General features: G+C 37.9%; 7 protein-coding genes across 12 annotated transcripts; 2 read left to right on the forward strand and 5 right to left on the reverse strand.

Annotated features, from left to right (window-relative positions):
* The first annotated feature begins 2,234 nt into the window (after positions 1-2,234).
* LOC145781377 (vacuolar protein sorting-associated protein 18 homolog) lies at positions 2,235-24,862 on the forward strand. 2 transcript variants are annotated; one of them, XM_082593164.1, is made up of 21 exons: positions 2,235-2,460; positions 7,347-7,469; positions 8,003-8,147; positions 9,474-9,665; positions 11,553-11,701; positions 11,939-12,044; positions 14,406-14,549; positions 15,147-15,309; positions 15,562-15,646; positions 17,135-17,236; positions 18,109-18,279; positions 19,023-19,166; positions 19,816-19,920; positions 20,615-20,734; positions 20,923-21,015; positions 21,843-21,985; positions 22,157-22,331; positions 22,522-22,798; positions 22,927-22,984; positions 23,274-23,451; positions 24,591-24,862. In XM_082593164.1, exons 1-21 carry the CDS (start codon positions 2,299-2,301, stop codon positions 24,789-24,791), a joined length of 3,036 nt encoding a protein of 1,011 aa, XP_082449290.1. In that variant the 5' UTR covers positions 2,235-2,298; the 3' UTR covers positions 24,792-24,862. The 2 variants fall into 2 exon arrangements, with proteins under 2 accessions (XP_082449290.1, XP_082449291.1); XM_082593165.1 differs by having other exon boundaries at positions 15,150-15,309.
* LOC145781379 (complex I intermediate-associated protein 30, mitochondrial-like) lies at positions 24,332-28,314 on the reverse strand. Its single transcript, XM_082593171.1, has 4 exons — positions 26,704-28,314; positions 26,295-26,474; positions 25,410-25,490; positions 24,332-25,028 (listed from the first exon to the last, which is right to left on the reverse strand). Exons 1-4 carry the CDS (start codon positions 27,277-27,279, stop codon positions 24,873-24,875), a joined length of 993 nt encoding a protein of 330 aa, XP_082449297.1. The 5' UTR covers positions 27,280-28,314; the 3' UTR covers positions 24,332-24,872.
* On the reverse strand, positions 27,325-35,764 carry LOC145781378 (protein-lysine N-methyltransferase SMYD4-like). Of its 4 annotated transcripts, none has more exons than XM_082593170.1 (14): positions 35,622-35,764; positions 34,875-34,995; positions 34,629-34,749; positions 34,380-34,488; positions 33,716-33,781; positions 33,482-33,600; positions 32,896-33,024; positions 31,927-32,533; positions 31,662-31,781; positions 31,174-31,292; positions 30,503-30,656; positions 29,516-29,703; positions 29,069-29,223; positions 27,325-28,654 (listed from the first exon to the last, which is right to left on the reverse strand). In XM_082593170.1, exons 3-14 carry the CDS (start codon positions 34,734-34,736, stop codon positions 28,366-28,368), a joined length of 2,163 nt encoding a protein of 720 aa, XP_082449296.1. In that variant the 5' UTR covers positions 34,737-34,749; positions 34,875-34,995; positions 35,622-35,764; the 3' UTR covers positions 27,325-28,365. The 4 variants fall into 4 exon arrangements, with proteins under 4 accessions (XP_082449296.1, XP_082449294.1, XP_082449293.1 ...); XM_082593168.1 differs by having other exon boundaries at positions 31,174-31,289; positions 35,594-35,654; XM_082593167.1 differs by having other exon boundaries at positions 35,594-35,654.
* A 9,778-nt stretch (positions 35,765-45,542) lies between these two features.
* Positions 45,543-47,586, reverse strand: LOC145781258 (uncharacterized). Its single transcript, XM_082593034.1, has 2 exons — positions 46,829-47,586; positions 45,543-46,444 (listed from the first exon to the last, which is right to left on the reverse strand). The coding sequence occupies exons 1-2, from the start codon at positions 47,560-47,562 to the stop codon at positions 46,123-46,125; spliced, it is 1,056 nt and encodes a 351-aa protein (XP_082449160.1). The 5' UTR covers positions 47,563-47,586; the 3' UTR covers positions 45,543-46,122.
* Positions 47,587-52,759: 5,173 nt separating this feature from the next.
* LOC145781150 (nectin 1b-like) lies at positions 52,760-70,635 on the reverse strand. Of its 2 annotated transcripts, XM_082592915.1 has the most exons (14): positions 70,544-70,635; positions 70,059-70,201; positions 69,586-69,763; positions 69,088-69,177; positions 68,237-68,297; positions 67,676-67,833; positions 66,583-66,846; positions 64,381-64,549; positions 63,847-64,093; positions 63,479-63,505; positions 58,573-58,716; positions 57,521-57,607; positions 57,332-57,422; positions 52,760-56,964 (listed from the first exon to the last, which is right to left on the reverse strand). In XM_082592915.1, the coding sequence occupies exons 1-14, from the start codon at positions 70,614-70,616 to the stop codon at positions 56,885-56,887; spliced, it is 1,812 nt and encodes a 603-aa protein (XP_082449041.1). In that variant the 5' UTR covers positions 70,617-70,635; the 3' UTR covers positions 52,760-56,884. The 2 variants fall into 2 exon arrangements, with proteins under 2 accessions (XP_082449041.1, XP_082449043.1); XM_082592917.1 differs by lacking the exon at positions 63,479-63,505.
* Positions 70,636-85,277: 14,642 nt separating this feature from the next.
* LOC145781114 (protein disulfide-isomerase TMX3-like) lies at positions 85,278-105,846 on the forward strand. Its single transcript, XM_082592868.1, has 8 exons — positions 85,278-85,434; positions 94,859-95,014; positions 95,187-95,321; positions 95,549-95,726; positions 95,898-96,039; positions 96,487-96,655; positions 96,976-97,186; positions 104,953-105,846. Exons 1-8 carry the CDS (start codon positions 85,352-85,354, stop codon positions 105,232-105,234), a joined length of 1,356 nt encoding a protein of 451 aa, XP_082448994.1. The 5' UTR covers positions 85,278-85,351; the 3' UTR covers positions 105,235-105,846.
* Positions 105,847-107,888: 2,042 nt separating this feature from the next.
* On the reverse strand, positions 107,889-110,032 carry LOC145780948 (late histone H2A.1-like). The gene is made up of 3 exons (XM_082592627.1): positions 109,856-110,032; positions 109,048-109,209; positions 107,889-108,202 (listed from the first exon to the last, which is right to left on the reverse strand). The coding sequence occupies exons 1-3, from the start codon at positions 109,995-109,997 to the stop codon at positions 108,090-108,092; spliced, it is 417 nt and encodes a 138-aa protein (XP_082448753.1). The 5' UTR covers positions 109,998-110,032; the 3' UTR covers positions 107,889-108,089.
* Positions 110,033-126,535: the final 16,503 nt, after the last annotated feature.

Below are 126,535 nucleotides of genomic sequence, written 5' to 3' on the forward strand. Positions count from 1 at the left end.
AAATGTTTCAATAAATCTTTCATTTTTTTATATATGTCTGTGGCCCACCTTAAAATGCTTCTATGGCCCACCAGTGAGCCATGGCCCACTGGTTGAGAACCGCTGGGTTAAACAGAAAGCATGTGCATTGCATATGCTGAAGGTTGAACCACTATTGCTTGTTCTTGCTGTTTTTCCATTAACAAAGTTGACTGTGTATGGGTTAAGCTATTTTAGCACAGTGCAGATTTTAGCTCAAACCCTTACGCACCTGCCAGGTAGACACCTACATTATGATACCAAGATAATTATTTTCTGCCTCACTGTGGCTCTGAATGATTTTGGCACTATTATGAATAAAGTGTATTTTATGTTGTTCAGCCTGATGAATAGGACATTAGGACAATGCTTTCCACACAAAAGTTTGTATTGAACAATAAAAACTGTGGTGCATAAAATGTATAATACTCATTCATAAACAAGTGACAATTAAAAAAGTAAAATAATAGTTAACATTGCCCAATGTGAAAATGGTCTTTGGTCTGCTTCTTCGTGCTTCATATATTGCTGCACCTTTTACTGTTGTAACAACCACGCACCCAGTTTAATGCACTTTTCTCGAAATAGCAGTGAAAACACCTCAAGCAGCAGTGAGGCAACTCCTAAATATCTTGGCATCACATTGTGGATGCCTACCTGACAGTTTTCTAAGTGTCTGGGCCTTGGCTGTTGATATATATAGTCAATGCTAGCATTTTATTACGGTATTGTTTATAAAATGTTTTCAATGTATCATACACTTTTTTAATAATAATGCAATAACATGTTAGACTGTATCATGTAATTTGAAACATAATATAATCTGCTTAGAAGCTTAAAATTTGTATCACAGTATTTTCGTGTACCAATTGTACTTTTCTTGTTGTTGGAATTGTTCAATGACTGCAATGCTATCTGACTTTGCTTCTCCACCCAGTATAGTATTTGTGGTAATGTTCATATAACATTTTTGGTCACAGTATTAAGTTTCTTTTAATGTGTGTTTGAAAGTGTTTAAAAGGCAATTTGGTTTACTGAAAGGGTGTCTAATAGATGTTATATGCTGTCAATTAGCATTTATTTGAAGTTATATATATGATCACACTTTCATACAGTAAGGTGAAAAATGTATATATTGTGTGAAACAGAACTGGTAAAAATTTGAATCCTATTACATCACCACCATTGTAGATACAGCATATAATTCCACAAATCTAGTTACTTGGCTTTGACAGACATGGTGCATAAGGCCAGTTTTTACACCAAAGTGGTGACATTTTCAGAGCTTACTGAGATGTAATTGATTTGTTTGTATTTGTGTCGTCTAATTACTGCTTGTTTTCAAGACATCAATCAGTTCAGTATCTGCTAAGGTGATATGCTGAAGTTTATTTCTTAGTCTTTGACAGATTTATTTGTTCAGTATGACCACACATCAATTGAAAGTGGCCATGTAAATCTTAGGGTATGCATATTTACAAACACTTCTTAATAAAAACCGACGACAAATATGTATTAGACTTGTGTATAATATGTTTATTGAGTGCGATCAGTTTTGATGCTTATACGCATGCAAGGTTTTGAAAAGGTTCTTTTTTACTATTTGACATTTCATTTTATTTTTGTTCAAGTATTTGAGATTGTGTTTTAATATATTTTTTCACTTTGAAAAGACAAGCAAAGATTTTAATGATACTATACTTAGTAGTACATATAAGTAGTGTGTCCTAAGTAGAGATCTTATATGTTTTGTTTCAATGTTTTTTTGTATGAGGTAAAACTTTATTTCTGGGTCTCGGCACTTTCAGAAACATGACATTTGTTTTTACACTTTGTTCTGTTACATGTTTAAACATAGCAATCAGCAAATGTTTTTCTTGACATAAGCAGTTGTATAATTTGTATATATAGTATATACATACACACACACTAAATAACATATCTATTGGGACTCTTCAAATGTCATATCTCACCTTGTTCTTGCTTTGCATTGCCCCCCTATAACATGTGTTCTCAAGAACAAAATATGTTACTTTTGGTAACCCTTCAAGACATTTTATGTTTTTGAACGTATTTGTAACGTCCCATACAAACTAATGGAATGGTGTTTGTCAACAATAATATAGAAATTATGTCATGTGTTATGCCAATTCTTTTATTATATATATATTTCCTTTAAAAATTATTTGTACATTACTTTTGATGATTTCAGTTTAATAGCAATGAACACATAAGCATTAAACAATAGATTGATTGCACTGCTGCTTTGCAAGCTAACAAATGGCGTCCATCTTTGACCAATATGAAGCAACAATGTCCCGGGGGCGTTCTAACGTTCCACCAGCCCGCCAGTCAAGTACATCTTCCAGTCATGCCCCTATCTCCAGTGGCTTCATCAATGCAGCCGTGGAAGATACCACTCCGATATTCAGCAAAAGCAAGGTGAGAGAAATTTTCAATGAAATATTGATGATATTAGCAGTGGGCTATACTGGGGTGATTTTGACTTTTTTCAAGTAACACAACAGAACTAGAGTTTAAAAGGTGCCTATGGACATACCTAGGAACGTGCAAAAAAAATTTTTTGATTTCGTTCAAATTCCGGATGGAGTCCGGACTTTATGTGAAAAATACAAAATGGCCGCCATACAAATTGACAAATCTGCAATAAATCTGCTTCCAGTCAAGCTTTTGAGCTGATTTTGGTGTCAAAAGAAGCAGAAAATTGAGCCTGTTACTTTAAAAGAGCAGCAAAACGCCCAGCATGCTTGGATGTTCTCTAAAACTTTGAAACTATTATATTTTGGTCAATATTTTTCATAATTTTTTCACGTTTATTGGTGCAACTTGAGATTACTGGTTGCATCCAAAAATAATAATGACAATTTCAACACTATATACACATATCTTGTTACCGGTATATGAAATTCACATAAAAATGTCATGAAATACACTAGATATTTGAGAAACATTTATACACTTTGATAACGACACAATGGTCGTCACACCTTGGAACACCTATTCCGTCTCTACTGTGACAGGGATGATTTGAACAGGATTTACATCTTGAATGTCATCTCTTTTTGGTCTCTTCCACATGGTATTGTTCTTATCATTAACCCGCTGGTAGTGGTCACATTCTACAGTGCCATCATTGTTTAAATGGCAGACCCTTGCTAAAAACCACTGACGTTGAATGTTTTCTCAGTCCTACACCACAGCCACATTCGTTCCTATAGGGCAGTGGTTCTTAACCTTTTTTCTATCAAGCCCCCCTTCAATAATGGTCATGAGCCTCGCGCCCCCCTAGACTTTAAATAAGTATCATACCAAAAAAATTGCATTTTTGTCTGTTTATTGTACACATCAGTACGATACTTGACACTGCTTCTTAGCAACTAGATTTTTGATGCGAGGTTTAACTCCAAAGAATGAACAACGTAAGTCTCCTTCAACTCTCAACCTGTTTCTGTACTTGATCTTGATAGCAACGAGAGCAGAAAATGCAGCTTCACAGAGACACGTGGATCCAAACATTGTTAGAATTCGAAAAGCCCGAGTTGCGATAAGAGGGTAAACAGGAAGGTAATTGGCCCAGAACGTCTCAAGTTCCAGTTCTTTGAAGTCTTCTTTAGCTGTGAAGTTGAACTTCATCTCAAGAAACTCCTCTTGTCCTTTTTCGAAAATATCAACTACTTCGCATTGAAACGGGTTTCTGATGAACTTCCAGGCTTCACGCTTTTCATCCAGATCTGGAAAGTATTTGATGAACTCCGCTTTCAATTCATTAAGGTGGATTTCTATTTGTTTCTTCAACTCAGACTCAAAGTTACCATCTTTGAGAGCAGAATCCAAGTTACTGAAGCTCGTTGGATTTCCTTGTTCAATTCGACTCTTCCAGAGGTCAAGTTTAGCTATAAAAGTTCAAACGATGTCATGATGCTTAATGATGTTGATGTTTTTCCCTTGAAGCTAAAGGTTGAGAGTATTCAATGCTTCGCAGATAAATACAGATAAAGAAATAAAACATAGTAACTTTAGCGGGTTTAGCATACTTTATTTCACACAAAATAAAACATAATTAAATAAAATAAACTCAAACGTTTTCGACACGTACGTGTGTCCTCATCAGGAATTAAATCTGCAATACATAAAATGAAAAATCGTAAGATAAATTTGACTATGCACTGTAACTGTAACGACACTCTGGACTGAAAGCACAAACTGAACAAATGATACGATATTTCAAATTCGAATGTTCAAATGTTCTGTATAAATTTAGTTGTTTGCGTGACGCGAACCAGACATACATTGGTATGTCAACCAGACATTTGTTGACAAGGGCCGGGGAGCACTTAAACCCAAACCTAACAACTAAAAGTGCAATTAAAGAGCACATCGCCTCTTGTGAAACGTGCACTGACAATGTCTCGATCGACCAATTTAAAATCATCTCTCGAGGCAGATCTGATTTTCAGACTAAGATCATGGAAGCCTTAAGAATCAAACGTAACAATCCATCTCTCAACCGGCAGTTATTCGCCTGTGGCTCATCGCTCCTTTTGTGTGTGTTCTAATTGTTTTGTCCAATGCCTGTAGTCTACACCTCACGTAATCTGTTTTCCACCGCATAATTTACTCGCAATCATTCTCGTATCATTTGTTCAGTTTGTGCTTTCAGTCCAGAGTGTCGTTACAGTTACAGTGCATAGTCAAATTTATCTTACGATTTTTCATTTTATGTATTGCAGATTTAATTCCTGATGAGGACACACGTACGTGTCGAAAACGTTTGAGTTTATTTTATTTAATTATGTTATATTTTGTGTGAAATAAAGTATGCTAAACCCGCTAAAGTTACTATGTTTTATTTCTCTATGGTTCAACAAAGCAAACTCTCTACCAAAGCTTTATAAATACAGATAAATACAATAAAATACAAAATATGACAAACAGCATAGGTCCTAGGACATTAAAGTAATTAAAAAAAATTAAAATTGTTGTAGAGCTCGCGCCCCCCCGAGAGAGGCTTCACGCCCCCCTGGGGGGGCGCGCCCCCCCGGTTAAGAACCACTGCTATAGGGTATTCTTTATGGAGTTCAGGAATTGCTGCTGCAATACACATTTTGACTGGTTGATCTGTGTCACCAGAGGAAGTTGCAGCAGTAGAGGTTAAGATGGCATATACCTCATCTTCTGTTGGGAAGATGGTCCCAACATCCTCATCCTCAGTTCCAAGAATGACAGCTAGGTTCAGCAGCATGGTATCTACATTCAAGCTGTTTACTTTGTAGAGGCTGGGATTTGCCTGGCTGTCGCGTGGATGAATCATCCGTTGGTACTGAATCTCCATCCGGAGGATTTTTTTCAGCGTGGATGGTGATGCTGTTGGAAGAGCTCGGAGCTCTTCTACTTTTGTAATTGGCCCTCCATGTACCTTACATTGATCCACCAGGTGGTTGAGGAAATCTCCCTCCCTCCTGCTCTTTTTCATGCGTTCCTTCAGTTTAGTTTTCATCAATTCTTTCTGTGTCTCTGTCCATGCAATCTCCATTTCATCTAACTTTTTCATCACTTTGCGGGATGCAAGCTCACTGTTAATTGGTGCATCTTTAGCAAACATAAGATCATCTCTTATTCGTTTTGCTTTGAAGTATCTATTTGAATGTGCTGCTGACAGTCCTGCAAGGTTTCCGAATCGGGCTAAGTATATTTCTGCAAGCAAGTTCTCTGTGGGGAGGTTTACCCTCATTTCTTCAGTTAGTGCATGGATTCTTGTACTCCTCTCACTATTCTCTGTCTCGTCTTCCCAATACTCTCTTCCGCATTGCATCTTGAGGCCAAGCGCACTCTGCTTGGCCATAGCAGTAATTAAGTAGTAGTCGAGGTCTGTTGTGGGGCTGTGTGATTCAGCATTCACATGCTTCCAGGGAACGTGGAACTCAGACAGGGTTTCAAGATTAGCCCTCTCAAGATCATTATGTAGTTTAGGAAGGATCCTGACGAGGTCGGATTGTTGGCAACGCTCTAAACCAGACAATATAAATTTCTCGGCCATGTAATAAGAAAGCAAAAACTGGAGCATCTCTCTTTAACTGGTAAAATTTTTGGAAAGCGGGCACCTGGCAGACAAAGACAAACACATCTGGGACAATTTAACGACAAAACAGAAACAATCATCCATGCAACATATAATAAGAACATTTGGTCTAATTATTCATATGAGGCCGTCGATGCCTGGTTCAGGCAAGGCAATTGAAAAAGAAGAAGATTGTCACCTTGTGACAGAAGTGAGACAATGCTTTTAGTGATGCCACAATGAACTCATTCTCCAGGTAAAGGAAACAGGCTCTGACAAGGAGGTTATTCTTGCTAGTTCTGGATAGCAGCTTCTTGAAATGGAGAACACAATCAACCAACGCACCAGCAGTGTGACCCAATCTTGTGAATCTGCAGTCTTTATAGAGCGAGAAGGATTAGTGAGTACCACTCTCCTCCAACACCAGGCTAAACTCGTCTGCCATGGAAGTAGTCTTGCCATCACCACCCCTAGCCACAAGCTTCACTAGAGCCGGGACTACAACTGAGGCGACAATTGACTTGCCTACTCGAAGGTATGACTTCAGTCTCGGCTCTCGTTTTTTTTGAAGAATTTGACATGCAATTTCTAATAACTCAAATCTAAAAGTCTGAAATGAAGTAAAATGTGAAAATTTTTGAAGAATTTGACAGAAAACAAGCTGAAAAAAACTTCAAAAGGCACCTTTTTCCCCTTGTTTTGTAGTTCCCATACACACTAAGTGTTTATTGTTCTTTTACACTGACAGGCTCAACTTTCTGCTTCTTTTGACACCAAAATCAGCCCATAAGCTTGACAGGAAGCAGATTTATTGCAGATTTGTCAATTTGTATGGCGGCCATTTTGTATTTTTCACATAAAGTCCGGACTCCATCCGGAATTTGCACGAAATCAAAAAATTTTTTTGCACATTCCTAGGTATGTCCATAGGCACCTTTTAAACTCTAGTTCTGTTGTTTTTGAAAAATCACCCCAGTATAGCCCACTGCTAATGATATTATAACTAATGACTGTTTGCAATGTATTGCACATTCCTACTAACTTTGGTATTGCAGTTATTCAAATTTTTATGTCTCAATATGTAAGCTCAACTAAAAATGAAATCACTCTTTATTCACATACTGTGCAAAGTTTCTCGGAATTGTATGTGATGGTTTTGCTGTCACGTCAATAAGTGCCTGGATTATTGTATTGGTAAAAAGTTACTTTGAAACGACAGTCACAGTTTTGTGAACACTTTCATTCACAGATAAGCTTCAAGCCGGAAGAACCAATCACCCACTTGGCAATATGTAACAACACACTTTGCATGATTCTATCTCGGCGAATTCTGCTTCGAATAAACCTCTTGCTTCCGGATGACGTTGAACAGGTTTCTATGCCATTCACACTTACGTCAAGTTGCAGTGCTGCAATGTAATTTTTCTTAACCAATGCAATTGCGTTTGTTGAGTTCAATGGCTGTTTACTGAATCGCACATTTCACATAACTTGGATTTTCAAGTATGTTGTGATTAGTAGTTTTCTGTCAAACAATCATGATCCAGAAAAACCATGACTCACAATGTCTTTAACGTTGGTGGTTTGTATCATCCCTGGGAGTGATTACATTTTTTAAAAGCCTGATTGAACGAATACGGTGAAACTTGGCAACCAGTTCAACTAGAATTTATTACCAGACAACTACTGCACCGTTCGTTGCCGTTGACAAGTTTGACTCGTCTATTCTGATAACGGTAACGGCATGCTCAAATAGCTGGGCTTTGTCTACTTGTCATGTATGATCTAGGTTTTAGGAGAGAAGCAGGCATAGATGAGTGTTGCTTGGCTTTTTTATTTAATTTATAAAAATATGTTTAATTATTGTATGAAAACAGTTGTCAAAAACATCATTTCTTTCCACAGATAGAAGTCACCAAAGGAAGCGAACGGGTATACAAAATATTCTTTGATCCGACCGGTCGATTTCTTCTGATTACGCTCACCAGTGAAGAAACGTTATTTCTGTCCACAAATTCGAAGAAACATAAAATTTTAAATAAATTTAAAGGTGACATAGTAATAGAGATTTTGCCATCAAATCATTTCAAATGTCGTATAGTTGTCAAAATATGATGAAAAAAGCAAACAGTACCTGATACTGTTATACAATCAAATTTCACAAACGTACTGAAAGATTTGAAGAAAAAAAGGGGATTCACCTACAAACATCTATCGGATTGGCCCATGATGCAAGAGAAGGATCCACAAAAGATACAAACTGATTTATATTCTTGTTTATACAGCAAAAAAAATAAAAAAGGCAATATAACGCAAGAGAACAACTGCACGCCTAATTCTTTCTAAACTTAAAGTCATGTAGTTTTCACTTTGTGAAGAGCTACATGTGCTTGAGAGATTGCTGACACATCTTTTTTTTCACTTGTTGTACAGAGAAAATATTGCGTGTTAGTTTTATTTGAGTACTGTACCTTTCTATACTTTGTTTGACCTTGCTTGCGTGTTACTGTAAAAGTGTAAATGATGGGGATCTTATGGTCAGATCACAATGACCCGAAAGTAGATGACTTGCAGTTTTCTAAAAGGAACCCAGTTGCAAATTTGAATTACCGGTACCGTAACCAGGGCTATCTGGATGTGTGGCCTGATTTGTAAAATTTGCAGATTTTGACTACAGCTACTTTTTGACTGAAATTTGCAAAGATTTTTTTTTTACTTTTTTCTGGCTCGTAATGGTATGAAAGCTTTTTGTTGTCTTGGAAAAGTAGTAAAAAATGAACAAAATAAGTTAACAAAACGTTCAATCAGACTGTTAGTAAGTAGCTAATAGTCTGGCTGAAATTTTCTGAATCAAATTGTCTTTGTTTTTCAAAGCATGGTGGCCGATGAGGTTACAACCCAATTTGTCACCTGGGAAGACAGTAAAAAAATACGTTAGAAAATAATTTTTAAAAAGTTTCGTTCATACTGTTACCAAAAGCCAAAAGTTGGCAAAATCTGGAAAAATTTTCAAAATGTTAACAAATAAGGCCATATCTTCAGGGCCTGCTATTATTCGGTGAGTCCGATTCGGTGAGTTCCTAACCCTTAACCCTAAAACGGCAATGATAATTAGGCTACGGTACCCAATAATTTAAAAAAAAAATTAAAAAATCACCGAATAGGGAATCGGACTCACCGACTTGGACTCACCGAAACGGGCCATTGCGATATCTTCAGGTAGCCATGCGTAGCTAACTGTGGTTTTGACACATATTTTGTGATGCAAAATCTCAAAGAAAGTCTTCATGTTTTCTAAGCACCTTGACTGGACCTCAGTTAAATTGTTCAATATGTGGTGCATTGAATTCTGCTATTAACGTCAATTGGTTTATAGGTCACAAAATTGAAAGCGTGGCCTGGTGTAGGAATGCGGTTGGTAATAAAACTGGTGCGGTCCTGGTGGGTACAAGCCGGGGATTAATCATGGAGTGCTGCATTGAGACCGGTGAAGAAACAAGATTTTTCGGCGGAAGTGTCGACCAATACTTCCATCAAGTCTTTGAGTTGCCCAAAGGGGAAAGCAAAGGTTGGTGTTAATATACGTGGTGTTCAATTATATATTTGGCAAACTAAGAAATATTACTTCACAATGTAGATATTAACGACCTGTTTCAGCCTGATGCTGCGAGTTCGCTGTGGCGACAGCGGTTTGCACTAGCTTTCGGAACACAGTGCTCAGGTCATGTGCTATATGTCATGTGCTAGCCATAGCACGTGACGAGAGAACTGTGTTCCGAAAGCTAGTGCAAGCCGCTGTTGCCACAGCGAACTCGCAGCATCAGGCTGAAACAGGTCGTTAGTATCTACATTGTGAAGTAAGCAACGATCATGCTGCTCGAAGCGAAACTCAATCTATTGCATAACAATTATTGCTTATACGACTTTTTTATTGTGTTTACTGTGGAGTGCAATAAAAACAAAGTATGAATCTAATCAAAATAATATCTTATTTTATGTGCTCCTGTAAATATCGATATCTTTGAAAACCAGATGGTTTTATTCTGCGATTAATTATATTTTGTTAAACCACAGATGGACAAAACAAAGTAACTTTAACGAGTTTAACAATGTACTACACACAAAAAATATAACATAATTAAAATAAAATATACTCTAACATTTTGGACAAGTACTTGTGTCCTCATCGGGAGTTACAAATCTGCAACATATTATACATGAAATGAAAATTATTAAAGATGCACTATAACTGCAACGACACTCCGAACTGACAAGCACGAACTCAACATGTGATTCAAGAATGATAACGACTTACGAGTAAATAACATGAAGTGTTAAGTACAAGCATGTGACAACAATTAGAACACACAGAGAAGGAAAGACAAGCCACCGGCAAATAATTTCCTGTTGAGAAACGGATTATTACGTTTGATTCTTAGGGCTCCCATGATCTTGATCTGTTTCTCGGCAGCCGATTTGTAGGAATGGCTAGCGTGGAAGCTACACCGTTATGGTTGGCGAATCGCAGCTGCTCGCTGTACTAGTGAGTGCTCAGCCTTGTGCTGATAGCCGGGAAGAACGCCCCTTTCTTCACAATGTCCTCTGCCCTGGCGCCTGCTGGTTTTGTTGGCTCTTTCTTTGTTTCCACAAAGATAAGAGTTAAACTGACTGGTAAAGCGGTTGTCGAATAAATTTGTGGCAGAATACGGTGCGATACTGATGAGCCCAGCCTCATGGGCGAAACACGTGTCTATCGCTGTCAATTCTTGCTACAAATCGGCTGCCGAGAAACATATTGTTGATTGGATGGTCTGAATGGCTAGCGTGGATGCTACACCGTTATGGTTGGCGAATCGCAGCTGCTCACTGTACTAGTGAGTGCTCAGCCTTGTGCTGATAGCCGGGAAGAACGCCCCTTTCTTCACAATGATCTTGATCTGTTATTCAAATCTGCCTCAAGAGATGTTTTTGAATAGAACCGTAATTAACATCATGTTCGAAATTTGCGTTTGCACTTTTTTGCCCACGCAATTTATATTTTGTACAATTAGGCTACTTCAGCATTTACCTATATACTCGGCAATTGCCGACGCCAAAAAGGCTGTGTGATTAATTTCTGATACCTTATTCACCAAAACAAAGGTTTTTGATCGGTAATTTTTGCACATGCTCAACAAAATCACAAAAGATTTTCTGTTTTAGTAACATACTCACACCGTTACTCGTGATCACTTGATCCTCTGCAGCCAAGAGTCCTATTTTACCACACATCACCGGGACTGCGCTTTATTTGCAAATAAGCACCCAGTCATTAATTTTGCTAGGTTGTGATCAAAGTCGACATACGACATTTGTATTTGAGCTAGCCTTCTGTTGTAGATTCATCCTTATTTGATCGTGGAAATGCAATTTCAAACGTAGTGAGTTGGTTCAACCTCAATTTGTTTTATTCCAGGCTGTGCTATATTAGGACTTGAATATTTCTCTTCTACAACAACGCGAGATAACCAAAAGAATGGCTATTGTATTTTTGCCATTACATCAAGCAAATTATACCAATTTAGTGGGGTTCTAAATAACACAGAGGACCCGCCAATTTTTAAAGTAAGTACCACACTTCCCATGCTACTATAATGTCGTATTTTTACGTGTTTTTTTGTTTATGCTGTGCAAGTTCATTACAGCTTTGTGGAGTATTCAATGTTGTTGTACTTACAATATCTATGTACTTTCCATGGTTTACGGTTAGTTTTGTTGTCAATATACTGCGCAATATAATGTAGATCCACTTGTATTATTTTCATATCGTATTTGCATGATCATGACTATTTTTTAATGCAGCCTTTCTTTGCATTTTATAAAAATGTTCATCCGCGCTTTATTGATCTTCCTGGAGACGTTGACAACAGCCAACTTACGTTTCTTTATGATCTGAAAAGTCAAACAGGTACAGTTTAATTTAGGCCACAGCATATCAGAACAGTTCCTTGCAAACTTGGCAATTTAGTTTGTTGTTGCGCTGTTTTTACGGGTCTGCTACTATTCGGTGAGTCCGATTCGGTGAGTCCGATTCGGTGAGAGCCTTTTTCGGTGAGAGCCCTATTCGGTGATTTTTTTGAATTTTTTTTTGAAAATTACCGTAGCCTAATTAAAACCAGGGTTGTTGGTATTCTACCCGACCCAAAAAAACCCGGGTGGGTTTTTTTAATAAAACCCACTTAAAAAAACCCAAAAAAACCCATAAAAAAACCCAGAGCATCATATTTGTCCAGTTTTTATTGGAAAATTAAAAAAATTTACAAAAACACAACAAGGCACTTACAACAAACTTTAAATTAGGACTTAAGGATGTGATTGTGAAGTAATTTCCAAGAATAAACTGAAAACGTAGTGGATATTGCACAGTACACAAAAATCAAGTAATGTCACTTTGTGTATACTACACTAAAACTCATTTATGCAAGAAGGCCTTATAGTTAAATTGGTGAAAGTACTACTCTACTGTAGTCTGTATATATGATGTGAAATGCAATTTAGGAGGCTATTTACCAATTACAGATTCTGGATTCTAACGCATGGCTGTTTCAGAGCATTTGCCTAATTGGCCACGCAATCACTCAATTGCTCATCCATTACTATATATAATATATATATATTTATAAATGATAAAAAATATTTAAACATGATGGCATAAATGCTCCTTGCCTTCAAATCTAAACAAATGATGCAATAATGTGATTTCTACCACAGTAGCATCAACTTGGTATAGAAATCAGTGGATGATGCAACATCCAACTTGATCTTGAAACTAATGGATGATGCAACATTCAAGCAACAACAGCCCTAGTGCATTATTTTATTGAGTTATGCAAGCATGTACTGTGAGTGATAGGCACTTCACTCGTAAAAAGTAGTTTTGAGGTGAAATAAGCATGAATCTACTTTTTTGCATCTTTTTTAAAAAAACCCAATAAAACCCAAAAAAAAACGGGTTTTTTAAAAAAAACCCGGGCGGGTTGGGCTTTTTTAAAAAAACCCGGGTTTTTCTCAACCCTGATTAAAACCCCCTAACCTCAAACCCAAAAACCAAAAACCCAAAAACCCAAACCCCCAAAAAACCTCAAAACTCCCAAAAAACCCAAAACCCCCAAAAAAAACCCAAAACCTCCAAAAAAAAACCCAAAACCCCCAAAAACCCAAACCCCAAAAACCCAAACCCCCAAAAACCCCAACCCCCAAAAACCCAAACCCCCGAAAACCCTAACCCCAAAAACCCCCAACCCCCAAAAACCCCCCAAACCCCAAAAACCCCTAACCCCTATAACGGCAATGATAATTAGGCTACGGCGCGCAATAATTTAAAAAAAAACTCACCAAATAGGGCTCTCACCGAAAAAGGCTCTCACCGAATAGGGAACTCACCGAATCGGGCCATTCCGGTTTTTACACGGTGCGTGGTGGTGTAAATTTAGTTCTGTTCTTCATCGAGTTCGGTTATTTACTTGGTTTTGATTAGTTGAGGTTGGTTTTAGTTGCTTTTATGCAGCAAATTTAACAATTTTTGCTCTGAGTTTTAACGTCAAAATATTCAATGCATGTGAGGTGGTGAATAGTTGCTCTTTCTATTTTTTGCCATTTCTTTTAAACATATCAGCCCTTTCATAAACACCTTTCTAATTTTAGTCCAAACTAGATCAGGACTTTAGTTCATGCATGGCCACCTGGAGATGCGGCCTGATTTGTCGCATTTTGCAGATTTTGATTACAGCTACTGCTAGTGTTTGACTGACATTTTCTGAGATTACTTTGCTTTTTACTGTCTACTAATGATATAAAAGCTTTTTGTTGCCTTGGGGAAGCAATAGAAAATGAGAAAAAGTAAGTTGAAAAACGCTGAATCAGACTGTTATTGAAAAATTAACAGTCTGACTAAAATCTTCGAAATCAAATTTTCTTTGCTTTTCAACATCTGAGGACGTTAAAACCTACTGTGTCATCTGGGGAATACAGTAAAGAAAGCGTAATAGTATAATTTTTAGAAAAATTTATTTAAACATTTGCCCAAAGTTTGAAAAATCTGAAAATTTCTGCAAAATGTTACAAATCAGGCCGTATCTTTACGTAGCCATGGTTCATGTAACCGAAACTGTTATTTTTGGGATTGGAACACGAATTGGGTTGGATGACCATTGAGCAATACATTTAAAAACTAAAAACTTGTAAAACCAAGTAACATTTCAGAATTTAGCTTGTTTCTTTTTGAACTTAAGCCGCATCATTAAATAACCTTGTCACATTGTTGTCCCAGCACAAATCCCCACCCAACTAGCTTGGCTTGCCGCGCCAGGAATATATATCGGAAATGTGACCCCTTTCTCCTCATCAAAAGAATCGTCTTCACAGCAGCGCTCTCTTATAACAAACGCCAAACTTCTTGCCTATCCTGAGACAAGTGAGTGGATTTGTGTCATCTTCATGCTCTTGACTAATTTTCAGGGCCACTCAATAAGTTTACAACAACACTTTGAAGCAATCTTACTCACTTTGAAGCAATCTTTCTGCACATATTTAACATGTTTAGTTATCAGGTTGATTGTATTTATGTTGAGATAGTTCCCCATTGTTAGACTGGTAAATTGAATATTTTAAATATAATACAGGAAAGAAGTGAAGAGTTAATTTTATGATGTTCAAAAGATATGCTGCCACGGCCATACTCAGCGTGGGCCCACGTATCTAACCAGTTGACGGATTCACCGCAACTATCCACTTGTCTTGTATTCAATGTTTTTTTCTTGTCTGTAGTCAAGCTTGATCTCGATCTCAAGTTATTCCAGTCAGAAAATGATTTTTTTACATTGATACTGTACAACGTTTGCAACCAATGCATCAATGTGAAAAAAAGACTGATTTTCCTCCCGGTATAGCCTAGCTATCTTGGGTTTGAATACTTTTTTTATTTTCTCAAGCGAAACCACGACTCAGATGTTTTAAATTTTTATGGCTGTGCTTTGACACTGACCGATTTTATAACGAATTTGTTGCTTAGCAGAGCCGGATGACTCCAACCCATTTGCAGAACCGGAGGACACTCAAACCGTGCTCAACATCGTCCTCACGGAGTTCCATGTGCTCCTGGTCTATGGTGACAGAGTGAGGATCATCTGTGCTCTCAACGAGCAACTCATTTGTGAAGATGTTTATACCTCCAGGTGATGTTGAGATACTTTGTTTTAACATCTTTGATACAGTGGCTTGTGATATAAAAATAGTCACCCAGCTGGATTTCTAACGATCTTGGGATAGAGTTTTCTTGTACTCATAAATCTTATTGCTGATCAAATTCGGGTGTGGCACGAAAATCAGGTTAAATTGTCATGACATGTTTGCGAAACTGATCTTTTAGTAGATTCTCTCGACCTTGATACTGCGCTCGGTCGTTATTTTGCTTATTGTTTTCACAGATATGGCCAGTTGAAAGGTTTAATCAAAGACCCCATGAAAGGAACTATTTGGTCTTTCACTGAACGAGCTGTTTTCAAGTACAAGGTGAGATAAGCATGATAGTCAATATGCGAAGGTTCTCTTTTGTCTGAGCTTATCTCTGCTGCGTGGTATAGAGCAGCGTTCTTTCCCCAGGGTTCATGGAGCACCCGAAGGTGCACCACAACAACCACAGGGGTGCATTGCAGACTGCGGTTCATCAAAAAATTATAGCTATGCATGGGAATTACAAGGCTTGCTAGCAATTACAGTGCTTGTATGTCTACTATGGGGCGTATGAACTGAAGTCATTGAATGTTTGACCAAAGGCCGAGGTACCGTATAAGCGGCTTATGTTGTTCATGAAATAGCAGCATCAGTCTGTCTTCAGTTCTGAAGTGTGCACAAAAAGACAAAGAGGTTTAAGAGCATTGGTGTATAGAATCTGTGCAATAGTTTAGGAATTTAGTGATTTTCTTAAGTAATTTCCACTGGCGCAACACCTGACTGCTGATGTCAGTATTTTAGTCCTTCCTGTGACCGCGAATGTTTTGCCTGCTTTGTTTATTACAACACAATGTCTTAATCAGTGGATTGCGAGTTTTGTTTTCAAAATACTTGAAATCTAATCTATCACTATCTCCTGCTAGAAACGAGGCAGTGTGTATTGCAAGGAAATTCTGTTTGCATGAGAATTGACAATGCAAGTTTGTTTTTTTTTTATCAAGAAGTAAATCAGGGCCTCGTTACTGAAATTTGCGATCTTGACTAGTTTCGCATCAGTTGCAATACCGTGTTTGTTCACATGCAAGAACAAACAAACGTAAATGCCTCCGTTCGTCCGTCGTAATGTAGGCTACAGGGTTGGTTAAAGTTTAACTCTTTGTTCATGACATGTTCGACATAAACGTCTTTGTGAAATTTGTAATTAATTCGTGTTCAACCTTCCCAGCCCTCAAAAGTTGCTCCGGAGGTAACATATTGACCGGAATCAGGATGTTCCGGCTGGGAAATTGAAACCAACCGGCGCTTCCGGTTGAAGTAATGATCTGCTTGATGAAATCAATGTTTCACAACCTACTGAGAAGTTGTTGATACTCCACTTGATCCAGTGACCAAGCAACGAGGCACTAATCACTAGGCTACCCAAGCACTCTCAGACAGGACGCTTTATCGCAACGCTTATGGTTCATTGGAAGAACTGATTTAGCGGTTCGATTCGAGTTTGACAACGTTTGGCTGGTTGATCACAGTTCACAAATTGCTACGATTGGTCAAAAAACAGCATCACGATTGTGAAAGGATATCTCTAATCGCTTGCAGCTTTACAATCAGTAGAAACAAGCAAACTGTGTGATTTTTATGGAAAAAGTGGGCAAGCTTGTACAATGTACATTATACACAACTCCATGACTGGAACCATTATCACCTCCGGGCCGGTTCTGTCTAGAACCGGAGTTGGTTTCAACACTAATTTTTACATAGTTCTAACGTCGCCAGGCGTTGCAATAACGTTAACATGTCAACCTTTTCTGAATAAGATTTATTTCCCAGGTGGTTAAAGAAGCTCGGGACGTGTGGCAGATGTTTCTTGACATGGAAAAGTTCGACTTGGCAACGGAATATTGTCGAGACAACCCCGCCAACTTGGACAAGGTGTGTCTGAAGTGGTCCCAGTAAATGCTAATTAAGTTTGTGCGCAAAGTCTTATCGCCGATTTCTAAATAAACCAAATTGTTTACGTAGCGCCTGCGGCAATAAGTCGACCACATGACTAGTTGACTACTGCACTTTCAATCATCAAATCAGTTCTTTTTTTTTTATCAAAAATCGATATTTTTTTTCATTATAAATGATTGCTTACACATATCGTATGTGGTGTAAAGGCATGTTTTTGCAGGCCAACACACCAGTATGAATTTCCAATTTTTCTCTTTTCATTGAACGTCTGAATAGACCCGATGCACTTTGCCTTGTGACATTTTATTGCAAAAGTTGCATGAGATTTAGAACATTTTTGTTTTTCTGTTGATTGTATCTGCAAGTCTTAGATAAACTCGAGATGATTTTGCTGGCAAGACGAGATACTTTACATCGTTTGCAAAATGTCACAATAAAGTAGCTCATACTTCACAGAAGTTCGAATTATAATTTGTGTTCTGTAGTCCTGTCAACTTTGATCTAAGTAGCATTCAAGTAATACGTCGTCTCGTAAGCGATTTTTGCATGTCATGTATTGAAGCACACCATGATTGGCTCTTTACTTTGTCGTATCCGAGCTTGTGCTTCAGGATTTAGCTAAAGTTGAGGCAGCCAAAAGCCAAGTCAGCCAATCTTCGTGGCCACCTTCAAACATAACATTAAGCATCTTTTCAACGCACAACTACAGTACATGGTCTCGGCGGGCATCAAACTGGCTGATTGGGGTGTTTGCTTCATCCCAGCTAATAAAACCCGTTCTTTTCACTTTAAATCCACGTTTTGCATAAATAATGAGTTTTACTAACTGGGTTTACAATCCATCGCAGGTTCGTACTAGACAGGCGGAACATGCGTTCGACCACGGACTGTACAAGGAAAGCGCCTTGTACTACGCTAACACTCAAAACTCGTTTGAGGACATCGCTCTCAAGTTCATCCGTGCCCGTGAAGAAGTTGCTCTTAGAACGTTTCTACAGAAGAAGCTCGTCAATTTAAGGGTCTGTTCAATGTTAACTTATTATGTTGCAATGAAGGGAATTTTGTGCTTCATATGCTTCAGCATTATATGGTTTTTGGTACTTACTACTTTGTAGTGAAATGTATTGCCATACGGAAGAATTGTTGGATATGCTAGAGATGAGAGAGACCATAGACCAACTGGCAAGGGCAAATGGAGTAAGATGGTATGGACATGTGATAAGGAGGGAGGAAGGAAGTTTTCTTAGAAAGGCACTAGATCTAAAGGTGGATGGGAAGAGGAAACGCGGTCGTCCAAGAAGAACGTGGAAACAACAAGTGAAGGATGAATTTAAAAAAGTCGGACTGAAGGAGGAAGATGCAAGGGACAGGGTGAAATGGAGAAAAGGGATTAAAACAATTGCTGCGCGGAAACAATCGGCCACCCCCACTAGTGGGGAACAAACCGACGATGGATTATGATGATGATGATGATACGTTGCCCGACCTGGCCGTGATTGGAAGCAAAGGAAAGATTGGGATTATTGATAGCAACTTTATTTTTTTCTATTTAACGCAGCACTAGACCACACGCTACAGTAGCACTTGGTTTTGTTTCAGAATTCGCTACTAATTGGTGTACAATGTTGTGCTGCTCAACCGTTCAACACCACGTGCTTTTAAGTTATATGTCGCTGAACCTGCATCAGCAGTTCAAAACCTCTTTAAGTAGGCGAAACTTTCCTTCGTTCCGAATAAACATTTACCTTTTTGTCTTACACAGTCCACTGAAACCGTTCAAATGACGATGCTATCCACGTGGCTGATCGAGCTTCATTTGAACCAACTCGGAAAGTTACGCGAAAATGAACAGGACAAGGAGGCGGTGAAACAGTGCAGAGAAAACTTGAGAAGATTACTTGCCAACGTTAGTATTATAACAAAACAGCATGCAGCATGGAATATGTGCACAAGCCAACCACGTCAGCTTCAGTGAAGCGTTAATTAATTTCTAAATTTTAATTCACACATTAAAGCTTTTGGCTGTGTTCAAATAGAATCCTATAAAGCGCAGTATCGTCAATAAAAATCGGGATTTTTTCCTGAAGCTGATCTGGTTTGCACCTCCGAGTGGACTGCTCACTCGCGTCAGGTTGAAGGTACAAAGGGATTTGTTGGATCACATCAAATATTGTGTTGTTTTTTTTTTCTACTATCAAGTATCCAATTGATTTTGTTCTTTCCCTTGCGCGAGCGAGATTGTCTGGCAGTAACGAGAAACAATAAAAAGCCACTCACACAAAATAGGTTCCATTTTTACATCTTGTCAACGTCTAGTGATGTAACTTCTGTTATTTGAATATTGTTTGGTTAGTCGACCGCTGTTTTGGCGACTACGTATCGTGGCTGTATTTTTTATAAGGTGATTTTGTAATGTTGGAATATATGTAGTATCCGACCATCGTAGCCTGCAGACTGACTATTCTTGTGCCTGCAAACGTTGAATCAATGTTTAAAAGGACTGTCTTTTTGGCTAGGACGTGACGTTATATTTTGAAACTTTCTTGTCTCTGCAGAGCAAACTTAAGAAGAGTTACCAGGAAAATAGCTCGACCATCTACGAGCTTTTGATCAGCCATGGGGACATTGAGGATTACGTGTTCTTTGCAGTGCTGATGCAGGTGAGTCACCGAGTAACTGGAAATCACTTTGGATGAGAATTTCAACATGCTTGTTGAGCACTACTTCTGTGACATCGTCACAAACAGAGAATTGGCAAACAAATGGGGCACCACATCTGGTAAATTATAGTATTTGCATCACAAGTGGGACCTATTTTAGCTATGCTCGTCCTCTCGGGAACCAGGCCAGGATTTAGGGGGGGTGCAGGTGCCCCGGGGCCCCCGACTTTTGAAGGGGCCCCCTACGTGGAAAAAATGTGATTTTGTGTTGTTTTTCCTTTCAGCCTTTGAAGTTTCTGCAAAATGCTGTGCAGTGCTGGATTAATGCTACTGTAGACCTAGAGGTGGTCTTTCACGCCGTAGGCGCGAAAAAAATTTTTGCACGGCCCCCCATCAGCTAAATCCGGCCCTGTTGGGAACAATCGTGATTTTATCCCTAGAGAAAGAACTTAAACTGTATTTTTACAATGATGCATTAAATGGCATGTCCTGCATTGGCTTTACAAAAAGGATATAAGTTTTTATAACTGCAATGCGATGTGACATGCGTGTAATCTACAGTTGGTTAGCAAGAGCTTTTTGTGTTGGACATTACATGAAGTTATGCTCTCACATAGATAGTTAGATACGGTCCCCAAGTTAAGTTTGAGCTTCACTTTCCTGTTTGTTCCTCCACTGATGAAATCTTCCTCAGGATTACGAGAGAGTGGTGAATCACCACATCCAGAATGAAGATTTCGTAGCGGCACTGGAGGCGCTCCGGAAGCAAAACAGCATCTCACTTTACTACAAATTTTCTCCGGTCCTGATGCAAGTAAGCAAGTTTTATTAAAGACTCTTCTGTAAAGGATTCCTACGGCTTAGAAGCGATTATCACCACAGTTGCGGCATTTTTATAATATTTATTTTGTCAACTTAATATAATATTACTGAAAGTACACTAGTTGTTTTTCTTGCTTAAAATAGCTATTTCACTCAAAGCAATATCACCGTTGTACGCAGCATATACCAAAGAAGACTGTCGACGCGTGGATTCACACTGGTAGGCGCTTGGACCCTCGGCATCTCATTCCCTCTTTAATCAATTGTACGCAGGTGGGCTTGTCTCCACTATAAATCTTGCTTCGATGGTAGCTTTAAAGTTTGGCATTGTTGGGCTGAAAACTTGTTCACTCAATAGGTTTTTCTCTATTATTTCCATTCGTAATTCTATTTTTTCAAATTACGATATCGATGTAAGTGCATATCTGGCCTATCTTCGTAGCCTTGATTTTATATTGTACCAACGTTTAGCTAGTCACATTATTATCATTTAAATACTTCTGTTCTTCTTGACGTAAGAGTTAGCATTACGCCTAGAATGTTAAGCAGTGTCCAAGTTAATATGTCTTCTGATTGATGTTTAGTGATTAACATGTTAACGATTGTAATCCATACCACCAAACTGGCTTGGTATGCATACCACCACCACCTGATACAGTACAAACCTTTACAGAACACCTTGTTGTTGGATTCACCGAGTGAACCACAGATATGCGGCGAAAGATATTACTTTGCTGATTTAGCATATTATTTGATTTCTCTATTGTTAATTTATAAATCTTATTGTCTGCGTTCCTTTTTAATGCTCCACTTGCCACAGTTTGCCTGCATTCCTTTCGGAATTGTATTTATATCCCATTCATGTCGCCTTATTTAGCTCGTACGTGTGCTCTCGGTTACCACAGTAGCCTGCATTGTTCTACTTCACTTATTTACAGTTCAGTTCATCGAAAAGGTTTGCTGTTTGGCTTGTATCGTTTAAAGTTGCAACTTAAATAAATTTTATGTTTCTTTATATTTCGTTACAGTAAAAGCACAACTGTTGCTTTACCTTTTAAACCAAAGACAGAGTGTTTTTGACGTTATATTTTTATCATCAGACATGCGGCAGCCAACAAGGCCAGTGGATGGAGGCTTTGAGATACCTTGAATACTGCACTGGTGAACTGAACTGCACCGATCCAGCCATCCACAACTACATGTTGTCGCTTTATGTAAAACATAAACCCACTTCCATACTCAGGTTGGTACTACTACATCAAGAGGCTGTTTAAATGTTACGTGACTCGCATTTGGCTAATGGCGAAGAATATTTATAGGTAAAAGGAACCAGAAAAAAAACAAATTAAGATAATTTTGACCCGGTCACCCACCACAACCCATTACCAAATGTAATCGAAGGTGATCCGCGCAGGTATCTCAAGGAACAAGGAGACGATCCTGTCGAAATCCAGTATGACGTCGAGTACGCCTTGAGGTTATGCCTGGACGACGCCTACCAAGATAGCAAGTCAGTGCTACACAGAGCGTGTGTCATGATCTATAGCGTCATGGGTCTTTGTGAAGAGGCTGTCGCAATGGCTTTGAAGGTGAGTGGTGTGGGAGCATTCATCATAAGTTTTTGTGAGTTGAATCGTGCCAGTTTGCTGTTGAATGTTTCCATGACTGAATACACAATTCAAAGCAGTTTCTTACTGAAGTATAAGCTAGCTTAAAACCGTCCACTGTTAAGTTCTTGGTTTCAGTTCTAGATTTCATGAGTCAACATCTTTGTTCCAGGTGGACGTTGAACTCGCGAAATCTGTAGCGGACCAGAGGAAACTGGAAGACGACGTAGAATTGAAGAAAAAGCTGTGGCTAATGATTGCCAAACACGTCGTTCAGGAAGACAAGGATATAGAGAGAGCCATGAAGTTCCTCCACGAATCGGGAGATTTGCTGAAGATTGAAGACATTCTTCCATTTTTTCCAGACTTTGTGACAATTGATCACTTCAAGAACGCTCTCTGTGAATCACTCAAGGAATACAACAAACACATCGATGAATTGAAGGCAAGTTTGACACATTCTATGCCATAACTCTTGGAACAAAGATTATCTTGTCAACATAAAATCGCAATGCTATTGCTCAAGATTACTCTTCCTTGTTGTGACGTCACTAAGGGTTATTGTTACCGCAGGAAGAAATGAATGACGCAACGTCCAGTGCCCACTCCATTCGTGCAAACATCCAAGATACCAAGTTAGTACAGTATCTCCAAAATCTGATCAAAGTTATACTATGATTACGAGCATATCAGAGTCAAGCTGCGGTGTTTTGCCAGTGCAGAACTGAACCATTCTGTAACCTTACTAGTGCTTCCACGACATAATTGCTCCGACTGCCAGTATTATAGGCGTTGGGAATATTCTGATTACACGTGAGCAGCTTCCAAAGAATGGCGAGCTCCACTGCTCTGGAGTAACCCGTCAATCTGCATGAACTTGTGCAGCTATTGCTTTTATTCTTGAAATAAAATGTTTACTCTCAGAAATCGCCACCTAGTTGTCGGCGAAACGGAACGCTGTTCTTCCTGCGGGCGCCAGCTACTGACAAGAGGATTTTACTTGTTCCCATGTGAGCATGCCTTCCATAGCGACTGCTTGTGGAACGAAGTGCGTCCAATGCTAATTGATGCGAAACGAGTTGCCGCAGACCGGCTACATCAGGTTAGTACTGGTTTACATTTTAGCTGGTAAAATATTATGGACACCATTTACTTGAACAGGTGAGAAAGTACGCCACGTTTGAACATCATCTTTTATGCGCTACCAATTACAGTAGAATTCGCCTATAACGGCTTCGTTTATAACGTCAATTCGCCTATTACGTCACATTTCGTCTGGTCCCGGCAGAATTCCTATCTTTTACGTACATTGTAGTTCGGCTACAACAGCATCGCCTATAACGTCAATTCGCATGTAACAGCACCCTTTATTGGTCCCCAGACGTCTTTTGTTCGTTTATTACGTCACACGTCACTTCACCACGAACGGTCAGTCTTTTAATCCAGTTAGCGCTGCTGCTTGCAAAATGTTTTCCCTTTGTTTTGCTACGTCGTTCGCAGCAGGGACTTTAATTAACTGAATTAACTTTTTTCCCGCGTGAAAAACTATCACGTGTAAAAAGCAGCTCTGCAGCTGGCCTTTAAACAACTCAAAGCAACAGTTGTACGTGCAGTACTGTATAAACTAGAAGCCGCAGTGTTACACAGTAGCCTACTACTGTATGTAACGAGCTGTATTGCGCAAATTTCCTGTACCTTTCGCTGTAAGTTATTTTTTTTAAACAGTTTCTTTGTTTACTGTATTTTCTGTGTGACTTTTGTCGGTTTGGTGGTACACAGTAAACCTGATTTGATTAAAGAAAGAGGTGTATAATCCAAAGACAGTTTTGGAATAGTTTGCGGTAGTTCGTCTATAACGTCAATTCGGCTATAACGTCAGTTTTTGCAATCCCCTAGAGGTGCCGTTATAGGCGAATTCTACTGTAGTTGCCAGATTTTTCTTAGCTGGGGAAACAAAGATTTCATAGACATATGACGAATCATACCATACATCGATTGTATTTATCTTAAAATACGACTAATATGCACCATATATTGTAAGCGTCAGCCATGACTAACTTCTTCAGTGAACTAACAATGATCACAAGGAAAAACAATTGACCACGCGACATTAAAATCACAAAACAGTGACACGTCAAAATCAAGAAAATTTTCAAAACGGATTTCACCCTTTGATTTTGATGTCGGTGGCGAAATGTAAATGCAGATTACTATATATTATTCCTCATTGCAATATCGCAGGAACTGATGGCGCTCAACCAATCATCGACGTCCACGTCAGACGAGGAGATGAAACAACGAAGCATGAGGCGCCAGAGACTAGTTTTGGAGCTCGATGAAACGATAGCGACCGAATGCGCCCTGTGTGGGGATATCGCGGTTAGGGCCGTCGATGCCCCGTTCGTCGACGAGGAAGACACTGATGAGCGAAGCTGGTTATGATTCATAAAGACATACTGTATTTATCACTGTTCGCCCATAATAATCACGTCCAATACATTCCTTTCAGAAGAGTGACGTTCGTTAGCTTCCGGAATTGGAGTTGATCGGTTCCCAGGGGTTGTACACATCAGTTGCCGCATATGAGTATTTTGGGTTGTGGGATAAGGCAATGTAGTCGATTTCTAGTTGGAAGGGGCCTTCAATTCCGTCGTTGATCAGAAAACGGAAATTTTCTATCTGGAAAACATTAAAAAACAGCGCATGGGCATCAACAGCCAAAGACTTTTTACCTTCTACTAAAACAAAATTCATGCATATTTGGTTGTTCGTTTAAGTTCAGTGGAGAAAAAATAAGACCGACAGTAAATTGGTTTTGTTTTGGTTAATTTTGTGTCAAGAGTGCAAAACAGATGAATAAACACGCCGCAACTGATTTAAAAAGCAAAATAAATTTACTTAAATATCAAAAAAAATAAAGGGGTGTAGCCTACCAGCAAACCTCTAAACTGATATTTTTTTATTCACTTGTTGATTTATGCATGACAGTAACCTCTCAAGTAGGCTACATGCAAATTGAAATTTACATGACTTTTGACTGTTTTTTTTTTATTTACTTACTTTGTTTTGATCCATTTGTCTTTGCTTCAATATAAATCCTGCATGTCCTTCTCGACGGGCAAAGAATTTCATGTAAGGAATCTAAAATATAAAAGCCAAGGAGGAGTTTAAGTTCCCATCGAGAAATCTTTGACATTGTAAAGAATCAGAAGGCGAACAATATTGGAGAAGTGATGAGTTTGCCATTGTGCACACGCACGGCTGTTTACAAAGAGAACATTCATTTCTAATATATTGTGAGTTGCTTCGAGAAAACACACATCAAGTGAAATGACAACTTCAGGTATCGGTTGAAGTCAAAGCTCGCTTGAAAATATTTCACTTAACTATGACGTTGCTCGTCGTCGTCATGAACAGCAAATAGAGCATAACCCAGACAGCAAAATCCTTCTTTTTTACATTGATTTAACGTCTGTAGACGTTGAATTAATGTAGAAATGAAGGATTTTGGTGTCTGGAAATTTGCACTATGAAGGTGACACTGTAAAAACTTTATACTAACCCTGTATCATTATTAACTTGAACATTTTGGTATTGCACTATCTTGCACAAATCAGATAAAGTTTAACGCTCGAAATAACGAACAACAAAATTACTTCACCAATCCCTTAGCGTTCAAATATACTTTCAGGACTTAACTGTACAAGTGGTGAAATATAAACATTTCTCCAAGAATTTATAAAGGTGTGCCACAACAAACAAGCGTGATAAGCACTGATCAAGGCTGCATCAGTTGAAGCAGATAATTAATTTTCGCTGCATAGGCCTAATACGCACACAATCGGGAAAGAATACGAATTCCTTCGCCTCGGCTAGCCGGTCGTTTTCTTGCACAAAAAAGTCATCCAGACTGCATTCAAAACCTATTCAGATCGAAAAGCTTGCCTCAATTTCTTGCCATAACGGCCCTCCTCTCGTGTAGATTGGATAAAAGAATGACACTCGTTCGTTAAAGCCTCCATCGCACACCATTTCAAAGTTGTACCGTCTACCATCGCCTCGGATGCGCATCTTGATGCAGTTGAATTTGTCCAAGCTCATGTATTCTTTTCGATCAAGGATTGTCTATCAAGCATAAACTCATTGTACGATCACAGCCAAAGCAGCTGAGATTGCAATTTATTCATTATCAAAATCACAGAGTCATCTAAATAAGAAAAGAAAAAAAATTAAAAATGGCGGCTTGATATTAATTCACAAGCACGTTTTTAGACTTTCGTTGTCACGAAAGACAGACTAGCCTACATTACCATATTTTTACTTCAAGATTCAACCCAAAGCAATAATTACTCACAAAAAACGGCTTAGTTTCGAGGTAGGCGGTTCCGTAAAACGACTTGACGATTTGAGGACCAGCAGGTTTTAATAAACCTTGAGGTGGTTTTTGATTTAAATAGCCACGAAACACCGCGGTCATTTCGTTGGCGCCCTGGGTGAGTTCAGCCCAGCTGTGTCCCCCGATGTCTTCGTCGGTCATGATGTACCAATGTTCCAAATCTTCTTTTGTTCGGAAATAATAAACAATGTGATCGTGCTTCATCATTCTTTTCCTCCCATCATGAGTATCCTCCGCGGGTGCCAACAAGGCTTTGTAAGAACTGAAGATTTTCGTCATATATTTCCAAGAACGCTTGTAAGCTTGCCAATTCACTTCAACCGTGACTTTTTCGTTTTTTTGTTCTTCTTGCCGAAAGACAATTTCATTTTTGTTCTTTTGATTCTCTCTGGGCGTGGTTTCGGTTGCTAAGTAACGGGCTACACCATTATTTCGCAGGGTGACACGTTCCCACAACCAGAACGTGCTTCTTGGAATTGCGGTGAAAGAACTTGGGCTTGAAGATAACAGTCTGTTCAGCACAGTTGAAGCCATTGGGCATGCAAAGAAAACTAAGTCATCATTTTAACCTACAAAAACCTGTATGGAAATGAAATTTTACATCTACATTCCAGACACAACAAAAAAAGTTTTGCAACATGTAATATGCTTCCATGAGTAAGTTTAGTGACGTATTCTTCGTGCACAGATTTGCTCAAAAGAACCCAACGGGCTGAAACAATGAGCATGAAAAATTGAAACATTAGCCATCTAACCAGAGGTTTCGAGTACTCGGCAACTGTTGACATCAATCACATGCATAGTTGCATACAATTAAAGATACCGCATAAAATAGCCCTAAAAACGTTCTCATAACAAAAACAAAAAAGGATTTCGTTTCAGATACTAGTCACACCTGATTGATTAACTAATAATCATGTACACATATGACATCACAATGATCTAAATTTTAACAGTGGGATTGCAGTTTAGATTAAGCTCAGGATTTGGTCGCGCAGTTTTGTATGAAGTCGGCAATAAAACCTATCACGATGGAATGGAATCTTAACAAGGAACTAAATCATCAATATAATCAAAGAAACCTTGTGCACAAGAACAATTGTTTCGAGATTATGAATTAATACATCGGATATTTGAACATCAACATAATGATGAAAGTCAATACATTCGTTTGTATTACAAAATATGTAACCGAGTCGTTCATTATGCACTGACACGTAAATGACGATGCGACAGACTGCTAGAAGCAGTGGGAGACCAAGCGACTCATTCGGAGTCCTCTGCTCCTGTATTACACGTCGTTAAGTGACTCGCAAAGACACAGCCGTATGCCCTTGAGCGCGTTAAACCAACGCATGAACTACATATCAAAAATAAATCAGACAGTGGAGGAGCTACCATTTTTTCTTGAAAGCTGTTTGCTTTTCTCAAACATAAAATCTCAGAATCGTGGTAAAGCAAAAAAGATGTTTAAAATTTTAATAAAACAATGTGGGTTTCAAAAAGAAAGAAGTCCCATTATAAAACCGACTTGCAAAATTTAAGATTTTGTCAAAAAATAAAATTTCCATTTGTCGCAGGCACTGGTCAATAAAAGGCATCCTTAGGTGCAAATTAACATCAAGGCTTTGATTTGGTGGAAGAACCAAGCTGGAGAGCTTTTAGCGCCATCGATAGTGAGCTTGCTTTTTTAAGTTCCTCGTTGTCTGATGGCAAAACGTCTTTGTAAATTGCCACTGATTTGGCAATGACCTTTTCGGCTTCAGAAAACATCTGACAATTGAAGTAAACAGTGGCGAGCTTGAACATCTCCCTTCCTGCCTCAATGCTATTCGAACCGAACCGCATTGAAACCACCTTCAAGCTTGCATTTATATGATCAAGAGCTGACTTGTAGTCTTTCTTCAAACTGTAAAACCAATTGCAATATTGAGACAAGTCAATAACACAGCTTCTGTATGAAAAATAGTAGTAAAAGTGTAAACCGCTAAAAATAAGCTTGTTATTCAGAAGCCTCATATAGAAAAGATAAATAAAGTACAATCTTCGAAATGAATTTTGAAGCTTCTGGTTTGTAGGAAACAACGACACCATGTCACAGGTCTGCAGCGATCATAAGTTGGAAAGTGAGCCAACTTTATCATTGTATCCCCGTGATTGAGTAAGAATCAAGTTTAACAATGTTATCAGAACCAGTAATGCTTCAAACTCCCAGATGAGCCCAGCCCATCAACATGTCACAGCATACACGGAATGTACCAAACATGAATATATTTTCAAAAGAGCCATATGGAGTGGGTGGCAGTGTGGTAGCTTCCCATACCTGTAACAGTAGGCGACTTGATCGTGTAGGCTCGCTATTGCGTGGTGGTTGTGGTAGAGGATTGCCTTCATTCCATCCAAACAAGTCTCATGCGTCCGCAGTGCAGCGTCTATGCCCTTTGTCTGCAGTTGCTGGGCTGCCAAATTACTCATGCTCTGTGAACAGACAGAAATATTCAACACAACTAAGAAAATATTATTTTGTAACATCGACTCTACCAACTTTTCACTTTTGATGCTTTGTAGTAACACCTTCATTTTCGTTGAAAACGTTCGTTAAACACGTTCATGAACTTTTTTAATGACAATCGCTTTAACATTTTACAGTAAAACTAGAAATAGGTCACATCAATACCTGTTTAAAAATTAATATATAGTGCTTCATTGGAAGCTAAAGAGCAAAAAAATCACAAAAGATGAATTTCATAAAAAGCAGCTAAACTATTACCACAAATCTATTGTAGGTTCTGCAAGCATTGGTCAAGTCGTAGACTTGTCTGCAAGCTTCGTTGGCACATCTCCCTTGTATGGTCTGATCAGTAACATCCTTGCTTTCAAGGATAAGCATCGGTCCATCGCAGGCTGGGCACTTGTACGCGGTGAACTGCTGCGCAAACGCTCTTTGATCACTATCGCCTAAGCAGTAAAAATTTTCGTTTATAACAAAGCACTGAAGTGTATCAATTACAGTCATCCGTTTCTCTTGTAACTGCAACTGCGCAATGCAGGCAGTTTTAGCTGAAATATTTTAAACAACAACCTTCTATGGGCAGAAATCAATCTACGAGGAAAGAACGTTGACATGTGTGCGAATTGTTTATAGCTTCACAACTTCCTCATACCTAAATATTTAAGTTCTTCCGAGTCCCCTAACCTTTCTTTCGGCATCACACCGCTTTCTAGTTGTTGGGTGTCAAAAGTCCACATCAGCTCATCCCGAGCTGGTAGTAAGAATCTTATCAAACCCTCGGATACTACCTAAAGTGTTTAACTATGGCAGGATGCAAAGGAAATTGAAAATCTAAAATTTAAATCATTGAATCCTAAAAACCAAAGGTTCAACAAACGTTTCGAAAACTATGCTGTTTCCATCTTCATAAGGCTACTAATTCATTCAACCTTCAGCACTGAAGAAAACAGTACATCTTAGTTTTCAAAACCTCTGCAGAAGTACAGAACATAAGTTTCGTTTTACCATTTTGAGCTCGGTAGTTTTATTTAGATTGACAAAGCATTCTAACCACCATTTTGTTTTTTAAACTATTAACAGCTTATGAAATTCTTAATTACTAAATCAAAGTTGCTAATATAAACCAACAGATATCAGAATTTTGGGATGGTAATATTCTTTGCCAGCAACTGAAGCTTTTATTATGCTAATTATCGAGGACATAAGTCTAAGAGCTACACTTTAAATAGGAAAAAATCCACTCACCTTCTTTAAAGTTGGCACAGGCTTCGCACTGACATTTGAAGAAATATTGCTCTTTCAAAATCTTTTGCCTATCTTCGTATGAATGCCTGCTGATGCATGGACCGTAGCAATGCTCCAATTCACTACCTTTGCTTATGGAGTGGATGGCTCGAACCTACATGATGATCAAGGATGGTTGAAACAAAGCAGCAACCAAACTAACGAAATATAAAGTTTGGAAAATAAAAAACAACAATTCGAACAAGCCTAAAATGGAATGAGTCTGATGACCAATACCGACGAATGCATCGTATGAATTAAATTAATTAAACGGTCAATGGCGATCTCTGCAACGCGAAACTTAAAAATTAAAGATGCCAACGACAGAGAAAAGCGAAGGAGTCGTTGCAGACAACTGGTCGACCCTGATGTTTCGGGACCAAGATCAGGCTTCTTTAAAGCAAAGTGGAGAGAGAATGCCGAATACGAAAAAGCAAGATCCTGGTTACAAGTCACTAAAAACCTTTTCTGCATAAAAAAAACAAATTCTGTCAATGAGTGAGATAAATTTGATGATACAGAAATTTATATTAAACTTGGATGCATAGGAAATTTGAAAAAGGTGAAAGCTGATGGCTTTTTACTTTCAGAAGTCATCAAGGGTAAAAAAGGCTGACATTTCCTGCACTGACCAGTATCCGTCGTCCGGTGAAGCTGATGACAGTGTTTGGATTGCAGCCGTGGTTTAGAAGGCTCGTGGATGGGAAGATGGCGGAAGCTATGCGTTGCTGCGTCATCGTCGTCACCTCTGCTAGAATTACACGATGATGACTAAGAAAGATTTATTTAGTTGACTTCCCCGACAACAAACCAATCCTTTTTTCTATTGATTCAACGATTTTTAGACGTTGATTCAATGCAAAATGAACTGGTTTTCTGGTTGGGATATGGATATCAATCAGGGAGTTGTGAACAATCATTTCCAAGAACCTGAATTAGACATTAAGTTTATACCGCAACACATCGGCTACGATAGTGGAACTGCATGCACACCACAGTTGTCACCAACATTTTACTGGGAAAAAAAACTTGAAACATAATGGTGTTGGTGTCACCAAAAAACATATGCGGTGGTCGATGTTTTATGTATCAAATTTATATTCAACTTAAAGTTTTTTACCCGTGTCATTTTTTGGTTCATCTGGTATAACGCTGTAAACGGCTTGACAGTTCGTATATAACTGCAACATATGACGCTTCAACAAGAATGCGAGTATGTCTTGAAAGCTTCGTGGTAATTCTGAAATTTAACATTAATCTAGCTTAGTATTCAGGAAACCATAATGCAAGGTATAACCATAAAGTCCATAATGTAAGCTATAATTACGCTAAAAAGAGTACCATAAAGAAATACAATGATAATGAAAATATATATTGCACTTTACCTTTAGACAGAAATCCTGCAGGTTGCTTGAGTTTAGCGACAGGTGCCAAGGGGGCCATTGTTTTACAAATATCCAGCGTTTTTTCTTTGAACATGTCTATGTCAGAAAATCCTTTTGTTTTCTCGGAATGATTGAACAAGTTTTTCAATGACATCTTTGCAAATGACAGTTTCAATTCGGCTTCGAGAGGCTCGATTTGATTTTGAACATGATTATTGGAAGACTTCTTTTGCTTATTAGCCCAGCTGATCTGAAGACATCGGTTCACAACCCTAGCGAGATAGCTTGCATACAGAGCACATTTAGTAACGACTATTTTTGTGTGTTCTGGTTCATGTGTTTGCAAAGAAAACACACTCCAATAATCGGCGTGGTAGGGCTCGCTTTGGTCATCTTGTGGCTTGGGAATCTCAGAAGAATGTTTTTGGGTCTTTTTAAGACTTTTTTTCTTGCTGTTTGAAACTTTGCTGTCAAGATAAGTGTTTTGTATTTGTGAAGAAATGAGCATACAGTGGTGTTTGAGCTTCTCAGCACCTTGGTCCAAACTACACATTTCGTACGCAGCGCATAACAGCGTTCGTATTGCCAGATGAGCATAAACATCTATCTGAAAATGAGCAAAAAATCACAGGTTGTTTCTTGTAAAGCTAATCTTGCAATAAACAACTAGGCCTATCACGTTGCTAAATTTGCAAGAAAAATAGTAAGTTTTCGTTGCTTTAAAATTTTAAAAATGCTGATACATGTATTCAACCCATTAAGCATAAGGTACGAACAGACATTAAAGCTTTCTCGTTGAAATTTTTCTGAGACAAACAACTTGTCGCCAGGTTTACGCTAACAATCTGAAAAACGAAAGCAAACAGAAAACTGTCCGCATTGAACAGCTAACCTTTTGACAAAAACAAACAAACTGAAATTCAAAACTTTTTTCTAAACTGGTTTTAACAAAGATCCAATTTTACACACCCTTTGCAGGACAGGCCACATGCTGCATTCTAACCAATGATAGACAACCCACGCTTGTTCCCGACACCTTTCATCACAATACAAAGCCTTTGAACAACCGTAACATGGTACCCCGTGCAGTCTGCAATCCTGTAATTCATGCAGCAGTTGTTGCATAAAACTAGGATTAATTATTATGTTTAAGCTCTAATGCCACTAATACGCGAAACTACCAGGAATAACCTGTCAAGGCTTTGTCAGTCCGAGGATAAAGATTCAAAACCAACCAACCAATGCTTAGTGAAAAACTTGTATTACTTAAAATTCCGGAATGGCCCGTTTCGGTGAGTCCGATTCGGTGAGTCCGATTCGGTGAGTCTGATCCCTTAACGGGGGATTTTTTCAATTTTTTTTTTTAATTATCGGGTACCGTAGCCTAATTAGCATTGCCGTTTTAGGGTTAGGGGTTTGGGGTTAGTGTTAGGGGTTAGAGGTTAGAAACTCACTAAATCAGACTCACCGAATCGGACTCACCGAATAGTAGCAGACCCTAAAATTCAGTGCTAGATCAATCAAGCAAGTGCATTCTAGACTGTGTTCACAATACCTTGTAGCAATAATTGCAGCAATAGTTGGATAACTTTTCATGTAAAACTCCACTGAAAAGCTCCTCACTAAGAATATTGCTTCCAGGCTTTAACATTGACGTTGCTATCAAGTGTCTACCTAGAAACAAAAGTACCGTACTTCAAGTCTAGAAGAAATACACATTTTTGCAAAACAAATTACAATACAGCATTTTGATAATTAGTTTTTATATACTAATTGATCATATGGTTACCTTTAATTGGATGTCTGTCCACCTTGATACATGAAGAAACCCCCTTAATGTTAGCATTATCACCACCTGGATGAAAATCACTTTAAATGGCATGTTACGACTGAGTGGTGAGAGCATCTATATAACGTTAGAAAGATCTTTGGTTCAGCACCACTCTAGCACATGCAGGTGTCACTGCAAGAAGCTAAATGAAAGCCGCTGATGGCTGACTAGACAAATTGGAGATACTACATCTACTGTGTTGCATCTGTAACTCATGACGCACTTGCATGTCATCACAATAGACACAAAATCATTATTTTTACAACGCTTAGACAAAACTATAATTCTCACATGACATTGTCAATCAAGTGGTAGCTTTTTCAGGGTGGTTTTGAAAACATTTCAATAACATACTGACTGATGAGCAAAATAGTGGGAATACCTGCTTAATGTACAGTAAGGAACAAATAATAAGCCCAAAATGTAAACACAAAAATCATGTTCAGCAAACGTTTCGAAAACTATACTATATATCTTCAATCTTCATCTTCAGTGCTATGAAGTCAGTAGCCTATAGTTCTTGAAACGTTTGCTGAGTTCATGAGTTTAGTATCTACATTTATTGATATGTTAAGAAATCAAAAAAATGTACAAAATACCATCAGTTAAAATAATACAGCACCGTATAACTGGGGAATATCTTCATCTTCCTTTTTCTGAGTATCCAAGGAATTTGTATCATGAAGTTTTACTTTGCTTTTCACAACGAGTGCTTGCAAAACATCCAATTCCTAAACGCAATGATTTGATCGTAATGAACAATAATACCAGTAGTAACTAGTAACATTCATCCAGAAAATGGCAAACATTATAATTACGGAAACAAATCATTAAATCTTGCTTTGGCGAAATATTTCACCTCATCACATACCTTACACCCAACAGCCTTATATTGAGTGCTTTTCAGAGATAGATTGACACAGCGAGAACATTTTCCATACTCCTTCAAATGCCAGTATGACCAAGCTAATCTGTTCATCAATTCAACAAACCTAAAAAATATTTGCACGAACATACTTATTTTGATCTACACATCTGTGTGGTACATCTATAACCATAACTCATCAGTAAATCAGTTACACCAATAATCATGACTTGAAATTATTGATAAACATACCTTGCATCATCATGGCAGCTGTTAGCAAAGGCTCTGTTTATATCGGTGACACACTCTTCATACTTCTTCAAGCGAAACAATGCAGTTGCTCGATTTGAATACACAAGCCCCAAAGGATACTCTACAATAACAAAATCAAGAAAATTTTTGAAAATCAAAGATATTTCAACTACCGTACATCAAAAGAATTTACTCTCAAGCAAACATTTTTCTGAAATAGATTCATCAAATGCTGACTGCTGAGTACCATATAAGAATAAGCTGATCAAACTATTCCATGTTGTACAATAGATAGAGCTTCGCTTTTACCAGTATGATCGTTGTTTATTTTTGATTCATAGTCAAAGTCATTTAGGCAATCATTAATGTTCAAATTGCAATGTTTTGTTTAAAGTTAAAACCTAGGCCACACAAAACTGTATGCAAATGTTTTGCAACATTTTTTTTTTTTAGATGTTGGCTCATACTTGCTCTGGAAAAGCTTATGACGAGGTTAAATCTATCTTCAGAAATTAGGCAAAAGGGTAAGTGAAAGTAAAATGGATGAGAACCTGTGATCTACATCATTTCAACATAAATGGTTTAGTAATTACGGTAGTACCGGTACTCTTATATGACATGGGCAAGCTTTTTGATTATCAGCTGCTAATTAATATAATTCGCCTAGTCTCTAAATATTAAAATTAAGACAGCTAGAGGTAAAAAACAGAAATACTAACTTGTCTACAAATAAAATATTACTCGCACCATTCCTGACTTTTTTAGAACTTTTGTGACTGCTTCGATGTAAAGCAGGACAGTACAACAATGCCTGGGTATAATATTCCAAAGCAGATGTAAACTTTTTCTGATGGAAGCAAGTTTCTCCAGAATGATTTAAACGAATTGCATCTTGGTATGACTTGTTACCATCATGGTTTGACATAATATCACTAGAAACTGTGAATCTATATCAAGATAAAGTTACAAGTAGTAAAAAATATCAAAAAAATTGATGAATATCAAAGATTCCCTTTAAAACCTCAACCACCAATTCATATGCCCACTTGGCCATGTGTCCAGCCTCAAAACTAAGAAGGGCATTTCTTTAGTTTTAGAAAAAAATTCCTACTCTCTTAACAATTTTATACATAACAACTATTAACTTAACCAATGGCAGAAAGAACACATGAGTTGTAAGTTAGCATTGATTTCAAGAAGAGAAAGAAATAGTTTGTTCACAACCCTAAAAACCTACTGTAAGTAACCTATTAGAAATATATAGTAGTATTTTTTTAAGTAAAATCTCAATCAGATACAAAAAGGGTGCAAAAGTTAGTTATGCAAAAATAGGGGTGCAAAAGTTAGTGCCTTCCCTAGCTAAATAAAATATTTGAAGTTCTTTTTTGTCCAGACGATTTCTATCTTTTACTAACGAAAGTTACACAAAAAATTATTTATTGTAATAGGCCTATACTTCAGTTGCGAAGAAATAGATTTGAGCTGTGAATTTGATTTTCAATCAAAGGCTTTAATTCAGTGTGGGTCCTAATCAAGAAGTGATTTTGGATAGAAAAGTATTCAAACGGTGACCAAAAACGACAAAACTTGTCAAACTTCTCTGGAAGTAAGCCGCCAGACCCCCAAACAGTTTATTAAATTTGTATTTAAGACTAGTACGGTACCGTAGATATTATTGATTTTCATTTGTTTTTGTTAAATAAATAATTGATGGAATAATTAACATATACAATTATACAGTATATATAGTACGATATACTACTGATAGTTCAGTTGGTTAGGGCATGACTTTGTAAATGAAGAAGTTTCAGAGCTGGTGTACAAGTCTCCGCCCTGGTAAGAAATACCATAAAAAAATGACGTCATAGACAGGATTTGACCAAGACAAATGGGTTAAAGCGTGGCGTGTGAATAGTAAAGCAAAGGTAAATTAGTTTCACCCTATATGTTTGGTTGATTCCTGTCTATGATGTCATGGTATTTTTTACCAGGGCGAAGACTTTTACACCAGCTACGAAGTTTCAATATCACGCAGCACTGGTTTGACTCTCGAGGTGTGTGCTTGAGCAATACATTCTAAGGACTGCTCTCCATTTAGCAGCACCTAATGGATGGAATAATTCCCCGGCAACAAAACTTCAACAATCGGAAAACTGCTCTCTGCCAATCTCGGTAACCTGCCTTTCGTCAAAAGCCTGTACAGTCTACAAGTACAAACCCTTACCTTAATCCTTAAACCTTCCTAACTTTAATCCTAACTCTGGCAACACCTGATTGTAACCATGACAACAAGTGTGTAAAAATAGCCGCTTCGTATAAATTTGTTTACGACAACTTGCTTTAGTTTCTGTTTGGCTCTGAGAGTGAGAGACTGAGAGAGAACTGAGAAGTTCGGTTCGGTGAGCAACGGAGCATTGATCAACTTTGTAAATTTGCATGCACTTAATCAGCGTTGCCATTAAAAAATTAAACATTTGTTTTTGGCTTGAAAGCTCTATGCTTGAAAGTGAACCAAGCACCATATGCAGTGATTTTCAAACTTGGTTTGGTTGGCTTTGAATCTTTTTCGCCCCGTTAGCTCATTGGTTACGCGCCCGGCACAAGATCACGCAGCGCTGGTTCGACTCTCGGGGTGTGCGCTTGAGCAACGCATTTCAGGATGCTCTCCATTCAGCGGCACCCAATGAATGGAATAATTCCCCGGCAACAAAACTTCAACAATCGGAAAACTTCTCTCTGCCAATCTCGGTAACCGGCCCTGCGTCAAAAGCCTCTACAAGTATGCAAAACTACCAGGAATAACCTATCAAGGCTTTGTCAGTCCGAGAATAAAAATTTAAAAACCAAATACCAACCTTTATCCTCGGACCGGCAAGGTAGGTGTTGTATTTCCGTTTGATTAACTTAGATATACCACACTTTAATAGATTACACACAGACCACTTTATTGTACTTTCTCTCCGCTGAATCTATCTCATGCTCTAGTCTCGTAACAGTCGCACATAGTACAAACGATAGGCTAGTGAAACGTAACAATGGTTTCTATGACGAAACACTACATCCCTCCTTTTTTTTAAACTTTAAAATACGGTACAGATCACAATAGTTAATGCAGCTTTAACATTGAAAAACAAGAATATGAATGAGCTTTTATGAACTGCTACAGCTGCACTTTAGTGGCGACTCAATTACGAAACAATTGGTGACATAAACGGTATGTACATAGAACATCAGATCAGGCTATTACTATTTCGACGATATGCCTTAATATGCAAGTATGAAGCAAGACATAAACAAATAAGAAAATTGTTAGTATGTGGTAGGTTACTCCAATACACGTAAAAACAGAACTACACAATATTACCACATACAGTAAACATGTTTATGTGAGAACATAGTCATTAAACCTTGTTGGTTTAGTTATAGGCTACAGCGAGAAGATCTACGTTCTGGCATTTGTAAACGTGGGGGTGATAGATTCATTGAATCTGATTCATCGACAGTGACTAGTGGTGAGTCGTAAGTCTCACTTTCACAAGGACTATTGTCTGGACTGATATACTTCTTAAAGAAAGACGAATTACGTTTTAGTTCAATACCATCCTTATCCATAACAGTGACCTCACCCTTTTCTTTCGAGACAACTGTTTGAGGGACAGGTTTAAATGTAGGAGACAATTTAGAAGTTTTAGGATTTCTAACTAAGACTTCATCACCCATTTTTATTTCCGACTCTACAGCCCCCCTTTTTTCGTCAGCATAGCTTTTACTTTTCAATTTGTTCTCCCAATCACGATCTCTGACTTCTTCGTCGAACTGTTGTGGCTCACGACACAATTCTGGAAGTTTCGTTTTCATTTCTCGTCCAAACATCAAATAGTACGGAGATGCACCAGTGGATGACTGTGGTGTCGATCGATAAGCCATCAGGAATTTACTGATCTCCTCTTTCCATTCTTTTCCGTCCACATGTGCAATTCTGATCGCTTTCATCAACGTTCTGTTTTGTCGCTCCACCTCTCCATTTGCTTGTGGCCACAATGGCGTCGACTTTTCATGCTTTATGCCGTACTCGGTTAAGAAATTTTCAAACTCTGAAGAAACAAATTGTGGCCCATTATCAGTTCTCAAAGAAACTGGCACACCGAATCGTGCAAACACAGGCACAATTGCGTCTATTATTTTCGTGGTGGTAGTAGACTTCAAGACAGCTATTTCATAGTACCTACTGTAGTAGTCTACAATAACTAAAATGTTTTCACCGCTTGGCAACGGTCCAAGAATGTCAGCAGAACAAGCTTGCCATGGACCGTTCGGAGGAACCACTCTTGTCATCGGCTCCGGTCTTGCATATTCGCTTGTCACTTGGCAACCATGACATTTCCTACACAACTTCTCTGCATCACTGTCCATTTTAGGCCACCACACTTTCGTGCGTAGTCTATTCTTAGTTTTAACGATTCCCTGGTGTCCTTCATGTGCAAGCTCCAAAACGCGTTCTCGCAAAGACTTTGGAATTACTAGTCGTGTTCCTCTTAAAATTAATTCACCATAACAACAAAGTTCATCCTTGACATGTAAATAGCTAAATTGAGAACACTTTGACCAATCGCCAGATTTGACATATTTTCGAATTTCTTCAAACTCCTTGTCACGAGCAGACTCTCTTTCAATTTCTAGCGGTGTTAATGCAACTGGAGTACTGCTTATTGCTACTAACCTCACAAAATCGTACTCTTCATGCGAACCGTCTTCTTTTGATTGTGTGGAGTTGAGTCTTGATAAGGCATCTGCAATGTTCGTACGTCCCGGTCTGTAAACAACTTTGAAATCATAAGCTTGTAACCTTAAAACCCATCTTTCTATTCTGGCAGAGGGTTTGGACGTTTTGTTATAAATAAACTGTAAAGGTTTATGGTCTGTTTCCAGCTCAAATTCTTTCCCGAACACATACAGATTAAAGCGTTCACATGCCCAAACTAATCCTAAAGCTTCCTTTTCTGTTTGGCTATAACGCTTCTCAATGTCAGAAAGACTCCTTGACGCATAGGCAATTACGCGCCATAACCCATCCTGTAGCTGTGTAAGAACAGCTCCTAAACCGACTGGTGATGCATCTGCAATAATGCGTGTCTTGCAATCGGTTCGGAAAAATGCTAATGCATTAGCTTTGGTCATCAATGATTTCAGCTGTTCAAAAGCTTGTTGCTGCTCCTGCTTCCACTCAAATTTAACTTCTTTCTTTGTCAGATCAAGTATAGGCCTAGCGATCGTAGCAAGATTTGGAATAAATTTAGAAGAGTATTGAACCAATCCCATAAATGATCTTGCTTCACTTGAAGTTTTCGGTGGTTCTGCATTCAGTATTGCTGCGACTTTTTCCTCGCTAGGACTGACACCTTGCTTGCTCAGATTGTGTCCAAAAAACGTCAGCTTCGGTAAACGAAATTGGCATTTATGTTTGTTCAAGGTTAATCCGGCTTCCCGTAGTTTTTCTAAAACATTAATCAATCTTTGATCATGTTCTTCTTTGTTCTTCCCGTACACAATTACATCGTCTGCGATGTTGGCTACTCCTTGGCATTTCTTCAACACATCGCACAGAATCTTTTGGTACTTCTCTGGAGCGGAGTTGATTCCAAACATCAAACGTTTATAGCGATACAGTCCTTTATGCGTCACAAATGTTGTGATGTAACGACTTTCTGGCTCTAACATAATTTGATGGAAACCCCACTTTAAATCGAGTTTACTAAACATAGTGCTACCATTCATTCGATGCAACAAATCTTCAATTGTTGGAATGGGATGTCGTTCCCGGATGATTGCTTCATTCGCTCGACGCATGTCTACACACAATCGTACATCCCCATCTGGCTTTGGGATAATAACAACGGGTGAAACCCAACCTGTAGGTCCCTCGGGAACTTCTTCAATGATGTCTGCGTCGAGTAGGTCTTGCAATTTGCACTCAACTTTACCCCTAAGTTGAAATGGAACTTTACGTACTGGTTGAGCCACGGGCTTTACCGATGTGTCAATGTGTAACTTTAATTCATAATTTTTTAAAAGTCCCACCCCATTAAACAGTTTAGGGTAACTATCAAAAACATCATTACACAGATTGTTTACACGTGAAGGGCCAATACGCAATACACTTAATTTTTCTGCAGTATCTCTACTTAAGAGACTGGGTGCATCACAGTTAACTACAATAAAATCAGTTACACAGGCACAATTAGTATCCTCACAAATTACTTCTGCAGTAAAAGTACCTAGTGTAGGTAACGGTGTAGTACTCCCATATGAATACAAAGATTTAGCTGATTTCCGACATTGGGCAACAACATTACGACATTTTAACCATTCCCAAGTATCTTTACTAATCACATTACTGGCAGCACCTGAATCGATCAAAACATCAGATAATTTTACACCACCAACTTTCAAAGTTATTGTACAAGAGTTCTTACGTGTCCCTTGTAAGTTGAAAAGTTCTTCTTTGTTGCTCTCCTCGTTTTCTGCGAAAATAAAAGTCTTTCCTTCTTCTTCCTCTAATGTATTGGTATTGGACTTGCGCTGCACTGGTCTCCGCGACGGCGTATTCCGATTCATCTTGACGTCAGAAGGATATTGTGACGTCACACATCTATTCGTTCGGGACCGTGTTCGACATTGTAAAGCAAAATGTCCGACTTTGCCACATTTGTTACATTGCTTGCCTCTTGCTGGGCATTGTTGATCAAACTTAAAATGTCCAGTCTTACCACAAGCAAAACATACTTTCCCTTCCTTCTTAATTGAAGGCAATGTGCGTCGATGCTCTGGGTGGCGCACTTCGTTGACATGAACTGATGACGTAGGCTGCATTGTCTTTAATTGATTTTCGACATCTTCATGAGCTTTTGCAATAACTATTGCATCATTCAAAACTAGGTTATTTTTTTCGAGCAACTTTCTTCTCAATATGTTAGAAGCACATTTTTCAATAACTTGATCTCGAATGTAGTCATCTCTATTGGTTCCAAATTCACACAACGTTGCTTGCTGGCGCAAACGGCAAATAAATTTATCAATTGTCTCGTCATGGGCTTGCGTCAGCTGTCGAAACTTGTATCTTTCAAAAGGAACATTAGATTTAGGCAAAAAGTACTCATCCAAAATTGCTAGAGTATCGTTAAAAGACTTACTGTCGTCATTTTCGTCCACGAGGCTGAAATAAACCTCTTGAACCTCTTCTCCAGCTGTGTGTAACAACAACGCTTGCTTTTGTTTATCGTCTGCGATTCCTTTACTGACAGTAAAAAGAGAAAATGACCTTTTCCACTGCTTCCATTTTTGTCCTAAACCATGTGGATCACCTTGCACTTGAAACGATTTGAGACTGCCTAGTTCGTAGGCCAGCGGGTTGCTTCGGGTTACAGTAACTTGTTCAGCCATCCTTCACTTAAATCCTCGTCGCCATTGTTGTATTTCCGTTTGATTAACTTAGATATACCACACTTTAATAGATTACACACAGACCACTTTATTGTACTTTCTCTCCGCTGAATCTATCTCATGCTCTAGTCTCGTAACAGTCGCACATAGTACAAACGATAGGCTAGTGAAACGTAACAATGGTTTCTATGACGAAACACTACAGTAGGCTCTTTAACATAAGACAGTTTTCCTTGCGAATCAGCTGATTTCAGTCATGCGACTCAGCACGTGATATTCTGACCGATCTACTCGAAAGATTTTTGATACAAAGAAAATTAAGTGAATGTGTACCGACTGCTGTCTTATATTCGTCACCAGCCAATATTCTGCAGTGCAGTTATCTTAATTCAGTTGCTTAGCCTACCTAGGGACGGTACATTACGGGACGCGCAACTCCGTTGTTCCTTCAACATTAGAAGGGTCAATTGCCAATTTAACATTTTTTTACGCTTTACTGCTGGCTTGCTTTCAACTAAAAACCTTAAATTACTTTAAAACCAACTTCACTCTTCTTATATAACCCATAAAAAGTAAAATATTTTGTAAATTACAAAAAAACGTAACCCTTCTAGTGTTGCGGATAAGCCAAAAGCGGATGAAGTTTCGCATCCCTATGATCTACAATCCCTAAGCCTACCGTACTCTCAACTGTTTCAAGTTTTAATTAATTAGCATTGCATCTGGCAGCACTCGCCAAGGGTGACTGATTTCGCCTATAAAACAGACTGGTGTGGAAATCTTCTTTCTTTTTCGATCTACGCCCTCACCACGGAAAGTCAGTGACGTTTCTCAATCCGCCTTGATCGCTTCACACGTGGCGTACTACAAGATGTACTTTCTGATACCAACAATCTAGTGTCGTTGTCAGCCACTCTTAGTCAGAAGCATTCAACCGGCAATCCCAGTAACGTTACAAATGTATCGCCACAAGCAGCGTGGCCTAATGGGTTGAGGTTAGGGCAAGTGAATAGTCATTTCGATTGCGTGGATTCGATTCCCACCCTCTGCTAATGTTCTTTTTTCTTCTGCAACTGAACTGAGTACAAGAAGGATCTTAATGTAGTAATCAATTGAGTTTATAAGGAAAATTGTCCTACCTTTCTTAATCAATGCGCCGCGGCGCAATGGTGGTAGGTGGTTCGCACGAAAAACTGTCATATGTTAAAGTGCCTACCGACTGGCAAAGCCTTGATTCGTTATTCCTGGAAAGTAGTTTCGCAAAGATCTTGACACAGGGCTGGTTACCGAGAATGGCAGAGTGAAGTGTTTCGATTGTTGAAGTGTTGTTGCAGGGGAATTATTCCATACTAGGTGCCGCTGAATGGAGAGCAGTCCTGAAATGTGGCCGAGTGGTTAGCGCGTTGGGCTCGCAGTCGAGAGCCTGCATGTTCGACGCCAGCCACTCGCACTTGCTGTTGTTTCTCTGGGCAAGAAACTTTACGATAATTGCCTCTACCCAGTGATCGATTTCGAGTAATGGGTAGTACCAAATTTAAGTCATAAATAGAGTAGACAACCGGAAACAGACATTGCAGTCGGCTGCAGCGTGGGTCAGGTGTACGTCGGAAAGCGTAGCCCGATGCATAGCGCTCAAGTCCGCTTTCCCGCAATGCAGGATAAAGATAATAAAACAAAAAACAAACAAAACAAATGCGTTACTCAAGCGCACACCCCGAGCGTCGAACTTGCGCCGCGTGATCTTGACCCGAGCGCGTAACCACTGAGCTAACGGGACACTCTTCAAAAGTTTATAATTCCTCACGACACCCTAGAAAAAGTTCCAGTTGAATTCCGGCTAAAACTATCCCGATAGTAGCATAATCGTTGCTAGTTGAAATAAGCTAAAATTAGAAATTAATTTTGGCCAAATTACGATAAGTAGGCTAGGCTATTCATGCAGATTGCCCAGTCTGACAAGATACTTTTCCTCTAAACGTATTTCTCTACTTGATCCGTTGTGTTGTGTAGTCATTTTGTATGTGAGCAGGATAGGCAGTTTTTCAATGTTTAGATTAACAGTATTCTTGATGATATGTTGTGTTTCTCTCGCATTTTCTAGGCTCTTGACCAAGGGCTAGTTACCGCAGGGCCGTTGACAGGATTTCTCGGGCCCGGTACCAATTTATTTTCGGGCTCCCTTCATTGACAATGTTATGAATATATCAAGGTTGTGTACAAACTTTTATTGATGTCGTTTAAGCATGGTCATTTAACAAATCTTGCGCAATCTTAAAATTTCTTGAATCGCAAAACTTGCTATCTCTATCTAGCGGTTGCTTTTCCGAATTTTTATTTGTCAAATGGTGCTAGAGTGTTACTTCCCGATTCCATTGATGTTTCACTGGTCATTCTAGACTCACAAGAAGAGAATTTACAGCAAAGTTAGTGCAGACACTCAGAAAGTTTTCAATTTGGTTTGAGAAAGGTGTTTGGGCGTATAGCCTACGTCAAATATTTGCTGATTGCTGCAATCTGAAAAGCGGTTTTGGCCTAATTTTTAGTGCAGAAATAGGGATAGCAAGCTTCTTACCTGTGCCAGTTCAGTTTGTGAGTTTGAACAAATATTAGCCTGTTTATTTTGAAATTTGTGTTTCGGGTAATATTCGTGGTTAGGGAAATCACTATACTAGACTAAATTCTTATTTTACTGTTTGGTGGCTGAAGTGGCCATTTTACCACCAGAAAGCTGAAGTGGGTCCGGTACCCAGAAGGGGGGCCGGTATTTTACCATCTGACAGCTGAAATGATTTATCCTCTGATGGCAATTCTTTTAGAGATCTAATTATGATCTTGATAATGTTTGAAGTCGCGGGAATTTTTTTAATCCGGGATTCTTAAATATTTCGGGTCCGGGTGCAAACGTACCACCTAGACCCCTCTGTCAACGCTCCTGGGTTACCGAGATTGACAGAGTGAAGTTTTCCGATTGTTGAAGTGTTGCTGCTGGGGAATTATTCCCTTCACTAGGTGCGGCTGAATGGAGAGCAGCCCTGAAAGTGCGTTGCTCTATAGCGCACACCTCGAGAGTCGAACTTGTGCCGCGTGATTTTGAGCCGGGCGCGTAACCACTGAGCTAACGGGGCGGACTTAACTTATATTAACGATATTAACTCAATATCAGGTCCACATTATCTTTTCAACGGCCCTGGTAACAAGTTGAGCTTTATAACATACAACAGATAAATCTGGAGCGTTTTATTATAATAACAAAGAACGTTCATTCTCTTAAAAAACAAACATTGATTGTGGAATTCTTCACAGCCTATACAGGTTTAACGATAATACAACTACGAGACCTATGGAGCCTGATAGAAAATTGCAACCAATTGAACAGAAATACTGGAATCCTCAAAGTAATTTCACGCTAGCTTTGGTTGCCATGTGCATCACCACATTTTCAGGGGTCTATAAATGCACCCTGAAGTAAAAAATTTAAGAAACATTTTTTCAGCTCAAAAGTGATAAAGAGGCCTAGCCTATATATTCCTACGCTAATTACATAAATAATGAATAATCTTTTTTGGGGGATCCAGGTGTGGCCTAGGCCTACTTTTCAACATGCACTTTTGCACTGTTGAATTCTTTGGTCATCTCCCCTCTCATTTTTTTACCGCAGACTTTTATTTCTCTTTGCAGAAATGACGTGATTAACGGTAAACAATCCAAAGAAGTTGGATAAAAGTTGAAAGTACAGGTAGTACTAGGCTACGAGCAATCAACTTCTTAACTTAAAATATGAAGGTTTTGCGAATTAAAAACAGCTAGGTTATGAAAATCTTTCTCTATATCCTTTGTACGGATCATGGTGTGGTTCTGGGTGTCCGCTTGATGTCCGAGCTACATAACCTTTGTAAGGGTCGTTGCGTGGTGTTTCGTCTTCACTTGGCATTCGTCCTTTGTAACCCTCATATGGGTCGTTGCTTGATTTTGTAGAAGAAGTTGGGTGACCAACTAAATTCGTGGTGCTGCTGCTAGAATCACGCCAGGCATGTTGTTTAGCTTCAAAAGCAGAATTTCCATGAGCTTGAAAGGATTGGTAATTCTTAGTAACGGTTTTCAACTGATAAGACGAGTAGCCATGCGCAGTCCTATAATGAAGCACAATAAATGATTGCGTCAGTGCGTGATTAATTAGAGTAGCTTATTTAATTTAAGTTCTCTTCATTTACCGGCATGTTACAGATATAGACCAGGGATATCGAAAGAAGATATCTTTACTAGATATCCCTGATATAAATCTAAGCGGATTGTTGTTCATTTATAGGCTAAATGTAGAAAAAAAGCGTAGGCTAGGCTAGTTTTTAAAATTGCTTGTCACAAGAACTGCGCAATATCCTAAGAAATTGCACATTCCGATGTGAAAACATTCTAATTCAGAAAACATAACTCAATAAGAAAGAAGGAAGTACAAATATTTCACTGCTAACAATATTGACGTGGACATTGCACTTTCCTAATCTTAAGTCACCTACTCCATGGTGGTATCTTCGCTTTCATGTTTCGTAGTGATATGTGAAGTTGACTGATGGTCCATATGGTGGCTAACATGAGTAACATCTCCCATAATTTGGCAATCAAAATCCTGCGTGGTACACCCTCGACAAAGACAGTAAGGTATTCCAAGCAGCAGTGCACAGGGAAAGCATAATATCCAGAGGCAAGGCTGATAAAATTCTTGACATTTTGGACTGGAATTTGTCACGCAAACATACGGTGTATTGTAAGGAACAGATGCTTGTAAGTTATGTGACGTTCTGTTGCAATAAGCACGCATGGCGTTGTCTAATCTTATCTCCATTGCAAAGTGTTCTCCTCTACTCAGCTTTTCCAGACAGAGATTGAACGACTTTTCCAAGTTCTCTCGTATCCGAGGATGCTTCGGATTTATATAGATTATATAACTGTTCGTGTCACAGTATGTTCGCTTATCCCGGAGTTGATATGGCATGAAGCTTGGCAAAGTAAGTAGCTGCCTCTTCATGTCTACTAATGTCTCTTGAGAGTCTATTAACATTTCTTGCGGAAACGAGGAAGCGTCAAATGGAGAAAATGAGTGCATGTCCCCCGCAAGCACATTGACGTGATTTTTGTCAAACCTGATTTTAGAATCTGCACCATGTTTGAAATACTTTGGAAGACTGCTTCTGAAGTCTTCCTCCGAGACTAAGCCAATCTGCACCTTTGAATCAAACCATTCATGCACCATTATCCACTCTTCTGTGGTAGCATCAAATATTTATGAACACGATATTCTGAAAATGAAATTCACTGTCAAGCAAACAATGAATGAAAAAGTGATAACAAGCAATTTATGCAAATATTTTTTAGTGACTTGTTTGTATTTGTGGGTAGGAAAACATTTAGCTTGACGATGAAAGCCATATATCTTGCTTCAAGAGTTCACGAAAACAAACAACGCAGTAGACGAAAATAAATTTCACGATAAAAAAACGAATGAGACAAACATAAATCAAATCGCATTATTATCTAGCCTATATTTACTGCAGTAGGACATTTATTTCTGTTGTGTACGTTTTTTCTAATCGATAGGCTACGCTACAGTAGGCTACACTTTTTCTACGATTTCTGAACAAAATGGCTTCTTTATTTGTATCTGCATCAGACTCAAGATAGTCCATCCATATTACAATCAAATGTAAAAATAAAGCAAATACTCAACTCCAAAGAGCTGTGTCATAATGTATCATAACTCAGGGAGTTGGCCCAATGTCTAACCAAAGGTGGGCAGTAACTAGTTACAAAAGTAACTAGTTACAAAAGTAACTAGTTACAAAAGTAACTAGTTACTGTAACTAGTTACTTTTTGAGTAACTGTAATGTAACGGTAGCTTCGTTACTATTTTTCAAAAGTAACGAAACGTGGTAACTAGTTCCTATTTTAGCACTTTTTTAACAGTTACAGTTACAAGTTACTTTTGCATTGAATTTCTGTTTCTAATTGCCGTTTATTTCTCTGCACGTGTTTGTGTCTTGCTTTGTGCGTGTTTGCTGCGGTTTGCGCAATAATGCATTTTTCTCGCAGCTGTATCGGCACAGCACTGCGCATGCGCGGTTCTACTTTTGTTTTTTTCTTGTGGAGAAGGGTTGCCATATTGGCGAATTTATCGCCAAAATCCAGAGTCTGGCGATTATCTAAGACGTTGGGCTTCATATATATGATTTGGATCTTTTTTGGCGATTTTTGATAACTGATTTGGCTAAATTAATTGTTATTGGCGATTAATCAATATGGACCAAAGACAGGCAAGACACAACAATACAACAGGGTTAAGCATTATAATAATATATTTTACATATTTACAAATGAGTTTAACAGTCAAACGTTTTCGGTTTAACTTAAGCCCTCATCAGGAACCTGAAAATATTTATAAAAATGCAGTAAATTTCAACTTCTTGAAGGTAACTAACTAACTGACTATAAGCATCAAGAAACGCGCAGCGATTAGAAGCAATTTCTTGATGCTTATAGTCAGTTAGTTAGTTACCTTCAAGATGTTGAAATTTATTTCATTTATTGTAATGCTTGCAATGCCTCTAAAAAGATTGTCTGACATCAAAACCAGCAACAGCATTGCTGTTTGCTTGCCGTTGGTGGACGTTCTTGTGGAAGCCATAGGCTACAAACCAGATTTGGTCGTTGGTTCGAGGACAGCGATCGATTTCGAGTAATGGGTAGTACTAAATTTAAGTCATAAGTAAAGTAGACAACCGGAAACAGACATTGCAGTCGGCTGCAGCGTGGGTCAGGTGTACGTCGGAAGGCGTACACCGATGCATAGCGCTCAAGTCCGCTTTCCCGCAATGCAGGATAAAGATAAACAAACAAACAAACAAACAAACAAAGCTTGCAACTGCATTCCACCCACAATTTAAACTTATCTGTGTTTAATGCCCGACAATTAAGCCTCACTGCTAAATTGAAGACCAAATAAAATAGAACATGCTTCAAGCAATTGAAAAAGCAAACTGCTCTGCTGAAGAGGGGAGTAGCAGCGACATTGAAGTGGATGGTGGTAGAGCCACTTAGGAATTTTTGCACCACTTTATGCAAAAACCAAGAAAAGAAAGCAATGCGCGTTGAATCTGTTACAGGAGTATTTGGAAGCGGACCCTGAGGACAAGTTAAGCGGATCCAGATTCACAATCGGACCGATGAAAAAACTGTTTTAAAAACATAACACTCCCATTCCGTCAAGTGCTGCAGTGGAAATATTGTTTTCATTGCAGCACTTGTTCATCACCAGACTATATTCGTGCATCCCCGACGCCAACACACGCCCCATCGGCCTGACACTACCAAGACAGGCATGGGTGCGCCTCAACCGTCTCCATACGGACGTCGGGATTTTCCGCTCAACCATGCACCAATCGAAAATGGCCTCTTCCTCCTCCTGTGAATGTGGTGCCGAGGAACAGATCAGATCATTGATTGATTGAATCCTTATCCTCGGACTGGAAAGCTCTTGCAGAGCTTAATCCTGGCAGTTTCGCATACCCTACTTGTAGACTAAAGGCTTTAAATCACTGACGCAGGCCCGGTCACCGAGATAGACAGAGTGAAGTTTCTGATTGTTGAAGTCTTGTTGCCGGAGAATTATTCCATCTATTACATGCCGCTAAATGGAGAGAAGTCCTTAACGTGCGTTGCTCAAGCGCACGCCCTGAGAGTCGAACCAACGCCGCTTGATCTTAAAGCTTCTTCGTTCCAGAAGTGACGCGCTAACCAATTGAACTATCGGGGCGAACATCACCAATGACTGTACCATCTCCAAGCTACCTGACGGAGTGGAAGGTCTGCATGTCATGGATGATAAAACCAAAGACTGACGGCTCTCTAGTAGCTTTCCAATGTAGGCTATGTCCAGGAACATCGTGAATCTGGGGCGGTAAAAGGATAGACTCCCGACCCCAGAGGCTCACACGACGATCACGATTGGGCAATGACATTTTAAAACCCAAAAGGGCAGGCCTGAGTGACGAGCACTTTGAAATGCTCCTATTTCTCAAAGGAAATAAACATATAAGCCACTGAGTAATTTTTTTTAAATAAAATATTGTTGGTTTTGTACTTGACTTGTGCTGTTATGTTGGCATGGATGGCTCTAACACTATATATCAAACATTGCGGTTAAACTGGACTTGCATGCAGAGCTGGCCAGGTGCAGAATTTTTATGTTCAGATTTGTGAGTAACTGAAAGTAACTAGTAACGGTAACTAGTAACTAGTTACTTTTTAAAATCGGTAACTGTAAACGTAACTCAGTTACTATTTTGGCCAAGTAACTGTAACGGTAACTCAGTTACTATTTTGGCCAAGTAACGGTAACTCAGTTACTATTTTGGCCAAGTAACTGTAACTCAGTTACTATTTTGGCCAAGTAACTGTAACTCAGTTACTATTTTGGCCAAGTAACTGTAACTCAGTTACTTTTGAAAGTAACTTTGTCCACCTTTGTGTCTAACCGTCTGTTCGCATTAGTTTATAGGCCTACATCCATTAAATGGAAGATAACTCAAAACGTACAAACTTATGTATTTTTTTTACAAATGAGAGCTTGAAAAGTTGTGGTATTATTATTATCAACGAAAGCAGAGGTGATGCTGCATTGTCTCTGCAGATGAAACAACATTCTATAACAATTCCGTGCGCCCCGATAGCTCAGTTGGTTAGCAAGTGACTTCTAGAACGAAGAACGTTCAAGATCAAGCGGCGCTGGTTCGACTCTCGAGGTGTGCACTTGAGCAACGCACGTTAAGGACAGCTCTCCATTCAGATGGATGGAATGATTTCCGGCAACAAGACTTCAACAATCGGAAGCTTCACTCTGTCAATCTCGGTGACCGGGCCTGCGTTAGTGATTTAAAACCTCTATAAGTATGCGAAACTGCCAGGATTAAGCTTTGCAAGAAGTCAGGTCCGATAGATAGATATTAAACGGTGTATATACCTACCTGGAACTGCTCTTTTTCTTGTCCTACACTTCTAACATATTCATTGCACAACTGTCTGGCATATCCAAAAAAACAACGTCTAGGCAAAGCAAGGATGTAGCCTACTGTTCCAAAAATATTCTTTTGTTCTTAGTTTTCGTTCAAGCTGTGCTTTTTCACCTGTTGTTGTAACAATACAAATAGAGTACGTAACCTTACACTTTAGTGTTATCGAAAGGTAAGCCAGCTACAAATATCATTTTACCAAACTTTTTTTATGGAAGGCCAGCAGTTTTTCAGATCGGTAACATCTCAAATCTGTTTTGAGAGTGAAAAGGTCTATGTATTTTGTAGCTTGTCGACACCGGCCAAGAGTTTTCTAATACTGCACGTTTATCATCATTAAGTTCCTTCCTTTCATCAAGGGTTGAAAGCAATGAAGCACCGCTGTTGTGAGACCCGTTTTTAATATTAAATCATTTTCCCAACAATTTTTATACAGACGTATTGTCATTGCTATACGCATAACAGAACACAATCAACGCGATTGTTGTAAGACCCTACCTAGGCTACTTTGGAATCGAACCAAGGCCGCCGAAACTCGAAGACACCAACCAGTTTCGGAAGATCACAACGCTCAAATCACTCCAGCACGACCTAATTTGGAATGAATTCTTCTCCCCAACAACCCCCATTCAAGCAGTGAATTGCAATCTAGCAAATACTTTTGAAGGTGTTTTCAAAATTTCGAGTTCCATTCTTGTGTACCATACCTGGTAAAGGGCCTATACTTGGTTATTTAGCCTCGGTAAACGGAAAGATAACCTAACGCTCTCATGATAGTCTACTGAGCTGTCGGCTCTAACAGCTAGTTCCTTTCTTTCGGTGGCCTTTTCTATTTCGCCAGAAGTAAAGTGCTTTTCAAAAACCAGCTAAAACTTGGAGTCAAATCCGAGTCGCATTATTGAAAAGTGAGCTCCTTGTGATGGGCTGCGCTATCGCTTTAACTAGTACATACTCAAACAACAAACGAATCGTTTTTGACATTGATTTGCTGCTTGGGTAATTATATTACCAGGAGAAAACATTTCTATATGAAGGAGATTCTCAACAGCAATCGGACTAGCGGCACAACTTTCTCGTCGTATAACAATTTATTTGGTGCGGTCATAGCCTATCTCTTGTAAGTGGAGAAAATGCAGAGCGATATATTAACCCTACAGCAATTGGAAACTCAACTCATGTTTCCAACATTCCAAGTACGGCAGCCAGTGGTTGAATTCGACTGGTTCCCCCGGAACTACTTCCTTAAAAAAATGCTTTGCAGAACCGATTCCTGGCCAACTTTTCCGAGTGGACCTGACATAATCATTGTACGCAGGGTTGCCAAATGTGGCTAATTTTAGTCAAAGCACAGGGCTGCTAACTAGATTGAATCCCACCACTGGCAGTATCGATAAAAAATCCTACAGTTCATTACACAACACAAACCCTGCATAAGCAGCATCCTTCATTGATTTACACAAAAATAGCAAATCCCATTGATTACAGACGTTTCTGCAAATGGTAACACTATTCAGTTACTGTGGTATAATTAGTAACATTTAAAAATACAAAGGTTACTTGAAAAATATATAAAATTTGTTACAGAGCAAACGAAATCTACCGAAAAGTCAGTTATGAAACAAAAGTCACAATTAGATTGGCTGCAGAACAAGTAAAGCAAAAAGCATAAACAATGAAACGCATAAATTATATACAAATCGGTTTTAGTTCTGTAAAGTGTGTATGCAAAAATCTCAATAATGCATCAAATCTTCATAATGTAATAGATGACCTTTCAGAGAATCGCTTTGTGTGGAGCTGTTTATTTTGTCTACAACTCTGATTTCTTACAAGAATTTACTTAAAAATATAGGCTACTTTGTAATTTGTATCATCACGCCATAGCCTACTGCAAAGTGGGGCTACCAGTGAGGTTAGCTTCACCGCCAGAATGACAGCAAGATAGGGTAGCTATCAGTTATAATTGATTGTAACACATCATGGATGATCTTTTCATGGTTTCCATGTTAAAGGCATAATAATCGAAAAATATAATAGCCTAAGTTGCTACGAAAAGACATAAAGAACAAAAATAAGAAGACTTTTTCTATTACAGCGAGTTTTTGTCTTTGTCAAAACAAAGATTTTTTTAAATACTTGTCGTCATCAGAGAACAGAAATAGTTTCAATGTCTCCCACTCTGGCCATGCTATCACTAATGTACATGTGCACTGCACAGATGTGGCAAGACGATTTTTATTACTTTCAAAAAGACTTAAAAAGAACATTGGTATTTAAAAAAGCAAAAAGTGGCTGTTATTGGCATGGCCGTTTATATCGTAACGACTCAACGAGTAAATGCAAGAATGTAGCGCAAGAAACCGAAACCACCATCTACCTCAGCCAGACCCTTTGTTTACTGTAAAAAGGGACTAATTTGGCAGAGATAGCTATCACAGTAGCTGCATGATGCACGTGCTAACTACCATCCCAGACAGCAAAATCTTATAATCTGAAGATTTTGCTGCCTGAGATAGCACTGTGGCATAACACATAGACTACTGTATAAACAATTTCTCAGCTACGTTTCAAGTTCATTCACATGAAGCATTTCAATGATAAACTTTCAAAACACGTCAGCACAAACATGACATCACCACTTACTACGTCATTATGACGCTTAATCGCCATCATTTTGCATGAGCTGCAATGAAAACAATAATTGAGGCTTGTAGAGAGTTGCTTAGAAAAAAGTCGCACATTGTGCTCTGATTCGTCATCTATACAGTTGATCAAAATCCAACGTTTACAAATATGAAAACACAGTCATAGCAAGTTATCAATTAAATTTTTCATATTTTACACATACCGGTGATAAAACAAGTAAACGTAAAAGTGTAGAAAATTAGTCACGTGCAATGAAATTCGTCGTTCGGTTATCAGGAAATTTTAAATTTCAAATTAAAAAATATTGTACCACCTGCACTTTGTAGAAAACTATAGAATACAAAACAAAAATAGCCTTCGACTCTCAAGCAAGCCAGCAGCACCAAGCTTGCTTACATTGATTTAGCGTCTATAGACATTAAATCAATGTAAAAAAATGACTTGGATAACAATTTTCGGCATTTCATGCTTCGAAAATCAACTATTATAAGGACTTACTAGGCTAACAAACAAGGGACTAAATCAATTCGATCAATTATTATCTTTCCTCAAAATATTTGACAATTATGAAGTATAGCACCAAAACCTTTGAAAATGACTTAGATACTAAACTTGGTGGGACACAGACAGCAAAATCTGTCATTTTTACATTGAATTAACGTTTTCAGACGTTAAATAAATACAAAAATAACAGATTTTGCTGTCTAGGGAGAAGCTCCACAGTAGCCATTTTTACATCAATGAAAAAAAAAGTTCTTTCTCAAAAATCTCTCCTTCCCGGAAAGTCAGTTCAGATTGGGTAAAGTGAGGTTCTTACAAAAACCATCGCAATGCAATCTTTACGTTGCTTCAACCTCAGAAGACGTTACGAGACACAGAATGCTCACGTGCCAGTCAGAAAAGCTATTCTGCTGTGAATTCAAACAATTTTTTTTTGGTCGAAGCGAAGCAGTTCATTAGAAATTCTGTATCAAAACGAAATAGTCTGATTTATGCTGAACAGTGAACACACTTAAGCCTAAAGAAACGAAAAACTATTTCGTAGCAAATTCACAACGAAACAAGTTTTTCCTTCGAAACAAAAAAAAGAACATTAGAGTAATTTTCCACTCAAGTGCGCAAGCTAAATCTTACCAGCCTGTGCGTACTTAACTAGTAGATGCAATAAATGGTGCATACTACATATTTAGCATTTTTTTCGTATCGTCTGTCCTGGGAAACAAACCAAGACTAACAATATAACGTCAAGATTTCGAAATAACTTTGCTTTGAAAATGTCCAATAAGATCAAAATTGACAAATTTCTTTCCAAATTTTGTTAACTCAGGAACACAATATGACGTAGGCTAATCAGGATTTATAACTCTTCATACGTCATACTGACGTCATCACGCGAGTATACGGATCTGCCAATACTTAGCGAGCTGAAAATCGCTGCACGGTCTAGAGACGTTGGTAAGTTGATAGCTGAGTCCATGTGATGAAAGAAGCAACGTGCAACGCCAAATCAACGTTGTACAATTTTGGTAGAGACGTGACTTTCTTCAACCATAGGCAGATAAAACCAAGCAACCACACGGCATTTAACATCATACATTAAAGTGAACATAAACTATAAACTACGAACGTTATGTGAATTCAATGTAGATGTAAAATCAGTTATTTTCGTTACTTGAGAAGGGCTAACTTGAGTATGGCCGAAAACGTTCGTAGTTTATGGTTTGCGTTCACTCTAATGTATGATGTTAAATCAACGTTAATCAACAATTAGTTGACAAAATGTGATGATAGAAAAAACAATAAACACTAAACAGTAGATAACTACCGCACAGTAGACAAAATTGATTAGAAAGCTACGAAGTTTAATTGAAAAGACAAAAGCCAACGTTAAATCAATGTAAAAAATTAACAAGCTGGCTGGGAGGTTCTAGTGACGAGTGCAGACTTAAGGTGCGTCTACACGACGACTGTTTTCTTGCTTAAGCTAGCCAAACTTCTTGTTTCTTTAAGTTAATCGCAGTTTGTGCCGCTTACTTTTAAGAAAATGGGCGAGTAAGCAAGCCGTCGAGAAAAAATACGCTCCAGAGCGAAAAACTGGGCGCTTAAGTGAGTTCTCTTGCTTAGAAATGTTTTTCCCGCCAAAATGTCAGGTCTCCTCTCAGCTCAGTATCCAGACAGGGCAGGGCGGTATCGTTAAAGGATTTCGTTAAGTTTTGATCCCAACCCGTTCTTATTAATGTTGCGGGCTGAACTGGCGGTGACCGTACTCGAAAAAGCCCATAGAAAGCACAATATTTTCCAATTTTAAATCCAAAACAGGATCTCAGCAGAAAACCATTGCCATTGTACACTGGGTAATAAAAATAGCGGAGGAATGATCTTGCTGGTTGTTACCAGTCACCCACGCTGACACGAAATTCTGTTTCCAACATTTCAACCTCACTGGGGTGTCTGAATGCTTATAAGTATAATTTTTATATAAGCAAATAAGCAGTAAATTACTGGTTTGCATCCTTCGCTTTTTGCAGCATTTTTTACACAACTTCTGGGAAACCATGACTGAAAGACTGCAACAACTTCAAATGGTTAAAGAACAGTCAGTTGCTTGGTCTACTCTGCTGTACTTTAGCGCAAACTGCTATGCTTTGGCGCAAACTTTTTAAAACGTGACGTCATTGGGGATTAGATACTCACGTGACCGCGATTCAAGCGAGAAAAATCTTCGTCGAGGTTGCCAGTGTAGATGAAACGAGCTTAATCACTAGCTTAAGCAAGAATTTCTAAGCAAGAACACTTTCTCGTGTAGACGCACCTTTATGTTCGTTTCAAAATTTTCACAACCTCGATGACGTGCATGGCGTCACTCAAACCATGTGAGATGACGGATGCCTTATTTGGGCATATTCGACAGGCTCCTCCGTTGGAGGTCTTCTGTTGCCGGAGCCTGAGAAAGAGAAGTCCTGGTTAAAGTCAGGAGTGATAATTGCAACAAACTGTCTATGTTTGATGATTAGCTTAATTTAGCCTCAAAGTGTAAAATATTACGGCGTGTTCTATAAACTGTCATCAAAAAAGCTTTAGTAATAATCAATATCTTAAAACTTGTAAAAGCATCCACGAGTATGAATAGTCCACACCAAACAATTGTAGGTTGTGGTTCTGAAAGACGACTATCATAGTTGACTAAAAAAGGTTTCACAAATAACAAGGGTCACAACAGCTAAGTGTTGTGCTGGAAAATGTTTCACAGGTTGTGTAGGGAAAGTGCTTGTATCACTTCATCCAAAGGCTCCAATCGATTTAAGACAAACCTTTCCTGTAAGCGGAGTGGTCTATCTTGGCGTACTTCGGTTCGTGCTGCGGCAGGCTGCCAGTGCGGCGAGGCATCGATTGTTGGCGTTCCTGCAACAGGAAGCAAGACATTATCATAAAAACGCGCCATTTTTTAAATAGGGGACTGACTTGGTCACGAGGTCGATCTTAAGAATGCAAACACTTACCGGGTACCCAACGTCGTGAGGTTGCTGGTAGGGGTAAGCATCACCCTCATAATAATCTCCCATTCCAGCACGGGGGCTTGTCATCGCCTGAATAAAAATAAGCATAAATTTGATACTTGTAGTCCCATGTTCCTTGCATGAGGTAGCGCAATAAACATTTGTTTGTTAATTGAACAAGATATTACGAAAAATTTGACATAACGAGCAGTGCTGGCGGCAGATGTAGTTTCAGCCTGTAACAACCACAGGAACGAGGCAAATAATTAATGTCCTACGCTTGCAAGTTATTCACAAACCTCGGTTCGAAAACTCCAAACACTCACAAATCACACAACAAGCATTAAAACTTAAATCACAACCGTAATTTTGTTTGGATCCAGCAATGCGATCCCAGCAAGAAATAGTGGTCTTTCTACAACGTTGAATCGATGTGAAAAAGAAACAATTTCACTGCGACAGTTGAGATTGCATCAAACCACATTTTGGGATTTTCCTCACACAGTGCCAGGCAAGCCTTAGGTTATTCCCACATTATGGTTATTAACTGTTTCCTTTGTATTGTTTCGACACAAAATCAATACTGAAATATGAGATCTTCCTGCATTGGAAACTGAACATGTTGACACCCTCCCAGCTAGCAAACCAGTATGTTTTTACACACACTGTAAAAAAGACTGATTTGTAAAAAACTGAATAACAGGCAGGATCAAGGCAAAAAAAATAGAGAAACTTTAATTGTAATTTTTTTTGTGTTCAATGAAAATGTAAGAGACCGGTGCTTGAATTTAGTTGAAATCTCATGGTTGTAACTTGACCATGACTTCCCATTATTACAACTGGTAAAAAACCACTGCAATTTGGGTTTTGAAAACTTAACAAACTATACAAGTCAGTGGAAAAGCTTTGGGGAGGTACAAGAGCTGCAACTGCTTACCAAAGTCTGTAATCTAAACATAAGTTATTCCAACTAAACAAAATTATGTTTAGTTATTTGAGCATCAAATTAACGCTGAACAAATGATCAAAATACAAAATACAGGAGCTCGCCTCACCATATTATCACCAGGGGGATAGTCGTATCGGTTACTTTGTCGGGGGACAGGAGTGGGGGAGATGCTATCTGCCGCCCTGTATGGTTGGTTATCAGGTCTACCTCTGCCAGACTGTGGAGATGTGGTTGAGTGTTGGCGTCGAGTCTGGAAAGATGCAGAGTTAACAATGCTTACGGTGGGTAAAACAATTATGTTAAAAAAACTCAAACTTCAAAAACTCATTTTCAAACTGCTCAAACATAAACATGCTCCAGCTACTCAGCTAGAAACATACGTCCTTTTTACGTTGAATCAATGTAAAAACGACGGATTTTACTGGTTGGGTTTCGGATCGTTCGATGAGGCAGAAAACTAGACTGAACAGTTTCCATTACCAACTATTGCAATCTGAAGGATTTGCCTTGGGTCGTGTGAGGTCGAGACGCTTATTTGGAAGTGTTTGCATTGCTTCAATCAATAAACAACAGATTAAATTCTAAATTAGGCCATATCAAAAGACTTAGCCAACCTTTTATAAGATAAACGAGTTTAAAAGTTTATTAATAAAATAAAAATGGTTCCAAAAGTAAGAATTGCATCCACGAAAAGACGAACATAAAAATCAAACTCCTAAATAAACCATTCTAATTATATTGACGAAAAGCCATTCAACACAGGAACAAAATATTAGCATAAACGCAGAGACAAAGATACCAATATATTCTTCGAATTGAAATATAGTAACATGTTTCAATGAAACTAAAACAACACAAAAGAAATTATTTATATAAAAATACAAACGTGCTGCGATGATGTGCTAACGAAAGTTTCATACAATGACAGTTGATTTGAAACTACGTTTCGTTCATAAATAAGTGAGTTGATCAAGATGATAAAAAATTAACTGTTGAAGTAAAAGCGTAGTTGAAGTGATGTCAGCTTGAGTACTTGTGACAGCTGCTTTTTATTTGTCTGTCGATGTTGGAGCAACGTTGTTCAACGTAAGCGAATAAAGTAATAAACATCAAGTTTTACTGAATGGGTTTGAGAACAATAAACATTGTTTCCCAGAGAGCAAATCAGTCGTTTTTTTTACATCGTTGAATGCAAAAAACGATTGATTTCAAGTCTGGGTTGTTTAACAAAACGACGATTTGACAAGCGTGATGAAAGCAACACCAGGACTCACAAATTACAATAACTAGTCAATAAATCAAAGGAATTTATAGTTTTGTTGCTGAATGGAATGACCTTAGATTCGCAGCCTTTGAGTTTCATGTGCGAGTGTCATCGGTTTGAACAGAGATCAAAAATTGATAGTTTATGGACAAAATCAAAACAAAGCTGGAGATTGTGTATTGTATGTCAGGACAGTACAAATGAACCAAAAATGACCAAAATTGTAAACTCTGCTCGAGAATAAAAATGACCAAACATGCAAACTTTGCTCGAGAATACGTCACTATCGACAGCAATAACAAAAGCCACGTTACCACAACTGATGTTTTAACATCAGATCTGATGTTTTGAGCAAACTGTTTGGTGTTTTGGGTTGAAATCTGATGTTTTGATGTATTGTACATACATACATAGCCTACAGTTAAATCGCCCGCAGTAACAATTATTGCGCGATCAGCTGATTGCTAGTCTATAGTGACTTAGACTGCACAGTCGCACGCTTTGCTGCTCAGGCCCAGTCTCGTTTTGAAAGCTCTGACAAAAGCACGCGCGGAATGGTGATCAGCCCGTAATGGGGCAAAATTTTAGTGAAAATCGTTTTATGGTAGCATGTTAAACACAAAGAACGTGGAAAATCGCCAAGTCAAGTTTTTCCTTTAGTATCCCTTTAAACAGAAGACTAAGCCTAGGATAGCACAAACTAGGTACTTTTGCATACGGGGTTTACTTTTATTTGATCTAAACATATGTCAGAGTTGGCCAAACTCGATCACATTGTTACAATAAATTCCCTGTCTGTAGACGTTCAATCAATGTAAAAAAGCTGATTAGCAGGTTGTGAGTGGCCATACAGACTCAGAAATATTAAAGTTATCTCAGTTGTAAAATTGCTTTTCCTCGCTGTGTCTCTCGTCGTGAAAGCGAAAAATGGAACCGAAAAATGCAGCAAGCTACACAGTCATATAGGAGCCAAGCACACAAAATTCGTTCTTTTGTTAAATTGATTCGACACCGGATAAATTTTGTAATGCTTGCTTTAGGCATGATCTTTTGAGCAAGAGATAGTAATCGGTAAAACAGATTTCAACTTCGCTGAACAGAATAATCAATAACAAAAAAAAAGTGTCCAATCAATACTTGACTAAGCAAAGAAGACTCAACCAGAGCCTTATTAAACTTAAGTCGAGCTATCTGGGACAAGTAGTAGACGGTAAAACAATTGAAATATCTTCACGTAGCACATACTTTATAATTCTTGGTTTGTTATTTAAATTCTTTATATATAAATGATATATGCTATGCAGTCTTTCATGGTTAAATGTGAAGCTTGAAGCAAAGCAGCAATTTCAATACCAAACTAATTTTTAAAGTAAAATGATAACGTCGCTATCATTAAGCACTTAGCCTCGCGCCAAAGTAAGAAAAAAGGAAGTAAGTATTATTCTTCAAGTCTTCTGCAGGAAGCAAACCAGTCGTTTTACGTTGATTCAACGTCTACAGACGTTGTATCAATGAAAAACAAGACATATTTCGTCATTCAAAAAAAAAAAAAAACGAGTCAGGTACATGTAGTTGTATCAACCACATTGCATGTATGATGATTGCAGTGCGATAAAAAGTTGTTTCACATTTCTTCGCAATCCTTACAACAATGTCACTGATAACCATCATCTTCGCGTCACAGGTGTCCTTTCGTGCGAAATAGATTTCTCAGACTTTTGGCCAAGTACCAGCCATCAAATCAGCAATTTCTTACATTGATTTAACGTCCTTGTTAACCAAATTGGTGGCAAGCTAAGTAGGGGTGTTCAATTTCGATTCGATTTCGATTAAGGTGATATTCGAAATTCGTTTTTCGTATCGGACATATTCGAAATTATAGCCGCCCTTTCGGCTGAACGCGGTTGAAAGTAGATTAACGCGAGTAGCGCGAAATCTGTCTTGTCGCATTTTGCAAGCGAAAAAAGACTTCGACGCATGCGCATCGTCGATCACGTGACTATCACACGCTCTCGCGGGTCCAACGGCCACTCCTGCACTAGGGATGCCAGGTTGGCATTTTTAATGCCAAATTTCTCTTAAGAATGAAGATAGCTAGGTTGTGCAATAGCAGAAAGTGTAGGCTGAGCTTTGTCGCAGTTTACCGAATCCATAGGCGCCTAAGCCGTGGGGGCAGGGCCGTAGCCAGACCGCAGAGCAAGAGGTAGCCAGACTGCAAAGCAAGGGGGGCAAATTTTTTTAGGGGGGGGGCCGAAAAAATTTAAATGGGCAAAATCATTATCATAGTAGTTGTTGCCCGAGAATGTTGAGATTTTGCCAAGGGGGGGCGAAATTTTTTTCAGGGGAGGAGGCCCCCTTGACCCCTGGCTGGCTACGGGCCTGCGCATATTTCTGTGTGGGGGCAAATTTTTATGCTGTATTGATACATAAAACAATAGATGAACTAGCGATCGGCAGCAGGAAAACACTTTTTGAATGCAAACCGCAACAGCTTCGCGATAAATAATCACTAGAACGATTTGCGATGCTACAATCCAACAACAGACAACAAAATCTGTCATTTTTACATTGATTTAATGTCTGCAGACGTTGAATCAATGTAAAAATGACTGATTTTGCTAGCTGGGACATAGCAAAAATCTACCATTTTGTGTCGATTCAATGTCATCAGATGTTGAATGCACCCAAAAACAACATAATTTGCTTACGTAGACGGAGCGTGCGTTTAGCTTTATGCGCTTGCAAACATACTCGATGTCGCTTTCGAGTCGAAACCTCTGCACTCTGCAGTGAAATGTCGCGGCAGTGAATCGCTCGCTGTGAAAATGAACTTGAAGTGTTTGGGATCCCAGCGACCTCGGCTCCAGCGGAGCGATCGTTTTCAAAAGCTGGCCTGACCGTCACGAAGCTGAGATCCCGACTGACGGGTGATCAACTGATCATGTCGATCAGCTTGTGTTCATAAACACTAACTTGGGCCTGGAGCTGTAGACGTTATTTTGTGTTCTTTTTTTGCAAATTTTCATGGCTTTTTTTAGCGTTTTCTAGCGAATTTTTATGTCGTTTCTTTCAATAAAATCACATTTTGCAGTTTGGTGAATAGTTGTGATATTCGAAATCGAAATGCGGAAATCGAAAATAAATTGAATTTCGAATATTGAAATAATCGAAATTGAACGCCCCTAAAGCTAAGTCAGGAAAACTTTATCCAGCACTGGCAGACCTCGTGTACTATTTGATGCGATATAATTGAGAGTTGGGACTCTTGATATGTACAGGCCTACTATTTGTGCATGTTGGAATAAATGTGACCGACTCGTCTTTGTGGTCCGGGCTCCGGAGAGTTGGACCAAAGTACAGTAGGTCGGGTCCAATTCTGCAGGTCGTGTCGCAAATATTTTTGAACCATCTCACCACTACAGGAGATCTTACATAAGGCACTTAACAAAGTGGTTATTTTTTTGGATCAAAGCAATTTCTGAGAAACAAAACTTGTGGTGATGTCTTGGAAGTTGTTAATAGAACACCGCACATCCTGCTTAATTCGAACACAACTTCAAACGCACAGAAATTACAAGCAGTCGACGTCAACAAAACATTTTCAAACAACGATCTTTAGGCCATGACGTGACGACATAATGATGAAAACGAAAAGAAACAAACATCAGTAAAAAAAAGAGTAAAAAATGTGCATATGTAAAAAAGCATGCAAAAGTAACGTGCTGATTCGGCATGATGGGCAACTGACCTCAGACTGAGCAGGTTTCCAGTAGGGCTGAAGCAAGGTTAAAAATATTTAAAACTCCTGAATACGAGAAACCGCCAGATTAGCCACAACGCTGCTAACAACCAATCAAATGAAAGATAACAGTTATGTTTTCTGATAAAAATGTTTTCTGTCTGTCCTCCTAAATTCTAATAGTCTTCAACATTAAATCCATCAAGGGAGTTAAGTAAGCGCCAAAATCATGGCCCAGATAGCAAAAGTCTTGCAAGTGGGTGATAAGCGTACAATTTTGCTGGATTTTGGTTGCGTACGGTTTCACTGGCTGGTTTAAGCACACACTTGAATGTAGAGTTGAAGACAAGCGTCTTACTCCCAAGATACAAACTCACCTTGAAGCTCGATACTGTTCTACTAGTTGTTTCTGCATCCGGGTCATCGTGGGGTGCCGGATGTACTAAAGTCGTCGCGGGGTCAGTCTCGAGGTCAATGTCATGCTGGCCTTCGTCATCGCTGTCTGAAGTAGATGAACCGCGCAAGCTTCTATCGGGCTTCTCGCCCATAGGTATGCCACCTAGACTTGGCGGATACCGTTTGCCCAAGCTGCTGTTCGCGTGCTGGATTGGAGGTCGACCGTACCTACAAAAGCAAGATTTCAAAAAAGGATTTATTTGCATGAACTGATTAATTTTTAAATGTATAAACGTTTGAAAAGTTTATACTTTGGTTACATTTTTCAAACATTCTCCAACAATCTTTAATACTCCAAAACAAATGCTTTGTAAATATTATTACTAAAGATTGTATTCAAACATGTATAAAAAAAATGTCTAATGTTGATAACACTGTGTGTAATGTATCAACGAAAGCACATTTTTGCAAGAGGACTTTACTGTAAGGCAGCAATTGGCCATATTGCGACCTACCCATCTGTGTTGTACCCGACAAGACTGGCACGTTGTTGATAAGGTCCGTCGTCTTTGTCGCTGTTCCTCTTCACCACAAAGAAATATACGAGAGCGATTAGAATGCATAGCCCGACAACCCCTCCGATGACGCCTCCCATGATGGCGGTGATGTTTGCTTGGTTGGTCACTACAACGTACACCACAGACGAATGAAGACACAGGTCAGTAATTAGCTTTCAAAACGTCTTGAAGGGTTAAAAAGTATAAAAAATAACAGATAAAATTATGGCGAATTTTCTATGTTGGACAAGAGTCCCCTCATCTTTTCAGTGACCACTTTAGGACTTTGCTATTTTGGTCATAATAACCGAAGCTTTTATAACCACAGCAAGATGAAAATGTCACAAAATGAAAATATGGAATTGATCATTCGCAGTTCTTATTTCGTTTTCCACGAAATTGCCCACCGAAGCTAAGAGTCACGAGATTACAATACGATGAAGAGATTGACATGATAAAAGTTAAAATAATTATCAACATGTTCATGTAAAGTGAGTGACTGAGTGGTCACGCTAAATTGATTTTACTTATCAATGCAAAAGTGAAGGATTTTGCTGTATGGGAATTGTGATTTGAAGTTATCAACAACTTGTAGCGTCATGCCTGAGAAGGACGACAGTGCCAATGAAGTTCGAAACTGAAGTGATAGAAATCAAACCAGCCAAGCTATATTAGCAACTGTTTCAACGACAAGCTTTGTTTTTAAGCTGACAAAACGAGCTAACAAAACGAGGTGATAATTGATACTTATTCTTGACTGCCAACCAAAGAAACAACTTTTCAAGTGCAGCAGAGTCAAAATAAATCAATTGGGCTGGGAATGAACACTTTCACAAGTGTCGAATGAATTATTATTACCTCAAACCATAGACTCCTTTAACTTAAGGAGTCTATGCCTTAAGCACAAAATAGAGCTTTCGCATTCTTCCATTGAATGTTTGCTGATAATGATATGACAGTTTCATATACTGTAGAACGTCAATTTCATTAGATTTTTTACCAAACAATCAACAAGGCTAAATGTTTTGATATTACGATTTCATTATGTCTAATTGTAACATGTTAAACTGAAGATTAGAGCGCGACATTAACTTTGAATCAAGAGACTCAAACATTATCGTATACCACAGTTGAAAGGGGCTGTAATATCAACTGTGACGTAAATCACGTGATAAGTGGAAACAATAGTAAGGAGAGAAGCAGCGTACTTGAGTGGAGCATTTGAAATCGACAAGGGCGGTAAAGTGACTCCTTTTCCCGTCTAACATAAAAGGTTGAAGAAGCATTACACCAACTGCAAATTTACATCAAACAAACGATCAGTGACGCTCTAAAAACATTCCACCTTGGCGAAATTACAAAATGAATTATGCTTGGCCAAGCGACTACAATTAACATCAAACACACGCTGTTTTCGAACTGAGAAACGGGAACTAAATGTTATTTTGCCTTTCAGACAAAAAAACTACATATAAATCTACCACTACGTTACCACGCAGCATTTTATTGTTCTACATAAACGACTTTTGAAAAACGCATATCTTTGCCTTTTTTTCTCTGAAAAAAAAAAAACTTCAGTCTTGCAAAATCAAATCTATACATTTCATTTTTTTGTCGTATCCAGGCTTACACCCGGTGGTTGAAGATTTAGATTAAGTGGACGGGAAGGCAAGGAAGCCAATCTTCGTGTCCACCTTCAGGCATGCCTTTAAGTGTCCTGCCAAAGACACAGCCGCATGCTCCTGAGCGGTGTCGAACCGGCGCCCTTTCGATTGCAGTTCCAATACATTTCATTTAGTAACTATTCACCAATGCTTATTTAGTAACTTATGAAAGCGATAAAAAAATCATCGACTTAACGTTGATATATGGTATGGCCGTTGAGCATTGGTTACTAAATGAAAGGCATCTAATTTTGATATCTTGATGATACCAACATGAGTTCGGGCCTGCGGGGAAAATGTTTCGTGAACAAACTAAGAAACCTACATGAAGTTTAAGGCATAAAAGCTTAGCACATAGTGTCCATGGGTTTACAAGGGAAATTGCCGGTTAACAATAAGAAACGGCACAATAGAGAATTGTGAACACGGAAAATCGCACTAGCGACCGGGCACAGTAGAGTTATACCTAAAAAACTCTACATTACAAGCAACTTACAGGCAAAAGCTGTGATTGCAGAGCTGGTTGTGATGTTTATCGACTGAGGGTCACCGATTCCATTGCTGACGATGCACACGTAAGTGTCATTGCTGTGCATAGGACTGTTCGGTTCGATTAATTCCACCTTTTGCCCGCGCACTGTCTTAGATGGAGCGCTTTCAGGCATCGACCAAGTGTATTGAGTCGGGGGGTTCCCCTCAGCCTCACAATTCAAATACTTATTGGAATTGTCCACTATGATAATGGGAGTGCTTGGCGGATCTATGTGAACAACAAAGTTAAATATTTTTATGTTAGGCACGTTGAAGTTGTTGTAGCAATAGAATACAAAATAACTGTATCATGATCCATCTTCGTTTGAATTTCTGGGGCCGAGGGTCCATCCTTCACCACCTCAGGTTCACGATGTTCCCAGACTCGACTGAAAGGCTACCGAAGAGCAACCAATCTTTGGTTTCATTATGCAAGACAGGCAGAGACCTTTGTATGATTTCCAAAACACCCAACTGAGTGAAAACTCTGAAAAGGTCTGCCTGTCTTGCATAATGGAACCAAAGATTGGTTGCTCTTCGGTACGCTCTTCAATTAGTTATGGACGTGTGTTCTGGGGGTCTGTTCCTCAAAGCTACAATCATAAGAAGATACCAACTCTAGTCTCTAACTCTTGTTCTAACTCTACATACTGTACACTTGAGCATCACCGCATAATCTTCATAAGTATTGGTGCGATGATAGGAGCTTTTCTCTATTACTATCATCAAACAAAATACATGACAACTGTACAATACAAAGCTGAAACAATAACCTACAAATTGCGTGAGCACAACATATAATACGTTGTTATAGTCAGCACAGGAGGCAGAGTGGTTGCAAATTAAAGTTACTTTCAAGAAAATTGTAAAGCTGGCATAATATAAAATTGGCTGTGGAAGTCTTTTTCAACATAATTTTTTTCATTTGAATTTTTATCAAAATAAAACTACATATATACGCTTTGATGTAACCTCCCACTTTCAAATACATTCTGGCATTCTCACTGTCTTTTAAAGGAACATCACAAAAATATAATGAAAAGGTGACAATGACTTACAAGTGACATTCAAATATATAACTTTCACATAGCTCTTAGCCAAAGCAGGGTGGTCCACCGTACATGTAAAGGATTGCTGATTGTGAAGCTTTATAGGATGCAATTGTAAAATGGATCTGACTGTAGTCAACTTCGCCGAGCTGCTACTGTCGACAACACTATAAAAAAGCAGTTTGTGAGACTTAAAAAAATTTAGTGATGTAAAATATGGAACATAAAAAAACCTGAAAAGGATAACGATACAAAGGTGTGGAAATTAACACCACAAACGTAGGCAGTCAACTGGACACAATGCGTTTGACTTCAGTTAAAAAAAAATATTTTTGAAAGGCTAATACACTTTGCAAGCCAGGCACCAAGAAAAAATTGATTTTTTATGATGTAAAATGCTTTTTAATCTTTATAAAAAAAATAAAATGTACTGTACTTCTTAAGGGGATGCTACTACTACTGTTAAAAATATCACTAAAAACATAGCCAATAAAGCAACCATTTACATAAAAATAGTAAATTAGGCTAATTAGGCTAGCAACAACTAACAGTGACTAAATAGTTGCTTACAATTTTTCAGAGAAATCAAGATTCAAAGTGTTTGACCAGTGTACTTTCGCTGGGGGTTTTCCTAGATTGAAAATATATGGTTTTTATGGTCAACAGTTGACACTTTAAAACTGATTAAACCACAATAGAAACTAACAGCAATCAAACTATAAACAAAGCTGGTCAATGAAGCATTCAGTAACCTAATCTATACAACATTCCAGTTTGATTTCAATTTATTCGAGTCTTTCCATTGTGCTGTATACTGTCACAATCTGTACAAAACAAAATGATTGCTATTGTTATTATTATTTTTTTGCAAAATGAAATTGTAATGCTGTGTGGGAGATAGCTAGTCGTCGATAGTATAAAGATTGACTTTGAGCAAAAACTTTAGAGTATTATGTCTATTATCATTTGAAATTATCTCAGAACAGCCTCAGTTTGCTTTTCCGAGTTTACACCTTGGAAAAGGGAACAATAAGAAAATATCTTGTTATTATGAGATATTTTACCTAAGATAATTTCCAGAGCCACGCCATTGACTTTGGACGCAATCATGTTTACGACATACAGATGTCATTAAAAACGTTAACATAGTTTATCTTGACCAGCACAATACATTTTACACACGACCTAAAAAATGTTAATGTTGACCCTGATAAGGCAAAATAAAAGCTGGGTATTGTAGACCAACGTGCTGGCAGTTGAGCTAAGTTCTACAGTTTGATCATTAGAGCAAAACTGCAATTTCAACAGTTAAAAATTCACACAGAGAGAACAAAACCATCTGAAACAAGCTGTTGTTTCATTCAAGACATAAGGTGTGTCTCGCTAGGCTTACAAGATGAAACAGTTTCATTACAATATACCTTCAATTGCAATACATTCCGCAGCAACTGCCAGAGGCGAACCAACAACCAATGGGGTGGATGGCTTCCTTATTTCAACAGTTGGAGCAGCTAAAAAGGAAAAGAGACAATATTAAGAAATGAAATGATAATGTCAACTAGGGATGCACTCAAACCGACATTTTTACAATTATACTTGAAAGCTGGCTGATATCATTGATACTGTACCTGTTCTACATGTTGTTATAGCTGCAATAAGCTACTGAGTAATTATTCCAACTAACCAAAATCAAATGAATAACTGATGGCTACATCATGTATGTCAGGAAACAATGCACAGTAAACATTGTGTATACACAAATAGAAAAATCGTCATGCTGACATACTTATATAGTAGCCTAATAAGGCGTTCAAGTCTAGTGTACGTTTACTGCACTGATAAGACCTTAAGGTCGAAATGATGACGTCATATCTGCAGTTACGTAAATCTAACATATATGCATCTTTGCAACAACTAACCATAAACTGTGACTGTTGTTGTTTCTTTTATGCCATTGAGACCAAAGCTACGAGAATGACAAGTGTATGCTCCTTCATCACGAAGTCCTACATATTGAATATTCATTTGGCCTGAATTAAGAAACTTCAGCCGCCCTTGAAATAATGGTGATTTCACTAATGCCTTGGATGATTTTGGCTGTTGAGAAAAGAGTGTTAGTTACATTATGTTTATGGAATAGGCTATATACATATACAATGGCTACATGATATCTTATCACCCCCAAATTAAAAACTTAATCCTGTGGCAATATGGCATGCACATAAAAAATTCACCTAAATAATGAGTAAATGTTCGTAAAATTACAAATAAATTAAGTTGCTGTTATAGTGTTAGGAACAACAATTACACATTTTTTTTATAAAATTCAAGTACTGCACTACAATTACAGAGCTCTGCTATTTTGTAAATATTAACAAAAACAGATATTTACTTGATATGATGCCATTGCTATTTCATTTGCATTTGAACTTGATGGTTGAAATATAACATCAATATAAAAAGAATCATATTGATCTACAATAGCTGGGTTAAAGCAATCCAAACTTGCAGTTTTTCCAATAACAACATTGGTGCCTAAAAATATTATTAGAATATATTATATAACAGTATCATTTTTCACGCGCTAAACTAAAATTTTGAATCATCAAGGACAATCAAAGTTCAGATAGAAAAAAATGATACACACAATATATATAGGAAAGTAGGAAACAAAAAGGATGAAAAACTGCAAGAAATGAAAAACTGCAAGGGTATATGTCACAGCATTTGCATCTAAAATGAGAATTTGTACAACAATGCCAACAGCAACAAGGCAAAAATTACATTTAAGAAATGTGAAAATATCATAGTAAATTTACCAAACAAGAACATCGACAAGGAAATTCCTTTAAACAAAATGAAATATATCATACATACCATAAATGATATCATTTCGAAGAATCACAATCAACAATATGTTGAAAATAAGCTTTGATAAAAAGTTTTTCATATCCTGATCTTCATATGCAGTAAAAAATAAACTGTATTATACAGTTTAATTTAATGATATCCCTAATAAGTTTTAAAGTTAATCAATAGCCAATAACAGGCCTACATAAATAAAAATCATTGGCAAAGTTTGTAAACACATAAACTCTAATTAAAAAATATCTATTGTAAATAAACATCATTCGTACTTCAAGCAAGACTTATTTTAAGCAACAAATAGATGCTCACATGATTCTAAGCCAACATGTAACATCTAAAACTGATAGGCTGTCATTACTCGACAAATATAGATATTCCTAATCTTACCATACCGTACCAATAATAATAAAATGTTAAGGTTTTATTCATTGTCACTCTACAACAGCTAAGGTCTTTTAGTGACAGAGTTCATTTTAAATTTCACATCAGATTTGAAACAACCTGAAATCAATCATATGCCAACGTTGTTGTTTTGTTATTTCTGTGGCATACCAAAGGAAATTGTATATTTAAAAAGCCAAGCTATCTTTGTGCTACAACCAGCATTTTCAAAGTAGGCTATTCGTTATGAATGAGATGCTACCAGGACAACCTCTCGTGGTACCATTTCAATGTGAATATATATGACATGAAATGTGGCTATTAGCGCAAGGTCTTACTACCGAACAAAATATATTACCCCCACCAAAGCAGCCAGTAAAAAGAAGTTATAATATTGCTTAATTACGGTACATGATTTCAATCGCACAATACCAATAAACTATTCATGATTTTATTCCTTAGTTTGGCTGTGAGGGAAGATAGTAATAACAATCATGTTAGGGTTAGGTTTATAGTAGGCCTTCATCATTCAAGCATCTACTAAAAAGGAACAAGAAAGAAGGTCTCTCTTTAGCAAAAATAAAATATCTTATAGCTTAAGCAACTTCAATACCAAAAATAAAATAGATTTCAACTCGATATTGATTGATTGATTTGAATCTTTATCCTCGGACTGGGAAAGCTTCTTGCAGAGCTTAATCCTGGTAGTTTCGCATACTATCAGAGGCAAATTGACAGAGTGAAGTTTCTGATAGTTGAAGTCTTGTTGCCGGGAAATTATTCCATCCATTAAATGCCGCTGAATGGAGAGCCGTCCTTAACGTGCGTTGCTTAAGCGCACATCCCGAGAGTAGAACTTGCGCAGCTTGATCTTGAAGCTTTTTCGTTCTAGGAGTCATGCGCTAACCAACTGAGTGGACTTCACTAATATCTGAATTCTTTTTTGAATATCTTTCACCAACAATGAATATCACTCAACGGGAACGACTTCACTTGTTTCAAGCGACGGATTCTAACACTTTCATAAAGCCAGGCTATTATAGTAGCCTATTGTATTAGGCTACTCGGTTATTGTACGTAAGAATTTAGAAATGATTTTTTGAAAGCTGACTGGAATACTGGATGGAAGGGAAAAACGGAAACTATTCAAATCGGAATAATTTTTCTGCTGGTCTGCTGAATTTGGATGATAGGAATGTCCGTCTGCTCCGAAAAACGGATTTACCAAAGAAGTCTATGTGTCGGCCTTGCAATCCAGCTTTGAGATTGAGGTTCAGGCGTGGTTTCAGGTTGGTTTGGTTTTGGTTTTTGAATCTTTATCCTCGGACTGACAAAGCCTTGATAGGTTATTCCTGGTACTTGTTCGCATACTTGTAGAGGCTCTTGACGCAGGGCCGGTTACCGAGATTGGCAGAGTGAAGTTTTCCGATTGTTGAAGTGTTGTTGCCGAGAAATTATTCCATTCACTAGGTGCCGCTGAATGGAGAGCAGTCCTGAAATGCGTTGCTCAAGCGCACACCCCGAGAGTCGAACCAGCGCCGCGTGATCTTGAGCCCGACGCGTAACCACTGAGCTAACGGGGCGGACACTGAGCTAACGGGGCGGAGTATCAAGTAGTCCTTGCTTATGCTTACATTACAAAAATTTGTTAGGCAGTAGGCTACAACAAAGAATTTAAATGTAATTCTTGTCAATTCTGTCGGGCTAACTAAGTTTAGCCTACTTTTGATATTATCTTAAAAATATGCTTAATTGAATGTAGGCTGCACAGTACGACCAAGTTATCTTACGTGGCTTAGGAAAGCAAGCATCCTGCAGTTAGGTGTTTCATGTAGATTTGAATGTTTGCGTAAGCGTAAGGTTATCAATATTATTTAAGGTTCCGTTTTATATCACCTTGTCTAACTGACCAATGAAAGTATTTTTTTTTATTCCAGAACATATAAGTAAAATAGTTGAATACCAGTAGTTGTCTTGCATTTCAAACATGCCATGTCGCTGCTCAGCACTAAATTTTAAAACTGGTTATGGAAATTCAAAAGCTCCTTCTGGTGTGTAAATTCATAGGTAATCCAGAGTTGTTGAAATTGTGGATGAAGAACGTCAGTTGAAGGAATTTTACTCCCACCAAAAGTAGTTGCTTATGTTCACTGCACTTTTTATGACGTGATTTCATTTTAAAAAGTGTAGATAAATATGTTACAAGGCAAAAATATATTAAGAATAACTTGGTTTGCACAATATCAAAACCTTATGCAGTTCCAACTGTCTTTGAAAATCTTCCAAAATTTATTGTGTCTATGCCATCAACTTCAAGATCACAGAATGTTTGTTTGTTTGTCATATATTTATCCTGCATTGCGGGAAAGCGGACCTGAGCGCTATGCATCGGTGTGCGCCTTCCGACGTATACCTGACCCACGCTGCAGCCGACGGCAATGTCTGTTTCCGGTTGTCTACTTTTCTTATGACTTAAATTTGGTACTACCCATTACTCGAAATCGATCACTGGATAGAGGCAATTATCGTGAAGTTTCCTGCCCAGAGAAACAACAGCAAGTGCGATGGCTGGAGTCGAACATGCAGGCTCTCGACTGCGAGCCAACGCGCTAACCACTCGGCCACTGCTACCTCAACATCTAGACTTAACATGATGGAACAAGCTTCTTACAATCTTTAAACAAGGACCGTGCTCATATCATAAGTGTAAGATAGATCTGAATACCAGATCAAGATCATGCGAGCCCTAAAAATCAAGCGTAATAATATAATATTTATTTGCATCAGACAAAGCTGTCCATATCCAAAACAACGAATAATACACAAACTGCAAATGCACAAACAACGAACAACAACAACGACATAATACACAAACTGCAAATGCACAAAATCTCACTAAATAGGCTATCAACTGTTACAAGTTTACAGACAATGGTACGGTAGTGTTACAAGTTAAAAGAACTAAAAGTATTCAGAACGATAAAAACAACCAGATGACATGGCAGCAATCAAAACTAGATAACTAACAGCATACATCAATCAATCAATCAATCGTTTATTTATCAAAAAACAAAACACAAAAGTGACATAAAACAATAATACATACAATGTTTAGGTTTTGTTATTGATAGGGAGACAACGAAACGACCATACGGTCAACTAGTCAGTTGCCACCCTGGAAAGAATAATTTGAGTTATGAAACTAATCAACAATTTAACCAAATTAGTTACAATCAAAAAAGAAAACACAAACAAGACTAATACTTCGACTAGTAGCTTACAATTAATTGTCAGCTTCATAAAATTGTATGCGAGATTTTCCAACAAATAGTAATCATGAAAATCAGTGGACACTGGACACCATGGCAATAGACATTGTTGAATGTAAGAGCTTAGGCCAAATGAAGACCCACTTATCAAGTATCATAACTTTGCAAAGCTGATGCTTTGCTATGTTTTTTGAAATCATAAAAAGATAACTTTTTGAGATTGCTTTGAACCTCTGACCACACCACTGGTCCAAATACTTGTATGGATTTTTTGCCAAATTCTGTATTAGTGCGTTTAACAAAATAATTATTGTTTGCTTGATATCTAGTGTTATGGTTGTGGATGAGTGAAGAACTTGTGAACAATGCACAGTAGGCAGAAGGGTACAAGTTCATGCTGACTCTGAACATGTTGTTTTTTACTTCCAGTGTACATATGTCTTCCAGGTTTAAGATATTCATTTTAAAAAATAATGGACTGGTATGGGCTCTATAATCGCTTTTTGTGATTATTCTTATTATTCTTTTTTGCATTTTTCTGAGTGGGTCTAGAACTTTGTTGCAAGCTTTACCCCAGCTAGTAATGCAATATTGAAGGTGGGAGTAAATTAAAGTATAATAAACGGTTGTCAATGAGTCTGAATTCACATAATCTCTCAGTTTTAATAGTGCCCAAGAACCCTTTGCAACTTTCCCACAGACTTGTTCTATGTGGTGTTTCCACGTTAACTTATTATCAATATAGACACCAAGGTACTTGATTTGATCTTTTTGCTGAATTGGTTTACTCCCAATCTTAATGTTAACATTTCTTATTTGTTTTTTGTTTGTAATAAGCATGTATTCTGTTTTTGTAAAATTTATTGATAACCTGTTAAGTTTCATCCAAGTGAGAACCTTTTCGAGTTCTGTGTTCACATTTTGTTGTAAGTCATTCTCACATTTGTCTGCCATCATTAGATTTGTGTCGTCAGCAAATAATTTAACAGTCATTTTTGTTGAGTTTGGCAGATCATTTACATACAACAAAAAGAGGAGAGGTCCCAATGTTGAACCCTGGGAAACTCCATAGGTAACTTTTCTAAAAGTGGACGGAACACCATTTACAACTGTGTATTGCTGATGTAACTTTTTAACAACTGTTGGGAATGGCCTCGAAATCCATATTTTTCTATTTTTTTTAATGAGAATAGTATGGTCGACTGTATCAAAAGCCTTAGCAAGATCAAGAAATACCGAACAGGTGGTTTTTTTGTTATCAAGATTTGCTAAAATGTCATCACAAATGTTTGAAACAGCAAGTGAAGTGGAATACTCTGGCCTAAAACCAAATTGGTGAGGTGTAATAAGGTATTTTTTTGCTAGATATTTGTGCATTTGGTCAAACAGGCATTTTTCAAATACTTTTGTAAAAGGTGACAGGATTGATATTGGTCGGTAGTTGCTGCAGCTTTTTTTAGATTCATTTTTATGTATAGGAGTCACTTGAACAATTTTTAGGATGTCAGGATATTCACCTTGATTAATACATTCATTGAATAGATTAGTGAGGATGGGTGCTATTACTAATGAGGATAACTTTACAAATTTTATAGGTATTCCATTGAATCCAGTACTTTTAGAGCACGACAAATTGTTCAGATGTTTAAGCACTTCTTCTTCAGTGATGGGTGACAGAAAAAAGGAATATGGAACACTTCGAAAATTTAGTGGAGACCCAGTGGTTGACAAAGGAATCTTCGATGCCATTGAAGGACCAATTTCAGTGAAATAATCATTGAAACAGTTGCTCACTTGTGTTGGTTCAGATAAGATTTCATTATTAAGATTGATTATTTTTTTTGGTATTTTTGCATTTTTCTTTTTGTGTTTAATAATATAATTTATGGTTTCCCATGTCTTTCCAGTGTTGTGTTTGCTCTCTGAAATTAAAAAGTTGTAATGCATCTTTTTTGCTCGTTCCCTAATATGAGTGAGCAAATTTCTATATTTTTTGTAGGCATCATGAGCAGATTTATCAGTTGGTGTTTTTATTTTTAGGGAATATAATTTGTTTTTGGTTTTGATAGAGTTTAAGATTGCTTTTGTTATCCATGGTTTAGCCTTGAGCATTTTTTCTTTTCTTGTCAAGATTCGAGGTGGTGCATGTTTATTAAGTATGTCGTTATATGTATCAATAAAGTCATTAAATTGATTATGGATTGATTGATCTAATGTACAGTGATTTGTAAACGAATTCTCAAGATCACATAAGAACGTTTCTGCCGAAAATTTTTTTGTATCTCTAATTGTATGAGTATGTTTCCCCTCTTTGGGTTTCATTGACTGTATTGCAATTGTAATTGGAAAATGATCAGAAATGTCATGTAGCAAAGTATGGCACATAATTTTATTTTTTAAGTCATTTGTGTAAAAATGATCAATTAAAGTGGAGCTTTTAGCGGTTACTCGGGTAGGAGTCTCCACTAGTTGCTGACAGCCACAACTGAGAAGTGTATCGGAGTAGGCCTTGACAGATGAGTTAACATCTTTTTTTGAAAGATCAATGTTAATGTCACCACATATATAGTAGTTCCTGTTTAGGGTATTTATTGTGTCAATACATTCACAGAGTTTCATTTGAAATTCATCAAGTTTATGTTGAGGATGTCTGTAAAGAACACCAATTAAACAGTGCCTATTATTTGTTGCTGGTATGTTTACCCACAATTCTTCACAGCCTTTTATGTTTAAACCAAAATTGTCCAATTGATTATATGTTATTGAATGGTTTATGTACATTCCCACACCACCTGCTACTGATTGAGTGTCTGCATGTGTAGTGTGAGAACAAATAAAATTGTATCCCTGCAACTGGACAAACTGAGTAGCCTACGATTATCATTAAGCCAGGTTTCTGATACGGCAATTATATCTGGTAGCCTTGGCATTTCAGTGAGCAATGATTCTAGTTTTGCAAGATTAGCAACTAAGCTTCTCATATTCACATGGAGTAATAACAGTTGATTCTTTTCATAGACATTTATCTTTGAAGATAGATCCTTGATTTCACAATAACTTTGGCTTTGATCACGCAAAAGCTCATTTACCTTGTAAGGTTTATCATTATTAAGTGTAGTTAGGTCTAGATTTGATATGTTATTAAAAGGAATAATGCATGAGATGCATTTGTTACAGTAGTATGGCTCATCAAAGGCTCCAAGTTTTTTAAATTGTGGCAAAGTTAAAGATATGCACTTCAAGTGTGCCCACTGATCACATATGTCACAGCAAATAGAATTCTGGTTTCTTTTACAAGATTTCTGACATACATGGCATAAGTGAGGTGTCATTTAAGTAAAAGCCTTGTTTTGTTTTGCGGTATAAAGAATAGTTTAGAAACACTTAACAGCATTAGAGAGTACCAACTGATTTTTCATCAGTAATATGTAAATAATGTATCATGTCTATCATAAAAAGAAATTTAAAGCTCACAATTTTCAATGTTGAAGGGCATAAAAATTTTCTTACTGCTGTCTTTTGCTTTGGTGTAAAATATTTTCCCATCTGTTGTCCAGTACGAATGGATTTCTTTTTCCTGTGCCTTTTTGTTTCTAACATTCTGATGCATTTCAGCCTTTGAGATGTGAGCGACTCAGTGATTAGAAGTTTGGTTCCTTTTAATTTTCGTTTCTGAGAATACACCATATATTTTATGTGATAGTTTGTGAATTTGACAATTAAAGGTCTGCAATGGTTTGGCTTTGCTTTTAGCCTATGGCTTCTGTCAATATCTTTTTGTGTGATGGTGATGTCCAATTTTTCTTTTAAAAATTTTTCTACAATCTTGTCAGTATTTTCCTTTGTTTCTTCTGGCATTCCATGTATCAAGATACAATTTCTTCTTGAGTATTGTTCTAATTCTTCTTGTTTTCTTTCAACTTCTTTAAATTTGTTGTCCAGTTGAGCACTTTTTTCTTTGACAGAAGCATTTATTTGATTTTCCATCTGTTGTTGAAATACTTTATTTCCAAGAAGATGTTTTACCAGTTTTTGAGCTATCTCATCTATGAAAGCTTCGTCTTGCTTGATGCATGTTTCAATGGGTAATGTCTTTCTCTCTGATATTACTTCATCTAATATGTTTGTAGTGGCCAGAATCTTTTTGATTTCTTCTTTAACTGTGTTTTGGGCCATTGCCAATTTTAAATTTAGATACAGTTAAGTAATTAAAAAAAAATTAAATCAGCTAGAACTGCAGAAACTCCTAGTGATCCATAAACCTTGATTACAAATAGAATGAATTATTATAATGAAGACGGTAATTAATTTGACTTTCAACCGATAATTATTTGCTTATGGCTCGTCTTTAGCCTACTGTTGCTCGTCTTATTACACAAGGAAGGCATTGCATTTGTAAGTATAAGCTACATCTGGATTAAGCCTATGTGAACGAGAAACAAAAGATTTTTTCATCTTTGTCAAACCTTTAAGACGACCAAATAGCGGGATTATTCACGGAGCATAGCCTATATTGCTAGAATTTATTTACTGCATGCAATATGCTCTGAGTGATCCCGTTATTTGGCTGCCTTGAAGATTTGACGAAGATGAAAAAGCTTTTTTCTCGGTGGTAGTGGTAGTAGCCTACTGGTATTTTTATCAATTTAATATGACAAAAAACGACTTTGAAAATAAATATTTTCACAAATAAGAAGTAACATTGGGAAGTTTGCCTCAACAAAAGATGTCACATCAGTTAAGAGCAGGAACTTTTCGTGGTGAAAGACGGTTCTGGAAGAAAGGTCTTAATCAATCAGCGAGAGGCTATGGCTCAACACCAACTCATGCGTTTGAGTAAAGCACTTGAAGGATAACACTCCATCCAGCGGTAGGCTATAGCCTACAGAGCGGTACTACATGTGTAGACTAATCAACAACACCTCAATAATAAGAATAACAAACGCAAACTTCAGTTTGTTATGGGGCATTGTGTTAGTGGTTCCAAACCTTTATTAGAACTAACCCAAGTTTTCGAAGATGTTTGCACAGTCTGAAAATAAAAATGGTCATGAATCAAACTCATCAATCTTGACTAAAACTCGTTTTTTTTTAAATAATTATTGTGAGCAAACTACGACTTTTTAAATGTGTTTAATTGGCATCTCCAACATTTGAATGTGGAGCTATGCCGAAATAAACTTGATTGATTTAAATAATTGTTCATGAAGTGAATAGATAGCCTATATTACTATTTTTCTGTGCAAACAGACTGTTATCGTCTCTACTCTTGTCCGTTTGAAGCAGATAGGCCTAGTGTTCTTGTGTATGACGCCATTCAACTTGGGAAGTTTACGTTGTTTATAATTCTGACCATGACAGCAAAAACAATAAGCCAACTCTAGTAGTCTACACAGCAAAGTTCTAGAATAGCGACAAAAGCAAACGTTGAAAAACATGCTTGAGGCAGGTCAGCGACATAAATGTTGATCTTTTTGAGTCAGCTATGCTGATTGCTGAAGACTATAAAAATAATCAAGCAGTAGAAAAAATTAAAAAAGGTTAGGTTGAGAGTCGTGCATTTATTTATCGTCGTTTGGTTTACGACGTTAAATAGGAAGCCAAATCGACAACGCTCAAGAGCATTTTGCTGTGTCTGAAAAAGAAGTCAAAGGCACGATTGAAAATGAACTTTAAGATTCCCTGCTTTTGGGCAAAAGGCTTCCTTTCTTTCCCGTCCACTTAATCTAAGTCTTCAATTACTGAGCATGTAATCTTGGATATGACTAAAAGTGGTTGGAACAACAAGACAACATCCCTCAAAGCACGTAATCTGAAAGAATGTAGGTAGGAGGAGAGTTTTTTTTAATCGTTGTGCAGAACAATATGCCAAATTGGATATTTTTTGTCACTTTAATATGGTTTAACGTGTAAAACATACGGTAACCCAAATTTATCATATTACTGGGACATACCACTACTACATCCCAGCTGGCAATGACTGTCATTTTTGCGTTAATTCAACGTTGGATCGGTGTGGAAGTGGCGAGTTTAGCTGACAGGGGTCTAAAATTATCGCTTTATCAACGCAACTTTTATCAAAGCACGCTTGATATCTTTAAGACATAACTTCCCTGGGTATAATTGAATTTCCGCAAGATGATGATGTTGTTTTTTGCTAGTTTGATTTATTTGTTTTTTGTCATTGTTTCATGTCGTCAAGTTATAGCCTATCTATTTTGTGAGTCGTGCAAGGCCTGGTGCGTTGCGCTTGAAATGGCTTTGCCCGTGGTAGGATTTCTTTGTGGGGTTTTCTTTGCCTGCCTTGCTCTTTGCTATGAGCTAAACGCATCAAGACTAGGGTGGCTCATTTTCCTTGATGTTCTTTAAAATTTTTGTCAGTTTGGAATAATGTTCCATTTTGCTCACTGATATTTGCAAACTAAAAATTTTTGTTGGGGGTTGACCTTTGACCCTGGTTCACCCAAGGAGAAATTCTAAATTTTTCTGAAAAAATGGTAAATTTCGAAGTGGTTTAGCAGTATCTGAAGAGGGGATTTCTCAAAATTTAACCACGTGATTTTGACGTTACTTCCTCTGTTAACTTCCACATGGAACATCTTCACCCTTCTCCAAGTCTGAGAGTCACTACTAGTGCATGCTTTTAGTGTCATTTTAGTTGATTTTACAGCCTTTTCGCAGTCAGTAAATCTATAACATATAGACCAACAAAAGTTTTTGGCACAAAAGATGAGAGTCATTTTAGAGTATTTCAGGGCCCCTGATTCTGAAAATGCACTTAGTTTTTTCGAATTGGCTCTAGTTTTCGAGATATTCGACAATGAACATATTTTTGAAATCGTTACTCAAAAGCTGTCAATTAACAAATTACTTATTTTCAGCCCTGTTTACCACTATGATGTCATAATTGCACTTGTCTAGTTCAATTGGTTCATATTGCATGAAAGTTTAAAACGCAAGCAAAGGTTGAAATGAACTGTGTTTAATGTAAAGGAGACATAAATACTCAATGAAAACAGTTTTGAATCAGTAGGCCTACATCACAAGAAAAATATCCCGAAAGTCATGAGTTTATGAATGCAGCTTTATATTGAAAAGGTAGGCCTACTGAAATGGATACTGTACAAATGAAATTTTATTCTAAGCCTTTGCTAAGGCCAAGTCTTTGCTGCAAGAAGTTTTTTCTGGTCTATAGGCTAAATAAATGACATATAGGCTAATAAAATACGCCTTTGACAAGTAGGATGCTGTACAAACAACCCAGATATATTTTGCTGCATGAGGCAACGCATTCTGCGATAGATATACAGCGCTATATAAAAACAAGCATTATTATTATTATTACTTTGACATGAAGCTGGGTGATCAAGACAAGTCCTGGGTTCCTCCTAAAGTATGCATACATTGCACTCAAACCCGTTTCTGGGCTCAAGGCTAAGAAGTTCAGAGTGCCATGGCATAAAGAGAGCCGTGGAATCACCATGAAATTGATACTTCAGTTCTGTACAGTGAGCATGTTCGAAGGAAGTTGGAACATCATGTTTACATGGAATGTGCAAGGCAGTCATTGCGTGGACGTTGCTATTTCTGTTTTTTGTTTGCCCTCTTTTGTTTCAAGTGGTGATTTGCTTGAAACAATAGGAAAACGGGCATGACTGAGAGTAACCTCAATACCTTCAGTAATGTTTTGGAGCAAGGTCAAGATTTTTTCTCAAAACCATTTCTACCACCTACTGTAGGCTAGTAGTTAAAGATTTAGTTATCAAAAGTGGTAGCTGAAATCTTGGCTAACTCAAAAACTAGAGCCAATTCGATAAAACTTAGTGTATTTTCAGAATCAGGGGCCTCGAAATACCTTAAAATGACTCTCACATGTCCTGCCTTTATAAAAAAAAATTTTTGTTGGCCTGTGAAAATCGATAAACATCGTCAAATGATCCAAGAAACTGAAAGCAGTAGATATTTACTACAGTGAACGGTGCACAAAGAAAATCATGTCTGAAATGTGGTAGAATTCGACATTTTGAAAGTAATACACGTGTCAGTGTTCATGGAGTTGCTAATTAAACCACTTTCTTGCTACAAGTTTGTGTTACTGCCTCTTATTGTGTCCATTAACATGCTAGAGTGCATTAGAAGATAGCGAGTGAGCAGTTTCAGGGATAAGCGAAACTTCGATATTTTGAAAAAATTCAAACCAGGTGAACCAGGGTCAAACGTTAATATTTTTTTGTGAAATTTGGTATAGGAGATACATTTACCAAAAGGAACAATATTACAAACTGACGAAAAATTTAAAAGAAAAAAAAATTTTTTTCGAGATTTTGCGCCAGCCTAATCAAGACGTGTTCCCCTTACGACCATCAGCACTCTTGATAACACACCATGGCCGATCTTCATAGCAACTGTTCATACAAATCTTAAATATATCAGCTAAAGTTATGTACGCTAATAAAGTTATAGCCTATATATGTTTATTTGTTTTGTAACATTTTTTATTTTCCCTTTATATCTTAATTTTTTCTGAAGGCGTTGCGACCGTGCCAATTTTTTTTCAACTCAATAACTTACTTCGATCACAAGCACGTTTTAACGTTCGCGTTTTGTCGCTTCTACCTTTTTCTTGACCTTTGCTTTGTTGACGTGTATTGTTTTGATATGATGGTCAGAAATAAAAAAACAACTGAACTGAACAACTGAACTGAACAAACATTGCAATACGAAATACTCCGAATTTCATCTAAAATCTGTAATTACCATTAAATCACAGTAATTAATTAAGTTTATTTTTCCATCCAGCAGTATTGACAAAATTACAAACTATGAAAAATAAGTAGGCAAAACAAAACACCGTCTTGCAGAAAACGACACTCCAACGACCGGAAACTTCACTCTGTTTATCGGCGGTTCGGCGCAAACAGCCAAACACCACAAGAGGCAAGCCCTTAGCAGCTATATTGGTGTTACCAGATGAAGAACTCAGGGGCAGAGATGTACGTATGCGCCGCAAATTCTACGACTTTTTGTTTGCGCTAACGCTTGCGGTCACATTTTTTTGGATAGTTTGCGCTTGAGGCTGCGCCGTATAGTTTTCGCGGTTTTTTAGGGCATAGCGTCAACGCATACTTTTTAATGTCTTAGTTGTTGTTTGCAATTTTTTTTGTCAAACTGCGAAATGTTGACGTCTTGCAATTGCCCATTGTTCTAGTGTTGTGTCACAGTGCCATCTATTGTTCAGTCAGCTGGAGTTTGTTTGTAGCCTATATCGCACTACTGCCTTTGATGTTAGAGTCCCACGTGGACACTGAAGTCTTGCAGAAAAAAAGAAAGAATTAGTTAAAACAACTTAGGCCTACTGAGAAATTAGTAAATTACGGGTCAGAACAGGAATGTAATGTAAGCAAGCAAGTAGGTAGGTTGGTAATGTCACCCATGTAAAATGTAAACAATGACTTGGCTTCGTAGTGTGAAGTATTTTTAGTCAAGCAGTGTTGAAGGCGTTTGTAAGCAATTGTGAGCACTTTAATTTATATTAGTTAAGTCTTGTATTTTGGGGCAAATCAGAAACTTCTCAGGCAATGAGCAGTGCAGCTTATAGCCTATGTATCTAAACAAACTCAAATATTTGGTCTCCGACCGTGATTGCTTGCATGATGTTGTACTCTGTATGTTATATGTATAGTACATTACTTTGCCGGTTATTCTTGTTGTAAGCTATGTAGCGTAGTAAAAGCATATATGGGTCTTCTTCTGCCCACAATAGCAAGTCTGCTAAATGCGTTTGCTGGAATAAGTGGCCTCGAACACTGTTCTCCGCTTCATAAAAGCCTTGTGCAGGGTATAAAAAACAGGTGAGTACTGAGCAATAGTTTTAATCCACAATTCAATTGCATAAACAGAATTACACTGTACTGTAAAAGTAATGTAAGCAAGTTTCGTTTGTGAAAAAGTTACCATTGACTTGACAGGTTTGGACGGTTGTTTACTGATGCGGATTCCATACTCGCCAGCGCCATACATCCGAATTATAGGCTTTCGCGGTGGCTCGATTGGTTGCCTGATGTCAATCCAGTGGAAATTCGAAAAATGGCCACTCGCCACATATCAAAGTTGTTAAAAAACTCTGAGGCTGAGATCGAGCCACTGCAACCAGACGAAGGAAGCTAGCGACAACGAACCCCGTGGGCTACTCCATGCTCTTTATGAGGACACTGGCGAAGACAGCATAGACGAGGTTGTAAAAGCGCACTTGGAAGAGAGGCCACACAAAGGACCATTAACCGTGGGCGCTTTTCCAACGAAAGATTTCCAAAATACTTTTTTTCGCTACAACACGCCAATACCTTCCAGTGCTGCGGTGAAAAGAATGTTTTCAATGGGCAATTAAAGACATATTGAAACCAAAACGCAGCAAAATGTCAGATGAACACTTTCAGATGCTTGTGTTTCTTCGTGGAAATTCAAAATAAAACTTGTTTGTTTTGAGTGGTTTATACCGTGTGAATGTTTGGCACCTAGCAAACAAAATGAGTTTGCGCTAGTGTATGCGCTAACGCTGACGCCGCCAACTTTTTTTACAAGTTGCGTTGACGCATGCGGCGTATAGTTTTTCGAACGTTTGCGTTTGCGCTGACGGCGTCAATATTTTTTGTATGCGCGTACATCACTGCTCAGGGGAGTATAAAGGTGGAAGGTTACAGCCTGAACAGGAAACAACGATGTTGATCTTTTTTACAAATCGCTTAAAAATCGACAAAAACGCAGTTTCAAACTGAGATAAAAACTATTTTGGAGACGCTAGACTATTTTATAAAACAGCGCGTGGTGAGCATAAACAGTGCAGTATTGTGGTATTGCGGTTGGGGAATTTCCAAAAACTTGTAAAAAAAAATCATTCCACAGAGCCTGGCAACACCTTCAGCAAATGCAAATCCACCACTGCCACAATTAAAAGAAAACCAAAACTTAAAAAAAAATACAGATTTACTTTGTGTTTGACCGTTGAAGCAAAAAATGATTGCACTATATAGAAAAAATGCACATATTTTAAGATGTTGCCACTTATATGATTACACTTTCTTACAGAAATTGTAAATACGTCATCTTAGGCGTCACAACTGTGAGATTAAATTGTATGTCTATCCATTAAGTTATTTAAACTTTAATCATGATCAACTCAAAATTATCATTATTTTGTATTGCATTTATGTTTGTTTTTGTGTCTGGAAAAGTATTAGAGCTTGACGAAAGGTATGTTATTATTTTATTTAATAAGGAATATCATTATTCAGTAATTAACATAAAACTTTTAAACATATTGGTATGTAATTCATAATAATTCTTTTAAAAGAAAATTTAAACGCTACCTTCTTGGTTTAAACGACACTGTATAAATAATAACTGTTTTGTCTATATACCGTATTTTACGGACCATAAGGCGCACTTTAAATTCTTTTTTTTCCTCATAAATTGATCGTGCGCCTTATGGTCCGGTGCGCCTTATGTATGAATCAAGTGCGGTAGGGCTTTATTGCCTACACTCAAAACCAGTACCGATACTACTATTATATATGGTCCGGTGCGCCTTATGTATGAACAAAAAACTAATCAAAGCAATTTATTGACAGTGCGCCTTATAGTCCGGTGCAGTGCTGTGTTAAGCCCTTGGTGGGCCCCGGGGCCAAAATAATTTTGGGCCCCTTATCGGCAAGCAGACTTATGATAATATAGTGTGTATGTTAACTGCACTGATATGGAAAGGTGGTTCACTTCACTAGACTTTCTCACCAGTTGAGAAAACAATACAAATGTAAATAAGAGCAAACACACAGGTCCATCAAGTCACAGCTACACCTTTGCTGGCAATGAAAGCCAAAAGTGTTAACGATTTCTAAACATACTGGCAACGGTCATGAAGCGTAGGGGTCATTCAACCCAGATCTTATATCAGTATATATCACACAGTAGAAGTTGGCATAAAAATAAAATTTGACATGCTGATCACATTGAGTTCATACAATTGTTTATATCGGACAAGAATTGACAAAATTATGAGAATTTTAAATTTGCTAGTTACATTTGAAAGCAATTTTTTCCAAAAATTACAATTGGCATCTGAAGTTTCACTAACCTATTATTTTTAAATGTATAGCCATAACATAGCAAAACAGTTTAGAAGTGCAAAAAATAAAGTGAATTCACAAATGCTTTAACAAACAACATTTTAACACTTTCACCAAGTGGTAATTATGTTTTGCCTTATAGGATCACTGGGGTGGAGGCTGACTTGGTGACCTCATAAGGTCTTTTGCTTCCTTCCTCTCTCACTTTTATGTGCATTTGGTGTAATATTTTGTGAAAAAACATAAACCAGTGATTGATTGATTAAACCACTCACCATAACAATACTTTCAAAAAGCTACCCAAGTACCCATTCCAAATGCTAACATGAAAACTCAAGTGTACGGTACTCAAAACTCAAATGTGCATAATCAGGAACTTTAGTATGATAAAAACAGTAGTTACCAATCTAGTGATATACTTTCAATTCACAACAGAACAGTGGTAATTTATAGTAACTGCACAGAACGGCGTACATGGTTTATTAACTAGGCCTACTCACACAAGATACACTACGGTATTATTAGAAACCTGTTGTTAATCATGCTATATTTCACTAAAACATTTTTTTTATTAATTGCTTAATTTTTGGAACATTGTGGTTGTTGAATTAAGAAGCACAATTATTATGAGCAGCAGTTGCTGTAATCTAACTGTTGAATTAACTTTACTACGTGTAATTATTTTTTTCATATGCAAACACCATTGGTCATGCTAAAAACAGCTGTTATTGGAATGGTGCATGGGCATGAATGCTGACTTATGTAGATGAAGTTTAATAACTTTATCACATGTTGCAACTACTTCACAGGAATCACAGCATATATACATAAGAAAATTACTATGAACTTTAACAAAACGGAGCAATATTTACAGTGCAACACTAGTTAAGAGGTTTCTAGGTAAGGTCTAACAGCTTCATTACTTGCTGACAACTTTGCAGTACTCAGAAAGCCTTCATAGGTTACTGGTGCTTAATGAAATGTTGTAATGCTTACTGTACAATAACTACTACCTAGTTAAACTTTTATAACTTCATAAACAACCATCAACCCAGCAGTGTACAGAACACAGCAGAAATATAATTTATAGTAAACACAGGTCTATCAAGTTATACCTTCATCTTTGCTTGGAATGAAAGAAATGAAATATAAAGCAGCAACGATTTGAAATCACAAATAAAATCCTGGCAACTGTCATAAAATACTTATTATACTGGTATCTAAATGTATGGTGGTTACACTTGCCGATAGCTACCTCTGTAAAGTCAGGGATATTTATAATTACAGGATTGTAAATGCTAAAAATGAAATGCTAATTATTCTATGAGAAATGCTATTTTGTTTACTGTTTACAATTTTTTAGCAGTAAACAAAATATGACTGCAGAAATGGAATAGGCTACAAATAAGACAAACATTTTTATAGCCTACATCTAAAGACAGGTGAATTGATTATTACACTACTTAATGTCCGCTGTCCGCTTATTACTTGCTGACCTTTGAGGTCAGTTTTTGAATTGTTTGCCTTACTTTTGGTGGTTGTTCTTCAGCTTGTGGCCTGCTGGTCACTTTATCTGGTTCTTACCACAGCAATTAAAGACATGGGTAAAGATCGCATTAAATGCTTCATGGTTTCTGGTATACATTCAAGGTTTAACATTTGGCTCAACATAACTTTTGAAAAAAAAACTATGCAAAGAGCTTTGAGAAAAACATTCCCTTGCTTGGAACATCTGCAAAACTTTTGCAGCACGTCTGCACCATTGGTAATCATAGTAAACGAATGTACTTCAATGGCAATAATGGCAAAGCAAAGTTTGCTTGGTTCTGACAAACCTCCATGGTCAGCCATTTCAAAGAATTCCTCTTTGAGAGTTTTGTTTATAAATCTGAAATGTTCAAAGCAAGAATGTCGCTAGTTCAAACAAGACATCGTCTTTATGAAATGCTGAATGAAATCTTGGTACATAGCAATGTTACACCATTCTAGAACTAGACTACCAGTTGTAAACCAGTAACATTCACTTTGAAGTTAAGCTTAAGAAAACAAAACACCCTGTAAAACCATAATGTTAAGCTAAAAGTGCAACAGCCTTAATGCAGCTTATGACACTTCAAAAAAGACTTTTACCTTGCAAGTTATACCAGTAGATGTAGAAAAATACTTTATTGTTAAAAGGGATATCAATAGACCAACCAAACTTTCAGCTAGTCCAGTATTACAAAAAGTATTTTATGTGTCTTGTTTAGTTATTGGCAGACTTCAAAATCAATCGTACCTCACTCTTAAAGTTTATGCTAAAGAGAAGCTAACTTACAAAACATGAACGCTTTCACCTTACCCGGTATGCTAAAGAAAGGTTTCAATCTATGCTTTTGCAAAATTTAGACAAGGCATTGCAATAAAGTTATGCAAATGTCTTACATAATTTTCCCATTTATGACAATCAATTTAAAATGAGCTGTCTACTTTGTGGTTTAACAGTAGCTTACAAAGTATGGTGATCCTACCAGTGTATAAAGTGGTTTCAGTTCAACAGTTGCCAATTCCAAAGTTCTACCACAAAATACGAAAAAATAAATCACCAAAATAATTAAAACACATTTATCTTAAACACACCTTTGTGGGAATTGGGCCCGTCTTGACTTCAAGTATTCAATTGCAACCAACCTGTTTTATTTCAAATACAGGTAATTTTACTAATGTTGTCATATTTTAACTTTTCTTTAAGATAATGTGGTGTTTTTAGAGATGTTTTGGTATAAGGGCCCAGCATCTCATTGGTACCGGGCCTAAATTATCTTCTTAATGGACAAGTAGGCTACACGCAGTAAACTTTAACAACTAAAAAACACATTGTTACTGAAACGCAAAAGTCTATTACCTGTGGGCCCCCTGAAATTCCATCACAAAATAACTACAACACATTTATTTTAAACACACCTTTGTGGGAATTGGGCCCTTCTTGATTTCAAGTATTCAATTGCAACCAACCTGTTTTGTTTCAAATACAAATGATTTTACTAATGTTGTCGCAGCCTATTTTAACTTTGATTCAAGATAATGTGGTGATTTTTTAGATATTTTGGTACAAGGGCCCAGGCCCGGCATCTCATTGGTATCGGACCTAAATTATCTTCTCAATGGAAGTACACGCAGTAAACTCAGGGATATCTAGAGAAGGGGATATGAAGGCTTTTAATACGTCTGACAATAGAAGGGCTTCTGTTTATCGTAAATAATCTCTGTTTACCGTAAACTGACAATCGGCACTGTTAGTAGTTTAATAACTCTTGTTATGATAACCTGCATTGCGCTATCAGTATCAAGCCTGGATACTCACTGCACGCTCATGATTACTTGTTAATTCAACTACCCGTTTATTTGCTTTAAATCTGGCCTACTGCAAAGACTTTGTTAAAAAAAGCAGCTAACTTGTAACTTTTCAACTGTCTTTCCAAACAAGTATTCTTTAAATATGCTCTATGTAACATTTTCTAACTGTCATCTGTAGCTGACTGTACCAGTTGCACAACAAAACTTTCTGCAATTGTGAAAAGAACTGCATGTTTTACGCACTACAAACTACCGCCCTGGTAGTGTCATAAGAATAAGGCAATCGCTGTGAGCCTTCGCATCCCCTTCTTTAGATATCCCTGAGTAAACTTTAGCAGCTAAAAAACATGACACTGACGCGCAAAAGTATATTACTTGTGGGCCCCCTGAGATGGTGGGCCCGGGGGCCGGGCCCCCCTTGGCCCCCCCCTTGACACAGCACTGGTCCGGTGCGCCTTATGGTTCGTAAAATACGATAATTACATTATTCTATTTGCTCAATGCTCACCTCTTTGGTATACATTACTTTTGATTTTTTACTGATTAAAATTGTCAATTGATATCTCTTAAACTCCACAATTAATTCATGTAGTAGCACGGCAGTAAACCTGCTTAGTTTTTTTTTGCCTAATAAAAACATGTGATCTATATCAGCAAATGCTTGATTTTTTGTATGACCAGGGCTGGAAAAAATGTTTAGCTTCCCGGGAATCTGTTTTTTAGCGAAAAAATTTCCCGCGGCTTATAAGCATGATAATGACGTCATAATTACACCGTTTACAGTTTTCCAGCTTAAAGCCTCACGCAAAAAATATGGACGGCCATCTGTAGCTTCATAGTTCCAATAAAGATTCTTGGTATCGTATTCGTAAGCAGGCATGGCGCACCGTTTGTGCCTGATGTGCCCGCTTTGATCGGAATACATTGGCCAACAACAATAGGTTTAATAGATTAGACGCCGCATGCTCACAAATTAGATCCACTGACTCACCGACCACCGTGTGAATGTCATGAAACAATACGACATCACGAGCCGCTTGTTACGTACTTGACAAGATGCTTCATGCTCGAACGGGTTGACAGTATGTGTAATGTGCATGAATAGCATAACTAATTATTAAGCGATATAGGCATATAGCACAAAAAACGGCCAGACGGCTAAATGCACAACAAGTTTTGCTGAGTGGGAACACAAGACGTTGCGAAAATTACTTCTGCAACCTACAAAACAACCAGTCGGTTACACGAAGAATAACGAAACGCATTAATTAATTTGACAACAAAATCAAAATTACGACGCTAAAACAGCTGTTTTTGTAAATCAAAGAAACCGCAAGCAAGTTTTGCCCATGCGAAATGACTACAAATCACATTACCGGGACATAAAAAATGGTGACGATTTCTTGTTGTTTGGTCTATCTACCACAGCAGACACTTTGTACATTTTCGAGCGAATGTCATTAGTACTAAAATGCCATAGTTTTTCTTTAAAATGTAGATTAAGACCCTGTTTCACGATGCTATTACACTTGCTTATGTGTGGCCCATTCCAGTGAATGAGCAGCTCGTTGCTAATGTCTTCATTTATTTATTTTTTATTTGTGGATGTTTTTGTACCTCCGCAAACATTTTGAATTTTTTCAATTACACTTTCCGTGCTTTTGACGGCGCTTTCGGGCGGACTACTGCAATATATTTAGTATTTACGCAATTTTGCTGAACTTGTTCAGCTCTGAGGTACAAGTTGGATGTCGTAAATACGCAGTGATACGAATCAGTGTCGGAAATGCCATGTGTCAGCAAATTACGATGACGGTGAATGAAAGACGTTAGTAAACGTGATTCTTACGGTAAAAATTTCCCACAAACTGACAAATTTCCCGGGAATGTCATTCCCGGATTCCCCATTTTTTCCAGGCCTGTTGTATGACTGTTTGTGTATTTACTGTGTATGTTATTTAGACCTACATCACCTAGCTTAAGGTGGGTGCTGACTAGATACCGCTTGGTCTTTTCACAGTCTTCTCGTCATAGGACACACAGCAGATTATTGCATATTTTGTATTTTTTTCATGTTTGTGTTGTGACAAATAAATAAACTGATTGATTGATTGTACTGGTGTTCTGAACTTAAAACCGGAGCATGTATATGGTGCACCACTGTCAATCTGTCATTCATTACAGATGCGTTGGAATAGGGAACTTTGTTTTAGTTGAAGGTGCATGTTTAGCTATCTCAAATGAATTTTAAACAATTAATTTTAACAAATTGCATTAAAAGAACTTGATTGACCACTGTTGTTTTTCTTTACACCTTTACACAAATTAGCAACTTTCCACATCAACAGACATAGTGGAACTAGGAAAAATAGTATTAGACCTATGTAATGTTGTATAATATATAAAAAAAAAAACATAGACAAGCAAAACAAAGTTAGTTTAGCGGGTTTAAGATAATGTATACAAAACAACATATCTAACATAATGAATCAAACGTTTTCGACTCGTATATATAATCGTATATGTGTCCTCATCACGAATTAAATCTGCAATATACATAAAATGAAAATCGTAAAATAAATTTGACTTTGCACTATAACTCTAACATTGACACTCTGGACTGAAAAGCACAAACTGAACAAATGACACAAGAATGATTACAAGTACATTATACGATGGGAAACAGATCACATGAGGTGTTTTTAACACACTAATACTTCACAGTACTACTTAAAATACTGAAAGGCGGTGGCTATATTTACTCTAGATAGTGTAATAATAGCTTCAATAGCGTTGCCAGATAAGGAAATTTGCCCTAATTTGAGAAAAGTTTGAAGCTGTGGAAAACAAAAACTTGTATTTTTGGAATTGTTTTTTAGTCCTGCGCAAAGATCAAAACCCTAATCTTATTCGTAACTCTGTCCCTTACCTTAACACTTTCTAACTTTAATCCTAACTCTGGCAACACCTGATTGTAACAATGGCAACAAGTGGGTAAAGATTGCCATGCCCATGTCTTTGAATAATCCAAGAGTGGGGAATCTGTGGCTTGCAAAGAAAATCAACCTCTTCGATTTTTCTTAAATTTTACTCACCTTTTCGCTATCCTATATAATGAACAACTGCAAAATTTGAGTGAAATTTATTGAGAAACACGAGAGTTATGAAGCATTTAGTTTAGGGGAGTCTGCCGAGGGGGCACATTTTTTTTATTTTTGGCCATGTTTGAGGCCCTATTACTACTAAACTAAATTAGGTAAGAACCCAAATTTTTTACATGTGATAGTACTTTTGCCAAATATTAAAAAAACAACATTGTTCACATTGTCACTCTAAAAGGTCAAAGGTTATAGACATCCAAAGTTGGCCGTTTCCAGCTCTCGGCTAAAATTTTAAAACCTTGCCAAGACCCTATTTTTGATTGGTTTTGGCTGAAATTTAGTAGAAATGTTGTTTACAGGTTTCTCTATAAACTGAGAAAATTTCAGTACAAAATATTAAAGGGGTTGGGAGGTATTTAATGTGAAACATGGGTTTAAATGAAAAAAAGCAAAAAGTGGGGTCCTTTTAATACCCCGGTTAGGCGGTTACCCATGACCCCAGTGAAAATTTGCAGTGAAATTTTTTTCACATATTCACTAAGATATGACAAGTCTACCATGCAAAATTGATCCATGGTTCTCAATGTTTTCTTATAGAAAGTATTTTTCAAAGTTTGGACAGAAACGCTAAAAATTAGAAATGAAAAATTCAAGGGAGTAGAGGTGATCATTATTTTATCTTGCTATTGGCTATATAAAGTGTTCTTGATGGCAGTAGCAATATTATGTGCTTGACAAATGACAATGTAGACCTATGAATAATTTTTGCAAGACGTTTTATGCATAAAGTTTAAGACATTATTTTCTTTATGTGTTTTAGCCAGACTGTCCGATATCGTTTTGTTCGATCTTTTGGTATTAAATTTTCTTTAATTGCATAAAGAAGAAAAAGTATATAACACCAGAATGCGAAGTTAATGCAAGCCGAAAATGCTCCCCTTGAATTTTTCATTTCTAATTTTTAGCGTTTTTGTCCAAACTTTGACGAATACTTTCTATAAGAAAACATTGAGAACCATGAATCAATTTTGCACGGTAGACTTGTCATATCTTAGTGAATATGTAAAAAAAATTTCACTGCAAATTTTCACTGGGGTCATAGGTAACCGGGTTATTAAAAGGACCCCACTTTTTGCTTTTTTTCATTTCAACCCATGTTTCACATTAAATACCTCCCAACCCCTTTAATATTTTGTACTGAAATTTTCTCAGTTCATAGAGAAAATAGGGTCTTGGCAAGGTTTTAAAATTTTGGAAAATTTTAGCCGAGAGCTGGAAACGGCCAACTTTGGATGTCTATAACCTTTGACCTTTTAGAGTGACAATGTGAACAATGTTGTTTTTTCAATATTTGGCAGAAGTACTATCACATGTAAAAAATTTGGGTTCTTACCTAATTTAGTTTAGTAGTAATAGGGCCTCAAACATGGCCAAAAATAAAAAAATGTGCCCCCTCGGCAGACCCCCCCAAACTAAATGCTTTATAACTCTCATGTTTCTCAATAAATTTCACTCAAATTTTGCAGGTGTTCGTCATATAGGATAGTGAAAAGGTGTGTAAAATTTAAGAAAAATCGAAGAGGTTGATTTTCTTGACTGTGTGAATTGACACGGAATGGCCCTATGCGAATTTACTTATTCACCCAATCATACTTTTCTGTAGATAACACCTTCTTCAAAAAGACATTGTTCAATTTTACATTCTCGTAAAGTCAGAGCAGGACCAATCAGTATTGGTTTTACATGTGATAACGGCTTTTACGTTCTGCTCCAGCATCCTGCTCTCAGACCACATGCTCTTCATGATGGAAAAAATTCACCTTCAGCAAGTAGGCTACACAGCAACAACAGTAAAGAAAACATGCTAATTGGTAATGTTCGTGTATTATGCTGGCTGGCTGAACGCCCAAGCGGGTTGTTTGGCTGGCCGGTCGGGACACCGGGACGAGACGTTAAAAACCGGGACTGTCCCGCCTAAAACGGGACGTATGGTAAGCCTAAAATTAACCCTTCCCCCTACTTACATTGGAATGCCTGACAACTCATCTTTTAGGACGACCTCTCACACCTCACCAATGTTCCGAAAGATTGGCTAATTTTTACATATTTTGGTAGGTTTTTGTCAGTGGAAAAAGAAGGAGTATGGCTGGTTATGTTTTATGCTCCATGGTGCGGGCACTGCAAGCAATTGGAACCAACATGGTTGCAGGTTGGAGCAGCACTTCATGAACAAAACGCTGGAGTGCATGTTGCAAGGATAGATGCCACTAGGTAATTTAGAGCGTGGTTTAACTTGCTATTTATCTCTTATCATTGACATTACAGTACCAGTGTTATCAATCACAGACAGACAATGGCATAAGCTTGCATGCAACTTATCGAATGTGTTTTGCTTTTACAATGCATTTATTTGTGTGTATTTCCTATTTCTGATGCTGATCAGGTACTCAACCGTGGCAAGTCATTATCAAATTCGGGGTTTTCCAACTATTGTATTTTTTAAGCAAGGAGTACGAATAGACTACCAAGGGGCTCGTTCAAAACAAAGCATAATGTCTTTTGCCAATCGAGCGAAAGGGTAAGAAGTTGAAATATCACATATATAATCTAGTAATAGCAAAAACAAGTTATGACTGTTGCAAGTTAATTTATGTACACACTAAAAAATGTAAAGAAGAATACGAAACAAACTTTTCTAGATTTGCATGTTGTGAGATGTCATAAAGTTTACAAAAAATACCATGTTAGATTTTCACATCTGTTTGGTACAAGTGATGCATGTGACATTACGCTTTTGATTTTCAGCCCTGCAGTTACTCAGTTGGATAGCCAGGATTCTTTGCTTTATGCAAAAAGAAGTCATAATGTTTTTTTTCTATATGTTGGAGATGAGAGTCCATTAAAGAAAATGTATTTTAATGTTGCATCACGTGTTTTTACCAGTCTCAATCTATACTCAGCATCAAAAAACATATTACCTAGCGTAAGTTTTATCCTTTACTATTGCAAATGTGTTTTGAAATCAGTTTACTGAACTAAATTTATTTATTTGTGATGTTGCAGAAGCTCAGAACTGTGAAATGCCCTCCATGTTAACCTGTGCCAAACCTTTCTTTTTGTTGCTGCAATTTGTTAACTCTATGTTTTATATCAGGACGTGTCCGTAGATAATGAAGCCACAATACTTGTTTTCAAAGATGGGAAGTATTATGAAGCCCCAAGCGATTTTCTTAGTGACAACATTTTACGGATGTGGCTTTTATCAGAGCAATTTCCAAGTTATAATCACTTAACCGGTGAGATATGATAGTAGAGTTTGTTACTTTGGCCTTCTTTACCACCAGGCTTTGTGGCCATGCAAACCTCAACCTAGCTGTTGGCAAACGGCGACTCGCGGATTAGACGCCGCTCTTAGTATGAATAATATGGAAAATATATAAATCAAGCACTAAAAGCTTATAAATCTGAATAATCTTTATGTAACGCTTATTTATCGATTCTTGGTCTGAAAATCGATTTTACCATAACAATTAACTTTGAAATATAAAACTACATTATTTTGAGACTTGTTTAATGTTATGGAAGCGGTAAAATTCTCGCCTCATAGAAGTATCCTTGAGTACTGATAATGCAGTCATTCCTTTTTACCAAAATAACACTGCCAATGTTGTAGTGGAAACAAAAATGTTTAATTTTCTGTATGTAGACCAATTTGGCTTCATGTACTATCGTCATAAAAACAGGTGGCAGCTTTCAATTGTTACGAGCTTCTGGAAGAAGATTCGCCGTGTCGGTCACTAATAAGAATGATCTTTTGAATAATACCTTGCGTAACATAGCGTTGCAAAGAAACCTTCCTTACACGTTTTGTTGGGAAGAGGGGAACGCCGTCATCAACAGCATAACTTATGGGTGAGAAGTATTTTGATGTGAAAAATTGATTGAATTAATTCCAACCACGATGGCTGTTGATTTTTGGAACACAACATATTGTTCATAGCTGCAAGTGACGTTTTGCAAGCTTGTATGTTGACGCAAGTGCAAATTGACGATCACCACTTTTGTACCTCCACATACGTTCATTTTCCATGTGTGATCGTGTTAACAATTGCCGCATGTCACCACTGTCACATTAGTAATTCAACTTTAAAGTAGAATGCTTCAATCATGTGATTTTGTTTAGGAATAATCACTCCAGTAGAGAAATTCATTAACTTATATTTTTCTAAAAGCACGATCAGCATCCCAAACGTGGTTGTGTTCGACGTGCGTTCTCATGAGTACTTTGTGTTAAACGATGGTGGCCCGAATTTCACCATCAAGAAATCCCGAGTAGATAAGTTCTTCAAGGACATCAAAGAAGGAAATGTGACACCAAAAGGGGGAAATGGAGTGATGGAACAGACTAAAAGAGTGGTGGGAGATGTTACCGGATTCTTTGTGGTATGTATCGATTGGTACAGGGCCGGATTAAGGGTTTATGGGGCCCTGTGCTGAGCTGAAAGTGGGGGCCCTTATCAAGTGACATTTTTCGCTAAAAATTAATGGTGGAGTGGGGCAACGACACGGGCCGAGTTGCATGTATCTGTGGCACCGAGTCCCAAAGAGCGGACCAGTCGCGTAGCCAGAAAAAAATGTTGGGGGGGCCAAATATTTGATGAATTGAAGAGAACAACAAAGTGTTTGATTTGAAGCCATCGCCACTTGATGTGCAGTGGCGTATCCTGGTGGGTTGAAGCAATAAAAGTGGTAGGGGGGTTAGAGCGTGCCGAAGGCACGCGTATTTTAGGGGGGTCCGGGGGCATGCTTCCCCGGAAATTTTTTGAAAAATTACACACATAATGGATTATAGCGCTTTCTGAAAACACTTTTAGGGTAATATTTGTATGAAATTTATTAGCAGATAAACAGCTATTAACTTATTAAAGATAGCTCTTACACACAAACGGGCAAAAACTGTGGCTAAATTAGAGAACACTAAAAACTCAGCTACACAAAAACTCAATAACTACACAAAAACCCAACAGAGTAAGCCATTCTGAAATTGCTTCCACAAATTAGTTCAAAGAAACGTAAATCGCGTAAATTTTGCGCGATTTACGATTTGCAAAATTTATTGGTGTTATTCTGTGTGTCTGAAACAAGTCCTTGGAGGTGTTAATAGCCAGATGTCTTGGAAAACGATATAAACTTTTACAAACTTTATTATATTTTCAACAAAAGACTCAACTTCGGAATCCAAACTTGGAAAATTTGGGGGGGGGGGGCATGGCCCCTTTCTCCCCCCCTGGCTATGCCTATGCAGCGGATCACCTTCTTCTTATTGTTTGCCCTCGGCTTGCCACCCGGTGCAGTAGGTGAGACCTGTCAGTGTATAACTCCGTTGCGGAAGAATGTGTCAATCTGTGGTGTATCAACAAACTTTAGAAGACTCGATAGAAGAAGAACTGCATCATATCTAACTGACCATCTTGAATCAGATAATGTCTTCAAAACAGGCAAACCATCTAGGAATTTTCGATGGACTTGCCAACGATGATTAGATGAGACGAGCCATGAATAAAGGCTTTGCAACAATTCAAAAAGCTCAGCGGCAGAACGGCATGTTTCTACAGGACATTTAGGCTACCGATTAAATTAAGTGAATGTGCTGTGCAAAGGACATAATGAGCTACACTACATTTCTCGCGCAGAAGAGCTTGAAGACCGTTATACTTGCCACTCATATTGGCAGCATTATCATAACTTTGACCCGTAATCCGTACCATTTTCGGATATAAAAGTATCAAATAAATATGTTTTTTGTTAAAAAAACGAAGAAAAATTGAATAACTGGGGCTGGGCAGGGGTGCTGCAGCACCGCAGCACATATGGGTGAGCCGCCCTTGCTTGTTTGAGATACGAATTAAAGCAGTAATCTCCAGCTGTGCAACTAAAAAAATTAATAGATTTTTTTCTTTGAGGTGGGGGCCCTGGGCTTCAGTCCGCCCCCCCCCCCCTTAATCCGGCACTGGATTGGTAGTGTTGCATCTCCCATTTGTTCGTAAGAAACTTTGTTTTGTCTACATTGCTTCGCCTTGTCATTGCACAAAACGAGGTTCCAAGATGTTTTGGGTAAAAAAGCCTGCGTTTTAGCTGCTTAACCTGTTAAGCGTCACCAACTGCATAAGCCGTTTACAGTTGTTCACTTAGAACTGACACCAACGGCATATGCCGTTTTCAGACTTGAGCTGTTTATATTGATCTGTCAGCCACGACATATTACGTTTCTCGCAAAGAAAAGAGAAGTGATGAAAAAAGGAAACTCTCTGGAAACTCTGTGATCAATCTAGCGTGAATAAGCGTCATAGCAACAATGCAACTGCAAATGCAGTTTGTTGGTGTGGCAGAGGTAATTGTACGGCCTAGCAGGGGTGGATTCAGCAACGTTTGAGGGGGGATTTCAACAAAAACAATTATGTAGGTCTACATTAATCCGACTTTGCGAATACACCTTGAATGAAGTTACTCTTCTGTGTTTTAGGGGGGAGCGACGATCGCTCCCCCTGGATCTGCCTTTAGTAGGCTATAGTGTACACTGTTGATCCGTTTTTAGACTAATAATAAACTGTGCCACAACAATCTTCAACGTTTTTATTTATTTATGATTGTTTAACATAAAACAACAACAATTAGTCCTTCTGCAAGAAAAAACTGCTATTGTTAGCACACAAACCAGTCTCTGCGCGTTGCAGGGTTGCCAGGTAATCCTGAAGGAACTCAGACAGTATCAGTCTGAAATTCGACATAATTGTTTTATTTATCATCCAGCACTTCACTGTTCTCGCAGAGAAATTAAACATTGGCACATAACCATTAAGCACATCCAGAATGTGACAGAACAGAGAAAGCAAAAAGCGATTATTAGCCTACACCCTTTAGCAATTTACACAACAACGTACAAAACTGCGTTGTTGTGCATAAAAGTTGCGTTGTTGTGCATAAACTGCATAAAGCTGACATAGGCTTTATAGAACACAAGACATGGCAGAACTCCAATTCCTACTGCATACTTTCGATGTTTATTGCTAAATATTCAATTTCTTCTTGGGTTGAGTAGCCTACATCTCTCATGTGCAGAGAACCTTTCATTCATCTCTTTAGCATTTAGACAAGAGTGTAACATGTACCATGTTTTTAACTAACAAATTTATATTTCAACATTTAACCGAAAATTATCAGTATTGCAAAATGCATTTCAATGCTGCAAATTCAAAACCTAGCGTTCTCACAGAACATAAGTCAAGCTTCCTGTAACAAATGCCACTCACACAGAATCTAGCTCAACACATCTGTATTTCTAATGCGACATAAATATGAAACCGGTATAGCATTTCCCTTGATTCTTACGATAGCTATTATTGATGAAAAGGCTCTACCGGGATATTATGATATAAGCGGGGAATTGAAAAATGAAAATACTCAGACTTGGCATTCGAAATTTGACTGGCAAAACGAACGGACTGAATTTTTTAGGAGAAGGTTAAATGCACGCCGGGAGAATGTCACTCATCCGACACCCGTCTCAATAAATTAAATTAGTTATATATCTTCTCAACTCCCCAAATACTAAAACTTGTAACATTGATAAATAATAAAATGTATGATTCTATTCGATTGGTTTACTTTTTGTAGGAAGTCATACCCCTAGACTAGACAGCCAGAAGCCTAAATTATCCTTCTAAAGTATACTTTTAAATTAGAGACTTAGAGTCTCAATATTCTTTTAAATTATCCTTTTATTTTATAACCAAATTACGACAGAAAGTTAGGAAAAACCCTACATTGGGGGCTCGTCCAAACAAAGTAAAAAATTTTTAGTTTGTGAAAATTTTTTTAGTGTAGCCAAATTAGACAGAATATTTATCAGGTAGTCAAACAGTCTTAATATAATTAACTTATTAAACCTTTAATTTGACATATGTAATATAAATGTTAGCCTACCACATTGGTGACACTCAGACAAGTAAGTTTAGAAATATTCTCCAAACTAGCTATAAAAAAATCTGGTAAGTACCCTATGCTACAATTTTTATCATAAATACCTTTTAAAAACATGTTACTTGATAACATTTCACACGTTAGTTCGACAATAAATTTTGTGCAGCCTACTGTACTTTTTAAGCGCAACGCCGGCAATTTATTGCTTGTCAAACGTAACTGATTTTTGTTGTTTGCTTATGGGAAGTAATAATAGCGAATTGTTCAGCGGCAGACAGCCCATTTAAACGCCGATGTCAACAATTTATTTACATACCGAAGCGCCATTTGCCACTTTTAATATTTTTAAACGTTCACATTAGAATAATTAGATTCACTGATTAGTAATTACCAACAAGTTGCCTTTTCAGGGAAACATAACCATGTAATTTTTTTAAAATTCACAGTGTCAAATGTAACTTGAATTTTTAGCTCATTTTAATATTCCTTTTATTTTGCCTTACTCGGCATCGCAGATTGCAGGACACCCCGTCCCAATCTTATTTTATACAGACGTGCAGGCACCGCTCTGCAAAGCGTTGTGGTTTCGCTCCCAAGCAACCATCGTAATTTTTGTGCGTCTTTTTACTCCGGCTAGGAGACACTTTGGTACCCTTATACGTTCTCAGCTGAAGCTATCAGTTCGTGCAACTCCCTGGGGCAAAGGAAAGGGGAAATCATGCGAAGCCGCCTGGACACATAAGGTTGTTATCGTTCCCCCCATTTTTTTTATAATTATTAGGAGCTAACATGATTTGAGAAACTTTGTTTAGCTATTATAGCCGCTGTGTTTCTTTTGGTTGGAATTGCAGTATATGCACAGTTAGTTACCCTGAATATGGAACGTTGTGTGTAAAAGCTTGGTTGGCATTTGGCCATGTAATTTCTTTTGTTTCTTGATAAGGCAGGAGCGCTGCCACGTTCTAAAATCGATTAAACAGCACCATTCATCCCACGTCGTTCAAACGTTGATTAACCATTACAAAACATGCTAGAAGTTTTATGCCTACCGATTTTATCTCGGTATGTTCTATTGAACCATTACTGTTTCCTGTTACATAATTCTATTAGCCGTAAGCTTAGCCTACGCCATGACACTGTCATGTTACGTAGTATTCCCATTTATCCTATGTTATTATTTACCGCTTTTACATATCGTACTTTTAGCTACGCCATGTCTCATTGACATTGTTCATTCACTGATATCGCATCACCACCTGTTTTTCACTGCATTTTATTACAATTTTAGGTGCTCATCATTTCACCTAGCCTACGTTAACTAAGCTATTCGTTCTCAACGACTTCGCTCATTCACTGACATTGCCTCCCCTTTATTGTATCACATTGTACATACTTACAGATACAGTCTACCGATTTTTCCTGCCTGTTCTCACACTTGAACAGCTTCCAGAACCTGGCATTTGCTGCCATGATTAAATCATGTCGTTTAGTCGTTTCAACCATTCTTATGCTTTTTTATCGTATTACAGTACGGTATAAGTACATTACTAATTATTATAATTACAGTACATGTATCTCGCGGATGCTACTCTGTATCGAATTTTGCAGATGCGCCACCTCGCCACATGGTTGCTGCTACGACGAGATGCGAGAGACATTGAGAGACCTCAAGAGACATTGAGAGACTGACAGCACTACGACGGATGACACGACAGAGCTATCAACGTCATCGCCACCACACCGTGGCCCTCATCAACTTACCTCCACGTGAGATGCCTCTATTCAGACATGCCTTTACTAAAGAAGCTCTACGGACACGACGTCAACTCGGCTGACCTCATTGCCGCCTACATGCACCGAAGCTGCATCGTTAACTTTCAACATGATCAATCCCATGTCCGCCGTAAAACTGCACTACCGTGCACAGTAGTTGCATTGTTACGCACTCAAACCTTCTTCACACAAGAAGCACTCTACTTCAACAACATCGCCGCAGCATTCAGCTGCCCAAGACGTCTGCTTTACAGCTTGCGACCTTACAAGCTGACCACTCATTCATGTCGTGCTCACTGCTCATCATCCGTCAACAGACATAAACTGAACTGCTCATCAGCACTGCTTGTCATAGTCTCGAACTCAACATGCTTGAACTGTATAGCATAACTGGTCCTCAAAGACATTACTCTCACAAACGCCATCTTTGTCTAGCTAGTACAACCTTCGCGCACGCGTAGCACACCGCTATTCTATTATTATTATGGTTGCTTCTATGAGTGTCAAGCCTATCTCCCCGGACGCGGGGCATGAACAATCAAGGACACTCACCTGCCTATATAGCCTAACCTACCATATTTGTGTATTTTATCTTGCAAGTGCAATCTGTGTATATCATACCAAGCCAAAGGGCTCCCAGGGAACTAAGACATCGCCTTATCTCTTATGATAACCGACTGTTACCCCTGTAACCGCAACTACTGTAGCCTATTACAGTCCCGCAATTATTGTAGCCTATATCGTAGCCTACTAAGCCAAGGGCTTCCAGGGAACTAAGACATCGCCTTATCTCTTACGATAACCGACTGTTACCCCTGCAACCGCAACTACTGTAGCCTATTACAGTCCCGCAATTATTGTAGCCTATATCGTAGCCTACTAAGCCAAGGGCTTCCAGGGAACTAAGACATCGCCTTATCTCTTACGATAACCGACTGTTACCCCTGTCATCACGTTATCGACTACTTATTAACTTATGTGTGCGTTTAATCTCCTCATCCCACGAAAGGAGGGGGGTCATGTGTCTTCCCCTAGCAATTGTTAGCCTACAATTGTCAAGTTTCTTTGTAAAGTACATATCTTATAACCACACACCTATATATTATTGCATCATGTATAACCGAGTTATTGTAATATTATTTATCTGTTATTTTGCCGTAAGGAGGGAAGTGTGTAACATGTACCATGTTTTTAACTAACAAATTTATATTTCAACATTTAACCGAAAATTATCAGTATTGCAAAATGCATTTCAATGCTGCAAATTCAAAACCTAGCGTTCTCACAGAACATAAGTCAAGCTTCCTGTAACAAATGCCACTCACACAGAATCTAGCTCAACACATCTGTATTTCTAATGCGACATAAATATGAAACCGGTATAGCATTTCCCTTGATTCTTACGATAGCTATTATTGATGAAAAGGCTCTACCGGGATATTATGATATAAGCGGGGAATTGAAAAATGAAAATACTCAGACTTGGCATTCGAAATTTGACTGGCAAAACGAACGGACTGAATTTTTTAGGAGAAGGTTAAATGCACGCCGGGAGAATGTCACTCATCCGACACCCGTCTCAATAAATTAAATTAGTTATATATCTTCTCAACTCCCCAAATACTAAAACTTGTAACATTGATAAATAATAAAATGTATGATTCTATTCGATTGGTTTACTTTTTGTAGGAAGTCATACCCCTAGACTAGACAGCCAGAAGCCTAAATTATCCTTCTAAAGTATACTTTTAAATTAGAGACTTAGAGTCTCAATATTCTTTTAAATTATCCTTTTATTTTATAACCAAATTACGACAGTAAGTTAGGCAAAACCCTACAAGAGCATTTCTTGGCAAAATAAATAAAGTAAGAACGATTTCATTTAGTTTCTGGTGTTTGTCTTTGTAAAATGTGAATGACAGCCTGAAGAAAAGCCGCACGATTGTAGCAATTAATGCAGGAACAGACAGGCAAGAAAAAACATAAAACTCAAAATAGCCTTTCGTTGCACCCTTTGATTTGCTGATATCCAGAAAACAATCTGCACGGAACTGGTGCTAGGAATACGAACTAAACCAAAAAACTTTTCAGAGGTCATAAAAATTCAGCCAAATTAGGACACAAGCGAAATGTCCGAATGATTTGATAGCTGTCAGACACAGTAAATGAAATGAGGCCAATTTATCGAGTTTAGTCCGAAATTTAGGCCATCTGGTAACCCTGACGCGGTGCACGATAATTGGCAAAAAAGATGACAATACGAAAGCAACTTCATTTCCCAGGAGTGACGCTTAACAGGTTAATAACTGGTCATCGCCAAAGTTGCTTTTATACTTCTCTGCGTTAGATATGATTAAGAAAATTATAGAATATTTCGCGACAGAAGTCACACCGCCGGTTTGCAGATTTAATTTTACCGTTACAGTGAATTCATATCGTCCGCACTTTGTTTTCAGGGTCTTTTCACGAAGCAACCCATCGTCGCAGCCTTGATCATTCTAGTCCCACTCCTATTAATATCTTGTTGCTGTTTCTGTCTGTGTTCCATTAACGACGATGAGATCACTTCTTCAGAGGATGAAGACAGCGAGTTTGAAGATGACACAAGAGAGGTAATGGAGGATATGAAAAGTGAAGATTTTCATGATGAAGTTGGACCTGAAGAGGTTAAAGATGAAACCCCAATGGAAGGATTGAGGCAGAGAGTCAAAGAGGAAACGAAACAAGATGACAATTGAGGAAAAACGTTGCTGGCAAATCTCGTTCTTTTTATATCTATTTAACGTAAGCGGACGTTGGGCAAATTTGCTTCATTGGTTATCTTTTTTTTTCTTAAATGTTGTCGAGATTAGTTAATTGTGTGATATACTGTGTCAGTGTTGCCTCGTTTCGTAACCTACTAATCAGAAAATGTGTCTGCATTGTCATGTTGTTTTGTCAGTATTGTATTTATGGAAATATCATCTATATGTCGCTACTGCCTTTTCAACTAGAATCATTGAAGATAATAATATTCAAATTATTTACTACTGTTTTTGAAATCTTTTCAATATGTCAAAATTGTACGGAATGTTTCAAGAGTCCTGTCACTTTGAAGGGGCCCACGTCACTTAATGAGTTTTTTTTCTCCAACCCACAGGACAGGATGGTTCTTTTAACCTTTCCGAAAACGTCATGATATTTGCCCAATCCCATCAAGACTGCTGAAACATCCTGTACCGTGCTCAATTTAAAATTAGAATTCTGACTGTTGCAAACCCATATCGAAACATATCAATACATAAGATCTAATATCTTCTTAGTGTGATTGTGCAAAGGCCAACGTCAAGGAATCAGGTATTGCAAAGCATTCGCACATCTCCACTTTAAGTAAAACATGGCAGTCTGAACTAGTGTAACAACCCAATAGTCACGCTGAATAGCGGGAAAATTTAATAGGTTCTTAAAGTTGTGAACACCTAACTTGCTTGTGACCTTGTGTTTCAATTGACGTTATTGTTCAGTGAAAGTGCAATCAAATGGAAAATTTTTATGATATAACCCTTCATAATTTATTCGAAAATAAAAATTGCAGGGGTCCCACGTAAGATTTTCTTTTTTTCATAATTTTATGCCAAAAAAGTCAAAAATTTTATATGTTTTTTTATGATTATTCTTTAAAATTTTACATCAGAGCTCGATGTTTTGTTATATTTTAATTTTTTTAAGTTTTTCTGTTTACATTTCAAGCATAAGAAGCGATTACGGAAAAAGAGTCAATGCAAGTCATCACATCAAAGCAAACATACAGCTTTTGAGTAGAAGTAGAAAACATAATATACTGTAAGCTTGTTATACTTTACATTATTTCAATATGGTCAAATTGTTTAACTCAGCCAAGATTTAAACTTTAAAGCAAAGTTACAACACAACGCGCTTGATCAATGCATTAGAACATTGGCAGGGTCACATAATATCTGACTTCTGATCATCATAGAAGACAATTAAAGTCTACCAATATCAGCCCAAACTTTAATCATACAGTAAGTATTATATAATATTGTTTAAAATTTAATTATTGAAGAACAACTGGATAGTGAATACCGATCTTTTCTATAATTTTGCAATATAAAAAATACTGTGCTGACATTAACTGCCTTGAGTAATTGATCATGGTAAAGAAAATTTTCGTACTATATCATAAAAGAAAGGTTTGGATGGGTGGTGCCATAAATAAATCCTGTAATTGCAATTTATTATTTAACCCTGTGTCTTGATCGCATACAGTTCAAAATGGTTCATTCTTGGGAAATGTAAAACCATCTTTGAGCGAATTATAAAGTTTAGGAAGTGGCTATTGTTACATGACCGTATCAAAGGCCGTAATTCCGCCGTGTTTCCGATTGTTTTCTTATCGGGCAAAAGCTAGGATTAGGTGAACAGTTATGATTGGGTACAATAAGCTTTGGGGTAGATTAGGGTTTGGGCTAGAGTTGGTGTTAAAAATATTTTAAATGACAACGGCAATTTCTAAGTTTGCATTAAAATGTAGTACAGTAACACATTGCTTGCAAATGGCCTATAGTATATGGTTCACTTGCCTAGCCCTGCGCTTTTCTCCCAAAACGTTGCTATCAAATTACCCTTTCACCATTCTCCCGCAATAACTGCAATGTCTTGAAATCTTGTCAGCGTCAATGAAAGTATCTAGCTACACTTATTTTCTAATTCCATGTCCACAGGCAACGCTGGGCTTGATTACGCAACCACACGTTATCCTAAATCAGCGCATTCCACAGACGGCGTCACAATCGGTACACAAATAATTATGCTGTCATCATGGTTGAAACTATTACACATTACAAAATTTTTGATTTTTACATGCTCAGTTCTCCATCACAACTAGATTTTATGATTTTTTATGATGGTGTCTAAATTTTATGCTATTACATGATTGTTTCCAAATCAAGCAAAATTTTATGCTGAATGGGAGTGCTGAAATTGATTATCCAGTGCGCTAGTCCGTAAAGGTAAGGCAATATTATTCCTTAGCTGTCTTAACCCTGGTTTGAAAATAATTGCATTATTTTATATAGGGAACGTTCAAATATTACGTAACGCTTTTTTTCCGAATTTTTGACCCCCCCCTCCCCCATGTAACGCCAACGTAACGCTTTTTTCAATCCCCCACTCCCCCATGTAACGCTTTTTCACTACGAATTCAGCACAAAAAACTACCATTCCGTACTCGAAAGCGTTACGTAACGTTTTGCTTGAACCCCCTCCCCCCCGATGTGACGCTAACGTAACGCTTTGCATAAACCCCCCCTCCCCCTCGAAGGCGTTACGTAATATTTGAACGTTCCCTAACCGGACTAAAACTTTAAAATTTATAGTTTAATCTACGATCAAGAACTCTAAAAATTGATTCGTTTAATGACATAGAATAACTACACAGCAACAAAAACCTTTTTCAAAGTTAAGGATAAAGATTAAGTAAACAATAGCCTGTTATGAAGTAAACCAAGTCAAAGTCTTCTGCGTAAAACAAATAGGCTTGATAGACGGTCAAGTTGAACCCCAATGCCGTAAATAAGAAACCGGTCTGGGTACTTCAGTAATCTTGTGATTGGCTTGTAGGCAGTCCACCTTTTTTACCAGATGACTTTGGCACTAGGGAGGGAAGGATATTCGGCAACACACCTCCCTGAGCGATAGTGACATTTCCTGCACATTTAAAAAATATCATGTTTTTGGTCTTTTGTAATACGGATACGGTAGTAAAAACAATACGTGTTCCTGTTTGGGATTTCATTGCAGTAACTTAGCATTCACATTTCAATCCACTGTGTCACCAAATATGAACTTTCAGTGATTGTTGTGGCTGCCCAAGTGTCCATCTTTCCATGGTCAAGAAGACCTTCTTACAGACTACTTGTTCAATCGCCATGTGACGTACCATTGATTATATACGCATCGTCGCTAACAAAATCTGTTGTAAGGGAACGTTCAAATATTACGTAACGCCTTCGAGGGGGAGGGGGGTTTATGCAAAGCGTTACGTTAGCGTCACATCGGGGGGGAGGGGGTTCAAGCAAAACGTTACGTAACGCTTTCGAGTACGGAATGGTAGTTTTTTGTGCTGAATTCGTAGTGAAAAAGCGTTAGGCCTACATGGGGGAGGGGGGGGATTGAAAAAAGCGTTACGTTGGCGTTACATGGGGGAGGGGGGGTCAAAAATTCGGAAAAAAAGCGTTACGTAATATTTGAACGTTCCCTAAGACCAATATTTTCAAAAACTGGCCTTGTTTATGTTTGTTTATGTTATTGTTTATCTTGTTTATGTTAGAGATAAGACACTTTCCAAAGAGCATGCAATTTTGATAGCTCCAATTGAACTCAATGTGGAAGTCGCAGAGTTTGTGCAGTACACTAAACTGAAATACAGCAGTAAATTTTAAAATGCATTTCATTCAACAGAAAAACAAAACTATGCTTTTTTGAAACTTTTTAATCATAACTACAGTAAGCTATTATCATGCTGATAAGGTTCTTATGAAAGTGAATTTTACCAAGGAGGGTGTTTAGCTCTTCATCATTACGAATGGCAAGTTGCATGTGTCTTGGAATGATGCGAGCTTTTTTGTTGTCTCGAGCAGCATTCCCAGCCAGTTCCAAGATTTCTGCTGTTAAATATTCTAAAACTGAGGCTAGGTACACTGGAGCACCAGCACCTAAATAAATAAAGTAAGTAGTTTTTTTCAGTTGTTTCATTTTCTTACATTTTTTTATATCGCGGTGACTATTCTTACCATATATTGTGAATATAGCCTTTAAGACTATAGGCTCACGTGCATGACGTTTGCAACATCTACCACATATAATCAATATTTTTACCAAGCATCTTATATATAATTACAATATATGGTATATAAATATAGCCTCTTCCATAATATTTTAATGTCATTAATAATAACACCAAGATTACATACGAAGTTATTGTATCTATATCACCAGAAAACCACCTTGCATGCAAACAATCACTACCAAACAATAAATAGGCCTATACAAAGAGTACCGGTACTAGTACACACAATCAGAGAATTGGGCAAAATACACTGCGCATGCATTTGAAGTTTCAATGTAATAAGATATATACATCAAACATACTGGGTATCAGGAGCATACAGATAGCCTATACAATCAGAGAATGTGTTGAATGAGAATTACACACCATGTGTTGGAAATTTTGATGCAAAAAGAGCAATGTGAACACAATAAAATTGCATAAAATGCATGTAGGTGCGACATTGAAAATACAGTCCCTATCAACATTTCAATTGATCAAAATACAAACTAGTAAATATGAATGCCACTAACCTACTCTAGTAGAATAGTTTCCTTTACGAAGCATTCTGTGCACTCTTCCGACAGGAAATTGTAATCCTGCACGTGAAGATCTTGACTTTGATTTTGTTCCTGGTGCTTTACCAGCAAATTTTGCTTTGCCCTTTCCAGACATTTCAAATAAACTTTTTATGAAACTAAGAACTTAAACAAACTGAAAATCAATGAAATACTGATAGAAATGATGACACAGCAACAAAAACCTTTTTCAAAGTTAAGGATAAAGATTCAGTAAACAATAGCCTGTTATGAAGTAAACCAAGTCAACGTCTTCTGCGTAAAACAAATAGGCTTGATAGACGGTCAAGTTGAACCCCAATGCCGTAAATAAGAAACCGGTCTGGGAACTTCAGTAATCTTGTGATTGGCTTGTAGGCAGTCCACCTTTTTTACCAGATGACTTTGGCACTATAGTGTAATATGATTGGTTATGTAGACCTATTGTAAATATTCAAGTGTTTAGGTGCCTTATCATGACAAGAGTCAAACATAAAGCTGAACATTATTTTTCAAGTTTCAAAGAAAATTGTTGTAACGCATTTGCCACAGCCACATTTCACTTTATTTGCTCCTACTGGTCGCTGGCTGCTCGCTTTCGCTTATCAGTTCAGTGCTTCCACTTTTACAAAGCTAGATTACCACTTGTATTACCACATTTGTCCTCAGATTACCACATTTTTTACAGTGATTTTTTTCCTGATTTCAACCGTATTTTGACTTTTACATTAACTAAGTGGCTATTTTTACCCACTTGCTGCTATGGTTACAATCAAGGGTTGCCAGAGTTAGGAAGACAACAGTTTAAATTCAATCAATCAAATGATCTTATTTATCGATACCGTGGTATTTTATGTCAAATTTTCAACATTTATAATATCCACATTTTGGCAATAGTTCCACACAAAATTTCCATATTACCACTAAATTACCACAAATTTTTCATTACCACATTTTTACCACAAGCATGATGAAATTTCCACAATTGTGGTAATTTCCACCAAAGTGGAAGCGCTGTATCAGTTATCGCGCCAAATCGTTTTCCCCGCCACAATGAAAATGAACTTGCTGTGCTGCCACGTCAAATTTCACAATTAAGCAAAAATAATCTTCAGACATAAGAGTAGTGGTTTTTGAAAGCCATTTTTTCGTATCTTACCTCTTTATCAAACAAAGATACTTTTTTCTTCATGTCCATATATGTTTAATCAGATTATTACAAAAAAGATATTTTTCATTCAACTTGTCGAATGCTGCAAATGATTCATTTTCAGAAATAAATAAATTCAACTGCAGGAACAAATTTGCATCAGGCAAAAGCAGCTGCATTGAAGACAAAAAGAGCAAATCATTTTATCTGTTGTGCAAATAATGCAAGCACAATCAATATTAAAACAGCACCATAGCATAACAAATTACATTCTGCAATTTCTGGCTCTGCTACGAATAGGAAGCAGTGAAAGACAAATAGACACATAGCCGCCTAGATAGCTCAGTTGGTTAGTGCGTGACTTCTGAAACGAAGAAGCTTTAAGATCAAGCGGCGCTGGTTCGAATTTCGAGGTGTGCGCTAGAGCAACGCATGTCAAGGAGTGCTCTCCATTCAGCGGCATCGAATGGATGGAATAATTCCAGGCAACAACACTTCAACAATCGGAAACTTCACTCTGTCAAACTCGGTGACCTGGGCTGCATCAGTGATTCAAAGCTTCTACATGTAGGCTATGCAAAACTGCCACGACTGAGCTCTGCAAGAAGCTTTCCCAGTCCGAGGATAAAGATTCAATCCATCAATCAGTAATAATCGGAAAGTCAGCTTCTTCCCATCAAGTGTGAAATTGGACATCAATGAACACAGCGTTGAGTAAATTTAATTCTTGATGCAAGTTTAAAGCAAGTCTGAAGTTTATGAATGAAACCAGGGCCGGATTTAGCTCATGGGTGGCCCGGGGCACTTTTAGATCGGGGGGCCCCCGTGCAAAAATAATTTTTGCGCCCACGGCGCGAAAAACCACCTCTACGTCTACAGTAACATTAATTCAGCACTGCACAACAGAGACTTCAAAGGCTGAAAGGAAAAAAAAGTAACACAAATTCATATTTTTTCCACGCTGGGGGGTCCTTCAAAAGTCGGGGGGCCCGGGGCACCTGCACCCTCTGCCCCCCCTTAAATCCGGGCCTGAATGAAACATTGCAACAATCGAAAAAAAATACTATACAAAGAGAAAGATTATGTTAAAAATGCAGAACAATTTCATATAGGCTATCCCGTAGTAGACTGGTATGTCTAGATATTAGTCTGGCAAGAATTGGAAAAATGAATCCAATTTGAACCAGAAGATTGCAGTTACACTGTTAACCACTTGCTAACAGTTTGATTGAACGTTTTTTAACTTATATTTTTCATTTTTTACTGTTTTTTTAAGGCAGCAAAAAGCTTTTATATTATTACGAGACTCTCTCTCTCTGTAGGTAGGCTATTATAGCTGATACAGGCATAGCCTACAGCCCTCGATGTAGGCAATGATGTTCCAGTTTGATCGATCTCGTGCGTCTTGCCAAATTTTAGTAGGGTTTTTGAAATGTGGTTGAAAATTGTGCAAAAATGTGAATCTTCGAGCTCCTCTTGATCATTTTCCTAGTAGCCTATTTTTCCTCTTAAAGATAAATCTTCAAGTTTGCCTTTCCTTATGATGTGACTCAAGAACTTCAGCTGCCGCATTTCTAAAGATCTCATTATCTGCTGCTCCTGGCCCATCTGTTGGAGAAATGCTCTGTTGGTTCGAAAAGCTGTCCGAGACTACGAGTCATCAAAAAGTGAAAAAGTCTGATTTTTAGAAAAATTCTGTCAAACAGCAGCGATCGCAAAAATCTACAAATGTGATAAATCAGGCACCATCCCCATCCCCATTCCCCAGGTATCCATGTCTTAACTTTTTTTAGTAATTCTACATCATTCTGTTCAGCATCTACATCTGTTAGTGTTTATGCCACGATTTCTTTTAGCAGTAGCCTGAGCTATGATATTTACAGTGCACTTTTGGACATTCTTTCCGTTTAGCTTCACGTAACAAACGAGCCAAACTCTTGAGTGGTAGGCTAATCATCTAAGTTACGTCAACAAGCGTTGAACCAGTATAAAAAAAATTTGGGTAAACATAACTTTTGTAAAAGTGTGGTGAGGAGCGTAAAATATAACTTAAATACAGTAAACTTTTTTGCAACTTTGTGTTTAGGTCATATTTCTTAATGTCTTATTTTTTGTGGTTTTGTGGTTATAAAACTAGTTCACTATAGTAAAAGGCAGGAAAACATACATGATAAAATAATGGATCGCTACAGTTTAGCTTCAGCCTACCCATTTTTTAACTTTCTCGGTTTTTCTAATTTTATCACAAATTTCCTAACCGCTGATCGCCATTACTTGTGGAGAACTTGTGGAGAACGGGAAATACAAATCGAGAGACCGTGAATCAGATAGATCCGTCTTACAAGAAATGACGGACCTCTGGAGGGTAACAACCCCAGACGGGGACAACATCTCGGGTGAGTTTACCCCGGAAGAATTTTCCGCCGCCCTCCAGCACATAAAGCCAGGTAAAGCCCCGGGCCCTGACCACCTATGCCCGGAGTTGATACTCCATGCTGATGCCTCTTTAAAGTCCTGGTTAAAAGACTTCCTTTCCTGCTGTTTGCGCCACCTGAGAATTCCCAGAATTTGGAGAAGAGCCCTTGTGGTTGCAGTTCCAAAGCCAAAAAAAAACCCAGGGGACCCGAAGAGCTACCGTCCAATCTCACGGCTCTGCATCCCCTTCAAGATCCTCGAGAGACTCATCTACGCCCGTGTCGAACCAATAATAGATCTGCAGCTCCCCCGTGAACAAGCTGGTTTCCGACACGGACGATCAACCGTAGATCAGGTCACACTTATGACCCAAAACATTGAGGACAGCTTCTCGGCTAAAAAGAAGGCTGGCGCCGTGTTTGTTGATCTCACGGTTGCCTATGATACCATATGGCATAGCGGCCTTACCTGCAAGTTACTCCGTCTGCTCCCTGACAGACACATGGTCCATATGATGATGGAACTTGTGCAAAACCGCAGTTTTACCCTCACAACCGGTAGCGGTCGTCGAAGCAGACTACGCCGACTTAAAAACGGCGTCCCACAGGGCTCAGTCTTGGCTCCTCTCCTGTTCAGCATATACACCTACGACTTGCCCCCCACCATCTCCAGGAAATATGCTTACGCAGACGACCTGGCATTCCTGCACTCAGCAGGAAACTGGCAGTCAGTGGAGAGGAACCTCAGCCAAGACATGCAAACACTATCAGCATACCTCCAGAAATGGAAGCTACAGCTCAGCAAGTCAAAGACAGTGTCGGCGACTTTCCACCTTAACAACCGGGAGGCACAGCGTGAGATAAACATCAACATTGATGGAGAACGCCTGCCCTACTGTGTCGAACCTACATACCTCGGCATAACCCTGGACAGGTCACTCACGTACCGCCGGCACTTGGAGTCACTGCGCAAAAAACTATCAACACGCGTCGCACTTTTGAGGCGATTGGCGGGTTCCGGCTGGGGAGCTGGTGCTGAAACTCTTCGTACAGCGACCCTATAGTCCTTGTTCATTCCACCGCTGAGTAGGCTACTGCGCGCCGGTCTGGTGTCGTAGTTCTCACACCCACTAGATTGATACCGCCATCAACGACGTACTGTGACTGGATGCCTGCGTCCCACTCCGACGGACTGCCTACCCATCCTAGCAGGCATCCAACCCGCTGAGCTACGCCGTAAAGGAGCCACGATTTCTCTCGCTTGCCGCGCTCTGGACCCCGACCATCTACTCCATGCAGCATTCAAGCGACTACCACCTATAAAGCAGCGGCTGAAATCAAGACGCCCCTTTGTGCCTGCCGCACAACAACTACTTAAGAACGCAGAAGAACTTGGTTTAAGTGCGGCCCACTGGACGAACCACATGCGGAACACGGAGTGGCAAAGTCACACCTCCACGCTCCGTGACTTCATACCCGACGCCGATCCCCGTCCACCAGGGATGTCCCTCGCAAGGCTTGCGTGGGTCAACCGCCTGCGAACTGGCGTCGGCCGCTTTCGTTCGGTCATGCACAAGTGGAGCCTGGCTCCTTCATCAGAATGCGAGTGTGGTGCCACGGAAGACCGCAGACCATGTCATCCACCACTGCCTAACCCACCGGCCTCCACACGGTGCGCATGGTCTGAGGGTCCTGGACGACGAGACTGCTGAGTGGCTGATGATTTCCTGTCCTCCAACCTAGCCTGGAAAGATCGCTCATACGCCATCATCATCGCCATTACTTTCAATAACTGCAAAACAATAGTGTTTGATATGTTACAATAAATGTTTCAGATTGTTTTGAACAAAAAATTAACATTTTTAAAAAATTTTGAAAATCAAACACAAGCTGCCGCCGAATAGTCACAATCAACAAAGGGCTGTTGAAAATGTAAGAAAGAAAATTCAAAATGCTAAGAAGGAGAACATTTGAGCATTTTTGAGCGTCCTCGGAGGGCAATTAATTTTTCTTGAAAAAAAGAGACAGATCCTTTTAAAAGAGGACGTACGGCAGACCTACCATTACTCCAAACAACTGACAAAGATGAGTCTGCTTAAGTGCTTAAACGTTAGCACAATGTGGGTCCTCGGTTCAAAGCCCATTTGTGATACCAAACAATGATGGAAAAGTGAATGTAGTCAAATAAAGCTCGTCATCAACTTGAGCCAGGTAGGTTTCTAAAAAGAATAAACTTGAAAAAACGTCAAGCTACGCTTTTGGTCACTTTTCTTTGCACCACCAGAGATGCATAGTTCCATATATTCAATTTTCAATTTAATTTATTTTGCTTTGTCGGAAAAAAACAGCAATGATGAAGTTACCAATAGTTTACGGGAACAAACCAACAAAAGGAAACGGCGGCAAAACCACAGAAGTTTAAGACGTGCATGCGATGTAAATTTAAAGCATACGTCGATGAAAGTAAAGTTAAGCACGGCCACCAAACCAAACAGTTTAAAATAGATGAATTAGTTGAAAGAATCAGTTGGCTCCACATACCTAAAGCAACTGGAGGTGTGACAGTTGATGTAGCCATGCGGGGACGACTGAATCTCACAACCAATACAAAAAAAGAAAAAGAAAAACACGAGCATTTAATAAACGTACGGAGAGCCTATTATACAAAAAACTATATACAGTGTTTCGTTTGTAAATAAAATGAACTGTTTGCAGCAACGACAGTGGTGTAGTTTTAAAACAGGAATCGATAACTGATGGGTTCAGGAATATACACTAATTATTATTTGAACATTATATTATAGTGATGTTCAATGAAAATGGTCTTGATGGCATGCGGGTGACTTCGGTATCGGAGATGGATGGAGTTTGACGGTTTTTGCAATTTGTGCGTTTTCAATAACTGAAATAGTTATGTGGTTAAACGATTGTAAACCTTTAAAGCTTAAAATAAAAAAATGACATTTTTCTTAAGTGATAGGCTACATATTTCTGTTTCATTGAAACTTGCAGCTGCAGACTATTCATGTAAACTTTGTATGATTGTTTTATCGGGTCTGTCAGGAAAAGTGATTGACAAGCGTCTATTTGATTAGCAAACTAATCCTTTTTACATTGATTCAATGTTTGTCGCACGGCCAATTTTGCTTGGTTGGAAAGTCCACACGACATTGGTCTTGTCCGTCTTGCCACGTCCGTGTCATTTTATGTAAGCCTCAATGGATCCAACTTTAATTGAAAAGTCACATCAAAACTATTTAAATCGTGAAATAATCCTTAACGTTTTCCGGAATAAAGTCAATCTGTTTCTGCTTTTAAACGTTTTAGCTGAAATGTGATTGAAGTTTGATCATGGCAGGCAATTGGTCAACTATAGTTAAAGATAAAGAGTGGAGAAAATATTACGAGAAATCTGTATAGTATGGAAATCGACGTTTAAGCTACAGTACGACGGACCTAAAACTTTTCATTTTTCTTTTTAGCCTACAGATGTAGCATGCTGCAAGACATTCTAAACGAGTTTCAGCGACTGTGTGTCGACTTTTGTTCTCATGAATAAATTTTTTGGATGCTTGCCAGTCTTATCATTGTGATCTCTAATGTGTGCCAACCGACATGTAGTTGGAATTAATAGAACTGCAACCAAGTATAGAGTTAAAATAGTTTTTTCGTTATTCACCTTTGGATGTTTTACTTCTCATTCCCAACTTCAACTTCTTCAGCCTTGCGCAAGCATGCTAACAGAAACGTGTCTCTTTTGGTAGCACCCATATTTGCGAAAAAAACATTGTCAGATAAGAACTTTATGAAGTCGAAATGGCGGACAATGCAAACTAATGATCACATTTCTTCTATACTTCTACTGCTACTATTTCTACTGCTATATACGTGCCGCGGTATACCAAAATGATGGATGAGACTCATGAGAAATTACAGCTCACACATTAGATGAATACTAGTATACTATACTACGTTATTATAAATCGTTTGAACGGTGCTAATAAAACCAGAAAACTTTGAGTTCCGTTGTGCTGATATGTAACCAAAGAAAGTATTGTAATTGGTTATACGCAAATACAATCCTAAAAACCACGAGCTAAATTGCTAAAATAATATTTAAAAAAGTATACTGATTCCAGTCAAGACTCACAAATAATAAAAAGCGGTCCACACCCGGAAAACTTTGAGCACCCCTGTCCTAGTGTAATTAAATTTTCAAAACGATTTTTGAAGTTTTTTTGGTTTATTTCCCACGCAGCCCAAGCCAAATCAGTCCCTCAAGACAAGAACGAAATTAAAGCTTTTCGTTTCCTGCTAACATTGTTTATTTCAGTTAGTTGTAAAGTAGACTCTGAAGGATTACAAATCTAAAAACAGAAGAAAACTAAAAACGTGTTTTCTGTAATTCAACCACACCTAACATCATAGTTTAATAAGATTACACGATATGTTTACATTGATTAAATCATAAATAGTATTTTTGTTTACCGATGATGTTCTAAAAATAGTTTTGCAAAGAAGACGTTTGAAGAAGACGTGAGTCGTTACATGTCTACGTGATTGAACCGTTTGGTCAGGGTGCTGTTGCATTTGTCTAAGTGGCATGACAAACGTAAAGTCCACAAGCTTTTTCATTTGACGCAACGTACGCAAATATTACGCCTTGTTGTTTACGTCAGCTGAAAAGCGTCATAATTGTACGTAAACATTTGTCAAATCAGTTTGCGTCAAGACGCACACGCTAAACCCTGACTGTGCGTATTTCAAGCTTCATTAACCTTTGGAACGCCGTTTACTAAATTTACTCAAACGCCTTTGTTACAGTCGGCCTACATGTATTTTTCGAAATAATGTAATACAAAACATTCCTCAAAGTTTTGTAAAAAAATGATTATTATTGTCTATAGTATATGAAACATAGTAACCTAAATATTTTTGGGTAAAGATTGTATTAATGTAGCACATCCCAGGCCAGCAGCGTAGCATCAAATTTTCCATAAGAAGCACTTTCCTGTTTTGATCAGATTATCTTCATGGTCTCAAGCAGTTAAAGTAAAAGCAGTTAAAAACTCTTGATTTTTGAAATAGAATAAACGGGAAGAACAAAAGTTATACGATGGTTAAAAATTGTGCCACATTTTATTTAAACTTGTTCGAATTTTTTGTCAGCTTTTAATTAGACTTACAAGCACACGAGGCTTTGTTAGAGGCTGATCCGGTCAGTAGCCTCAACCCTCAAATGGGTGTTTTCATCAAAACACCATGATATATTAGTCCACAATAATCCAACCTTCCAAATACACCTTAAATAAAGCTTTTTTCTGTGTTTTAGGGAGGGGAGCGATCGCTTTCCCTTCTCCCCTGAACCCTCTACTGAGCTTTGCAGGCAGTTTATAGTCATTGTACTGACCAATGTTATTTTTGCGGTCATGATTTGTTTTCTGAATTAATTGAAGCCAGAGAATTTTCTGGTCTAGACCAATGTCTTAAGTCGCCATTCACATCACGAAATGTGTGACTTTTCTCAAAGCCAAACTACACAGATGGGGAGCCCAGTTAACATGGTGCGTTGGCTGCAACTGCAAGCGTTCACCTATTTTTCTACCAAGATATAAAAATGGAAAAAAACGTACTAAATTTATTGCTGCTGATCTTTGATAATTTTTAGGCCAAATGTTATGGACATACTGCCCCACACCGCATACAATTTTCTTTGAAGGCTCCATGACGCAAAGACTGATTTAACGCGTCGGACCAAATCCACGATAATACTTCAAAATCTGCAGTAAGGTTAGAAAGGGAATCAGCGCCTTGTGAATTCATAAAAGCTGGAAACCACTGGCTTAAACCAGTAGAGAGAATTTTGTGATTTACGTCATCAGTTCCGGTATTTCGACACAAGTCACATGACTTGGGCTCAGTTTGTTTTGATAAGAAACTACCAACGTGTTTTCCGACATGTAAATATAGACTTCAACGAGTCCAAAAAACTTTAAGTGATTTTTTTAGAAACTGCACAACGGCATTTTATGACAATTTCAGTTTAAATTTCCTTGGCATTTGACATTACAATTTCGAAAATGTATCTTGTCAAGAGGTTATTACATAATCTGAATACGGTACTGAAATACAATCAGGCTATTTGGTACGTTTTGACAAGTAGAGTATTATTTTTTTTAACTTCTGTAAGCTTATGGCAACAGACATTTTCTTGTGTTTTTCGGCAGTCGAGTGTAGCAAGAACTCAGCGATAGACAAGTGTTTCGCCCATGAGGCTGGGCTCATCAGTACCGCACCACTAGTTTTTGCCACATGCTGTAGTTCTCAACCGCTGCTTTTCTCGTTAAGACGTTTCGCACTTCGATTCAATCACCGCGTTAATACCACCTCTCTTTCCGCAATTCGACGTTGATCCAACGCCATTCAACAATGGCGCGAAGTAAAATTATATCAAAATTCTTCATAACAACTATGCAATATGACTTTGTGGCATGCAGGTCGTTTAGAATGCTTCCTGCTTAAAGCTTGACTTGTATTCTTTCCCCAACAATGGCATATGGTAGATTCTTACGTTAACACACATGTGGGTATGGTTTCGGTGTTAATGTCAGATCATCAAGAATATGAAATCAATATGGAAAGATTTATAACAAGCTTTATCAACTTTTTTGTGAATTCTCGGTTAACAAAATTTGTCTTTGTTGCATTGATCCAACGTTTGTATAAGTCCACAAAAGAATCAATATAAAAAGAACGAGTTTTGTTTATCGAAAAAACTATAAAAAAAAACGATTGCACAATCACTCTAATTCTTACTTTCCTTTGACCATGGCTTGTGTGGTCAAATAAAGACATTCCCTTACAGCTATTGTTGACTTGCAGTGGACCGAAAATGCAAAGGAAACATATCCCATTCAAATATTTGTAGGCTACTACATTTTATAACGTGAAACTGAAATATCTTTTGATTTAATTTGGATTTTTTTTGGATTATGAAAGACGCTTTTAACGCTTAATCCTGCCTGAGCATAAGGGAAATAAAGTAAAACTTTTAATAAAGTTGGTGTGGTGTCATGGAATAGTTACGTTAAGGGCGATACATCAAATATCTGGTACCAGTTTTTGGAATTACCAGTTGCGTCATTTTCGGTTGTGATTGTTACGAGTAGCCGCGACCTAGCGAGTAGCAGTACCAATGGTGGTGGGGGGCTCAAGGCATATTTTTGGACTCGCTCAGGGATACTTTTAGAGCCCGAAAACTTGAAGAACAACCTGTGTCTTGATTTTGAGGCCCTGGCATCCCATTTTTACCACGTCAAATCCTCTCGATGGCCCTCGTGAATAGGCAATGCTTAAATTTAAAGAATAACCAGAGAAAATGTTTTGTAATCTTGCCTGCACAATCTGCTTTTCACTTTAGTTGGGAGTTCGATTAGTGGTGGCTACTGTTTCCAAAATGTTATCAAAGTTTTTTAAACCGAAAACGCAAATCTCACAATCTTATCACCATTTCTTGGTTTTGCTGTGAACGTTCAAAAATTCACTTCAATGTCAAAAAATACTGCCACCAAAACTGATTACAAATTTCTATGAAGTCTATTTTATCATGTTAAGTCGAAAGTTTATCAAAACGTCCCAAAAGCAAGTCTGCTACCAGAAGTTGCCGTCTTGCGACGTTGAAACGACGTCAAAACAGCAACTTTTGCTGGCTGAGTTTAGTCCACTCTGCAGAGTTCCTCAATTGGTATGGTCGTGGGCTAAACCAAACAAAATTGTTCTGTAAAAATAAGCAATTGCATTGTGCATGAAAATAAGATTGATTTTTTCTAATTTGTTATACCTTTGCGTTATATATACAAAACAATCCAATTTCTGGTAGGCTATGCGTTCAATAAACGTGGATGTATTTACAATATTATAATACAAATTTTTTCCTATGTTTCCATGAACAGTGTTTAACGTTTGCGTTAGCTATGTTGGTTGCTTTTTATGGAGTTAGTGGCAAGTATTAAAGGTGCACTGCAACGAAAATACATAGCTTTTGTATTTGTAGATCTTTCTGAAATAAAACGTTTTTCAACAATTTTTTTATTTTTTGTGTTACCATTAATTAAAAAACCTAAAAAAACCTTTTTTGAATTGAATGATTCTGATTGGTCAAAATTTTTGATGACGTCATTGGCTGGCAAAGCGGCATCCAAGGTCTATTGTTTTGCATACAAACACAAGGAACAAATCGTGTAGGCTACCGAAACAGCGAACAATTTTGTGCTAAGGGAGTTTTTACACCCTTAAAATGGTGGCTACTTGTATGGCTCCCGGTTGTACTAACCGGGAAATCGTCAAATCTTTCATCGTTTACCTCTGAATAATGGCGACAAGCTGAAGAAATGGATCTCAGCAATGAAACTCAAAAACCCACCTGTAAACAAGCACTGAGTGTGTGCAGCAATCATTTTCTGGCCAGCGATTACCAACGCGATCTACAGGCAGAGCTACAAGGCACCAAGTCCAAACACCAGCTCATCCCTGAAGCTGTTTCTTCTGTGTTTGATTTTTCAAGATATGTAAAAGCCACTGTCAATACAGTAGCCTACCCACAAAACTCGATAGACCTAGGTACAGGTCTGTGAGTACGATCGGGCGTTTGGATCGAATAGCAAAGCGAGAAAACAACAAGACTTTGAAACAGGTCAGTAAGACAGTAAAACATTGGCAGGGTAGGCAAAGGCATATTAGGCAACTCTGAATACATAGGCTACTTTTAGTTGATATAAACCACAAATTATTTTCCTGCATTTTTTTCAATGCAAATTTTCCATCCAACTGCTGTCTGAACTGGTGTTGTCAGAGCACGAATCAGAATGATGTTCTTCGCTGTCAAGTCGCCGTCTTTTTGGTTCAAAGAGAAATCCTTGTCTTGTTTCAGACATCTTGTTTATGCTCAATATGCAATGACCTATGCGACGTTTCTAAGGCAAATGCATGAAGCTGTTTACTTGGTTGCCAGCCGATGACGTCACAAGACACATAGCGCCATCAGGTGGCAAATTTTCATTTGGTTATATCTCCCAAACAAAACGGCATATCAAAAAATTTTTTCGAAAAATATAATACTTAAATACTAAAGAATCACCAAAAAAATTTTAATTTTTCATTTCAGGTCCCCTTTAAACTTATAAGTGCTGTGATGTGACGTCTCACAAACAAAGCAAAAGCTTTAACCAAATCAATGGATGTTCTTTTCCTGGAAGTATGACTCACACTAGTCGCTCTGCAACTGATCCATTCATAAAAACCATCAACACTAGAATAAAATTACCCATAGTTGCCACCACGGTAGAATGTATTTAATTATACTGTATATAACACTCTGCATCAGCAATTCGCAGAATAGGCTGTTTTTGCCTCCTCAGCACCCATCTGGAAATTAGCCTACCTGTAAGAATGACGATCGTTTTCACAGTTTCTTTGTATTCATAATATAGAAATGCTAGTTTAGCTCAAACTGGTTGTTGATATGACAGCTTGAAGATGATGACTATAGACTGAGACTGCTACTAATGTACGGCAGTTGGCAACTGACTATCACAAATTGAGTCGTATCTAGGGCGTCCTGTATACCTCTATACGACTTTTGGATGATAGTGACTTCTGGGTAGTGATAATTGTCAAGTCAAACAATACTTGTGTTTATATAATCGTAGAAACGCCGATTTTTTGCTTTCCCACTGACCTTCACTTTTACCAACTGCATTATATTACAAGCTTAGATACTCCGGTAGGCTTCTGCAAGTACCCGTCCAATTAGTCATACTAAGTTTAATTTGTACCTTACAATAGTTTTTTAAATGGTGAGGACAATTTTGTTAAGTGGTTTTAAGTTTCTAAGCAAGTTGTGTGAACAGGAATATTGTCTTCAACGTGTAAATGAAGACGCCATGAATGAAGAAACAAATATGAGGGTAGTATGTGGGCTCGTTGATCCAAATCCTCGGCCGTCAAAGTGCCTGAGTTAGAAGTAAAATGACCTGCCATCTACAATACACAAGGTAAAAAAGCTCGAGTACAAATTGGTTCTAAAAAAGTTATAATAAATCGCTATCTAGCGAGAGAGCGAATGACTCTGATCACGTGACCTACTCTCGGGCATGCCTTGCCGGATATTATGACGTATGTTCAAGGCTTCGAATCTTCCACGAACGAGTGCCATGCGTGCCAAGTCGCAGCTAATGGTTTTTTCCATCAATGGGTTATGAAGCAAATTGATGAATGAATGAACTTTCACTTTCAAGCTCAACGATTACGCAACATTGGCAACTGGTTTGAGCCTGGAATTTTTATTAAAAACATGAGATGACGAAGATAAAGATATGAAGGCAAATTTTAGAAAAGATGAGATGAAATTGTCCAACAAACATTAAGCCAGTTGAAGGTAGGCTACATCACCTTTCTCAGAGAACTATTGTCAAGGTTAATTTTTCATTTGTTTATTTTAAATACTTGTTTAGTATTTATAGTTTCGGGATAGAGTTTGCTTTCTTGTACCAATAACAGGCAAGATACAACAATACAAAAGAGTTGAGCATTATAACAATATATTTCACATATTTACAAATAGTTCAGTCGAACGTTTTCAGCTTAACTTAAGCCCTCATCAGGAATCTGAAAATATTTATATAAATGCAATAAATTTCAAATTCTTGAAGGTAGCCTAACTAGCTAACTGACTATAAGCATCAAAAAAATACGCAGCGATTAAAAGCAATCGCTGTTGCAATAAGTAATCAAAGTTGAAATTATTGCATTTTTATAAATATTTTCAGATTCCTGATGAGGGCTTAAGTTAAGCTGAAAACGTTCGACTGTTAAAACTATTTGTAAATATGTAAAATGTATTGTTATAATGCTCAACCCTGTTGTATTGTTGTGTCTTGCCTGTTTAGTAAGTGTTGAATACTTGCTTATTTTAAATATCGTATTTGCTAAATGTAGTTATATAAACTATTTTTAAGATATTTGGTACAAAATTATTTAATATAGGCTAATGAGCAATAATAATATCTAAGAGGTGTGATGTATTATAAACATATAAATACCAAGGTTAGTTTAATGAGCAAAGGTTGGGCAAACTGATTTGGACATTTCCGAGTTGTAATCACTGCCCATCCAATAGATAGTCTATCTTTAATGATGAGTAATTGGTACAGCTGCAAACAGAAAACTTGTTCAGAACTTGTTGCCGACAGTTACATTTAAGGTTATTATTCTATCATTGATTCAGTTCTTGATGATTAGTTGTTTGTGCATAGCCATGAAAAGAGTCATCCTGAACCCAATAGGCTACTCCACGCTGCGAAATGACCCAGATCTGGTTCTGTTTCAGCTGCAGACAAAGGGTAGTGTTTATTTTTATCAAGGACTATTACTTGACCTTTTTGTTTTGACGCGTTTAATACCAATTTAGTGGCATCAAACCTTAAACCGAAGTAAATTTGTTCTTTACAATTCTAAATTGAGAATTGTTCAAAAAAGTGCTTTACGCGTTACAATTGTACCTACAGTAGCAAATGTTTTAGTGGGCTAAGGCTAATGATTTATCAACATAAAACTTGCAAAAACAAAATAACACAAAAAAACAACATTGGCAGCTGATATACCAAGTTAATGAACAAGTAAACTGCAACTACATTTATATGTTCATGCCAAAAATATTTTAGTGAGTTTTCGATTTGAGACTGGACAAGAACGACAAGAACCTCGTTTATGTGAAAAAATACTGGTAACGTTGCATTGTGTCTGCTCTGGATTGGCGTTCATCTATTTTGCACACAGTGCAAAACTTTTAAGAGGGTGTGTCTTTAAAGATTAGAAACGTGCGCAATATTGTCACTTACCATAGGAAAAAAAACATTTATTAAGAAATGCTTGTTTATTTTTTTCGTTCATGCTCGTGTTTTTGAAAGTTATGTTTTGGTTAGCTTATCACAATTGCAAATTTGCTTTTCAACAGTAAAGAAAAATTGCATAGGAAACAAATAATGACAAAAACAATTAAAATCACATTGGAAATCAAGTAAAAACAATTATTCGTTATCAACTGCTTCACATGACTACGCTTTATGCAACAACGAACGCGGACTGTAGCTTACACGTAGCACCTAGGCAAATGCTTGCATATCCAAATTACAGGCAAAGTGTTTAAATTTAATGTAGGATAGTTCGAAGTATTTTTAAGTCTAAATAATTCTTTTTTTTAAGAGCAATGACTAGATATTGTGTAAACTGTAGACTTTTGTTTTTAACACTCGTAAGCCAAAACAATCAATAGAATAGGCTAATTCTAAAGATGAACATGAAGCAAGACCTTCCATTTCAAACTTTAATGCGTTCCCTGAGTTTAAACATTTACTTGCAGTTTGTTTACATTTGACAAAAAAACGAAACTGTTTTTACTTTGAAGCGAAACCCAAAGTAAATTTTTTTGTAAAAACAAAAATACGTGTTTCCAAGTGGGTATTTATGTTTTCTGAACTCATCTCTGATCGTCTTGGAAAACTAAACTTCAAATTGCCGTCCTTACGCTTGATGTATTTTGCGACAAAAAGGTTGCTTTTGGAAAAAATGCAAATAGCTCCATTTTTGCTACTCTTGCAAGTTTTATTTCGAGTCTGAAAGAACAGTTATACCACTGCATTTCACAATACATCTAATAAGCAATTCCAGCACAGATTGACTACTTCGTCAAATTTTCGCCGAACGAAAAATCATCACGATTTGCAAATTTCATGAAACTTTTGCAACATCTCCTATTTAGCATCGATCACTTCGTCAAAACTTTCCATATTTCCTGTTGCAAGTACAAGCTTCCACTACTCAAATCACGATTTCAATACAGTTACTTGTAATCCAGAGCCAGCCATACTCTCTTCATTAATTTCATCGCAATCAAAACAACTTGTTGTTCCGTTCAAGCAGATCAGTAATCATTTGTTTGTGGTCATTTGCTGATTGATGTGTGATAACGGAAAAAGTCTACAAGTGGGCACCTGCACTCAATTTTTTAAATCGAAATGAGAGAAAAGTTAACTT

This window comes from Aplidium turbinatum, chromosome 12 (genome assembly GCF_918807975.1).
Source record: "Aplidium turbinatum chromosome 12, kaAplTurb1.1, whole genome shotgun sequence".
Taxonomy (NCBI): Eukaryota; Metazoa; Chordata; class Ascidiacea; order Aplousobranchia; family Polyclinidae; genus Aplidium; species Aplidium turbinatum.

Bases quoted from the DNA above. Each gene is read 5' to 3' on its own strand.
- LOC145781377 (XM_082593164.1), top strand. From the start codon at position 2,299: ATGGCGTCCATCTTTGACCAATATGAAGCAACAATGTCCCGGGGGCGT. The intron at 18,280-19,022 runs GTCTGTTCAATG...TGTCTTACACAG, and splicing joins AGAAGCTCGTCAATTTAAGG to TCCACTGAAACCGTTCAAAT. The intron at 21,016-21,842 runs GTGGGCTTGTCT...TTTTATCATCAG, and splicing joins CTTTAATCAATTGTACGCAG to ACATGCGGCAGCCAACAAGG.
- LOC145781379 (XM_082593171.1), bottom strand. From the start codon at position 27,279: ATGGCTTCAACTGTGCTGAACAGACTGTTATCTTCAAGCCCAAGTTCT. The intron at 26,475-26,703 runs GTGAGTAATTAT...TATGCTTGATAG, and splicing joins TCGAAACTAAGCCGTTTTTT to ACAATCCTTGATCGAAAAGA. The intron at 25,491-26,294 runs GCAAGCTTTTCG...TTTATATTTTAG, and splicing joins CGTTATGGCAAGAAATTGAG to ATTCCTTACATGAAATTCTT.
- LOC145781378 (XM_082593170.1), bottom strand. From the start codon at position 34,736: ATGAACAGATTAGCTTGGTCATACTGGCATTTGAAGGAGTATGGAAAA. The intron at 34,489-34,628 runs GTATGTGATGAG...CATTGCGTTTAG, and splicing joins ATAAGGCTGTTGGGTGTAAG to GAATTGGATGTTTTGCAAGC. The intron at 29,704-30,502 runs GTGAGTGGATTT...TTTACTGCTTAG, and splicing joins CTGTGCCAACTTTAAAGAAG to GCGATAGTGATCAAAGAGCG.
- LOC145781258 (XM_082593034.1), bottom strand. From the start codon at position 47,562: ATGGTGCATGAATGGTTTGATTCAAAGGTGCAGATTGGCTTAGTCTCG. The intron at 46,445-46,828 runs GTAGGTGACTTA...GCTTCATTATAG, and splicing joins AGCGAAGATACCACCATGGA to GACTGCGCATGGCTACTCGT.
- LOC145781150 (XM_082592915.1), bottom strand. From the start codon at position 70,616: ATGAAAAACTTTTTATCAAAGCTTATTTTCAACATATTGTTGATTGTG. The intron at 58,717-63,478 runs GTCAGTTGCCCA...GCATCTTTCCAG, and splicing joins GGAAACCTGCTCAGTCTGAG to ACTCGACGCCAACACTCAAC. The intron at 57,423-57,520 runs GTAAGTGTTTGC...TTCCTGTTGCAG, and splicing joins CTCACGACGTTGGGTACCCG to GAACGCCAACAATCGATGCC.
- LOC145781114 (XM_082592868.1), top strand. From the start codon at position 85,352: ATGATCAACTCAAAATTATCATTATTTTGTATTGCATTTATGTTTGTT. The intron at 95,727-95,897 runs GTAAGTTTTATC...GTTTTATATCAG, and splicing joins CAAAAAACATATTACCTAGC to GACGTGTCCGTAGATAATGA. The intron at 96,040-96,486 runs GTGAGATATGAT...TCATAAAAACAG, and splicing joins AAGTTATAATCACTTAACCG to GTGGCAGCTTTCAATTGTTA.
- LOC145780948 (XM_082592627.1), bottom strand. From the start codon at position 109,997: ATGTCTGGAAAGGGCAAAGCAAAATTTGCTGGTAAAGCACCAGGAACA. The intron at 109,210-109,855 runs GTTAGTGGCATT...TTATTTATTTAG, and splicing joins AAACTATTCTACTAGAGTAG to GTGCTGGTGCTCCAGTGTAC. The intron at 108,203-109,047 runs GTAAAATTCACT...TTAAATGTGCAG, and splicing joins AGAGCTAAACACCCTCCTTG to GAAATGTCACTATCGCTCAG.